Genomic DNA, 142,132 nt, shown 5'->3' on the forward strand with positions numbered 1-142,132 from the left:
CAGTCCAGGTTCCGTAACATTTGGTTCCCTGACTGGGAAACCCAACAGCGCTGGCCCATTGTTGCCACCGGTTTGGGGCAATGGCGGGGCAGTGATGGAACAAGGGATCATAACAGAGATGGCGCACCCTGCCTAATTTTCGGCAGTCTCCCCCCGCCCCGGTCGCCTCAGGCCGGCCCCGCTCTGCTGTTCCTGCCAGACTCGAGGAGACTTAGCAGGTGAGGACCTGGTCCCGACGTCAGATTCCGGTAAGGCCTGGGGTCCCAGGACCCAGACAGGCCCACCTGTTGGGGTGGAAGGGGAGTCTGATCACCTCCCAGAGACCTCTTAGAGGTCTCACAGGTAGGGATTCCCAGGGAGGGAATGTAATAACTTCTGGAGTGTGAATGTGTGAGTGAATGTGCAGTCCAACCTGGCTTGCTCAAATGGACTGATTCTGTGACTCCACGGGCAGGCACCCTTAAGGTCCCCAGAAGCCTAGAGAGTCTGAGTGGGCCCGTCTGCGATTCTGCGGTGAACAGCATACAGTCTAGGGTGGCATCGGAATAGATTCCGATTGTAAGTCACAATACTGAGACCGCTACAGCTAAGCTTCCCCTAAGTTCCTTCGGGACGGACAGACAGGTATCTGATTGGTCGCCTCACTACAGGGGGCATCCCCCCCTTGTCTGTCTCTGTATCACCACACACAGGAACATCACCCTGGGATCAGGGCAGAGTAAACCTACGGTTCTAGAGACCATGATCAAAAATTTCAAGAAAGGGTTTTCGGGAGACTATGGAGTCAGGATGAACCCCGGAAAGTTGAGAACCCTATGTGAATTGGAATGGCCCACCTTTAATGTCGGGTGGCCTTTAGAAGGGACATTGGATGTCCCAAAGATTCGTCAAGTATGATGAATCGTAACAGGAGAACCAGGACACCCTGACCAGTTTCCATACATTGACTCCTGGCTAGGAATTGCCCAGACCCGTCCCAGCTGGGTGCTATTCACTTGCAATAGGCAGGGACAAGCCAGGGTCTTAATCGCCTCATCCAAGTGACCTAAAGAAGATCGGAAAAAGCCCCAGTCTCCACAAATCCTAGCATGAGATCCCAAGGATGAACCGATCCTGCCCCCACCGAACGCACCCCCAAGACCGTCTACACCTAGCCCTTCAGCTCCAGACACTCCACCAACATTGGTCTCACTGGTGCCCCCAGGCCCAGAGGATCCACTTTCTCCAGGACCAGCAGCCAGGCTGCGCCCCAGGCCAGGCATAAGTGCCCTCCAAATGCCGGTACGAGAGACGTGGGAACCCAAGAGGTGCAATGAAGATGGGACAGTCCAACCCTGCCGTTCCATGATGTATTATCAGCCCTTCTCCACCACCGACCTCAACTGGAAACATAACACCTTATCCTACTCTGAGAAACCACAGGCTATGGTAGACCTCATGGAATCCCTCTTCCAGTCTCATCAGCCAACCTGGGAAGACTGCCAACAGTTACTCTGCACCCTGTTTAACATAGAGGAAAGGAGGAGAATAATGAAAGGAGCATGGCAGTACCTAGAAGAGCACGCACCAGCGGGAGTCATCAACCCTGCCGCCTGGGCTAATACAGCTGCACCCAAAGAGCATCCAGCATGGGACTTCACCACAACCAAGGGACAGGCCCACATCCACCAGTACCAGGAGGCCCTCCTCTGGGGAATCCGGGCAGGAGCTAAGAAACCCATGAACATGACTAAGGTATCCTCAGTCACTCAACAACCAGGGGAATCCCCTGGGGACTACTAGGAAAGATTATGTGAAGCCTACAGGATATACACTCCATTTGACCCCGAGGCACAGGAAAGTCAACAGATGGTAAACACCTCCTTCGTGGCTCAGGCTGCCCCAGACATCAGAAAAACACTTCAGAAACTAGAGGGTTTTACTGGGATGAACATCACTCAGCTAATAGAAATTGCCAATAAGGTCTACATGAACAGGGAGGTCACAGCCGAAAGGGAAGCTGACAAAAAGATGAAAAAGAAAGTCAGTTTCCTTGCCACTGCCCTCAAAGAAAAGGACGACACAAAGGTGGGAAAACCCCGACCATCGAAAGGGGGGAGACCCAGAACCCCCTTGGAAAGGGATCAATGTGCCTACTGTAAGGAGAATGGGCACAAGGTCCAACATAAATTCCTTTATCTACCTGATTGCCCCATCCCCCTCCTGGGCCAAGACATACTCTCCAAGCTTGGGGCTCAAATAACCTTTGAACCCACCAGACACACCAGCCTCCAACTGAACCCAAGGCAAGAGGAGACGGGGTCTCTAATACTAGCAATTACCATGCCAAGGGAAGAAGAATGGAGGCTATTCTGCACCCAGGCTCAACCGAGCAGCCCGCCGGAGTTCAGGCTTGCCTTCCCTTCAGTATGGGCTGAAGACAACCCACCTGGACTAGCCAGGAATCGGGCCCCTATCATTGTTGAATTGATCCCAGAAGCCCAACCTCAGAGGCAAAGGCAATACCCCCCTCCACAAGAAGCTAAGGTTGGCATCCAAGAACATCTGGCCAAACTCAAAGAAGCAGGTATTCTAGTCGAGTGCCAGTGAGCCTGGAATACCTCACTCCTGCCAGTCAAGAAGCCAGGAGGGGGATACAGACCAGTTCAAGACCTGCAGGCCATCAACAAGGTGACCATCTCGCTGCACCCAGTGGTCCCGAATCTATACACCCTCCTTGGCCAAATCCCCGGGTCGGCCAGATGGTTCACATCCCTAGATTTGAAGGATGCCTTCTTCTGCCTCTGCTTAGCTCTCCAGAGCCACCACTATTTGCCTTTGAATGGTTTAAACCTGATACAGGGCTCCATATGCAACTGACTTGGACATGCCTCCCACAGGGGTTTAAACACTCACCAACCCTCTTTGGGGAAGCGCTGGCCGCGAATCTCGCCAGCTTCCCGAGAGAGGCTGCACGATGCACCCTCCTCCAGTATGTGGATGACCTCCTCCTTACCAGTGACACACAAGACTGCACAAAAGGCACAAAGGCCCTCCTACAGCTCCTGTCAGACTCGGGATACCGAGCCTCATGGTAAAAGGCACAAATCTGCCAACAACAGGTCCAATACCTCGGTTTCCTCCTCACCAAAGGAAAGAGAGAACTAAAGCCAGAGAGAAAAAAGGTCACCATCTCCTTGCCATAGCCCCAGACAAAAAGGGGCCTACAAGAATTCCTGGGAGCTGCAGGATTCTGTCACATCTGGATCCCTGGGTTCTTGGCAATAGCAAGACCCCTCTATGATCTCTTAGGGGGACCAGATCAAGAACCCCCCGCCTGGACTGAGGAAGCAGAAGCCTCCTTCACAGAGATAGAGACTGCCCTGGGGCAAGCTCCAGCCCTGGGCCTACCAGATGTAGAAAAACCCTTCAATCCCTTTGTACATGAAAAAGAAAAGATAGTGCTTGGGGTACTCACCTGGACTGTTGGGCCCTGGCAATGGCCAGTTGCTTATATGTCAAAAAAGCTGGACTCTGTGGCAGTGGGATGGCCACCGTGCCTCAGGGCGCTGGCAGCCACAGGCCTACTCATTAAGGAGGTGGACAAACTTACCCTGGGGCAAGAACTTAACGTCAAGGTCCCTCATGCAGTTGTGTCCCTCATGAACGCACAGGGACACCGCTTCCTTTCCAACTCTCAGCTGGCACCATACCAAGGTCTCCTCTGCGAAAACCCGTGGGTCACCCTTGAAACAGTAAGGACATTAAATCCAGCAACTTTCTCCCCACAGAAGAGGGGGAACCAGACCATACTGCTCCGAGGTGATTGATGAAGTCTACTTGAGTCGTCCAGATCTGCGGGATCAAGCCATAAAGAATCCAGAGCTCATGCTGTTAGCGATGGCAGCAGTTATCTACAAGAGGGTGCCTGGAAAGCGGGTTATGCGTAACCACAACCACTGAAGTCCTAGAAGCTAAGGCATTACCAGCTGGCTGGTCAGCACAACGGGCTGAACTATATGCCTTAGTCCTAGCCCTCACCCTCATTGAGGGCAAGCGAGTCAACATCTACACTGACTCTCGGCATGCCTTTGCTACTGTACATATACACAGAGCCATCTACAAGGAAAAGGGCCTCCTAACCGCAGCAGGAAAAGCTATCAAGAACAAGGAGGAGATCCTGAGACTCCTCGAAGCCATCTGGCTTCCAAAGGAAGTAGTGATCCTGCACTGTAACGGACACCAGAAAGGAGACAACCCCATAGCGTGGGGAAATCGTCTGGGAGATGAGGCAGCCAAGACCACAGCCAGGGAGGACATGGACAGAGCCCCTTCCCTCACCATGGCCCTGACACCCCCGGAAGAAGTCCCTCCACCCAGTTACACTAAAAAGAAAAAGAATGGGCCATGGCTGAGGGAGCCACCCTGACTGAAAAGGGATGGTGGATGATGCTAGATGGGTGCATCTTTGTTCCAACAGCAACTGGAGGGCATCTGGTCAAGGAATACCAGCGACTCACTCATCTGGGAAAACTGCATTAGAGGACCTTCTCAAGAAGCACTACTACATCCGTCAGCTGCCAGCACTATGCCGAGCAACGAGTGAACAATGTACAACATGCGCTAAAAACAATGCTCGGTCTGCACCGTGGCCCCCGCCAGGTGTCCAGAGGATGGGAGCAACCCCCTTTGAAAATCTAGAGGTAGACTTCACAGATGTGCAGCCGAGCAGGGTGTTCAGATATCTCCTAGTAATAGTATGCACATACTCTGGGTGGGTCGAAGCCTTCCCCACCGGGATAGAACAAAGCCAGGAAGTAGCTAAAGTCCTCTTGCGGGAGATTGTGCCCTGGTTCAGCCTGCCATTAACAATCCATAGTGACAACGGACCCACATCTGTAGCAGACATTATACAGGTCTTGACCAAATCTCTCAACATCACCTGGAGACTCCACACCGCTTACTGGCCCCAAAGCTCAGGGAAAGTAGAGTGGATGAATGGCAACCTCAAGGGAACCTTAGCAAAGTTTTGTCAGGAAACTAACCTCCCATGGCCAGATCTGCTACCCCTAGCTCTCCTGCGTGCTCGCTGCATGCCTGGGACACTAGGTTTCTCCCCTTTCGAATTAGTATATGGACGGCCTCCCCCATGCTGGGGAGCCTTCCAGGAAACCTACATCAGGTTGGAGATAAAAAAATAAAGGAGCAGCTTCAGGCCCTGGGGGTCACCCTAAATAAATTACAAAATTACACCACTGAGAGGGCCCCAATCTCCTTACAGTCTCAGGTACACTCCTTCCAGACAGGGGACTCAGTTTGGGTCAAAGATTGGAAGAAAGACCCCCCTCAAACCGCAGTGGACAGGGCCCCACACTGTTGTTCTAACCACCTCTACTGCCCTCAAGGTTTCAGGTGTCACCCCATGGGTCCACCACTCCAGAGTGAAGAAAGCTCATCATTCAGACAAGGAGCTGCGCCAGTGAGCCAGACCTCATGAACCTGCTCTGGCTTCGCCTTCAATGAGACCCCACCGACAAATGGAAACCTGCTCACCGTGGTCCCTGGCTCTCATCAGCATGATTTCCCTCATCTTAGGAGTCAGACTCTACACTGTTGCCCCTCCTGACTGGACTTCCCCCAGAGGCTTACTATTGCTTATTGGGTGACCCTAAGGTGTAGCACTGCACTTACTTGTCCACAGGTTTCATCTGCTGTCGGGTTAGCCACAATGGCTCCCTCTAACTAAGGTCATAGAGCCCACTTTTATTGGCCCTCTGCTGTCTACTCCTGAGCACACTTCACCATGGTTTTCCTGGCCCCAGTCAGTCCTGGTCTTCTGCTGCCTGGTGTGCTGTTCCTCCGCACTGCCTCTAGCTTGTCTGGCCAGGCAAGGGGGGCAAACTCTCATATCATCGCTACTGGCAAATGGACTTTCCAGCTTATCCCCCTCAGTCCCGTACCGGCACCCCCACTGACTTCTTCCACCTGGGATGGACACCCACCGAAGGTTGACCTCCACTTTGATGGATGCCAACTTCTTGATACCTCCTGGGAACCTCATAGACAGTGTTGCTACCATGGTCCTCACTCAGTTTACCAGCTAGTAGATATCTATATCTGTGGGGGCCCTACGCCTCAACAGCCAAACACCTGTCCTCAGTTCTGCTTGCAAGCCTAGGGATGGGAGTCATGGGTGGCGACTTGTCCGGGAATGGAACGATGGTTCCAATGGGTGGTGGAGCCTCAAACAGCGCAGTGACATCCGGATTTCCTTGTCATGAAACGCCACCCCATTCTCTTGCCCTAACAATCTCTATACCACTCACTCTCTCAATCCTAGAACCCAATGCCACATCATGGGCTACAGGAATCCCTCTCCTGTTGGGCCAATATCACTCTATAGGGACCAACCCCATGGCCAAGTTCATGATTAAGTCTGTGTTCGCCCCAAGCCTTGCAGAGTCAGACAGAAATTAACTTGCCCCGGCTTATCCCTGGGTCCCCCATCCTCACACAGCAAGCATCTATAGCACAACTGTTAGGTGTGATTAATGCCTCCCACCAAGCACTTAACCACTCAAATTCAACCCTAGTGTCTGACTGTTGGATCTGTATGAAGCCCAGTCCTGTCCAATACCTGGGTGTCATCCTCAACCAATCCACTGTGTCACCTCCCACCTCGGCACCGGGGACCTCAGATTATCCCTTTCTGGCTCTGGTACTGCTGTATGGAAACTCTTCCTCTCCCATCATGGGCCACAGTCAGGTCTGTGCGCCTAACAACACTTTTCTGGCTTGTGATCAAGGTGTATACATCTGCATCACCCCGCACAATCAATCATGCATGCTTGTCAGTCTCTTACCCGATCTTTCAATCCTCCCCAGGAGTGATGCCCCACTCATATGGAGACTTCCTAGCCGCCCTCGACGCTCCCCCGCAGCCATCCCCCTTATCGTGGGTCTGCCGGCTGCATCAGGTGTTGTCCTCAGTGCCACTGGCATTGGGATGTCTCAGGTTCAGTACCAGGGGCTAACTCAACAACTCACGGCGGACTTTTCTGCCCTCACTCAGCCCTGGCCCTGCAATGCCAACTCAATTCACTGGCCTCAGTGGTCCTCCAAAACAGGTGCAGGCTCGAATTACAGCCCTGCAGGGGGGGCTCTGCCTCTTCTTACAGGAGGAATGTTGTTTTTATGCTAATGAGTCGGGGATGGTCCAAGAAACTCTGACCCAATTACAGGAATGAGTAAATCACCTGTGGGAAGCACTCCAGCAGACCACTTGGTGGGATTCCCTCTCACAATGGTTCCCTTGGTTCGCCCACCTCATCGGCCCCCTCCTATTGCTTCTCCTTATAGTAGCATTTGTTCCTTGTATTCTTAATGCCCCTACTAGGTTTATCACTACTCAAATTGCTAAGATCAGACTCCAGTTGCTCCTTACTCACTATCGCCCCTTAGAAGACGAAGATGATGCCCTCTAAACTAGGTGTTTAAAGGGGCATCAAAGGGCGGAATGATAAGGAAAAATCTGTGTCCTAAGATGGCTGACCGAGCCAGCAAGCGAGTCCCAGCCCCTGCCCCGGGGCTCTTCCGGGTTCTTCTCTCTGCCCTGCTTCCCACATGCACCAAAGTGCCAAGTATGCAGAAGTAGAAGTGTATAAATTACCCCGTTTGTTTGTGCTCAGGGCTCAGACCTTTGGAGATCATTCTCCTTGGAGCCCGCCGGCGTTAAATAAACCTCCCATCCTCCAAGATCTCCGGGTGCCACTTGGTTCTTCCATCGGGCGATCCAGTCCAGGTTCCGTAACAGTAGTAGCCAGCCCCTGACAAGGCTCCCAATGTCTTCCACCTCCTGGTATTCGTGTCTTTGTGTAGTCCCTCCTATTGTATCAGGGTTGGTCTGTGTGACCAATCAATTAACAGCAGAAGTGATGATTTGTCCCTTTCAAGGCTCAGTTAAAGCTGGAAAGAGAACTTTCCAGGGGCTGCTATTTCTTCTCCTTCTAGGGGACAGAAAGCCCAATGAATCCCCACTCTAATCACCAGGCCGGGGTGGAATGGCCAGCCCCAGTGCACATAGGCATCTCAGGTAAAATGTGATGGATTCATTCTTTGGAAAGATATCTAGGGGTTCAGGAAGTGTGAGCTTTTTTTCTGAATTTGCCTTTGGTGTCTGACTATGTTCTTCACCATCAACATTTGTGGAATTATTGTTCCTTTCAATTACCATGCAAACTTCCAAAGGGGGGAAGACGCATGCATGCAGGCAGTCATTTGGGTACAGGTGGAAAATATTAAATCTCTAATTTTATTTATGTAAGCAGTCTGCTTCACAGAGATGACTTGTGAGATGTAATCAGAAACGACTATACTTCGTTCTTCTACTCTCCCTTTAACTCTTCTCAGGGGGCTGGCATTTCCTGTGCCCCGGGCCAAAGCCCTCTGCAGGCTCATGACTTTTCTGGGCACCCAGGTAATTCAAAGTTCTATGGTCCTGTTTCACAAACTGCAGCCTCAATGTCTAAGGTACAACGTAAGTACAAGTGAGCAAAGGAAAAGGGCAGAACTGATGCTTCTGTTCCAAGATAAGGTGGCCACACTGATTTAACAAACAAAATGAAACAATGATGATCCAATCAAATCTGACAGGAAGGTAGCCCCTTGCCATGCAAAGCAAAATTATGAAGATGGCTATTTAAAATTCAGGATTTATATTCACAATCATTGACAATGACCCTCTCAATGTATCTTGCACCATGAGATATTAATTACATTAGCACACAGTAGAGAATTTATAAACAAGCAAAAAAAAAAAAAAAAACCCACCACATTTATTGAGGATGTGCCCCCCCAATTTTTATTGATATTGGTTGGCAATTAAAAAACGAGACTCCTGCTTTATGTTTCCATGCGAGCCTCACTGCTTCCAGAAAGATGCCCACAGACTTCTCGATTGAACTCCTACAGCATTTGTGGACAGGTCCACCTCAATATAATTTCATTATTCAGTCTCCCACTCTGATCTCTCGTGGTTTCATTTTATGAACCACGGAGTTCATAAAATGAACTTCCCAAGGACAAGCCAACATCCATGCTGCTTGCCACCCACGAAAGTGGCCTGATAATACCACAGAGGTGTATTAATGCCTGCCAGGAGTTCCACTTCCTTTTGGCCTAGAGTTGGGGAATTATAAAGTTATCCTAGCCCAAGAAAGACAAGGGGTGGAGAGTGGGCAGGGGGAGGAGAAGGAAAAAATTTTTTAAAGCTCAAAAGAATCTGGAAGATTTGCTCTATTCAACTCCTTAAAGAGCAGAAATAAAAGCCAAAGCTATCACAAAATATCACTTAATTTCTAATTTTATATTATTCTAGTTCAATGATTCTTCTTGGACATAAAGAGGAAGCATGTGAGGACTGAGAAATTGTGAAATTCTGGGAATCCAAGCTCTCTTGGACAAAGCAATAACCTCAGGTTTTTTCCTTCCCACCATCCCTCCTTCCTTTGTTCCATCCTCCCTCCCCTCCCTTCTTGGATTCCCCTTCCCATCCACTGAGGCCCTATGGTCGTTTGTCCGGAGCTGGGTGCTGTGAGAGAGTTCAAGGAAGAGTAGGTATGCCCAAGAAAAGCTTGCCACTTTAACCCCTTTGGGAACAGAGAGATTGAAGGAAACAAATGCGAACCAACTGGACGGGCAAGAAGTATATGCAGTTGATTCTCCTTATTTGCAGCAATGACGCTCTATAAAGTCGTTGTGAATACTGAGTTAGTTATTGAAGCCTGAACCATCGCTCCCAGGGGAAACACAGTAGGGTTCTGCGAACTTTTGGTTGCATTTTCCAATCAATACATGACCTTGTTTTATGTGTGTTTCTGTCAAAGTACCTTATTTAATATACAGTTGATTCATTACCATCACACTCATCGCCCACTGCACTCTGAGTCACGCCTGAACGAAGCTTATCTAACACGTGTTTGCTCTCCATGCGGCAAATCATAGCCTTCCTGTGCTTAGGAACATGAGACAGCAATTGAGCGTTTGCTTGGAGGACATTTTAAACAGTGAAATGACCGACAGAAAGCACAAAAATGTGAAAAACATGACATTAAACAGACCACAAAAAGGACACTCATTTATAGTATAAGAGGTGGAAAAAAGAAGGCTCAGCTTTGCCTAGTTCAAGCCCAGCTGAGAACGTTGAGCCTCAGGCAACTCAAATTCTTCACTGCTCTGTGTGTGTCCACAAGTAACCACGAAAGGGCTACAAGTATTGATTTGGGGGTAACAAATACATTTTAGTGAATGGACAAACTCACGAATATGAAATCTGCAAACAATGAGGGTTGACTGTGTGTGTGTTTGTGTGTGTGTGTATGAGTGTAAAGTTCCCATTCAGAAAAATGAAGGACCAGCAGGGGAAGGACAATACATGGGGGGAAATCTTTCCGGAGAACGGGGCAGCGAACAGAGTGGGGGAGTGAGCAGGGAGCGCCTTCCAGCCCTGTGACCTAGGGGAGCCCGGTAAGGTGCATCTGTGGGAAAGGAGTAGAGTCTGGCTGGAGAAGAAGCTGTGTTGGAGGCCAGGAAGGGAGGCAGGGTGCGAGGTAAGGGGAAGTGCATGGCTCAGCTTGAGAAACACTAAAACACACATCTGTGGGAGAAGGTGAAGAGCAAGTCAAGTATGTGAGTCTCTTACATGGGTTTGCTCAACTGCAGATACCAAGTATAAGAGGCCTATTATAAGAAATGACAAAATACTAGTTAATTCCTCAAACACAAATTTGTAGATGAGAAGACTGTTCAGAGGAAAGCCTTTGAGGTTGGTCTTCGCTGCAAACCTACTTCATAAGCTAATAGCAATAACCTGCTCTGTTGGCAAACAAGAGAAATTGGGCTCCAAGCCAGCCAACCCGAGACAGAAATACGGCTTTTGAAAACAGTAATGACACTTGCCAAGCCCCACTCATGCTTTAAGCCATCAGAACAAAAGGTGTAAGTACCTGCTCTGATGAAACACCACTGGCTACTTAGCAGGAAAAATGTAAGTCGAGCTGGAATCTCTGATTCAGAAAAAAGCCCAGTACAGCTGAACCTTATAATCAGGTACAACTAGAAAAGAAACAGTAGTGACTGAGAGGGAAAAAAAAAAAAAAAAGGATGATCTAGATCAGCATTTGTGAAGATTGTTTTTTCTTGTAACTTGAAAACAGCTTCCCAGACGTGTTCTGGAAGGTGCACAGCAGCAGCATTCGTGATAACTCAGAACCAAAAACTCCCCTAGTGTCCATCCACAGTAGAATGGATGCATATATCTGGTCTATCCACACATGTAATGCTACACAGCAATGAAAATGCATAAGCTAGAACAATACACAACAATATAAAGGAATCTCACAAACATATAAGCTACAATATCCAGGCATGAGAGCACCCACTATACATTTCTGTTTAAATAAAGGAAATATACCTAGCAAAACACATAGGAGTACTGTGTTGTTGGAAGTCAGGCAGCGACTGCCGCTGGGGGCAAGGTTCACAGAGAATAGAAGGGAATTGGAGGGGGCCATCTAGTGGGGTGGTGGTAATAATGCTCTGTATCTTATCTGGGTACTGATTGCACTGGCGTGTGTTCAGTTTATAAAGCTCAGTGAGCTATACACTTATGATGAATGCCCTTTTATGAGTGGATAGTATGCTTCCATAAAGAGGTCTGTAAAGTGTTTCCCATTAGCAAGAGGACGGTAAAGGGTATTTTCTGTTGCAAGCAAACACACTGCCTGGTGACATGAGAGGACAGGGAAGAGTTCACAAGGCAGCTTTCTCTTAGCCCCAAAGGCAACAAAGAGTAAAGCACTGAATAAAAGGATCCCTGGGGTCTCCTGGGAAATCTCATTTACTCATTTATACCTCTGTTTATCCATCCAATGAACATGCTCAGAGAGGGAAAAATACGCCATCTGGAAATTCAGGACACCCCATCTCATCGGGGAGAAGGACAAATAAACCGACATTTATGTGGCGTGGTAGGTGCTGTGTTGGAGTTGATGAAGCATGACAGGAGCACTGATTTGAGGATCCAGGGCCAGAACTCCAAGAGGAGTACTGACATGTTTGATAAATTCTTGAACTGAATTTCTTCCAATCCCAAAAGTATCCTTTCAGCCTCTAAGGCAGTGGTTTCATTTAATATGCACACTGATCACTGGGAGTATCTTATTAAGATGCAGATTCTGATCCAGCAGGCCACACATGGGGCCTGAGATCTGTGTTTCTGATGAGGCTTTTAGGAGACACTAATGCTGCTGGTCTTGGAACTGTACATGGTGTGAGAGAGAGAGAAGGTCACGTGACCAGTAGTCCCACCCAGCATGGCTTGATAATCCATCCTGCTCAGGCTAGTCCCTCCTGTGGGCACAAGCAGAGACACAAACAGCAAATCTGTGTGGGAGGCTCTCAGACCCAGTCTGCTCTCAGTCAGGATAGGGGTCGGAGAGGGGGGAGACAGCGGTGGGGGGCGGGGGGAGGAGTGAAGGCAGGTGGAGAGAGTCCCTTACGCTATTTTACTAAATTGGAAGAACTCTGCCTTGTGCTTCTTTCATTTCTGGCCTCCCCAGCTGCCCAAACCTTTTCTTGGCATGAACAGACTAGAGATATGCTTAGTAAGTATACAATTCTTGCACAAACAAAAACAAATTTAACAGAAAAATGGAGAAACCGGTCAGGGCTGTTTCAACCATTTTGTGAGCTAAACATGAAAAAAAAAAAGGAACTAAAATAACTTCTTCTACTTTCTCACGCATTGGAAGGAGAACATGAAGGGCATCACATACACCTCTGTTCTGTTAGGACAAGAGACTCGACTAGACTCCTGCCCAGACTGGAGGGTGGGGAGACAGAGTCCTGGGAGGGAAAAGGAGAACTCTCTCCAGGAAAGATGGGGGCTGGATGGGGATTAAGGCTTAAGGAAGAGCACGAGAGAGCTGAGATCTTGCAGAAGGTGCTTTCAGCTTGACTGAAACCTGGCGTGTGTAGGTGATCCTTGCAGAGCTAGATAGAAATGGGAAGTCACGTGTTAATGCACCTATTGCAATTTCTCAATTTTCCTAAATATAAATATATTTCAAAAACAGATGTTGCAAACTCTCTTTAGAAGTCTATTTTGGCATGATCTGCTTATTTCCCATGTCTTGGTTACTTCTCATTTCCCAGGTCTTCCTAAAAAACTCTTGCTAACAAAACAAGAAAGAATAGATATTGAAATTATCAAAATAGACAAAATAAAAACCAATAGAAATAATACCGGCAAACACGTAATAGATGATCATGATACCAAGCACAATGCTAAGCACCTCACATACATTATCTCATCTCATCCTTTTAACAACCCCATGAGACACAGGTATCTCAGTTATTCACCCAAAAGGATTGAGACTTTGGGGGGTTTAGTAACTTTTCCAGGTAAGCAGTCAAGCTGGAATACTTCCTGTTCAAATGGCTCTGTAAGTATATGTACTACTTCTTTTTATAAAACTTTATATGTCACTTTTTTCATCCTTAATAAAGTCTCCTTTTGCATATAAGCTCTGATATTATTCTTATTTTATAGAAACAATGGAAAACTTTATTTGTTAAACTTTCCCAATTCACCATTGGATACGAAGAACACTTCTATTGTTTGTGAATTGCTATTTTTGTATGCTCTATATTTGGGTGTCAGTGGAATCTTAGAAAATAATTGCTACTGTATATCTGTCTTTTGATTAATCTATTAATCAATTTGAGGCATTCATTTGCAGTTGCCTGTGACTATCTTCTTGAACACATTGGCATAAACTCTGTGGGCTCCTGGTAATCGATAATGGAAGACAATGATATTGACATTCTTTTATTCAGACAAACAAATTATCCTTCCTCCATAAGGAAAATCATTTGATTATGTGTTCTTTGACTAAATCAATTCTGTTGCATCATGTTTGTCACCCTTGATTTTGTAACGCCTAGAATATTTTTAGGCCTCAAAAAATGTATGCAAATGTCAACCGTGTCATGGATTCTTAGGCCCCATAAAATTCAGACTTTTGCAAGTATAAGATATTGGATTTCATGGTTTGGCATGTTTTTATTTTATTTTGTTTTCCTTTGCCTTGCTGGGGCCAACACCAGGACACCCCCATACATAGCATCTTTTTCTTTTAACTGGAGCCAAATTTAATTGTTAGATCATTTTGATACAGAATGGAGCTATGCAGCTCTGGCCAATGCTCAAGTCATCAACTATCTCCCACACTTCTTAAATCTTTATTTTTCTCTTCTCTAGAAATCCTTTCACCTCTATATCTAAACATGCTAAAGGTTCTCTTTCCCTAAAAAAAAATAAAGAACACTTTCTCAATGCCATATGCCTCTCTATTCCTCTTTTGTCTTCCTTTCTCACACTGGCTCTTGACAGAGCAGCCTATGTTCTATTTCCCTCTTCTCTTTCATTGCTCAAGCTATTGCCTACTGGAAGGCATCCACCTTCCACTAAACTGCAAAACTCAACAAAACCACAATCCTCCCTACATCCACCCATTGCTAAATCCAAAGGAGGCTCCTTATTTTAATGGTCCTCCCTACATTAAACATTGCTGGTTGGCTCTTCCTAATTTATTTCATGAGTTTTTCTTACTCTACTCCCCCCTTTTCAAAAACTTCAGCGTTATTGAGGTATAATCAACAAAACTGTAAGATCTTTAAAGTGTACATTGTGGTGATTTGATATATGCCTACGTTGTGAAAGGACTGCCTCCATTTTTTAAACTTTTTTTGTTAAAACCTCGTGTTCTCCCAGCTTTCAACCTGTTTTCACTGCTCTTCTCTTTACACGTGCTACTTGGGCTGAGCTTATCCACTGTCATAACTTTACATACCACATTACTTGACCTTCTCATATCTACCATAAACTTCCTCAGAGCTATGGACTTAAACATCAGTGATTCACAGACATCTCCACTAGAGTCCCATATGCTCTCAAACTCCTAGGTCCAAAATTAAACTTACATCATCCCCACGTAAATCTGTCCTCTTCATATGGTCTCTATCTCTGGTTAATGATTGCTCACACGCAGAAGCCAAAAATCTGAGGATCATCTTAGGCTTCTTCTTAATCTGTGAATCCACTTGTCACTTAAGTATTCCTTCCATTTCCCCCTTTCTCTCTATCTTTACTTATTCCTTACGTGAGGCCCCCACATCTTCTTCCTGGACTATTTGAATAGTTTCCTAACTCACCTGCCTCTGGTTTTGATAACTCCTATCCATTCTCTGAATAACTACCAGTGTTCTCTGGATGACATGAATCTGACCATGTCCCTCACGTGTTTACAATTCTTCAATGGGCCCCCACCCATTCATGAATTCAGGATTAAAGATCCAGCTGTTTAAAGTCCTCTGAGACCTGTCCCCTTCCAGTTTCTCCAGTTTCAACTCTGAGGTCCCATCCCCAAAGAAATCATCCTTCAACCTTTCCTCACCTTCTGAAAGGGCCCCAGAGCTGAGCTAGATGTCCCAGCTCTGCATTCCAATCTTGCTGCCCACACATACTCCTATCACAGAATTCTCTCATTACAGTATATTGAAATGACCTTCCTAAGTTTCTGAAATGGGAATGTTGGCTTATTCAGTTTTTGCTCTTCAGGGCCTGGAAATGTACATAATAAGCACTAAAGAAAAATTTGTTGAACTGACAACAATTTAGCGTGTGTTGGGTTGCCAACATGGCAAGCCAGAAACGAAACAACTCTTAAAATGTAAAGCTACAGCTAATTTGACATTATTTCTTTCGTATTAACTTTTAAAATGTTTGGAGAAGTATTTTCATCGTGGTGGTTGTATTCCGATTTAAAAAAAAAAAGAAAAGAAAACCAAAAAGTAGACTTTTTTGTGCCTCCCCGTCGGGGAATCGAACCCCGGTCTCCCGCGTGACAGGCGGGGATACTCACCACTATACTAACGAGGAATCGCACGCAAGCAGCTCTTCCGACAAGACTCTTATTGCTTATCACCCTGCTCCGTCCTTATTATTGGCTACTGCCAATAGGTTTGACATTCTGCCATTGCAACTTCCACCGAAGTTGAACGAAACTAAAATGGAAGCACTCGATTGTTCTCCCCGTTGCACTTCTGATCATTTCCGTCCGCTCGCGGTCCTCCAGCTGGCCCCTCTTCCTCCTCCTCCCCTTTCAGGAATGCTCCCGGTCCTCTCAGCACCTCTCCACACACACACTCCCAGGGAGCAAAGCGCAAGCCTTGTCGCGCTGCACCACGGGACTTGTAGTTCCATCCACGCTACACCTCACTCTTCTCTCACTTTAAGAAACTTCCCTTCCCGGCGGGCGCCACGAGCCTCTCTTGCTCTTCTTTACCTCCCTCTCTCTCTCCTCTACCTCTCAGTCGAGTAGTCTGGCTGTTGGGTTTTCGGTTGCGGATCGTCGTGCGGAGAGACTCTCCAGAGCCATGCCCGAGGTAGTGGATACGTGCTCCTTGGCCTCTCCGGCTTCGATCTGCCGAACCAAGCACCTGCACCTGCGCTGCAGCGTCGACTTTACCCGCCGGGTGCTGACCGGCACCGCCGCCCTCACGGTGCAGTCTCAGGAGGACAATCTGCGAAGCCTGGTACGGTGGGACGCGCGCCCAGTGCCTGCCTTCCCCGGCCGCCCGCTTCTCGTCCCTCACCCCGCTGCTGCCCCTTCCCAGCCCCACGTTCGGGTCTGCCCCGTGCATGCCTCGGTGCCCCTCCACAGCCCGCAACTCATTATTCCTCACCTCCCTTTCAGCCCTCACTCATTTCTCAGCCTTCCGTTCCTCGCCCCCCACTCACCCTGTATCACCTCCTCCCAATCCCACTTCTGTCTCTGCATCCCTCCGTCACCCGCTACATATATATACCTCAGTGTCTCCTCCTGCACCCCACTCCCCAGACGCCCCTCCCCAGTCCCTAGCACATCCTAGCACCGCATCCACGTCCTGCTCTCATCCTGCGTTCAGGCTTCGTTTTAGCCCGAATCCTCCCTCCCCGCTATCCTACTTCCCAGCGCTAAGCCCCCTGTGGCCTCCCCATTTCCTCGGCCTGCAGCCCAGAACTCCCTCCTCAGGCCCCAAATTTCTTCCAATCCCCAGCGCACCTTCCTCAGGCCATAGTCTCATCTAAGTCTCAGACCCTCTGCCCTGCCGATGTTGATCCGACCCTTTCCTCCCAGGCACCTTATTTCAGCCCGCACTTCTGCAGGATAGGACCCGTCGACCCACGGGAGTCTTCCCTCAGTCCCTCTACCAGTCATTCTCAAACCCCGTAGGTTTGAGACCCCTCCCTACCCCCTGCTTGGATACTTCCAGTCTCAGCTAACTCTAGATACAGCTCTTTTTCTCCAGGGTCATGATTCTTACCACCCTTCTCTTCAAATAATGTAATGACGGGTGGATCATTCAGGCTTTCTAAGCATATCTCAGTACAATGTATTATAGTTGGTTCCAAGGAGCGAGGAATTAATTGCGCTTCGTAGAAAGTAATATACTTCTACAACATCGCTAAGCCACTTCAGTAATGAAGAACTTGTTTAGATTTATGGAATGTTATTAAATTATTTTATCTGTACAACATAACCTGTTTTCAGTGTTCTTACTCAAAGTGATAGTATTTGGATTGTACCTCTCACCTGAAAAATTTCATAGGTGAGCATTTTGGAAATAAGAGGGACAAGAAAAGACCAGCGACAGTGTATTGTGCATAGAGTATTGTGATATCTACTTAAGAACGACATTAAGCAACCTGATCACTGAATGTTGTAGGCTTGATGGTGGGAAATCAGTGGGGTCAATTAATTGGGCATAATAATAAATTTAGATAAGAATTGATGGTTCTCATGACTCCTGTTTGTGTCATAGGAGTATATTTTGAGTTCATTAATGTGAACTAATAGAGCAGGTAACCTACTCTTTGTCCTTTAACATCTTGCTAGACTAATTCTGATTTGAAAAGTAGGTCGACTCCCCTATGTATTGATATTTAGTCACCAAAAGTACTACAGGAAGAAAATAAGGTATTACAAGCAAGAAGATAACTACGTCCCTGTAGGTTGTACTTTGGTCTGCTTGAAGTACCATGCTATCTTTTATTGCAGGCAGCTTAGCCCTGGCAGGATTGGCTAAAGTCCCGTCTCAATGAGATTTCCCTTTTTATTAAAAGAAAGTAGATTTTGATAGTTTATCACTACTTACTATGACCTTGCACTCTCACCTATTTTGTACAAATAAAGGTTGACCTCTGATCCTTGAGGAAGCAAGAGACAGAATGCCTAAATTTTGAAAAGAATGTACCTTCAATGTTCCAACCTCAAAGCTGCCCGTTGTTTTTGCACTCCCCAAATCTGACAGGAGACTTTTAAATCATGATGTCTGGTTGGCATGTCTGTTTAGTAAATTGGAGCCTAGCATGATAATAATGTTAGATTTTATACAAGGAAGGCTACTTGTGGTGAAATCTGTTTATAATTGTTTGCTTATATATAGTGGCAACTTGAGGCCAAGAGTTCGGTTTTGCTTCTTCAAACTCAGCTTCTTTCCTCCACTAGATTACAGTCTCTTGAAGGTAGGGCTATGTTTCATGGCTCTTTGTATCATGTTCTTAGTATAGCACCTGCCATGTAGACACTCAAAAGTTTGATGAACTGATGGGTGAATTCAGTTTGAGTGCAGTGCCTAAGCCTTATATGGGCTGCACTAGTCATAGTGCTAACTGTATCTTGGAGGTGAGAGGACCCGGTGGCTGTGCTTGCTGAGGACATCAAGTGTCCTTGCTCTCTCCATTCTTGGAGTCCTTGATGCTGGGGAATGTTGAAGGAGCTCTACTAGGACTAAATCCCAGCTTTTCTAAAAATCCTTTTGAAGTTTTGGGTTATTTGTGCTCAAGTTCAGTGTTCATTTGTGATAACTTCCAAGCATTTGTTTCTTTTATTGAAATTTTCACCTTTTTTAGGTGTTCTGTCAGCTGGTGACTCAAAGAGGTTTTAATGTCTTGGCCAAGATCATATACTAGTAAGTGGCAGAAGCCAGGAAGTGAACACAGATCTTAACGACTGCAAACCCTTGGGTCTTCACTAAGTAAATGGCTGAGCTGGGAACCAAATCAAGGTGTTGTTTTGGTTTGGGTTTTAACAATAACCCCATTTTTTTTTTCATTATGGCACCCTGCACATAACAAGTAGAAAATGTAGATAGAGACATAATACTGAGGCCTAAAGCTTTTTAATTTAAGCGATGTGTTGTCACAGAAAGAATTTGAGTCCACTTAAAACAACATATACGGTATAATAAAATTAAAAACAATTTAAGAATTTGGAGGAAGAGAGAATAAGGATAGAGAAAATCAAACACATGGCGTAAGGCCCTAGGAAAAAAGAAGTGGGTTGTGAGGTTTACGGGGAGCTTCCCAGCAGCCTGTGCAAAAAGGGAATTAGTTATAACATGGCAATTAGCCAGCTGCTTAGAAGTAGAACTGTTTTTTGGGGTGTTATTCAATGAGGATACTGTGAGATATAGTAAATTATATCCCTAATAACTTCCTACTGTTGGTAGGTCTGTTTCTTATAACTACATATGGTATCTCAGCCTTATATATATAGTGGGTGTTCGGTAAAACTTTGTTAAAAAGTACTAGTTCCAACTTTCAACCACCCAGTTTCCTTTTTTTTTTCTATTACTCTTTTTGATCAATTGTTTAACAACATTTATTAGTGAAATTTGAAGGGGAATTTCTTAAGTAATTTGAGAATGATATTTGAGGTTAAGACTTGGCAATATATGGCTTAAACACTGCATTTTCTCTTTTCTCTTGGCTCAGGACTTGCTTCATGCATTAATTGATACCTACGATTTTTTCAGGCACTGTGCTAAACTCTGGGAATGCAAGCCTAAGTAACATTCTGTGTCTTCTTAGGAACCCTCAATCTAGTAGAAAACATACCATTCTAATGTGGTACAGTAAATGCTATAGGAGAGATGTGGACTGACTATTATAATAAGTACAGAGGATATGAAAAAGATTTCAAAAAATAGTCATGACAATAATCTGGCTCTTCTGATTCTGATTAGATTTGAGAAGTTTAGGCAATACAGATAATCAAATATGTCCCTCTGGGAAATGAGCCAGTTGATTCATCCTTACGGTTGTAAAAGCAGTATAAACACGAGTAGTTATAGACATAGATATTCTAATCAAGTTTTTAAAATAAGTCAGATAGCCAGAAATAGGTACTGGAATATGAAGGGACAAAGGAGTAACCCTATTCTTAATAAGATATAAACCTAATAAAACCAAATATTCTGAATATGCAAGTGCAAGAAGATAAGTCAGTTCTACTAATACAGAGTAGCAATTGTTGAGGTACCCCTGAAAGAAAGTAACCCAAAAGGAATAATTACCTATTCGGAGGAAAACAGATGACACCCCTAACAAATTCAGCCGCTTTAAAAAAAAAAAACAAAAAAAAAACAAACCAGAATGGAGATTTCTTTCCACCTAAATATTGTTGACTCCAGAGAGGTAGAAATCAAATTAATGATTGCCCTTGTGACTTTTCCTGAGCTTATCATGCAATGAACTAGCCTGAAAGAGAGGTAACTGGCCTTCTAACTCTGCATGCTATTGCCGGCCAGATTTCAGTAGAAAGATGCCAGAGGTAGGGAGATCAGATCGCAGGCAGTTCTAAGGCAGGGTCTGACCCAGAGTGGTGGTAGAAGGAAAGAGAAAAAAGTATGAGGACAGTGTGAAAGAAAAACGTGTTAATTGGCTATGGGGGCTTGGGCAGTGGGATCAATTGTGGATTATTTGAATGTCCCAAATCTTAGGTACCTTGTGGATTCTGTTAACGGAAGAGAGAAATCAAGGGAGAGAATGGATTAGGGGACATAAGGGTGGCTTCATTTTTAGAATTTTTAGAAGCCCATTGAATATGAGGCCATATTTCCCTTGGAAATGTCAAGCAGGCAACTAAGAGATCCAGCGGCAGTCCTGGGGGAAGGGATACCGACCGACTGTAGAAATAGTAGTCATCAGCACAGAGGAATTGGTTGGTGACGTGGGATGAGCGAGAATTAGGGAGTGTGTCCGATATGGCAAGAAAATCAAGGGATCCAGGGATGCTTGGATGGCTCAGTTGGTTAAACAGCTGCCTTTAGCTCAAGTCAAGATCCCAGGGTCCTGGGATCCAGCCCCATGTAGGGCGCTCCCTGCTTCTCCCTGCCCCTCCCACTGCTCATGCTATCTCTCAAATAAATAAATAAAATCTTTTTCAAAAAAATCAAGGGATCGAGGCTAGAACATTGGGACAAATTCATTTTTAGGAGCTAGAAAGGAGGGGAAGAAACAGCATTAGACGAGTAAGAAAACCATTTATGTGTAAAGTCAAAGAAGCCAAGGAAAGGACTTCAAACAGATGATGTGGCCTATAAGGGTTATGAGCGGACAGAGGTCCAGATTACTGAACAGAAAGACCTCTTGATCAGGAGGCATCCCCTTTCAGTAGCAGAGGAGTTGCAAGCCAGACTGAAGAGAGGGAAGGAGGAGAGATTGATGAAGAAGTGGAAATAGCAGCCACAGGTTGCCCATGGAGCCTAAGAAAGGGAGGAGACAAATGAATAGTTATCAGGGCAGAAGGATCAGGAGAAGTTTTAAACATAACATGGGAGACTTGTTTAGGTTGTTCAGAAACAGTCTTGTGGCATAGGAAGGTGGACGATTCTAGAACAAGAGATTAGTTGAGAGATAGTGAAAGGTATGGTCTCTAGGGCCCAGAGGATTAGGGGGATGGAGAACACTCAGAGGCTTGTTGCCTCTCCTTTCCTGCCCAAAGCAGTTGTCCAAAATGGGCCACGGCAAGTAGATACGCTCTCTCGGTCTTGTGTAGATCATTCGGTCAGACTTGCCACACCAGGTTGGGCTCTTTCGATATACATAACGGCGATGTGCAGCCCGCTTATTTGCCTAACAAGTGCCAAGGTTTGTTTTAAATTCCGGATATATGAAAGTACATAGGAGCTGGACTATATGAATTCCAGGAAGAAATATATGGTAAGGAGTCATGGTGAAGCTTAAGCTATAGATGATTTTTTTTTTTTTTTTGTGGCAGAGAAGTTAAGTTTTAGGAGACAGGGGCAAAGGCATTTTAACTTAGATTTGACTTACACTTAAAACCGTAAATTTGTGTGACTATCCCAGAATTACCTAGCAATATGTATATGCAAACTTTAGAATGAAAAATCTTTCAGGGAGCTTAGAGTCCCAAGAGACAGGACCTACACTAACTTTTGACTCCTTTAATTCCTGTAATTTCACTCTATTTTACTCTCTATGAGCATCTAGTTCTATACTGTAATCATTATAGTTAACCTATGTCTAATATTCATGTTCTCTGGTGTATATTAAACAATTTTCTTATCATTTAAAAATACTTACTTAATTCTAGACTTTGGATACAAAGGACCTCACGATAGAAAAAGTGGTCATCAATGGACAAGAAGTCAAATATACTCTTGGAGAAAAACAAAGTTACAAAGGATCACCAATGGAAATCTCTCTTCCTATTGCTCTGAGCAAGTATGAATGTTATCCTTATCTTTTATATAGCTAAATAATGGAGAAAAATGTTTTTAATTTAGACAATTTTCCTTTCCTATTTCTAGTTTGTGTGTATGTAGTAATTGGTGTTCTTACTGGTCTGCTGTTCAGATTAAAGCTTATAGTGAAAATTATATGTTCTTAAGACTCTAAAGAAATTCATTGTATAAAATACTCAAGAATAGAACTTTTGATAACTGTTACTTCTTTACTGATCATGGGAGTGGTCTAGAGTGATGATGGGTGCATGCCATCTTAAGGAGGCATTTCAGGATGACCTGGGAGTATATCCCACTCCTTGATAAATTGGGAAGGGGAAAAAGGGTGGAAAACCATTGGCCTAAAACAAGGGTGATTGACCCCACCTTTCAATGGCCAATGTTTTCATGCCTTCTCTTGGCTGTTTAAGAAAGAGAAGGGCAGGGCACCTGGGTGGCTCAGTCTGTTAGGCGACTGCCTTCAGCTCAGATCATGATCCCAGTGTCCTGGGATTGAGCCCCACGTGGGGCTCCCTGCTCAGTGGGGAGCCTGCTTCTCCCTCTCCGTCTGCCCTTACCCCTGCTCATGCTCACTCTCTCTTGTGCTCTCTATCTCCAATAAAATAAATAAAATCTTAAAAAAAGAAAAAGAAGGGAAACACCCGCACGTAACTTGTGAGGTAGATATCATTGACCCTATTCTACAGATCGAGAACGATGGCCCAGAGCAGTCAAGTAATCTGCCCCAGTTCACAGCACCACCAGTAGGTGGCAGAGGCAGGACTCACACACCGGCGCGAGGCTGGTCTCCAGAGTTCTTGCTATTTCCTCATTATCAGTACTGCTCAAACTATCTGGGGCAAAGGACCAGTTCTGGTTATTTCCAGTCTGTCACAGACTGATTCTTTTATAAAATGCAATAAAAATGAATTACTAGGAAGAAGAGATTAAAAGCAAGCACACGTTTTTGATCCCTAGATTCAATGGACGTAAAAGTGACTCTACAAGTTTCTAAAGGCTTACTCTCCATTTCTTGACTTGTCCAGTAACTGTTTGCAGACCAGCACGGCTCGGTGTCATCCTCTGGCACCCACCGCTGTGTGGTAGTCAAACTTCCAAAATTATTTCTTCCGCTTTCCCACTGTCATGAAAGATTGCATGATACCACAGGTGCAAAGTGCGTGACACACAGTGGTGTATTGAATGAATATTAGTCCCTATTATGTCTTCCTAAGCACTTGTCGTGGTAGGGTGGAAGGGATCCAGAGGCAGGCATTCAGGTAAGAACTGGGGATGCAGCATTCCTAGATCTTACTCTCCATCAGTAACAAGACCTTATAAAATATCATTTGTATTATTTAGTCTGTGCATTATGAATTCAAACTTTAGTTAGATTAAATTATACTCTACTAATATATTTGTTTGTTGCATACAGAAATCAAGAAGTCGTTATAGAAATTTCTTTTGAGACATCTCCAAAATCTTCGGCTCTTCAGTGGCTCACTCCTGAACAGACTTCTGGGAAGGAACACCCATATCTCTTTAGTCAGTGCCAGGTACAAAAAGTTCTGGAATGATTTATTATACAAAAAATTCCCAGCACATTCAGTTTACTGAAGCAAAGTGGACAGTGGTCTTATGGATACTCAGGTCTTACCTAAGATAGTATTTTAATTTATGTTATAAAAATGATATATATTTTCATTGCTATCTCATTATTAACATATTCATATATCACTTTTAAAAAGAAACTCCCTTCAATTTGAAATCATGTCCACTTAAAGTGGACTGTCTAGGTCATATTTATATTTATAATCCTAGCATAGAACTTGGCATTCTTGAGTGGACACTCAAGAAATGGTTATGAAACAGAAAGGAAAAATTAATAAGACAAAAGTAATAGGTACTGGTTATGAAAAGTGTTAACAGTAAAGAAGTGGAGGGCGCCTGGGTGGCTCAGTTGGTTAAGTGACTGCCTTCCTGCTTCTCCCTCTGACCCTCCCCGCCCCACTCTCTCTCTCTCAAATAGATAAGCAAAATCTTAAAAAAAAAACAGTAAAGAAGTGGAAAGTGAAAAATCAGATTTTTCAGTCTTCTCCAGGTACCATTGCCCAGAAGTAACCACCACTGAGTTAGGTGTGCAACCATTCCAAATTTTCCTTATGCTTTTACAAATGTATATGTTATGTAAACATATTAAATGACCTTTAAAATGATACAATTTAAACTATTTCTGTTTTCTGTTTAAAAACTAAGAATAAAGAATCCTATCAGTAGAGACAGTCTGTCACAAGGGTAATACATATCAAACTATCTTCTGAAAGGGAAAAAAACTAATTCCGTTAGTAATTAAATAATTTACAACTAAAGGAACTCATTTCATTAAACACTAACTGTATTTTCCAACATTATATTAGATACTTTGCATATTTAATCCTCTCAATATTCCTAAGTAATGGATACTACCTTAGACTCAAATTTAAATACAAGTCTAGATGGTATTGAGAAAAACCGTTCTTTCTCCTTCCTTTTCTTCTTACTTTTTACTTTGAAAGTTTGCTGCAAGATTGGAATGTCAAGCGTCTAGCAACACTCCCCAAACTGTTTTCCTCAGAACATCTAATGGGCTTCCCATTAGATGTTAATAATTAACCAGAGCAAGATAGTTTCCTGTTAAAACAAGTGTAAGAATTCAAACAGGTTTCTTTATTGTAGGCCTTTTCAGAGTCTCCAGGAGGCTAATGTTCCAAATGGCTCTTTAAGACAGGGATGTAGTATGCATGGTTCTCAATTTTATTTCACTAAAGAGCCTTTTTGCTCAGGATCCCTACCAGCATCACTGAGTACTGCTGTTACTCTGAGCAGAGAGTAGGAGACGATGCTTAATATTGCTTCATGCTTCAACTGAAACGTGAGGATTGACCATACATTAAAATGGGAAATCAGACTTTTCTATCCGCGATCTGAAAAAAATGGGAGACGTATTTTTAAAAAGAATGTGTCAAAGGGCAGTGCTGCAATTTTAATAATTTCTGAATGACTTGATTTATAAGAAAGGGGAATAGCTTTTTCTTTTTCCCTCCCCCCTCCCAGGCCATCCACTGCAGAGCAGTTCTTCCTTGCCAGGACACTCCTTCTGTGAAATTAACGTACAGCGCAGAGGTAAGTATCACAAATTATTAACTGAATTAAATGACTCATTTAAGTAAATGTGGTATAAATGATAAGCAGAGTTAATAACTGGATTTTTATAGTTAGTAATATTTTACTTAATTAACTTCTATATGAGATATGTAACAAAGAAGATGTGGACCTCATTTTGTGTCTCTTTTCTAAAAATTTTATTTTTAAGTAATCTCTACACCCACCGTGGGGCTTGAACTTACAGCCCTGAGATCAAGAGTCACATGCTCCAGGGGCGCCTGGGTGGCTCAGTCAATAAGCGTCTGCCTTCGGCTCAGGTCATGATCCCGGGGTCCTGGGATCGAGCCCCGCATTGGGCTCCCTGCTCCATGGGAAACTGCTTCTCCCTCTCCCACTCCCCCTGCTTGTGTTCCCTCTTTGGCTGTCTTTCTCTCTGTCAAATAAATAAAATCTTAAAAAAAAAAAAAAAAAAAAGAGTCACATGCTCCAGCGATTGAGCCAGCCAGGCGCCCCTGCATCTCTTTTATTTATTTATTTATTTATTTATTTATTTATTTATTTATTTATTATTTAAGATTTTATTTATTCTTTTGACAGAGAGCACAAGCGGGGGAACGACAGGCCGAGGGAGAGGGAGAAGCAGGCTCCCCGTTGAGCAGGGAGCCCAATGCACAGCTGGATCCCAGGATCCTGGCAGTGCATCTCTCTTTTAAAGGCAGTTTTGAACATAAGTGTAATAAAAGGAAATGGGTACTATTCTGATTTTAAAAGGAATTCAGAATAGCGGACCTCAAAACAAGAATTTGGGGAAAACATCTTTTAACTTAAAAAAATTACCATTTGCAGGATTAAAGGTTCTAGAAATGCCCTCTATAGCCACGTGAACCTCTTTCTAGGTCCCCTAAGAGGCATAGATTGCAGACTTATCTGACTACATGTCCACCCGATTCCTGTTGTAGGTACTGCTAATCCTTTTACAAAAAATAATAAATAAGTACTAACTAACTAAGTAATACTGAAGACGTACATACCTACATATGTACATACTAGGTCCCAGGCCAGACCTACTCAGACCAAGCAAATAGAATTGAGGACTAACCTGTCTTTATGGGGGCTTCTTGGTTCTGAGATCATCCCACAACTGAACCACACCTAGGATGTATAGTGCTGTGGAAAACCATATACTTGGAGACGAAGAATCCCAGGTTTTGGACTCTTCTCTACCACTTACTAACTGCATGACCTGGGGCAAGTCTTATGGCCTCAAAACCCTGAGTTGTCTCATCTGTATAACACATCGCCACCTAAATAAAGGGAAGAAGCAGAACTCAATTATTTCCCAAGTGCTTTTTAGCTCTAGACTTACGGTTGTTGTAGCATTGGTTTTGGAGGTTCTGATTCTGTGTCTGCCTCAGAAATAGCTTTAAATACTGGGCCAGGCAAGAAGAATATGAAAATCTAGAACTTCACGGGATGTATGTTTGCTAGATCATTAATATTGAAGGGATAGTCCTTGATTCTAGCATTCATTAGAAATAAAACTCAGAATCATGGAGCTTGGGTGCACATTCAAGTGACCATAAGGGGGCTCCCTGCTCAGCGGGGAGCCTGCTTCTCCCTCTCCCTCTGCCCTTCCTTCCACTGTGCTCTCTCTCTCTCTCTTGCTTTCTCTCTCAAATAAATAAATGAAATCTTAAAAAAAATTTTTTTTTAAATGACCATAAGGTTTGCTCCATCAGCATCTTTTCCATACAAATTCCCAGAGAAAATATTTTACAGTTTTGGGCAATAACTCTTAGTTTCTCACAATCATGACCCTTAAAAAGCTCTTTGATTTGTAACTCCAAGTGTATGGTTTAAATATAAAACTGTTCAAAACTGTATTCTCTGTCCTAAAGTGAGTATACCTTGTGAATCTGTTCTGAGGGTGTGGAGGAGGACAGGGGTGACTAGCCCTGCCAGGAAGGTTGCTGGGCTTTTCTTCCCTACTTATTCTTTGCAGCAGTCCTATGAGGAATTACTCTTGTTTGATGGGGAAACTGAGGCTTAGGGAGATTATTTTCCCAAGTCCATGCCGTTAGTAAGTAGCAGAGCTGGAATTCTAATCTAGTTTCTACCAAATGCTCTTAACATGGATGGATGAAGGATAGATAGATACCTCACATTCATTTTTAAAGAAGCCAGTTTTATATATCACTAATTTTATTTATAAACCTGATATGTCCAAACTTACTGGGCTCATTGTCTATTACACATGCAGTTTAAGATACATAGACTGTTTTCTTTAGAACTGGAAATGACTTCTCTTCTTGATTAGGTATCTGTTCCTAAAGAATTGGTGGCACTTATGAGTGCCATTCGTGATGGAGAAGCACCTGACCCAGAAGACCCGAGCAGGAAAATATATAAATTCAGCCAAAAAGTAAGATCTGAGGGCCTCCTTTTTTGTTCTAATTGCTAGTGAACTGTAAATAGCTTTTATCCATCCAGAGAGTAAAATTGCTTTTGAAATACTTCAGAATTTCAAAAGCAGCTTCTGTCTTTTGTGTTCTTCATTTCTTTTGTGCTTGTAAAATGTTGGGCTCTATTTACAGAGCTGGACTAAAGAAAGGGGTTGCTGGATAAGCAAAGTAGGGAGTGTGGCCTGATCCCATTCTCCCTCATCTCAGTTAGCAGCAGGTTTTCTGTTGTTTTAAGTTACACTTTTGTCCACCCTCCTACCACAGTGCAGGCCTGTGGTTATTTAGTGTTTACAAATGGAAGAGCTATATTAGACCCCCCCCCCCAAAAAAACTCCAACTCTGTTACAGTCCTTACGGTTAAAATTCCTATGTAGCTGGTAATTTGACTTGTATCTTTGACCTTTAATGAATTAAATGTGTTTATGCATTTTTTTTTTTTAATTGACCTTCTAAAGAGAACATGTAATTGAACCACAGTGGACAATTTTGCTCCCACCCCAGCATCTGGGATTCCAAGCTCCCGAACCTTCAGCATCCTCTTATTGCTGGATTATTTTATACGTCTTTCAAATATACCAGGAGTGTTTTTAAAAAAAGGAAGTAAAAAATTGTTTTACGTCAAGGAAAAAACCAAAAAGCTTAAGAAAAAAGCACAGTTCCTTCTTATGGGTTAATTTTTGAGAAATGCTTGAAATGGACCCGGTAATATTATGTGCAGTCATGTCTTTCACATTTCAGACGCTGTCTTTCCTAGTAAAATAAAAGAGAAATACATGTTTTGAAATGTTTTACATCACAATTTTGAACTATTTGACCCCCTAAAAATGAGAACAGTGAGATTTGAAAAGGAATTTACTTACTTTTAAATATGAATTATCTTACTCTGTAACATTTCTAAGTACTAATTTGAGCATGTGTGTGTTTTGTTGTTTTTTTTGCCCCTTTAGGTGCCCATCCCCTGCTACTTGATTGCTTTAGTTGTTGGAGCTTTAGAAAGCAGGTGAGCTTTTGAACAAATCTTGAGGTTTACAAAAATATTAAACTTCAAGTATCTTGAACCTCTGGCAAGATTAACTAGTAGCTCATTTGTGCACGTCTCAAGATACCAAATTGACAGCTCTGGAAAAATTCAAATCTAATTATAAAATGCAAATAACAATGAATTTTAAATGAAAAAGTCTTTACCAGTCACCCTTCAGATTTTCTAGGTATTACAGAATGAGCATACTCTCGCCTTTAGTTAGAGATCTGGATTCCAATATAAGTTTGAACCCGTCACTTCTCATAACTTCCATTTCCTCATCCTTGAAATTGTAATATCTCCCTTTTCCCTAGTTAAACAAGTGAGGTAAAATATGTTAAAGCACTTGGATACCTATAAATATTACAGAAATAAAAGATTTTATTGAAATTTTACCAATAGCTAGGGTGCCCTTCTTAATTTTTTATTAAGTCTTACTTCTTTTTTTTTTTTTTAAAGATTTTATTTATTCATTTATTTGAGAGAGTGAGAGAGAGAGAGCACATGAGAGGGGGGAAGGTCAGAGGGAGAAGCAGACTCCCTGCGGAGCAGGGAGCCCAATGCGGGACTCGATCCTGGGACTCCAGGATCATGACCTGAACCGAAGGCAGTCGCTTAACCAACTGAGCCACCCAGGTGCCCAATTAAGTCTTATTTCTAAACAGCTGAAAATTAAGAATATCTGTAGTCGTCACATTCTTTAAATTGCCAGAAATGTGGACAAGATCGAGAAGTCAGGTAAACTCAGATTCCAGGTCCAGCTCCAAGCAGTTACTATCCACATTCTTGGGCAGCTCACCTCTTGAGTTTCCTTTTCTTCACCTAAAGACTAGAAAGAACAGTATGTACTTCAAAGGATTTTTGTGAGGATTAACCGACCCAATATAGGTAAAGCTCCTGGCCTACAGGAAACACTCACTAAATGATAATTCTAGTAATTGTCACAGTGCTGACCATTATAAGGGCTTATTGTGTGCCGACCCCAGTGCGTTATGGCATGGAACCCCCGCAACTCTGTGGAGTAGATGTGATTGTTTTTCCCATCTTACCAATAAAGAAACTGATGCTTGGTGAGTATTAATAACTGCCTCTGGGTCACGCAGCTAGGAAGTGTCAGGGCCAGGACCCAGATCTAGGCTGTCTGACTTTGTAGCCCGTGGGGCCAAGACATGCTGGGTGGGATGCAACAGCCGTTAACCACACGGGGCCTTCGATGTGCCGGGAGTGTGAAATACACACTAGATTTCTAGACACCTAGTATGAAAAAAAGTGTCAAATATTTCATCAATAATTTTTATGTTGATTACATCTTGAAATGATACTACTTTGGATATATTGGGTTAAACAAACTGTATTGTTAAAATTGATTTCATCTGCTTCCATTTTGCTTTTTTCAGTTGTGACCACTAGGCAATTTAAAATTACATATGCAGCTCATACTTGTGGCTCTCATTAAATTTGTTGGATTAATGCGGGTTACCATTGCTACCCAGTGTGGTCTAGAGACCAATAGCTTTGGCATCACTTGGGAGTTGGTTAGAAATGCAAATTCTTGGGCCCTATCCCAGAGCTACTAAATCAAAATTTGCATATGAACAAGCTCCCCAGATCATCTGTATGCACATTAAAGTTTGAGAAGCAACTGCTCTCTCTGGGGCAGGACACCCTGGTGAAATCTTGTCTGGGGTTTGGTGCACGTAAAATTTTTAGGATGAAATTTAGATGAAAAAAATATTTTTGTGTTCTAGTCCTATGTAAGTGATACATAGTTCTATTTGTTTCTTCTTTTTTTAAAATTGTGGCTAAAAACCCCACAAAATTTACCACCTTAACCATTTTTACAGGTACAGCTCAGTAGTCAGTAGTGTTCAGTATATCCACATTGTTGTGAAACAGATTTTCAGAACTGTTCCATTTTGCAAAACTGAACCTCTGTACCCTTTAAACAACAACTCCCAGGGGCGCCTGGGTGGCTCAGTCGTTAAGCGTCTGCCTTCGGCTCAGGTCATGATCCCAGGGTCCTGGGATCGAGCCCTGCGTCGGGCTCCCTGCTCAGCGGGAAGCCTGCTTCTCCCTCTCCCACTCCCCCTGCTTGTGTTCCCTCTCTCACTGTGTCTCTCTCTGTCAAATAAATAAATAAAAATCTTTAATAAAAAAAATAATAATAAAAATAAACAACAACTCCCATTTCCACCTCCCTCCAGCCCCTGGTAACCACCATTCTCCTCTCTGTTTCTATGAGTTTGAACACTTTAGAGACCTCCTAAGCGGAATCAGAGAGTATTTGTTCTTTTGTAACTGGCTTGGGTTACTCAGCATAATGTGCTCAAGGTTCAGCCATGTTCTAGCACGTGACAGGATTTCCTTCTTTTTCTATTTGTTTCTTCTTCTATGAGTGTTCAACCTTTAAGTGCATAACAAATAATCTCTTACTGAGCCATGACTGGGTTTCTATAGTTGTGAGATTGTGAGAGGAAACTAGATCCCCAAAGTTCTTACCAGAGCCAGTAAGCTAATCTTTGGGGGCACCTTATGTCTCTGTTTTCATTTGGCCCAGACAGGGCCTCCTTATAGAGCTGCCTATTTATTGGTGTGCATACAACAGGATTGTATCTCAGAGAAGCCATTAATTAAACCTCCCGCCCTCCCCAAAAGCACATGGTAAATCATACCTACTACTGTCAGGACGTGTAGCTAGTACTTGAGCTCTTTCCTAGAAAGTAAGTAATGTGTCTTGAACTTCATTTTTATTAAGCCTTTTAATTTTGCAGGCAAATTGGCCCAAGAACATTGGTTTGGTCTGAGAAAGAGCAGGTGGAAAAGTCTGCTTACGAATTTTCTGAGGTTGGTCATATAGTTGCCCTTTTTAATAATCCTGGTAGACAATAGATTTAAGACTTTAAGTATGAAATGCGATGATGTTAAGTGATATGGTAAGAGAATCAAATATCTCTTATTCTGTGTGGATTTGCAGTTGCTACTTTTTTTGCATCAATATAATTTAAAATGAGCATCCTTAACTCATAACCTTCGTAGAAAGCAACAGGTACTTTGAAGAAATTCATCATTGTAATGACTAAGACACGTAAATATATATGCACTCATTTTCCAGACTGAATCTATGCTTAAAATTGCGGAAGATCTGGGAGGACCGTATGTATGGGGGCAGTATGACCTATTGGTCCTGCCGCCGTCCTTCCCTTACGGCGGCATGGAGAATCCTTGCCTCACGTTCGTAACCCCCACTCTGCTGGTAAGTGTGAGCATGTCTGCACGCACAGCTGAGTTCTCACACACACAGCCGGGTGTGAAGAGCCTTAGGCTCCTGATCATCTATTTGTTTTAAACAGTATTTTCTCTTACTTATATACCTCTTCTTCCTGATGTTATTGCTTATTACGGTCATTTTCATCATCTCGTTTTTTTCAAAAGAAAATAAGTTGGCCATTAGGGAGACAAGAATATTATATTCAAGGTGTGTGGGGGTGTTGGGGGAGGGGAGGCGGCGTCATAGCAATATATGGATGAATTCTGTATGCAGACACAGAAACTAGACCATTTATACTTGGCATGTAGGGACGGGTCAAACAAAACAAACAAAAACTCACTTTAGCATGTATAGGGAAGGATTAGACCTACAGTATATAACTATAATTTATATGCCTTTGTATGCTACCTTAAATCACTACGGACTTTTCTTAAATATGCTGTGGGTAATTAGGAGAGAATAAGGTACATAAGGGAAATAAGAACAGATATAAAAAAATGGAAGGAGAAATGTTTCCTGGAAGTTGGAGATAGGTATACTGGCCTTCCTGGTCATGGAAAAATTCCCCAGATGAGGGAGAGAAAGAATCATGCTATTTTTTTAGTCCTGCCTTTTTTTGTTTTATTTTCTCAATACATACTCTGCTTTTGAACCCCTTTGAGTGCGACAGTAGAAATACAGCGTACTATTAAAGCTGGAATATGTCCTGATGTAGGCAGTCTTTTAAACATAGTCTGTAATTTGAATACTAAGGTAATTTTCATCTTTTTTAGGCAGGAGACAAGTCACTCTCCAATGTAAGTTAAAATTTGTTATTGTGGTCTTACCCTCAAAGAACTATTAAGTCAGCTGATTTTTTAAATATCCATTGTATTGTTATGTTGAAGATACGCTTATAAAAGATAACTTAGGGGTTGTTCTATTAACAGTTAGATTTAATAGATTTCATAACATTTTATGATCTGATCTCTTCAGATGTTTATGAAATATATTTTAATGGAGAGTTGTATCCATTTAATATTTTCTAAATAATTTTTTGTTTCTAATTTTTTAAACCATACTTTTGTCTTTGGCTAAATGATGATTTGTTTGCTCAGCTAACTTCCTGAATATCTCAGCTGATGTTAAAAAAAAAATTGAACAATGTGGAACTGAAAGAACTAGAATGCTTACTTACAGAGTTATTTTAGAGTAAGGCGATCAATTCTACCACTAATCCCTTCCCCTATTTACTACACATCATTTCCACTTTAGGTTATTGCGCATGAAATATCTCATAGTTGGACAGGAAATCTAGTGACCAACAAAACTTGGGACCACTTTTGGTAAGATTTTTTAATTATTAATGTTTCTTTATTGGTTCTTCTTATTAATTTCTTTCCCTGCCTCCCGCCACTCTAAATTGTTTTGTGGCAGTATCTTGTTTTTCTTTGTCATCATCTCTTTGGTAGACAGTTTTAAAAAAAAATTCCACAACACTTGTCACACTGTCAGGTAGAGGAGGGGCATTCGGCTCGTGCTTGTTACTTAGTTCCTGGTAGGGTCACATTTTAATACATGGGCACGTAAAATGAGAACCATGGCTGGATTTTCCCCGCTGCCATCTGCTGGGCTGCGCTTCCCATTGTTCTGAATGGAATGCAGAGTAGCCGAATAGGCAATCTGCTTAGACCATAGTGTCCATGCTTTACAATTCTTTACTAAAGCCAAAAAGAAAATACCTTGATTAAATTGCTTGTTCCTTGCAGCTGTGTCACTGTTTTTTATTTACAAAAAACCTTTCTTCAGGTTAAACGAAGGACATACTGTGTACTTGGAACGCCACATTTGTGGACGACTGTTTGGTGAAAAGTTCAGACATTTTCACGCGCTGGGAGGATGGGGAGAACTACAGAATTCGGTAAGTGAGTCATGCTTTGAAAAGCATTTCTCCAAAGTTGAATAGGCATTCGAAAGTTTAGTTTGTAAACTAGCTTTCCTAAGTAGCAACAAGAAAGCCATACTTACAGGTGTGGAAAATCAAGCAGATACTGGTATAATATTCCTTTTTTTTTTTTTAAAGCTTTATCTGAGAGAGAGAGTGTGTGGGGCGGCGGAGGGGAGGGGCAGAGGGAGAGAGAGAAACCCCAAGCAGACTCTGCACTGGGCACAGAGCCCGACGTGGGGCTCGAATCGAGGACCCTGAGATCGTGAGTTGAGCCGAAGCAAAAGAATTAGACACTTAATCCACTGAGCCACCCAGGGGCCTTGGTATAATACTTTACTGATACAGCGATTAGCCTGTGTAATGTCACGTTCATGATCAGTAGGACCTCATTGGGTCTTTGCAATTAATCTAGTTACTTAGTTTGAATTTTTCAGGCTCCCTCCTGAAGGCTGAATTTGCTGACCAGGCATTGAAACATTTTTCTAGTTTTTTTTTTTTTTTTTAAGATTTTATTTATTTATTTGAGAGAGAGAGAAAGAGAGAGAGCACATGAGAAGGGGGGAGGGTCAGAGGGAGAAGCAGACTCCCTGCCGAGCAGGGAGCCCGATGCGGGACTTGATCCAGGGACTCCAGGATCATGACCTGACCTGAAGGCAGTCGCTTAACCAACTGAGCCACCCAGGCGCCCGCATTTTTCTAGTTTTTTATAAGAATAAAGCCTACTGCTGAGCAGGAAATATCATGGAACATGACACAAGTAGCCATTCCATTAACAGACTTACAGAAATTTGTGCTAACATACCCTACAATTTCTAGTCTCTCAGTTTAAGTTCTAGATTCCCCTAAAGTTATCCCTTTGAGTGAAGTAATACTTCCTTATTGTGTGCTTGCATGCTAATAACCAACATATTTGAACGTTCATCTAATTTTGTGTCTTGCAGATAAAGACTTTTGGAGATACGCATCCTTACACCAAACTTGTGGTCGATCTGACGAATGTGGACCCCGATGTAGCATATTCTTCAGTGCCCTACGAGAAGGGCTTTGCTTTACTCTTTTACCTTGAACAACTTCTTGGGGGCCCCGGCAAGTAGTTGGCATTTTCTGATTTTTTTTTTTTTTTTTTTGAGGGCAATGTGAAGAATAAGGAAGCATTTTTTTTTTTTAAAGATTTTATTTATTTATTTGAGAGAGAGAGAATGAGAGACAAAGAGCATGAGAGGATGGAGGGTCAGAGGGAGAAGCAGACTCCCTGCCGAGCAGGGAGCCCGATGCGGGACTCGATCCAGGGACTCCAGGATCATGACCTGACCGAAGGCAGTCGCTTAACTAACTGAGCCACCCAGGCACCCAAGGAAGCATTTTTAACTGTTGTTTTTGCTCCATTTTATTCTTCTGGTTCATTCTGTGTGTAGCTGCTGAAGAAAATCTGTATCATCTTCTAATGTGACCTCTCTACTTCAAACCTTGAATATGCTGAATTCAAAATCGTGTTCCATAACTTTAAAAAAACTCATCAGTATTTTAAAAATTAGGAAAATAGTATGTACTCAAAAACAATTCTGTAGTACAGAAGTTTCTAAGAGTAACAAGTGAGAGTCCTTCAGCCCCTTTCCATTCCCCAGGTAACCACTGTTAGCAGTTCGGTGTGCATGGTTCCAGATCTAAGTATAAGTGAACAAACAGACAAATATATTTTAATTACAGAAAATAGATCATTGGGGCTCCTGGATGGCTCAGTAGGTTAAGCGTCTGCCTTCAGCTCAGGTCATAATCCCAGGGTTCTGGGACTGAGTCCCGCATTGGGCTCCCTGCTAGGTAGGGAGCCTACTTCTCCCTCTCCCCTGCTCATGCTCGCTCTCTCTCTCTCTCAAATAAGTAAAGTCTTAAAAAAAGAAAAGAAAATGGATCATTTTTACATATATAAAATTTGTTCTACCTTTGTTTTTTTTAAATTCAGCAGTGTTCCACAGACATCCTTCCATGTCAGAACATACAAATCTGCCTTATGCTCTTTAATGCCACCAGAGTTGTCCATGATACAGATGTGCTGAACGTATGCAACCTTCCCCTTCTGATAGGTGTTGGGGTGTTCTCCTTTGTCTATGGACTTTGAAGGCCCTCCCTCACCTGCACACATTCTGACTGTCCCATCTTGTTCTCCTCCTCTTGGTCACACTAAGGCGATTGCTTTTAGAATTTGTGTTGTGGATTCCTTCTCTGTTTCTTCATTGCATTGTCCTCTTACTTGTATTTAGGATTTCTCTTCTCCCTTCCACCAAATTACATATATGCTTCAAGGCCCAGCTTAAGTCCTACCTCCTCTGATTTGAACATTCTTTCACCACTAAAGCCCTTATTGGTTTCCCTGTTCTCTGAAAGTTCTCTGTTCTCCATGGTCAAGAATACCATACCATGCACCGAAAAAAATATTAAGTAGTTACCTTTCCATTAATCAGTTTTTTTTTTTCTTTTACTATTAGAGGTTTTCCTAGGATTCCTAAAGGCTTATGTTGAGAAGTTCTCCTACAAGAGCATAACCACTGATGACTGGAAGGATTTCCTGTATTCCCACTTTAAAGATAAGGTTGGCTTTTTAAAAGCTTTCTTATTTTTTATGCCCAATATACCTGTATTTAATGGCTATTTGTTAGGCTGATTTGAATTCCTTAATAGTAGTATTGGTTTAGAATTTAAGACTCAACCTTTCATGGTACTTTTTCCTATGTAAAATGTGATCTCAACAACATGTGAATGTTTCAGAGAGATCTGCAATAGTAGGTTTCAGAAATGTGGTTTTTTGTATGTATTTAATTTTCCTGCTTTATTTAACAGGATGCTGGTTAATATAAATTTATTTTAGGAAAGAGACTGAGAAATTATCTTGACATGTCAGTGTAGACAAAATTACAGATTTGAGGACCTAAAAGTCTGTTTTTCGATTTATTTTTCGCCCCCACTGGAGAAAGTTATTCCGTAGCAACCTCAGTGTTCTTCGTGTTCACAGGTTGATCTTCTCAATCAAGTTGACTGGACCACCTGGCTCTACTCTCCTGGAATGCCTCCTGTAAAACCCAAGTCAGTACTTCCCGCTAATGCTTCCCTTCTTACTCGCCGAAATCCTTGAGCCCGTCAAAATACCTAACAGGGTTTGAGGACTTCCTTAAGCTGGTCCTAGTTAGAGAGTAGACGTAGTAGGTGTTTGACCCTTAACCCTGAGGTCAAAGAAGATTTTTCCATGATATTACAAATATAAATTCAATTAATTGCAAATCATTATGGAATGCCTCCTTTCAGCTGAAGGATGGTGATACAGAGAAGATATTTTCCTTTCTGTCAAAACCTCTGCAATAAGAAATACAACTTTTATAAGTATTATGGTCATCATTACAGCAGTGTTCTAATTTGTCATCCCCATTTCCAGAGGAGGCACATTAGACTTAGCGAGGTAAAGTTCTCCTGCCGAAGTTTGCACCGTAAGTAGTTAAGAGTTGAGATTCAAACCTTGGCAGGCTTTACCCCTCCGATATACTGCCTTTTAAACTAAATACTCTCTTCGAATCAGAGACCTAAACTCTGGTCCCCACACGTCGTCATGTGAGGATGCTAACTACCGCATGTTCCAGCCAGGATCATGCTGTTCCCCCCACCGGCTATACTCTTTACCCAGGTCATTCCAATCTCAGCTCAAGAACCGCTTCCTCATGGAGATATTCCTTGAGCTCTCTGACCAAATCCCGTCCCCATTTAGAGTTTCCTGGTGCTGTGTATGGCCTCTTCATTGCTGTTACCACAGCAGTAATTTTAATTTGTGTGATTATTAAAGTCTTTCTCCTCCACGACACTGAAGCCCCATGAGAGCAGGGCTCTGATCTGGTTTTGCTCACTTCTTTTCTTAGGACCTTGCCATAAATAAGGGCTGCTTCCCTTCCCTGGGCTAATCCTTACCTAGTTCTTTTCATGACAATGAGAAGGAAGTTTCAGGACACCCAGAAAGAGATCAGAGGTTTTGTATTGTCCTATTGTTCCTTATGAAATCACTGCTAAGGAATGTTCTAGTTGAAGATGATTTACTGCCTGAGCAATGTACCACCTCTGATCCCATTTGGTCTCGGGGACAAACAAAAGGCTTTCTCTTCAGTCCACAGCCTGGCTACTTCACAAAGAGTAACTGGCAGCTACTTCAAAGGAGGGCGCTGCTTTAACCCCTTTATAATCTCCCCTAGGGCACAAACTGTCTTTCAGAGGTTCAGAGGTAACTTCTAATTAAAACTCATTTCATTTAGGCCCACAGGGGCAGGAACCCACTGTTCTCTAATAGAAACATTTCACAGCAAGCAAGCATCATTTATGGACAAAGAGGGATGTTTTGCAAGAATTTTTGCACCTTATACAGTTTCTTCCATTGTTGTTGCAAAACAGAGGACTTATTTTCTAAGTTGAGAACACACAGATTTTAGTGCAGTTTGCTTGGCTTTAATGGTCAGAGTTTGTTATTTCCACTCTCTTCTGAAAAGAGTGGAACAAAATCATCACATGATTTCGGAGTCTCCCAAGGGTCTCCCGTGACACCATCATTTCCCTGGTGTCTAGGACCGTGCCTGCCACATAGGCATTCGCAGATTTGTTGGATGGTTTACAAAGTTGGAAGATTAGATAGTTGGAACAACAGAATGTAAAATCCACAAAAGCAAGGACTTTGTGTTGTCACGAGCACCTAGAACTGTGCCTGCCACACAGCAAGCCCTAAATGTGCCCACCTGAGTCCCAGCGCCTTCAGCGGATGCTACTGAAGCTTTTGACCATCTTTGCTGAGATGGTGAGGCATTCTCTCCGGAGGATAATCAGGTGTTTCATTAATTTGGTATCCACTTGGATTTCCAAGTTCTCAGATGACACCAGTATATTTAAGTCAGGTAGAAGATTTCCTATTTCCAACACTCTGGAGTTATCTTTCTATCTTTCTACCTTTCTTTCTTTCTCTTTCTTTCTTTCTTTCTTTCTTTCTTTCTTTCTTTCTTTCTTTCTTTCTTTTCTTTTCTTTTCTTTCTCTTTCTTTTCTTTCTCTTTTTCTTTCTTTCTTTCTTTCTTTCTTTCTTTCTTTCTTTCTTTCTTTCTTTCTCTTTTCTTTCTTTCCTCTTTCTTTTTCTTTTCTTTCTTGCTTTCCAGATTTTTATTTGAGAGAGAGAGCATGAGTAGAGGTACGGGCAGAGGGAGAGGGAGAAGCAGATTCCCTATGGAGCAGGGAGCCCGATGTGGGACTGGACCCCAGGACTCTGGGATCATGACCTGAGCCTAAGGCATACAAACGACTGAGCTACCCAGGCGCCCCCCTGGGCTTTATTTAAAAAGAACTTTGAGGGGCGCCTGGGTGGCTCGGTCAGTTGACCATCTGCCTTTGGCTCAGGTCATGAACTCAGGGTCCTGGGATCGAGCCCTGCATCGGGCTCCCTGCTCAGGGTAGAGTCTGCTTCTGCCTTCCCTGCTCTCATGCTGTCTCCCTCGGGCTCTCTCTCCCTCTTTCTCTCAAACGAATACATAAAGTCTTTAAAAAAAAAAAAAAAAAAGAACTTTGAAAGTTAAGTATGTTCTGTAACTTCAACATTGCATTTATGGAAAAGCAGGTACATTTTTATGAAATTTAATCTCTAGTATTTTTTCATCTTTGCAGTTATGATATGACGCTGACAAATGCTTGCATTGCCTTAAGTCAACGGTGGATGACTGTGAGTACTAACGTGTGATTTTGACTCCTTTTTGAATTGTACAAATATGTCTCTACTCAGGAAGGAGGTGGCAGGGACGGGAGCGGGAGGGTACTTTACTCACAAACTCACGTATCTGGAAAGGTCATTCATAAGCCAAGTTTGTCCAAAGTGGTGGCATACCAGCCCTCAATGTGTAAAGTTAAGTTTGGCTGGGGGAGCAAATAGATATTGGTGGTGTTAGTTCTCATTTTCTTGCTTCTTTTCAAGTCTTAAAAAAGGTATGCAGAAATACTTGCGTTTTCTCTTGCTTCTTTTCCTCATCAGTCATTTGTAAGACACTGCTTCACATACAGCCCTTACCCGCACCAGGTCAATCTCAAATGATGTTAGGTGAGCGCTGGTGCAACTGTTAGGGAAGAACGGAGGCCCTTCTGCTCTGTCGGTTGGTGTTAGTTGTTGACATCTGTGGAACCTCCTAAAGAAGAGCTTCTTTGTGTATATCCTGAAATATAACCCTTAGAGAAACCAGAATGCAGATGTGCCCTGGGTAATGCTTTCATGAAAAATAACAGAAAATGTAGGAATAATCCTTGTAGGGGAAGAAAAGTAATTTTCCCTCTACCCTCTGAGTTCTCAGCTGAGACCTCTGTAATAAAAGGCAGATTACCAGGAGAAAAACAAATGTATTAATGTGTCTATCTCATGCATACAGGGGAGAGGCCCGCGGAAAAATGAGTAACTCAGAGGTGGCCCAGAATTCAAGATTAAATACCATTTCAGTACGGAAAGAGAAGGCCTTTTAGGGGAAAATAAAGGATTTTTAGGAAAGATAAATGGGCCCTTAGAAGAATAGATAGGAGGTATGATAGTGTGGGACAAAGTTCGTCTGGGTGTGATGTCAGGTTTTTTTTTTTCCTTTCCCGTGATCAGAGTCAATCTTGCCTGACTGATGAAACTCCCAGGGGAGGGGATCTAGGACAATTGGGTTCCGTTTGGAAGATCTGTCTTTAGGCAGATGAGTGCAGTTCAGAGAAAACCTCTCCTTGCCTTTCCTGTTTTTCAAGAGCCTGCAGCTAAAATAATCAGTACACTAATTTGGGGGTAGCCTATTTTGCTATCCTTCATCCTGTTCTCTGCAACAAATTTAGATGTTGCCTTTTGACACTTGTTTCTAAAGTTTAGTGATAAATAACAGTAAGTGATGAGCAGCATGAAAAAGACACAGATGAAGTAACGAGAGGTCACCAGAAAGAACCAATACTTCCACCTGGGGGGGTGGGGGAGTGCATTGAGGTTGAGTCAGCTAACTGAAAAAAATTGGTTAAAATTGGTTAAAGCAGGGTGTCATAAAAATTGATCATAAGGAAGACACTTTATTTTAATTGAAAACATAAATTACTCAAACTTTGACTATGGGGCCAAAGCTGTATGTCAGCTGCATAAACTAAATTCTTAATGAACCTATAACTTCTAATTTTAGTTTCCTTAAAGTGGAAATAGAATTTAAATACACTTGCAAAGCAATGTGTATCCCTTCTAGATTTTTCTGTTGTTATTCCCATCTTTTTACAAGCACCTTGTCTACAGATTCGGTAGCAACATTCTTTTGTACAGCAGTTTTTAAGTTAAAGTTGACTTAGATTTTTCAGAGCAATAAACTTAATATTTATAGAAATTTCTTTTTCTTGGCACTCCGCTTTGATCAGTTTACCTATTATTCAACGAGATTTCCTGATTACAACTACAACTGACATTAACACATTTGGAGACAATTCTAGCTGATGTGGTTAACACATAAATCAACAGAGGGGAGGAGAAGAACACAGGTACTCGGGGTGGCCCACCCACTCTGAGCATAGGGTGTGCCCTGGACATGAGTCCATTCATTTTACATAACGAGAGGGTGGAGAGTATCAGTTAATCTAATGAGTGGTTTTAGTGGAGCTCATTTTAAGGAAGCTTTTACTATATTTGTATTTTTTTACTGCACTGTTTGCATCTGTTTCTTTCACCAGGCCATAAGCTCCTTGAGAGCAGAAATTGTTTTTATTCACCTCTATATGGCCAGGGCCATCCACATTTATCCACTGGTGGATAAATACATGGATTAGTAGAGGGAAAACAAAGTTGGAAAGATAAATTAGTTCCCTATTACGGAGGCTCTTGATTGTCAAGCAAAGGACTGTAACCCATAATCTGTAAACAGCAGCGGATCCCTGAAGGTTTTTGAATTGCAAACGAAATGACTCGAGCTGTTTATTGGGACCGTTAGTCAAGCTGTGTAATATATAGGCTCAGCTGAGATGAGAAAGTTAGAGTCAGTAAGAAGGCCAGCTAGCGGTTCAGATGAGATAGTAGCTCAGATCGGAAGGCTTGAGGGGTTTGAACTAGAACAGTGCAGGAGGAAATAAAAGAGTTTAAAGATTTTTGAGGTTTAATTTTAAATAGCTAGTTGAGACCTTGAAAACCGATCAAATCTTCTTCTCCACAGAAGAAGAAAGAGGCATAGAAAGCTCCAGGTTTTGAGGGAACCCTCTGACAGCCAGGAGAAGGAAGAAAAACAAATCAGGAGTAAGTCAAATCAGGAAAATGGAACCAGAAACCCCAGGGAAAAGACACCATCCTTTAAAATAAAATACAGACAGCTTTCTGAAGATTCTCATAATATCATTACAAAGTTAGACTATTACTAACTCTTTAGGTCTAGGTCAGGATCTTTTTGAGGGGGTAGAAAATATCTAGGCAGCTCCCCACCCCCAGGCTAGCTGTGTATGTCTGCACATCTGCTGTCAGTACTTGGCTTGGACTGGGGGGCTTCCTGTGTTCTGGTCCCATAATGACAGGGACCAGAGGTCTTAAGTTATGGTTAGAAGAGGGGTTTCGTTATGTACACCAAATCATTTAGAAAGGCTTGATCCTGTCTATGCAGAGAGGGAAATCCGGTAATACCTCTTGCCACAGATCATGCTTCAGCTCTTCTACCCGTGTCTTGAATCGATGTTTTGTGTAGTTCACAGACGTGTCATGGAGAAAAGCCTAAGAGAGAACCAAGGGAAACAGGATCTTTTAACAACAGTGTGATGTATTAGGACCTCTGTTTTCATTTGAAAAATGTATTGCAGCCCACCTGGTAAAACTGCTTCTGCTCCTGATTTCTGCTTAGATATTCCTTTAGGCTCAGCAGCCAAGGTGGACGATTATAAATAGCTCAGTATTAACAGGAACAGGCAGTGTTGGGGACAGACTGAGGACTCGTAGTCTATGGAACCACTAGTGATTACAAGGAGTCCTCTCATTGCCTCATTTGATTGCTCAGTTGTTTTTCTTCAATATTAAATAAAAGCAGATGAAAAAAATGCACATCACCTGTTTGAAGGTGTAAAAATCAACTGTAAAACAAATGCCCATGTAGCCACCGCTAACCTAAGAAATAAAACCTCACTGGTACCGTTGGAACACCCCTCCCCGCCTCATGCTCCTCACTACCCACCTTGCCTTCCCATCAGGGTAACCATCACCTTGACCTTTGGCTTATTGTTCCATTGCTTTTCATGTTTGTACCACTTATGATATATCCTTAATAGACAGTTTAAATCTGTGTGTTTCTGAGCAGAGAATGAGATCTGTAAGTTTTGATACTAAGGTATGGTTTCACAGTGAGATAGGAAAGGGAGGAAGGTGTAAAATAATGTTTCTTTACAAGGTTATATATTTATACATTAAATTTTCTGGAAGGATATACAAGGAGCTATTAATACTGGTTACTAAGGAATAGGACTTGGAGACAGGGAGCAAAAACAAAGGAATTTTTCATTTGGCCCCATTTGATTTTTTTTAAACATTGCATATATTTCTTTTCAACTTAAGAGAAACCCTAGTTTATGTAGAAGCCAGGAGGGAGGTTCCTCAAAAAGTTAAAAATAGAAATACCCTATGATCCAGTAATCACACTGCTGGGTATTTACCCCAAAAATACAAAAACACTAATTCAAAGGGATACATGCACCCTATGTTTACACCAGCATTATTTACAGTAGCCAAACTATGGAAGCAGCCCAAGTGTCCATTGATAGATGAATGGATAAGGAATATCTCTAATGGTATATATCTATAATGGAATATTGTCAGCCATAAAAAAGAATGATATCTTGTCATTTGAAAGGACATGGAAGGAGCTAGAGAATAATGCTAAGTGAAATAAGTCAGTCAGAGAAAGACAAATACCATATGATCTCACTCATGTGGAATACAAGAAACAAAACAAATGAGCAAAGGAAAAAAGAGTGAGAGAAAGCAAGACAAATCAAGAAACAGATTCTTAACTATAGAGAACAAACTGATGGTTACGGGGGGGTGGTTAAGGGGATGGGTGAAACAGGTGATGGGGATTAAGAAGTGTACTTGTCACAATGAGCACCGGGTGTTGTATGGAAGTGTTGAGTCATTATATTGTACACCTGAAACTAATATAACTATGTTAACCATACTGGAATTAAAATAAAAAAAATAATTAAAAAAAAAAGAAACCCTAGTTTGAAAGAATTTAAAGCTAGTTTTAAAGATTTAAAAATGCTTACTTTGATAAGCTTTATTTAATATTTCTTAATCATATCCTCAAAGATTTTTGGCAGTGAATCCTAAATAGAAAAGTACAGACAGACTTTTCTTTTTCTTAGATGATTTCCAAAATTAAGTGGGAAAAACAGAACGTGTGGGGTTGGAGGGAAACATCAGTTCGTGGTCTTATCAGTTAATTAGTGATATTTAAGAGAATATGCAATTTGATCCTTTACCCAAATTTTTAAATAGGCCTATTAATTAGTTGATATGCTTTTATAATGTTTACTTTGAAAATCCGTATATCTTGAATGGTACAAAGGATGTCAAAAGTTTCTTCCACTTTTACTATTAATAATCTAACTTTTTTTTTTTTTTTTTAAGATTTTATTTATTTATTTGACAGAGAGAGAGACAGCGAGAGAGGGAACACAAGCAGGGGGAGTGGGAGAGGGAGAAGCAGGCTTCCTACAGACCAGGGAGCCTGATGTGGGGCTCGATCCCAGGACTCTGGGATCATGACCTGAGCCAAAGGCAGCCGCTTAACGACTGAGCCACCCAGGCACCCCAATAGTCTAATTTTTCTTAAGTAATACAGATTTTAGAAGTCATGTCAGCTCTTTAAGTTATAGTAACATCATCTCAAAACTATTAAAGTAGCTAAGGCTTAAATACATTTTTCACCATCATATGCATTCTTGTATATCTGTCTTTTTCTTAATCTTTACTTTTATGTCAGATAGACCAATAAATATTTTTAAATCGTACATGAATGGAAATAACCAGGTAACATTTATTTTAGGCCAAAGAAGATGATTTAAATTCATTTACCTCAGCAGACCTGAAGGATCTCTCTTCTCATCAGTTGAACGAATTTTTAGCACAGATGCTCCAGAGAGTAAGTACTAGCTCAAAACATGAGAAATTACAATGGACATAACAAAAGCGCAGCATTTATGTCAAGCCCAACTTGGAAAAAAAATGTTAATGTGAAAACTAATGGAAAAAAATAACATAAAATTCATTCATTTGTTGAATGCTTATTATGTTTAGTGTTGTTGTGAACATGAAAATATGCAAGAAAGAAATATAGCACGTCCTCAAAAAGCTTATAATCAATCTAGTAGGAAAGGTCACACGTACAAAATTTGGCAATAAGAGGAGGCCTGTTTTAGGTATCATTTGAGAAAAGCTTAATCAGTGAAGAAGAACTCCCTTCCAACAGGCATTGTCAAGGAAAGGTTTTGTGGGAGTGGGCATTGCTTTGCCCAGAGCAGTGTTAGCAGAGGTGGAAATTCAGGTCCCAAGCCTCGGTGTTGCAGAAGTTAATGAAGATAATTCTAGAACGGCTAGTGGCATCAGATGTGATGAATCTTGAATGCTAAGCTAAGAGTCTTAGGTTTTGTTTTAGTAGATAGGAAAGGAGCTAACGTGTTTAACAGGAAAGTCATTTGAGGAAAGGGTGGGTTATCCTACAAGTCCGCCAGTGGATCAACATGAGGAACATGGGTGAAGAAATTCGTTGGGGGACTTTTGGAGGACATGCAGAGGAAGCTAGTAGGAAAGGAGGAAACAGACCAGATGAGCAGGGGTGAAGGATGAAAAGCATGGGGTTTGTGACTGACTGGATTTGGCGGTTAACAGGAAGGAGTCCAAGCAGATTTTAAGGTCTCAAACCCAAGTAATTAAAAAACATGTGAAATGGCAAGTAGAGACTGCATTTTGAGAGGGAGGGAAGGATGGGTCTTTACTGTTACACTGAAAGGCGCTCTTGGGTCTGAGGACCTTGAGAGGGATAGAGAAGACTGGACAGAGTTTCCTATGGAATCAACACAAAAGGACGACTAGGATTTAAGGCAACAGGGGCTTTGCAAGAATCCATTTTTAGGGAATCAAGTCACCGAGGTTTCGTAAATGTCTGCAGCGCCTGACGGGATGTCTCTGGAATAGGCATGGCAAAAATTAGTGAAAGCTGGGGGTCTGGGAGGTGACCTTAACCGGTGGACCTACCAAGGCGGACTTGGAAGCTAGCCGAGACCAAAGGATTTGGAAAGGGTCTGGCGCTCAGAGCAGAGATGCTTCCCCGAGCGTGGGGTGAGTGTTGTAAGAGGAATCGTTCTGGGAGAGGACAGTAGCCACCCGCCTGGCAGCACCTCAGCCTCCCTGCTTGTCCAGACTGAACTGCTCTTCTTTCCTCACCAGATTTGCTCCCCCTTTTAGCATGGCTGAAGATGGGCACGGGAGGTCTGTGAACCCCCTGAAATTGTATACAGACGTTTGTGTTTATACAGTAAATCTCTCTCTTTTTCGTGAGGAAAGGGTCCATATTACTCATCAGGTTTTCAAAGGGATTTGTAATATAAAAGTTTAAAAACTGCTATTTTGTAGGGATAGAGATCATTTAAAAGGGATTTCAGAGGAAATAAGCGAAGATAAAGCTGAGGGTAATCAGTGAGAAAACAATTAAGGGACTGTGGTTTAACATGGAGAATGGAATAAATTTAAGATCTATAAGGTATAAGGAAGAACTTGAAAGACTCTGGAAAGGGTTAGAAAGTTAGTGTTCATATATACCAAAAAGTCTGAGGAGAGTAATTCTCATTTAATTCTCTATGTACCTCACCAATTAAATTATCCCTTTGCTCCCAGTAGAACATCCTTATCCAGAATAAGTTTGCACAAAATTTATTGTAGTGTGCATTTGTTTCTTTTCTTTTTATCTAACATTTCTATATTATAAAATATTTAGGATTTTAATCTGGCTAAGAATTTCTCTCCAGCTCCTTTCTTCCAAGGAATCCTGTTGAAATGATACATCGTACTTCTTTATTTTGCTCTTAGGCACCTCTTCCATTGGGGCACATAAAGCGAATGCAAGAGGTGTACAACTTGAATGCCATTAACAATTCTGAAATACGATTCAGGTACATCATTTTAACTTGTCTCTGTGGAAGAAAGTAGAAACTAGTTTAAAAGGTGGAGAAAGGGAAAGCAGAGTCTGAGACATACAGGAGTTTTAAGAAATCCTTGTGAAATTTACTGCACTTGAGTAAATAATTATAGTGGTCTTTGAGGAATAGTTGCAATACTGTAAGATGATAGTATTAATCTTTTTATTAGAATTTGTTCTAAGCTTCTCTTACCTTACCAAAAAAAAAAAAAGAATTAGGAATCCCGTGGTAAATAGGCATTCTTCTGCAACTAGCCAAGTGGACTCTGATATGGGAATAGTTGGAAATCTCTAATTCTGTTATGTGGTTAATCTTTCTTAATTCTGATTCGTAGTGTGAGACATAATCTAAACCTTTTAAGACATACGGTCTTTTTCAAGAACAAACTCCTCTTCACTTCTCCAGTTACTGAATTGTATATACAAGGACTTGAGATTCTCAGAATAAAGACATACGGTGGTGTACAGCATAACTATAATGGGATTATTCATCATTACAAAAGTAATCTTCAGATATGCCTGTATATCCTGCCCCGTCCTCCTCGTTTCCTACCCCATGCCCCCTAAAAATCCACTTTCCAGATGGTTACGGCTCTGCATTCAATCGAAATGGGAGGAAGCAATTCCTTTGGCTCTAAAAATGGCGACTGAGCAAGGACGAATGAAGTTTACACGGCCCCTATTCAAGTAAGAAGCAGCTCAGACTGTGCTTTGAATTTATATCAGGAGTTGGGGGGACGCCCCCATGGGGTGGCTCAGTGGGCTAAGCTTCTGACTCTTAATTTCGGCTCAGGTCATGATCTCAGGGTCGGTAGCTTGAGCCCCACAGCCGGCTGGGCCCTCAGCATGGAATCAGCTTAGGATTCTCTCCTTCTCCCTCTGCTCCTCCCCCCTCTTAAAAAAAAAAAAAAAAGGAATGGGGAAGAACAATCTTAGATGTTTTTCCTGTTGCTAAAATACTTTGTAAAACACCATCTAAAAATAATATTTTTAAATTTGTTAAAGAGTATAGGTATAATTTGGGAATAAGAATGAACACTTCTAAATATTTAAAATTTGAAGTAATTTCATTAGCTTTTTTAGAAACATCATATATGGATTACCTACTATGGGCCAAATCGGTTTAGACACTGGTGAGAAGGAAATAAATAGAAAACAATCTTATGTACCCAGAAAGATCTTTAAAAGCAAGTAGGAGATAACTGGGGAGTAGGCAGGGACACAAAAGAACCTGAAGTTATTTACAGGTAACAAGAAATGAGCCGGTAAAGGCAAACCTTTTTGATTCAAATGCTGCAATGAGTTGGAAGGCTAAGTTGCTTGATGTATATACTAAAGCAGTGCTTAGTAGAGGGGAAACAAGTTGTATCTTGGCTGCAAGACAGAATTTAAGAGTATCTTGGTGAAGTTATTTCGACTATGGATTTGGCAGGAATTCTGAAAACTATAGAACCATGACACAGATAGTCGTGATTAATCTTTTCACTTACTTCACAAGTATAATAAAATTATACTTGCCAAATAAAATATTACTTACCCAAATCAGTCATTATCCATCTTTGTTCCCTCACCAGGGACCTTGCTGCCTTTGACAAATCCCATCATGAAGCCGTGCGAACCTACCAGGGGCACAAAGCAAGTATGCACCCAGTGACGGCCATGCTGGTGGGGAAAGACTTAAAAGTGGATTAAGGACCTACCAAATGCTGATTTCAGACATTTCGCTTTTTTAAATGGAAGATATATAAAAAAGTTCAGCTAATACTGTAACTAAAAATGTTGTTTTCGTTCTGGCTTTTTATTGTTTTGTCAGTGATTTTCATGAATAAAGCTGAGCTACCTTCCCCCCCACTGGTGACATGTTCTTTGTTAGGTGCATTTTAACAAAGTTTAATCTTTTAATTTATAAGTGTAAAATTTTTCATTAGTTACATATTTATTTTTCCCAGCACAACCACAAGAGTGTCAGCGTAGTATTTGCCTGGTATTTTTAAGTTCTTTAATTTGAATCTGCCGCATGCCAAAAATTCAACATGATGAGCGCTCTGCTTTTTAAATAACATGAGCACTCAGTTGGATTTGCTCACCCAGCCACACAGTGGGCATAGTATAAACGCACTTTTCCAAAATGTATAAACTCTCCGGGAAGCACTCTGCTCCCCACCCCCAGATCCACCTGCTGCTCCACTGGACTTGTCCTGCCCTCCTGTCCATCAGGGTCCGATGACTGCCCCAAACCCCAGTACTTCCCATCAGTCCCTCAGATATTCTCCTGTCTAAGCTGATTCATCTCCTTAATGGTCACCAAACATCCTTCACCCACGTAGAGCATGCAGCACATAGGGGCAATAATATAATGATAATACCCATTATACACACATATAATACATACTGCAAGTAATAGAATGACTTGAAAGAAATGAGAGAGTAACAAAGCATCCCATGAGTACACTGTAGTACCCAAGGGCACCTCTGCACACAGTCTGGGAACCGCAGTCATATTAGTTAGGATTCTTTGATTGTAAGTGACAAAACCCAAATGATTAAAAGTCAGAAAAGGAAAGGGAGGATTATTTGAAGGATACAGGGTAGGGGGAGGTTGTAAGAACCTACGGACAGACGGGAAAGGACTGACACCTGGAACTGTCAAGGGAGCAATACTCTTTCTTGTCTCTCATTTCTGCTTCTCTCCAGCTTTGCTGTTGTTGTAAATAGTTCTTATCACATGGGAAGACTGTCTCAATTCCAGATTCCCAGAGGGGAGACTGACTCAGCTTGAGTCCACCCCTGGCCAAATAAACTTTAGCAAGAGGAATGGTGTCTTAGAGTATAAATGTGGGTGAGGGTGTCATTAAATACACAAAAAGAGTGCTAGCCTTAGCTAGAAGTCTTAAAATAGGCGCAAACACCCCAGAAGCGGGGCAGGTATCAAAGAAACAGAGATTCCTGTCCATCCCCGTAATCCCGAGCTGCTCGCTTGCTTACTGTCCTTAGCAGTTCTCTCCTGGACACATCTACACCGAAATGATTCTGTTTCTCAAGGCTCTGCTGTCACTTGTCTTCCACGGCAGGAAGACCACAGGCGAGAGTTCAGCTCACATCCCTGGTATATAATCAGGTTCTACGTGATTAAACTTCAGCAAATCCACAGACTCAAATGATGCTTTTGAAGGCTTTCCCTGCCCCGTAAGCTCTCCCCACACTCTGGGCTAATGTCACATTCCAGTGATCACTGATGAGTGAGCCTGGAAGTGAACTGGGGCAAGGGCCCCCGGAAGGGTGGCGGTGAAGGATGCTCTGATGCAGGTAGAGGGCAGTAGACACACACATCACAGGTTTGCCTGGGGCCAGCTCAATGGAGGCCACATTTACACACTTCAGCTACTAAGGGTGTGATGGATGTCTTTGTGCCAGGCTGGGATATACATATAATTTCTGGGTGAACAAAGATAAGTAATTTCTATATATGGCTAAAGAAGAAATATGCTAAAGCAACCTGGGGAAGGGCTACTTAACCCAACCAAAGGGTTTAGGGAATGCTTACTGGGGAAGAGAAGGCCCACACTGAGGCTTACGAGATAAGAAATACCTAGCTAAGCAAAGGAAGTTGGAAGAGTGTTCCAGATGGATAAAGAGTAACAGAGGTAAAGGCATAGACTTATGGGATCTTTGGATCATCAATTTGGACAGTGAAAATAGCTGTCTCTGCTCCACAATGCCTAGGGCATGAACTTGAAATCTTCAAACTCACGTCGCTGGGAGGTGGTATCATCTGGAGGCTTTTTCCCTCACATGTCTGATGTCTGTCCTGAGATTATGCAAAAGCTGGGCTCAGCGGAGACTGGCAACTGGAGTGCCCAGGTAATTTGGGTTTTCTCACAGCACAGTGGATACTTGGACTTCTTATTAGTCTTCTTGGTAAGTGCAAACATCGCCAGAGAGTAGCACCATGAAGGCAGAGAATGTATCTCATTTTATTCCCAGCACCTAGCATCGTGCTTGGGATAGAACGCTATCTCCATAGTGCTTGAGAAATATTTGTTGGCTGGGTGAATGGAGGAGAGTAGAAAGTTGTGCTTCACATCTAAGGGCCTCGGTTTTCTCAGAGAGGTAAGAGGTAAGGTCCTCCTCTGAAAATTAGAGGAGGTGGATGTTGAAAAGCAGGGTGAATGTTTTGGAAACTTGCTGAGGGGGAGGGGCAGGTAGAAGGACAGTGCCGTGAAGACACCATCACAGAACCTTCTGTAGCAGAGGCTTCCACCAGGGTGAACACAGATAGCAGTCGGTTGTGATGACCCAGGGGTTGAGTTTTACTCCATGCAGGCATAGGTTTAGGGTTATAAAAGGATTTCAAAGTAGTAAAGAAAGAGTGGCCCAGGTAAGCAACTAGGACACCAGCTTCCTAGGAGAGAAAGTGAGGAAGCTGATGGGAAATGGAGGGAAGGAGGAGCCAACCAGAGGTCAGGTCCAAGGGCAAAGAGGACTGAAGGAAGGGGAGAACTGGAAGGCTGGAAAGTCATAGTCAGAAGGTGGGGTAGTGGAATTTACGATTTCTTAATGTGCATCAAATTCAGGTGGTGACAAATTCCAGAGTGCGGTCAGGATGTGGGTGACTGAAGTGCAAGTTTCAAGGAGGGGTAGTTCTTTCTTTGTATGCTTCTCAAGAAGCTGTCAGGGAAAGAGAGATTCTGAGTGTTCGTGTTTTCTGTGAACAACTGTGTCTCTATTCCCAAAACAAGTCAGTTTTAGTGGAAACACATGTCAAGCTCTTTCTGTTGCAATAATCAAACTCTAGAAGCTGGCTTATTACTAAAGTGCTGCTTATTACAACAGTGCCCACATTTCTTTGATTCCTTTTTCATGCTTTTCAGAGTTCCTTAATCTACTGGTAATGAATTGGGTGCAGGGAGCAGTTAACCGTGTTGAAGATGCTTAACTGGATTAGGGATATCCATGTACCAAGATGAAAGAAATTTAGAAAGCAATATAGGTATACAGAGCATTCGAGTGCAAATAATAGTAATCACAAACACTTCTGGAACATTCCCAATGCACCATGTGCTTTACATATTACGAACTCACTTAATCCTCCCTAAAGCCCTTTGAAATAGGCGCTATCATTATCTCCAGCTTAGAGATGAAGAAACTGAGACCCCAAGAAGTCAAATAACTTGCCCAGAGGTCACATAGCTCGTAAATGGCAGAGCCAGGATTGGATCCCAAGTAGATACTGCAAATACAGCAGTGAGGCAGTTTGCCTCTTCCCTTTTGAAGAAAAAACAGAGGCTAATTAATAACTTACTTGCTCAAAGCTAATGAATGGTGGAGCTGGAGTCCCAACCACGGCTGTCTGAGCTGTTAACCATCAAGCCACAACAGCTCATCCATCCAGATGGTGACCTTTCCTTGTGAGAATGATCTCTGACTTTTGCAGTCTCCCTTGTGGAGGGACAGCTTTAGAAAACCTTAGTGGTGGCAGGGAATAGTTGCTCAACACATGTTTGTGGAATAAACAAAAAAATGAAGATTACCACACTCCCTGGTGTCACAGTGGACCAGAAGGTGCATTTTATAGTTGAGTAATTCCAGATAAAAACAGGAACATGGTGTTTATAAGCTGCCCTCAGTGGAGGAGAACACAGAAGCCAGGGGAGAGAGAAATCAGGGACCCTAAGAGGCCCCAGCAAGTGACAGCAAGCACTGGGACCCCCAGCACAGGAGAAGCCAGGCCTGTGGGGCTTCACCACGCGGCCTGCCTGCATCCCCCTCTCCTGCCCCAAGCTCAGCTGTGAAAACCCAAAGGGACACCGTGTGGCCCTCAATAAATATTTGTCCAACGTGTGGATGAGTAAAGGCAAGAGAGGGGGCGTGTTTTGGAAGTTCATCCCTACCGACCACACCTCAGTAGTAACTCCCAGATAAAACTCTCCCCGCCTGGCGGCCGCCACGAACAAAAAAGCCAGTGTAGGGGCCCCCTCAGGACGCGGAGCCATGCCCAGGTACACGGTGCACGTGCGCGGAGAATGGCTGGCCGTGCCCTGCCGGGACGCACAGCTCACCATCGGCTGGCTGGGCCGCGAGGCCATCAGGAGGTACATCAAGAATAAGCCAGACAACGGGGGCTTCGACTCGGTGGATGACGTGCGCTTCCTCATGCGCCGGTGCAAGGGCCTGGGCCTGCTGGACCACGAAGACCCGCTGGAGGTGGCCCTGGAGGACAACGAGTTCGTGGAAGTGGGTGAGTGGCCGAGTCCACGCATGGCCAGGAAGGAGGCTCGGCGGTCCGGCCATCCCGGGGAAGGTGGGGCTGGCTGTGAGTGAGCACGCACCTGGGAGAGGGGAGGCTTCCCATCCCCCGTTACAGCAAGGCCACGGACCCAGAAACGAGCTGACTTCCTAGAATCGTACACCTAGTAAGCTGCAAAGGCTACATTCGAACCCAAGACTGCCTGTCTGAATCCCTTTGCCGTTCCAGCATCATTTTGAAGATCCTTCTTCCCTTCAAAAGCACCTCAGCGGACTGGAGGCCAGTGGAATAGACCTAAGGGGTTCGGACTGAAAACAAAATAAAGCTGGGGTGGGGGTGGGGGTCAGGGAGGGGGTTAGATCTTGAACTTCCGTTTAAACCCCTGCCCACACCTGACACCTGTGTCTCTGCCTTTTGCCCTCCTCCTTCACAAAGATGCTAAGAGCACTCGAAAGCCCCTGAGGTCGTCTTAAAGCAGCCATTTCTATGGAAGCCAGAGGCAGTGGAAGAGCCCTTTCTCGGCTTACCAGCAACGCCGAATGTGGCTCTCCGTTGCGATCCGTAAAGGAGCCTCTCTGGTATTCTCGTTTCAGTTATAGAGGGCGATGCCATGTCTCCCGACTTCATTCCATCACAACCAGAAGGAGTTTACCTGTATCTTTTCCTGCAGGCCGGATGGTTTGCTCTGGGGGCTACTCCTGCCAGGGACTGGGCTGGGGCTTTCTCACACTACCCAGGGTTTTCCTTTACCTGGCTTCAGATACAGCAAATACCGGGAGCCTGAAAAGGTAAGCTTCAAGCCAACACTCTTTTTGTAAAGAAAATTAAGTTCCCCTCGTTTCAGGAGGGGTAGGGCCAGCAGAATTTATGAGCGAACATGTATCAGTTAGCACAGGGCTTTATCCTGCTCTATGGAGTTAGGAAAAGGCATTATGCTCATTTCTAGCTTTCTTTACTCCGCCTCCTCTTGAGCAAGCTTTTTCACTAGCACATTTATGTTTCAGAGCAGGGATAAAATCTCTTGAGTGTCCAAATTCAGTTCTGCTTGAGGCTTCCCTACGCTCTTGGTGGAGCAGCTAAGCTGCTCAAGCTCACCGGGGTCCCCTTCTTTTGTGCAGTACATTGCCTTAGATGGGGAAACTCTGACCACAGAGGATCTGGTCAACTTGGGGAAAGGACGCTACAAAATAAAGGTACGGGGGAGGGTGGGGAAGGATGTCCTCTGATCTTTTTCACTGCATATGGGAGTCTTCAATGGGCTCAGCTTTGACTGTTTTCCTAGCTCACCCCAGCTGCCGAAAAGAAGGTGCAAAAATCCAGGGAAGTCATAGATAGCATCGTGAAAGAAAAAACTGGTATCCTTTTCTATGTCATACAGTTCTTTTTAGTGACTTTTAAAAAGTGGCCTGCATCTAATGGTACCATGTCTGTTATTGTTTTGTTTTGTTTTGTTTTGTTCTAGTTGTTTATGGTATAACTACAGGTTTTGGGAAATTTGCCAGAACTGTAATTCCTGTCAGTAAGCTAGAGTAAGTCTGATTCCCCCCTCCTCAGCACACATTCACATGCCACCTGCCCCCATCTTTGAGATTTCTTTCAACAAGAGAAATAATTAACATTTGCCCCAGTTTCCAAATGAGGAGGATAAATCTCCTGTTCACTTGCATATGAGTTGGCATTGAAAACACAGGCTTGCTGGTTTCTTCCATTGCGTCACATTGCCTTATTCTGTCCCACCAAAGATTCACCTGTTCTCCCCTTCATTTCCCCAGCTGAGGGGAAACTTTCACTGTGAGGTATCTAAGAGAGATTTTCCCTTTCTCTTCCAGAGAGCTCCAGGTCAACTTAGTACGTTCACATTCTTCAGGTAAATCATTTCAAACATTAAATGACTTCTAGATCTTGTTTGATTTGGTGAATAAAGTACAGCACAGTGTGAGGTATCCTGTAACAGCCATAAATAGCTAGTGCATTCTAAAAACTAGTACCAGTTCTGGCTCAGGTGGGAGAGGAAAACAGAAATCAAACAAGACCACCTTTCAGCTGAATCTCAGAAAAGGAATGGGCCAAGTAGAGGGATGGGATTGGGGCAGGAGCATGTATATTGCCATGCCAACATAATGGTGCATTCAGGGAATGAAGTGAAGTGAATGTGAACTTAGGGAATGTGTTCATCAGGATGAGGTGAGATGGGAAAGTCTGTCAAGAATCCAGGCTGGGTGCTATTCTAAGGGTCTTGGGGAAGGTGGGGCTCACTGAAGCATTCTAGGAAAGAGAACTGAAAAGGCAAAACTTGGGTTTCCCATTTTTCTAGAAGATGGGACTTTAAGAAGCGGGGCAATCAAGAAGGAGAGCAGTCCAAATATCTGAGTCAAGAAGAGAAAGGTGGTAGGATACTGGACGGAACTGGAGAAAGATTTAGGAGATGGAGGTAGAAAAGACTTTGATTTTCTGAGAGAAAAACATCAATTCCGTTTTGCAGGTGTTGGGAAACCACTAATCCCTGAGAGATGTCGGATGCTCTTGGCTTTAAGGATCAATGTCTTAGCCAAAGGATACAGTGGCATTTCCCTGGAGACCCTCAAGCAAGTTATCGAAGTATTTAATGGTAATGCCATGGGTCCCCAGGCTGACCCTCCATTGAGGCTGGGCATGTACCACAGGTAGACTTGGTTCGTTGATGGCATAGTGAGGAACTAGCAGAGACAAGACGACATAAAATAATGGAGATGAATGGAAATGGGCTTGGAGAAGAGGAAGATAGCTAAGGGGGTGAGGGTGGGGACAGAGATGTTTACTCCTGTATACCTTCAACTCATTCTGCATCACCCTTCACTTAGTATTTGGCATCTTTAAGTCTGGAACAAACCCCTTAAGTCTGTCCCTGAGCTCAAAGCTGGAGAGAACCTTTAATTCAGTGATGCCCAGATGTGGTTAGAGAGGTTGCATCAAATCATCTGGGAAACACAATGATTCCTGGATGTCCATCCCAAAGACCATTTCAGTAGTTCTGGTTAGTGCCTAGGAATCTGAAATCTTAATGCTCCCCAGATGGTGGGATAACCAGACTTAAATCACCGAAATTTAACTTCTTGCAAAGATAGAACAGAAGTGTAAAGAGATCAAAGATTTGCTTCTGGACCAGGAAGCCATCTTGTGCCAGGATACAATGCAGTTCAGCTCTTCGGAGCTTACTTCTTAGGACAGAAAAAGTCCAACATGGAGATAAGATTTGAAATGCTTGAGAGGCCACTACCCCTTCTCACAGATAAGGATGAACAGTATAGATCAGTGCAGGCTCAGGAAACTCTTTGGGGTGAAGGTATATAGGTATATAGGGCACCTCTGGGTGCCCAGAGTTCTGAGAATTCCTAGGGTGAACTATGATCTGGAAGCTGGCCTATGGATGGCACTGCTTTATCCTACCGACATTATTTAGCAGTTGGAAAACGCACTGCTATTAGGAGTCTGAGTTTACTTTAAAAAATAGAGGACTTTTTTTTTTTTTTTTTTGGTAACTGAGAATTTCCTCCAAAACAGTACATGTCTGTTTATAAGTGGTGGTGAGGTAGCAGGCTAGGTGCCTAGGAATCTGGGCAAAAAAAGAAAAAGAGACTATGTTGCCTATAATTACCTCCTCAGAGAACCCCTGTGAATACTTTGGTGTGCCTTATCCTTCTAGAACATTTTATATTATTTTTCTGATGTAAATATTTACATGTTTCCAAACATTCTCCAAGCTTTTTTTTCCCCCCCAAATAGCTTTTAATGGCTACACACACTCTTTGGCCAAATGGAAGTCTCTTAATTCCATATTTAGATCATTTCTAACTTGTTTTAAGGAACAAGACTATAATGAACAACAGCTAGTTCCTGATCTTTAAGATACATTATTACAATTTCTAAAAATTTCTAGGTCTGATTAGAACATGCATAGTAAATGCAAAGGGGTAGAGGACCAAGGAGGAGTAAAAAGTTAAAGGAATAGATAATCCTTATGGGGATATGGGTTTCAAATCACCTTTCTTCCATACAGCCTGATCTGGATTTTTTCTATGTATAGCGTTCCCCCAACAACCTTCACACAGCAAATCTGAGTTTGTCCTGGCTAAAATCTGTAATGCTTTCCATTGTCCTTAGGACAGAGTCTAAACTTTAAAGAAAAATATTTCCTATGATGTACCTTTCATCCTCATGACTTATTCATTCCATAAATGGAAGCCTGGACTCCTCCCAATCCCCTTCACCCATTTTGCCCAGTGCCCCCACCTCTGTCAACCATCAACTTATTCTCTATGAGTCTGTTCCTGTCTTTTTGTTTTGTTTTGTTTTAGATTCCTCATATAAATGAAATCACCTGGTATTTATCTCTGACTTATTTTATTTAGTATAATACCCACTAGGTCCATTAATGTTGTCACAAAGGGAAAGATCTCATTGTTTGTTATAGCTGAGTAATATTTCAGTGTGTGTGTGTGTGTGTGTATAGACACCACCTATTCCTTATCCATTCATCTATCAGTGGATGCTTGGGTTGCTTTCCTATCTAGGCTCTTGTAAATAATGCTACAGTAAACATAGGGGTGGCATATATCTTTCCAAATTAGTGTTTTCATTTTCTTTGGATCCAGTAGTGGAATTACTGGATCATATGCTATCTCTATTTTTAATCTTTTGAGATTCCATACTGTTTTCCACAGTGGCTGCACTAATTTGCACTCCCACCGACAGTGCACAAGGGTTCCCTTTTCTCCACTTCCTCACCAACACTTGTTTTTTCTTGAGCTTTTTATTTTAGCCATTCTGCCAGGTGTAAGGTGATATCTCATTGTGGTTTTGATATGCATTTCCCTGATGATGAGAGATGCTGAGCATCTTTTTATGTGTCTGTTGGCCATCTGTACGTCTTCTTTAAAAAAAATGTCTATTCAGGTCCTCCGCCCATTTTTTAATTGGATTATTTGGTTTTTCTGGTGTTGAGTTCTATAAGTTCTTTATATATTTTGGATATTGACCCCTTATCGGACATATCATTTGCAAACATCTTCTCCCATTCAGTAAGTTGTCTTTTCATTTTGTTGATGATTTCCTTCGTTGTGTAAAACATTTTATTTTGGTATAGTGCCAATACTTTATTTTTGCTTTTGTTTCCGTTGCCTGAGGATCCATATCTGGAAAAATGTTGCTAAGGCCAATATCAGTAATTACTGCCTATGTTTTCTTCTAGGAGTTTTATGGTTTCAGGTCTCACATTTAGGTCCTTAGTCCATTTTGAGGTAATTTTTGTGTATGGTGTGAGAAAGTGGTCTACTTTTCCCAGCCCCGTTTATTGCAAGACTGTCTTCCCCGTTGTATATTCTTACCTCCTTTGTCATAGATTTATTGACCATATAGGCATAGATTTATCTCTGGGCTGTCTATTCTGTTCTATTGATCTGTGTGTCTGTTTCTATGTTAGTATCATACTGTTTTGATCACTGCACCTTTGTGGTGTATTTTGAATTCTGAGATTGTGATACCTTCAGCTTGGTTCTTTTTTCTCAAGGTTGCTTTGACCATTTGGGATTTTTTGTGGTTCCATACACATTTTAGGATTCTTTGTTTTAGTTTTGTGAAACATGCCATTGGTATTGCGATAGGGATTGCACTGAACCTGTAGATGGCTTTGAGTAGTATGGACATTTTAACAATATTAGTTCGTCCACTCCATTAGCACAAAATATACCAATTTTTTGTGTTGGCTTCAATTTCTTTCATCAGTGTTTTCTAGTTTTCACAGTACAGGTCTTTACAGTCTAAACTTCAAGGGGCTCACAAGAGATGGCTTTTTGCTACTGGGAGGGTACCCCTTCCTGCCCCCCCCCCACACCTTATTCCCCTCTTTTATAACAGCTCAGCCAGGTCCCTTAAGCATTAGCTGTGCTTGAGAAGTTGTCTTTCCCAGGTATTTGTGCCATAGAATGATATTAGCTCCTGCTGGGGGAGGTTGGTCTCACTGGCAAAAGGAGGGTAGCCAGAAGTAACGGGTGCCTCCTTCTCTCCCAGCCTCCTGCCTGCCCTATGTTCCAGAGAAAGGAACCGTTGGCGCCAGTGGGGACCTTGCCCCGCTCTCTCATCTTGCTCTTGGGTTAATTGGAGAAGGGAAGATGTGGTCTCCAAAGAGTGGCTGGGCTGATGCGAAATACGTAAGACTTTAATAACAACTTGCGTGTGCAGAAGTTTCCCCAGGCTGGATGCCGGCTGCACATGCTTGCTTTATGGCACCGAATCCTTGCGGCAGTCCCGTGAGGGAGCTGCTGCCGTCCCCGTTTTATAGATGAAAACCGAAGCTTACAAGTCAAACTGGGTAAGGCTCTTAGCTCCCATACTTTACCGTCAGGCTTCTGGACTTGGTGGTCACCTTAGTGAAAAGGTACAGTGGCCGGTTGTTAATCCCAGCAATTTATTCTGCAACTAAAACTCTCCTAGTACCTATCCAGAAGGTCACACACTGCTGGGAATTTCAGGAGTTGTACAACACAGAGGCTCTTCCAGTGCCTCTCCAGGTCACACACTGTTGTGAATTTATTGAGTTGCTGGTCTCACGGTGCAGAGCCGTGGATCCTAGCACTTACTATATGGCCTCTGGAGGGCTGGTTCCATTTCCCCCCAAGCTCCTACCCCAATGGCAAAGCAGAAGGGCTTGTTTTTGATAAAGCTTTAATGTTTTCCTCATCCATATCCAGATTCCATCAGAGCAGCCCAAAGAATTATTTGAAGTGTTATCTCAGGTCAATTGCTGAGAGGTCCCTCAGTGAAAGGGCAGAGGACCAAGGGGGAGGAAGAAGTTAAGGGAACAGATCATCCTTAGGGGGATATAGGTTCCAGATCACCTTTGTTCCCTATGGCCTGATCTTTATTTCTCTGTGTACAGTGTTTGCCCAGCCCCCTTCACACAGCAAATTCCAGCCTGTCCTGGCTAAAGCCTGTAATGCTTCCCATTGTCCTTAGAATTAAGTCTAAACTTAGTGTGGTTTATAAGAGTCTTGTTGGTCAAATCCCTCCCCCTTGGGTTCTACAGGAACTGGAGGTTCCTTACAGCTGGAATGTGCTGTGTCAGGGACAGAGGGACCAGCACATGCTCATTCTTCTCTTCCCCACTCACTCCTGCTCCTCCTTCTGAGAAGTCCTCAGAGAAACTTCCCCCTCTGCTCCTCTGGTTCTTTTCCCTACCCTCCAAATGTCTTTAGCCCCTCCTTTGTGCTCTCCTAGCACCTTACGTGCTCATTTTCCAGCAAACCCCATGCACTTCCTACGTCCTGGAGCACTTAACATCCTCTTTCTCTGTAATTGCCCCTGAGCTAGTCTGTCTCAGTTTTCCTAGGCCAGCCCCAGGCCAACACCCAGAAGAGTCTGGTGTGTAGCAAGTACTCCAGTAAACTTGTGATGTGGACAAAGTGAATGGTATTGACTCTGTCTTCCTTCCTCCCTAGAGGGTTTTTAGCATAGTGACTGTTTGACTTCTTTTATTTCTGTCAGTGTTTAGATAAGTAGGATGAGGGTGGAGGACTTTTTAGGTCAAGCTCTGGAGGCAGAGAATTGAGGACAGTCAGGAACTCAGCCTTAGCACAGTATAAGTGCTCATATGTGCTCAGGAAGCAGCAGGAGAAAAGGGAGCCACTAAGGTGGAAGCTGAATACAAAGCACCTAGAAACCAAAATTCAGGGTTACTTCTGTAGACACTAAGCCCCTGATTTAAGTATAAAAATTATGTGAAATAGAAGTCTGCTTTCAGACTAAAGAACAGAACTAGAGCATAGACCAGAGTAGGTGAACAGAATCAATTCACGTAGGTCCAACCTTTTATGAGACAGATCTTTAGGCTTAAGGATATTTTATCGATGCCTTATGAAATCAGAAATAGGTTGGTATTTCACTGGGTACCCATTTTTATCTTTTTAATCATTCTGCAGGTCCTGGAAGCTCATGGATTAAAACCAGTTGTTTTGAAACCGAAAGAGGTAAAGAGATTCGAGGAAAATTTACTCATTCTTACAAGTCTTTATTTATAGACTACTTTCAGTCCTAATATCTGTCTCTCTGGTTTCTTAAAATAAACGTGGTTTTCATGTTTGTTAAAAGTTTGTCACTGAAGAAAGGACTCCTCCACGAGCATTCAAAAGATTCTTCATGCCACAGAGGCTTATGGGTTCTCTTACCCAAGAACTTAAACTTCAAATCGGGATCTCTAAGGATCCCTAACAGATGCTGTAGGTCAAAATCCCTCAGGGTGCTCTCAAACAAGTCTTGGACCAGAAAGGTCTTAAGCTGTGTTGTCCACAATGTTGACCAGTTAAAGAAAAGCAGCATAATTAGGAGCTAAAGATTTTATATGCAGTCTATCCTGGAGGTTCATTGCTGCCTTGAGAATGGGGATACGTAACAGGTGTTTCACTTGCCAGGTTTATACTAACCATTTCACACAGGATGGCACTTAATCTTCCAATGCTTACTGAGCATTCCTGCCCTGCACTTTAGAAAACATAAACATCCGGCGCCTGGGTGGCTCAGTTGGTTAAGCGACTGCCTTCGGCTCAGGTCATGATCCTGGAGTCCCAGGATCGAGTCCCGCATCGGGCTCCCTGCTCGGCAGGGAGTCTGCTTCTCCCTCTGACCCTCCTCCCTCTCCTGCTCTCTGTCTCTCATTCTCTCTCTCTCAAATAAATAAATAAAATCTTAAAAAAAAAAAAAAAAAGGAAACATAAACATCATTCAGCTGCCTGGTTAACTCTTCTCTTATGGAAGCAAAAGATATGAAATCAGCTTGTACATGGATTACAATAAATACAGCAAAGGACTTACCTCTTCCTTCCCAAAGGGCCTGGCGCTCATCAACGGGACACAGATGATCACCTCCCTGGGCTGTGAGGCCGTGGAGCGAGCGAGTGCTATTTCGCGGCAGGCAGACATCGTGGCGGCCTTGACCCTTGAGGTGCTGAAGGGCACCACCAAAGCCTTCGATACTGGTCAGCACGGCTCTTCCACCGGCTTGCTATTGAGTCAGCCAGAGCTGGTTGGGTGGACTGGTCCAGGTCTTTAGACATGAGAGTGGTGGGGTGGACGGTAGGGGAAGAAGGAAATACCCAAATGCCTCTGGAATACACAATATTGCTACAGCTCCCTCTAAGTGATGCCACACTTGATCTTGAAATGACCACATTTTACGGACAGATGCTGACTCTAGAGTTCACCCAGAATTCTGGATCACCCAGGTCTGACTCCCACCCAACTGTGAACTGTCTTAGGAATCTGCTCACAGGGTTTTAGACCTAGAGTGGGATTAAAGTTGGTCCCCATTAGAAAATTGGGAGGGAAAAACTATAGAAGTCGTAGCTTACGTGGAAAGTGGTGAATTTGAAGACTCCCTACCATTATATGTAGTGGGACAGAAAAGCTGTCTAAAAATGATTGAAAACTGTCAAAAATTGGCCACTGTGGAGCTCCCTTCCATTATGTGAGCCTAAATCTTTTCAGGGTAGACCCAGGGTCTTGAGTTGAATTCCCAGTGGGCTCAACACAGAGTTTGCACTTGGATATTTAAAGTAGAAAAAACGCGGCTGATGAGGACAATCTTGCTTTTGGAGTCAGTTTCTAACTGCGAGCGCTGGTAAGAACCTCTGGGACTTCTGAGGGCTTGTGTCAGCACCGTGGATGATCCTGAACCATCAGTGGTAGTTCATTCTGATATGAGAATTGCTCAGACTTCTTCTCCTTCATCAATTCTAGACATTCACGCAGTCCGCCCTCACCGTGGGCAAATTGAAGTTGCTTTTCGGTTTCGGTCACTCTTGGACTCAGATCACCACCCATCTGAAATAGCAGGTCTGGGCATGTTTATGTGAGTGAGCTCATTTGGTGTTGTGTTTTGTGGAAAAATTGATCACGTGTCCCTTGCCATCCCCTTGCACAGAAAGTCACAGGTTCTGTGATCGTGTTCAGGATGCATACACCTTGCGCTGCTGTCCACAGGTAAACGGATGAGAAAAATCTTTTTATTTTCCAATTCAGGGCGGAAATAGAAAAAGAGGAAAGTGTTAAACAGTCACGTAAAAATAATAATAAAAATAAAAAAATTAAAAGTCATGTAATGGTCAATTATAATCCAAATGTCTTTACTGCCTCTTTTAAAAATTATGCATATCATACTTCCATTTGTCCTGTCATTGTAGAGTTTCTATTCTCCATGATAAGCTGTTTGTTTCTTTTTGAATTGCTTTGCTCAATTCTCTTGTACAGAAGCACAAGAGACAACTTGCTGTGTTGGTTTACTGCTGTAGCTTTTAAAAAATTCTTAGTAATCACATCATCCTAATCAGTTAGTGGAATTTTACTGGTTCCCTCTTTTAGATTCCACAAGAACCAGCCTGACAGAGATGGTCACAGGAAAGGCAAATCATAATTCAAGTGCACATCATTGTTGTACCTTATCTGCATTTAATAAGCAGACATAAACCATCACAAATAAATCTGTGAGGCTTAACTCTGGATAAAATAGATGCAGCAGACAGGAGTTGGCATGAGTCATTTAGCATTGCAGAGGTTACAGCTCGTTTGGGTGTGGCAATTAGTTGGATGAGAGATTAATGTACTTCTCAAGAATGAAACAATATTTCATTTTGTGCCAGATTCTAGTCTAGAGTGTAATCATCAAGAATCCTCCCTAGAGTAAACACCCTCATTTCCTTTGACTCAGCAAGTTCCATTCTAGCTAGTTGATCGAAAACATTTATGGGAAAGAATTGCTAAATAAGCCCTATGGCACAACCAAATTCCAGTTTTAAAACTTGCTTCCTTGCTATTCTAATATGAATATCAGACTCAGTGTTTTCAATGTACTCACTCATTTAATCTTGTATTGTAGGTCCATGGTGTGGTGAATGACACGATAGCGTTTGTGAAGAATATCATTACCACAGAACTTAATAGTGCAACAGATAATCCTGTATCTTTTGACTGCTTACTAAACTGTAATTGTAGAATTCCAGCTGGTAATTTTAGATCTGCTGGAGTGATCATCCTGTGTAGCATCTCTGTTCTGTCACTCCATTTCATCGACTAAGTACCTAAGGTTCAGAGGTTAAGTGACTTTCTCTAGATCAGAGCTGGTAAGTGACAGAGGCAGTCTGTGCACCTAATTTCACTTCAGAGTCTAACATGTTGTGCTTTCCAAATGGACCCATTAAAGGCTAAAGGACATATTTCCAGCATTGGCTGACAGGGTTCATGAAGACGTTTGCTGCTGAGATTGCTGATAGAGGATGAAGACATAGGTCACAAGTGTGACCGTGGGGACCCCGGGCAGGTTGGCATTGATGCAAGCCTTCTTGGTTCTAGTGACACATTAAACAGAAGGCAACTTGTTAACACTTACCAAAGTATTGCTCAAAGAGTTATGGCTTTCCTCGTCCCAAGTTTTTATTTTTGACATGGTGTTTCAGTCAGTGTTTCCAAATTTTACAAAGAATAGTAAGAATGCTTCCATTTCTCAAAGATGGAGCCCTTCTTTCCTTCATGGTGTGGGTATCGCAGAGCCATCTTATTTCTGCTTTGGAATGTTCTTTGATGGTATAGTTCCCTACAGATGTCGATGTGATCAGTCACGAGTCACACTGGCAAAGTCTTCACAGAGATACTCAATACTGCCTTTGAAGACCATCCAAGCCCTTAGGAATATATTTTTCCTATCCCACATCTGCCTCAGTTCTTAACACCGGAGAAAGTGCTGAGTTAACAACCCTGGAAGCCATTCCTAGCTGAGGTTAGCAGACAGGTTTCACAGCAGCTGTGTAAGATTTATCCAGTGTGGTTTCTCTGACAAGCTTACTTCAGGATGTATGTTTTATGTCCTCACTGTCAGGTTATTTTACAGTTAAGTCAGACCCACACTAAGTAATTCTCAACTCACTCACCTCAACACCACTCAACCCCTCTCCCCCGCCACCCCACAATGGAGTAGCGCTTTCATGAAGTCTATGTAAGTCTTGTCTCATCTATCAGTTCTTGTAGAGGAGAGATATCCATCCTACACTTACATAATTTAGACTTTTTTTTTTATTTGAGAGAGAGACTGAGGGTGTGAGAGAGTGAGAGAGCATGAGCAGGAGGGAGGGGCCGAGGGAGAGGGAGAAGCAGACTCCCCACTGAGCGGCGAGCGGGATATAGGACTTGATCCCAGCACCCTGAGATCACAACCTGAGCTGAAGGTAGGCGCTTAACCAACTGAGCCACCCAGGTGCCCCCATAATTTAGACTTGAAAGGGTATCTTATATAGTAAAAACAAAGAGTATATATATAAAATAAAAATCCATTAAATTAGTGGATATGGGAGAAGGATAATTCCTCACTAAATTCTTCTCCCACCACTTGCCCCAGCAAAAATTTCAGCCAAAAGTACTTTCCTTTCTCAATTAAAGATTAATTATTGATGAATTTCCAATAAGGTAATATTTGGGAGTTCTCCTGCAATACTGGTGTTAGTTGAAAGAATATTCTTCTCAATTTTTCCATTGTAGATAGAAAGTGCCTATTACGCAGTTGCTAAATGTTACGGAAGCTAAATTCTAATTACCAGAATCTGATAGCCAACAAACAAATTTGGAACAACTGGAGAATTGAACATGCTTAAGTTCTAAGTAGGTACAGAGATTACTTGTTATAAGGATTCAGAGAATGGAGAGAAAACTAGGGCCTGCGATTGGGGGTGGGTTAGTGGAGAAGAGCCAGTGCTGGGCCGAATAGGCTCATGGTTATATGTACCGAAAAGGGTAACTCCCAACTTGGTGACGTTAATGTAATACATGCATCTCCAGCTCTTTGGAAGTCAGAACCTTTCTCACACAGAGTGAGTTCCTAGCTGATAAATAATAAATATTCTTTAGTCCAGTAGGTATAAATCAGCTCTCTGGAATCTCTAAGAAGGGTCTGTTACTGCCTTTGTCTGGGTGCCTGTTGTTCTAAGTGAAGTGCATGAAAGAATGGAATGATCCTTGAGGGCATTAATATGCTCCTACTTAGGTGGGTTTGCAACAGCCTACTGGCTGCCATTTGCTATGGATGCAGCTGCAGGATCACGGAGTCGAGAGCTTGAAAATCTTCCCAGAACTGATTGTTCCAGACAATTTGGTGGTTGCTCATCAGCAGAGTCTTCCATTCAGCAAATTCTTCTACCAAGCACAAGCTCACATTGCCCTCTGAAGAAATAGAACTGGTGTCCTGGTCTCTGTTCTTAGTTTCAGATACAAACTTTTTGAGGGAAAGTACTAACTAACCATTAGACTATGATAGTTACGGTGTTTGAGAAACTCTAATTTCAGGAAAAAAAAATTTCATGTTCCATGTTTCCTTGGCCCCCAATTAGGTGTACATGATTCATCTTTAAGGTTTTGGGTATTTGTTTTGTTGTTTCCGTTTTTGTGTCCCTTTATGTCAACAATTTGTAGACTCTCCTTCCCTCCTCCCGTATTTGTACAAGGGCTACACGTGTTAAAAATTAGCCTTAACCTGTTTTGCAAGATGGTTTTTGCCAGCAGGGGAGAGACTGTTTCTGGAGGAAACTTCCATGGTGAATACCCAGCCAAAGTAAGCTTTTTAGAATTGTTCCTGACCCTGAAAGCATACTCCAATTTAAGCCAACTGAATTGAGATACTCTTTCTAGGCCCTAGACTATTTGGCCATTGGAGTCCATGAACTTGCTTCAATTAGTGAAAGAAGAATTGAAAGGCTCTGTAACCCCTCTCTCAGCGAGCTGCCTCCCTTCCTGGTGGCTGAAGGTGGTCTGAACTCTGGGTTCATGATTGCTCATTGCACTGCCGCGGCGCTTGGTAAGAATACCGCCCAAGAATACTGCCCGTTCCCCAGAACACAAGGCTGTCCATTTCATCTGAAAGTCACGTTTTGTCCTTGAATGCAATCTTTTTGCCTACTTCATTTGCATCCTGCCGGTCTTGATAGAAATGCAGAAGGGAAGTCTCTTTAGAAAAAAACTAAATGAAATCTAAACAAAGCTAGACATGATAACACCCTAATAAGTTTGTAAATGATGAGGTTTCCACAATTTCTCTGTAGGAAGCAATTTGATATCACACAGGAACTTCATCTTTGTAGCTTTTTCCCTAATCTCAATTTGAAGACTATCAGAAGGAAAAAGACAAAGATATCTACAATTACTGGCAAAACTTGAACTGACCTGAATGATTCAGCTTTGGGTACATTCTATTAGATATACCAACCACTAAGAACATGAACATGTGATTACAATGTGCAAAAATGCTTAAAAGAAGATGCCCTCCATGAAAACTGAGCTTCAGTGTAGCTGATTTCTGACTCAAAACTGTGAGTTAACACATCAGAACAGGGTCCGGTGCAAAGGACGTGCTAAGGGCTTCGTTTATATTTGCTCACTTGATGGTCACAACACCACCATGAGGCGTGTACTAAGATTGCTTCCATTGCACCGATGATCTGAGAAGTTAAGTGACTTACCCAACACTGGACAGCCAGTAAGTAGAATTGAATTCAAACCCAGGCATTTTTGTTCTCAAATCTGTGCTCTCACTTCAATTAATGTGGATCTCATTTTAATCCATACTTAATCCTAAAATATGGTTGCCAAATTTAACAAATAGAAATGCAGGATGCCTAATTAAATATGAATTATTTGGGACATACTTGTACTAAAAGATTGTTTTTATCTGAAATTCAAAGCTAACTGAGCATTCTGTATTTTTTTAGGCAAACCTACCCAAGAGGCAGGAGAGCATGTGCTTAATTAAGAACATAGACTCTAGGTCCAAATTCCAACTCTGCCATTGATCAGGAGTGTGATATGGAGCAAGCTTCTTAATCCTCTTACTCTCAGCTTACTCCTCTATTAAATGGGGCTGATAAATTTACCTAATGGGACTGATTTGAGGATTAAATGAATTAATGCATATAAAGCCTTAGAACTGTGCCTGGCCATATTGTAAGCACTAAATAAATATTAGTTGCTATTAATATTACTCCTAACCCCTTCCTCACCGAAGCCTCACATGAAAACTCAACACAACCCAAAGGAGTCCCTGAATTCATTGTGTCCTCTTCCCAGTAACTTCTAATTGCTCACTTTCCTCCTTATTAAAATACTCCTTTAAAGGGTAGCGACTTCTCACACTAACATAGGGAGGTAGTGGTAACTGATCTAGAAAACATTAGGGACTTCGGAAAGCTTCATTTGAATGTGTTTGGCTTTCCCTAAAACTGCCTATTGAAGTTGTTCAACTTGCTTTCATTATAATGAAATGGGTAGTTTTCGTTTTCGGGGACATGTAACTTCTCTTTCTGAACTTCTCTTTCTGAACGAACCACAGACTGCGTATCCATATAAGCAGGTTTAGGGTCCCAGGACCTGGGACTTGCAGTGCTTGAAACCTGGAAAGTTCTGGGAGGACCAGGACGAGCCGACCACCTGGTCTGCATCGCTAGATTATCTCAGGATCCTTTATAGCATAGAGAACAACTGAAGCCTCACCCAGCCACTCTCGGGAGCAAAAATGTAAGGGAGAAAACTCTCTCCGTGGCTTCTGGAGCCAGGGAGGAGCTCTGGAATCTAGGTCCTCCATACTTAATGTGTCGTCCTCGAGCCAAGAATCCAGCCATCCACTGAGAGTTTGTTAGAACAGCAGAATCTCGGGCCCCACTCGAAACTCGACATTTGCATATTGACAAGATGGAGTGAGTCATATGCACAATAAAGTTTGATCTAGGCCATCTCTAGAATTTCCCCCACCTCCCCAAGATATGTCTGGCGGTCATGGAGCCCTCTGTCATCCCTGGACATTCTGAGCTGTGAAATCTCCTTGGTCAAGACCTGTGGGCCCGGTCTCCATCCCCAAATAACCACCCTGAATTCTGATGCCTCCCCTGGTGGCACAGTCAGTCCATTGTTCTCTAGTACTTGGAAAAGCCCATCACGTCTTTTTTTCCCTATTCTCCCCAGCACGCTAAACGCTTCCAGTGTTTTCAACTAGGCTTTGTAATAGGGTTCCTATCTGGTCTTACCTCAGAACTCACTATTCCCTCCTTTTCAATTTGATATAAACCCAACCTGTTTCCTTTTCCCCAAATAATTTTGGACCATCTGGTGCTTCGATAACAACCAAGAGCTCCTGGAGAGGATGCTCCATGCTGCCAAGCACATTCGGAAGCCAACGTGGCAATTTTTCCTAATAGCAGCATACTTACCTTGCACTGGCCTCTTGCAGTTTCTGAGAACAAGGCTCTGTGCCACCCCTCGTCTGTGGACTCTCTCTCCACCAGCGCTGCCACGGAGGACCATGTCTCCATGGGAGGATGGGCAGCAAGGAAGGCCCTTCGGGTCATCGAGCACGTGGAACAAGGTAAACCCAGCCAGTCTGGGACGGCGAGCCTCACTGATAAACGACTACATCTGCGATCCTCAACATAGGATCCCTGCCGGAGGATCCCTACCAGCAGCATCGGGCATCACCTGGGAACTTGTTAGAAGGGCAGATTCTTAGGCCCGGCCCCAGACCTGCTAAATCAGAAACTCTAGAGAAGCGAGCAGAACCATCTGAGTTTAACAAGTCTTCCCGGTGATTCTGAAGCTCGCTGAAAATTAAGAACCACACCTGCTGTCTAAGCAGGTTCACTGGTTTACTTAATTTTTTAAACAATTGAAAACATATTCAAAAGTGGAGCGATTAGTACCATGAACCCTCCTGTACTCTGACTCAACAGCACATTTGCTTCATTTTTTTTTTTTAAAGATTTTACTTATTTCAGAGAGAGAGATAGCGAGAGCAGGAACACAAGCAGGAGGAGTGGGAGAGGGAGAAGCAGGCTTCCCGCTGAGCAGGGAGCCCGATGCGGGGCTCGATCCCAGGACCCCGGGATCATGACCTGAGCCGAAGGCAGACACTTCGACTGAGCCACCCAGGCGCCCCTACTTCATTTTTTTCCTTGACTTTTCTTATTTTCATGCAAATCCCATGACATTATTTTTTTCCCTTAAATATGAATGCTTTTTTTTATCCACCATGATGCCATTATCATATCAAACAAAAATCAACAGTAAGTCTTGGCATCACCATTGAATACATAATCAAAATTTCGCAATTATCTCAATGCCTGTAGAGTGGGTTTGCTCAAATCTGGATTCAAGGCCCACATTTTAAATTTGGTGGTCAAAGTTTCAAGCTTCTTTTCATCTAGAACAGTTCCCTCTCCCTCTTTTTTCTTCATGCCATTGACTAGTTAAAAAGACAGGTCAGTCTTCTGTTAGAGACTGGCATTCTGGATTTACCTTTTAGCCTCCTCGTGGTGTTATTCTTAACTTGCTCTCTGCATGTTATCTCTGTCCCCTGCATTTCCCGGTTGTTGTAGAAGACTTAACAAGATTCAGATCCATATCTTTCAGTAGATGGTTTCTAGGGTGGAGCTGTATTAGGCCAGCCTCTCCCTGCCTTCTTGATTACTGCTTGTTTGTTTTTTTAAAGACGAACTGCCTTCCTTTAAGCATTGTTATCTAAGCTACTAAGTTTTTGCAGCTGTATCCGAAGCCGTTGGATGACAAAAGAATATCACTACAGTAATGCCACCCCCCCTTATGGGGGCTGGGAGGATGTTCCAAGACCCCCAGTGGATGCCTGATACCACGGGTAGTACCAAGCCCTTTATATACCATGTTTTTTCCTATACATACATACCATGATAAAGTTTGATTTATAAATCAGGCGCAGTAAGAGAGTAACAAGAATAACTAATCAAATAGAACAATTATAACAATATATTGAAATATGTTAGGTGAACGTGAACTCTCTCAAAATACCTTACTGTACTTTACTCACCCTTCTTGTGACGATGTGGGACGACAGAATGCTTACGGGGTAAGATGAAGTGAGGAGAATGATGCAGGTGTTGTGAGGTAACGTTAGGCTACTCTTGACTTTCTGATGATTTGTCAGAAAGAGGAAAATGATGAATCATCAGAAGGCTCACCTGCTTCCAGACCATGGTTGATTGTGAGCAACCAAAATAGCAGAAGGCGAAACAGCAGATAAGCAAGGACTAAGGTATTTTAAGGTACATGTGGGAGAGTTAAGTGCTCTTATTGAGATATAATTTACATACCACACAATCACCCATTTAAATTGTACACTTCAGTTGTTATTAGTATATTCACAGAGTTGTGCAATCACTACCACAAATCAATCTTAGAACATTTTTATCCCCAAAAGAAACCTTGCACCCTTGACCTATCATTCTCCCATTCTCCCTACCCCACCCTGCCCCCAGGCTTAGGCACCCATGGATGTACTTTCGCTTTCTGTGGATTTGCCTATTCTGGACATTTCGTATAAATGTCATACAATATATGGTCTTTTGTAACTGGCTTCTTCCAGTCAGCATAATGTGTTCAAGGTTCATCCATGTTGTAGCATGTGTCAGAATTTCATTCCTTTTTTATGGCCAAATAATACTCCGTTGTATGGCTATACCACATTTTGTTTATCCGTTCATCAGGCGAGGAATGTTTGGGTTTTGTCCACTTTTTGGCTAATATGAACACTGCTGCTGTGGACATCTGTGTACAAGTTTTTGTGCAGATGTATATTTTCATTTCTCTAAAGTGGAATTGCTGGGTCATATGGTAATTTATGTTCATCTTTTTGAGGAACTGCCAGACTGTTTTCCAAAGTGGCTCTACCATGTTACATGCTTATCAGCAGTGTTTGAGAGTTCTGATTTTTCCACATCCTCACCGACACTTGTTATTATTATCTGCCTACCAAGGTGTGTTCCTAATGTCCCCATTGAACATGTTGCTCTGGCCAAAAGCTTAAGGAGTCACACTTGTCAGTTCTCAGATCTTCTATCCAATTCATCAGCAAATCAACCTTACCATCAAAAGACTCCAAATCAAGGCTCCGTCATCGCCTTTTGACTGGTCTCCTTGTTTTCACTACTGTTCTTCTACAGTCACCATATATGATAACTAGGGTGAGGTTCTTAAAATGTAATTTTGATCACATCATGTTCCTGCTGAAAATATGCCAATTACTTACTTCTGCTCAAAACAAAATCCAGCCCCCTTCCTGTAGCCTACAAGGATCATGCGTGATCTGGCTTCTGGCTCTTACTGACACCTCTCTCCATTCCATTCCCTACACTAGAACCGTGGTGTTATTCTTGTACCCGCCAAGGACACATCCCTACCTCAGCCCCTGTGTCCTTGCTGGCCCCTCTGCCTGTAACACTGTTCCCCTAGGCCTTCACGCAGTTCACTTTTTCACTCCACCTTGGTAGCTGTGCAGATTTCATCTCAGATGTCTTCCCAGTACACCCCAGCTCAACTTCTTGAAGTTTCCAATTCCTTATGCATAAAGTGAGGGGACTGCACTAGAAGATGTGAAGTTTCTTCCAGGTCCAAAATGGATTCCATTACTTCATCCCCTCCCATGGTGACCTGTCTGTACTCACCAGAGTTTGGAGTGTGCTTCATAAGTTTTAAGAAGTCAAATGTTTTTAATACTCCATTTCAGTTGACCACGTAAATGGTTTGATCAACTTGAAGCTTCTAAATTATTTTCTTGGCAAATAATGGAATCCAAATGTACAGAAATTTAGATTTCAGTATTCAAGGTTGATAGCAAGGTATGGTACATTTAATAAGAGTTCTTAACTAGGGAGGAAAAAACATGTAAAGACTGTTTTATCAAGAAACCTAAAGCTGGCAAGATACCCATTTCTACAATTTCAGTTTTAGTGGGCTTGGGAGCCTCTGAGTTTGAAGGCTTGAAAGGAACATTATAGAATTATCCAGCTCAACAGAAGAGTTGCTCATTCACTGACTCCTCAGTCCTTTGATGAAAGTCTATGTGCCAGGTATTTCAGGCCAAAGGGAAACAGCAAGACTAAAAACAAATGGACATTTACACAAAGGTAGAAATAGGACACAGATGCCATCCATCTTGATCAAACGAAGGAAGAAGGAGAGAACTAAGACATTTACCTGGATAGCACTGCCCTTCTCAACATTAAAGGGGGTAGAAAAGCAAATTTTAAATGGTAACCAAATACCAAGGCAGCTTCATTTTACCAATAGACAGAGAACCGGCCACCTCTGAGTTGGCTAGAGTTGGCTGTCAACTTCCATGTGAGTGACATCCCCGCAGCATGAAATCAGCTTCAAACAGCTGTACCCTCCACCTTTCTCGTAGTGCTGGCCATCGAGCTTCTTGCAGCCTGCCAGGGCATAGAGTTTCTACGCCCCCTGAGAACAACCACTCCTCTGGAGAAGGTCTATGACCTGGTGCGCTCTGTTGTAAGGTAAAGTCCAACAGGTCCCTGGATGTGACATCATTTCAGAACTGTGAACCCTGGCAGCAGTTCATGTTTGGCTGATAGTTTGATGTGCTTCCTCGGTAGGCCCTGGATAAAAGATCGCTTCATGGCTCCAGACATTGAGGCTGCTCACAGGCTGCTTGTAGAGCAGAAGGTAAGTTGGCCACTTGGCTTACTTCTTAGTTTTGGGTCATTATGGGAAAGCCAAGTGGGAGTGGGGACTGAAGAAATATTGTCTTACTCTCTTGTTTCCTGTCTGTTCCTTGGACGTGAACAAAAAGGAACTTAAGCAACTTCCAAGGCAACTAAAACGCTATTTGATAAACTCTTAAGTGTCCCATGTTGCATCCGAAGATTGACTATCTAGCGATTAGAAACTGAAATGACTTTAAATGGAGTGTGGGACAGGTATTCATGAGGAGAAAATGCGATGACAGGCTAATGGATCCCCTTCACCAACAATATTCTCTTTCGTTCAAAAGCATGTTCTCTTTCCGTGATGCTATCGCCACCCCCTCCAACCGGCCCAATGACTAAACAGACCTGAAGACAAAACAAAGCCCCAGGGTTTTACTTCAAAGGTCTGTGGGTCTGTCTAGCGCTGTGCTTTGTCCTACCCCATCACCCTGGGTGAGATACGGGTTCTCTTTACTGCTTATTTCCTCTGGCTTCATTGACTATAGATTTATCCAACAGAGTCAGATGCCTCATAGGCGGACTCATTTTTTAAATATATTTTTTAAAGTTCTTTGTCCTTTTGTTGTAATTTGTGGGTATCATGTTCTCTAGAATTTCTTGATTTTCCTTGGAACCATTGCTCTGCTCTTGGGGAACAATTTTTCCCTTTGATCTTCACACCTGTCATTCCTAAGTTGTGCCCTACACCCATTGAGGGGAAGCCCCTCATGTGCCAACTTTGGTGCTGGTAGAGAGGTGTGTGGGGGGTTAGCCTTTTTTATTAATTAAAATATACCTGACATATAACATTATATTTGTTTCAGGAGTACAACAGAATGATTTGATATCTGTGTATTTTGCAAAACGATCACCACACTAAGTCTAGTTAACATCTGTACATAGTTATAATTTCTTTCTCCTTGTGATGAGAACTTTTAAGATCTACTCTCTTAGTAACTTCCAAATATGCAATACAGTCTTATTAACTCTAGTCCCCCTGTTGCATATTCTATCCCCAGGACTTGTTTATTTTAAAACTGGAGGTTTGTGCCTTTGGACCCCGTGTACCCGTATCGCTCACCCTCTGCCCCCCACCTCCGGCAGCCGTCAGTCTGTTCTCTGTGTCTCTGGGTTCGTTTGTTGTTGTTGCTGCTGCTATTTAGATTCCACATACCATACAGATCGCACAGTCTCTGTCTTTCTGACTCATTTCACTTAGCATACTGCCCTCACAGCATTCAGGTTGTCACAAATGCCAAGAGTTCCTTCTTCTTTATGATTGAATAATACACACATTGTCTTTATCCGTTCATCTGTTACTGAAACCCAAATTCGGCTGCCAATCCCTTGAAAGACCAATATTCAAGAGATGAGTTTTGGTGGGAAAGGAGTATGAGCTCTATTCAGGAGGTCGGCCACCTGGGGAGAAGGTGGGCTCTTGTCCCAGAGCCCACTCCCGGTTTCTGCCAGGCACAGAGATATTTAAAGGGCTTAATCAGCTAAGGGAGTACAGCTGTCTGTGACATTTCTTGCCGACGTGCAGACTTGATGATGTCAGCTACAGAGTTATCTTGGTCCTTGGCGGTTGTCCAAGAAGTTCTAGTTTTTTGGTGCCCAGGGTGGGGGTCAGTTGAGCAAGGAGGTCTGGTTCCTTGGTACCCAGAGGTGGCACAAGAGTGTTCTGTTCTTTCTGCAAAGGAGGGCAAGAGCTACACATGTGCAAAGGGAAAGGAAAATCATTTATGTGTGTGGCCTTAAAAAAGAAAAACATTTGGATAAAGATTGCTGGGCTAATCAGAAAGCCAAGGCGGCTTCCAACAGACTTGCCGGCCTCTGGGGCCTGGGAAAGTTCTGGTCCTTCATTCCCCAAGGCCAGAGGTCTGCAAATCTCAAAGAAAGTCAGTTAATGCTGTTACAATCAAGGGCCTTAGGTCAGCAAGCAAGCCAAGTGTGTTACCTCGACTCAGGTTAACGCTTAAGACGGGCTGGAGCACTACTCTACATCCGTCAGTGGACACTCAGGGGCTTTCGCGTCTGGCTGTTCGTAAATAAAGCGGCAACGACCATGGAGGCGCAGGGGTCCTTTCGAGGAAGTTAGCCTTTGCAAGGATACACTTTCTAAGGTAATACAAAAGGATAGGAAATGCTCCTTGGTTGTTAGCAGCAAGCTGATAAAAAGCAGCTGTCAATCAAAACCAGGACCTGAACCTGAGAAGACTCGATGCCTGAAAGAGAATAGGCTGTGGGTGGAGCTACAGAGCAAACAAGGGTCTGAAGCGCTGCTTCTCAAACCGTCTCGTGCATATGAATCTCCTGGGGGTCTGGTTCCAGGGGAGGCTGATGCCGCTGGCCCACAGGTCACACCGGGAGCAGTAAGAGTGCGAGGAAATAGAGCACCTGGGTGGCTCAGCCGGTCACACGTCTGCCTTCGGCTCAGGTCATGATCCCGGGGTCCCGGGATCGAGTCCCGCATCAGGCTTCCTGCTCAGCAGAGTCTGCTTCTTCCTCTGCCCCTCCCCCAGCTCGTGCATGTGCGCGCTCTCTCTTTCTCGCTCGCTCTCTCTCAAGAATAAGTAAATAAAAAAATTTTTAAAAAGAGTGTAAGGAGTAGAGCACATGCGCCATGGAGACCCAGCAAACGAGGAAATCCACTGCCCTATTCAAAGCTTGTTCTAGAAAACGCACATTCATACCTTTGAGCAACTTTCCTTAATTCCGTCCACACTGAATTGTCCAGGTTTTATTTGTGTGTTGGCTTGTTTTGCTTCCGAAGAGTAAGCAGCTGAAAACCTCCCGGGTAACTTTAGAAAGGCTTTGGACTTTGTATTTTAAAAGCTGCTAATGCAACCAAAGACTAATGGACACAGATCGTGTGTCAAATGGCTCATAATGAAAGCAAGCAAACAGCTGCTACGTGCCTACTCCGCCCTAGACGTTTTGATCGGATAACACTGATGCTTACTGGCATGTGAGAACAATGTCATCAACATTCTGACTCTGTTTTATCCTTCTCAGGTTTGGGAGGTCGCTGCACCATATATTGAAAAATACAGAATGGAACATATTCCAGAATCCAGACCTGTTTCTCCAACAGCCTTTTCACTGGAATTTCTACATAAGAAATCCATCAAAATTCCAGAGTCCGAGGATCTTTAATGGGCTTTGTCATAGATTAGCAGCTCAGGTCCTTGGTTGAACAGCAAGCAATATCATGCTGAAGAAGAGGCCTGAGGACTTTCTTAAGTAGATCAATCCATTATATTGTTCAGTTCTGCTAAAACCTCCTTTGCTTAGGCTGGTGACAGCATTGAATTTGCTCACTCTAGCACTGTGTTCTTGTTGACCTGGTTTGAGACACAGAAGCTGTTTTCAGATTATAGGAGTTTTCTTTCTTCCTTAACAGTATCAACAGGCCACAGGCCATTTAACATTATCTGAATTTGAAACAGATTGATGATATTCTTTTCCAAAAACATTAGACTTTTGTGAATCTCTTTTTTTTTTATGGTTTGAAAAGCTCTCCACTAGATAACTGTGGCTGTTTGAATTATACCACGATATGATGAATGTTCCTTACAAGGCTTTGATCAACAACTTCTGAAGTCATAATTTGTCCTGAAGCTTCTCTTTCTTCTATTAATTGCATCATAGTATAGTCAATAGGTCCAACGAGGTTTTGTGTAAAGGAGTTTTGCTACTGGAGTGGCCCTTACTGATATTTATCAAATATCACTATACATCTCAAAAAAAAAAAAAATCTCAGATGCTTAAGCTGGAGTTAGAGGTTAGTATTATTACCTTCTTACTATGTGTTAGTACTTTATTCACAGTCCTTTAACAACCCTGCATTAAGAAGCCTCCTGTCCCACAGATAAGGAATCTTATGTTCAAAGGTAACCACCCCCTTCTCTGTAATGGTAATCCTTAAAAGGAGGAATTATTGACAAAGGTCGATGGGGCCCTGGGATGTGTTACCCAATCTGTTTTTTCCTCAAAAAAGAAGGCAAAGGGCCGTCTGGGATCATCTGGATGAAAGACGGGTTGGAGGAGCTCTTGGCTTCCCAAGGCTAACTGTGACTTCGCACCTACGTGTGCAAGGGCGTGCAAGGCACTCCAAGGGCGGGAGCCTGGGCCACGGCTCTAATACATCTACGGTAGCCCGAGGAAAGAACAGACACACTTGCCAGCTTGCTGACCCGCTTCCAGCCTGAAATGGGTCCAACGGTGTATTTCACAGTAGGGTTTCACTCCTTAGCTGGCACCCCGTCCCCAGGAAAAGGTGGAGACCGAAGTGAAAACCGCTGCCTACAGAGACTCGGTGACCGAAAGTGGGCCGAGGAGCCTGTCTACCGAAAGCCCTTCTGGGGACGCTGTCCTTTGCTAAAATGTCAACAGGCACGAATGAGGTTTCTTCGTGCTTAGCCACGAAGCCCAGTCGAGCCAGTAAACCCAGCGGTCTGGTGGCGGCTCTTCCCAGCAGTCTGGGGAGGACTGGATCCCCACGGGCCTCTGCGGTCTTCCGGGGCACTTTCTGATTGAGTCTTCGAGACAGCTCTCTGACAAACGGATTATCACATGCCTCCAAGAGAATGTCAAGGTAAACGTGGAATAAACCACGTCTCAGTTGTCTTACGTCGTCACACTGGTCTTAGATTTTTATAACAGAGTTGAGCGCCTCTTCAGGGAAAGCCTATTCTGGCTGCAGTTAATCAGGTTTCTGAAAGGTTTGGTCAGTGAATATTAGCACATCGCCGCGTGTCGTTAGAAAGTGTGGTTGAGGGCGCCTGGGTGGCTCAGATGGTTGAGCGTCTGCCTTCGGCTCAGGTCATGATCTCAGGGTCCTGGGATCGAGACCCGCATCGGGCTCCCTGCTCCTTGGGAGCCTGCTCCTCCCTCTGCCTCTCTCTCTCATGAATAAATAAATAAAATCTTTAAAAAAATTAAAAAAAAAACTTAAAAAAAAAAAAAAAAGAAAGTGTGGTTGATTCCGTTCTCCTTCCCGTGGAGTAGCAGCAAGGATTGGAGGCATCTCAATGTCCTCCCAGCAGGCTCACCCGGGCTTCTTCCCCTGCCGTCTCAGGGCAGCCAGAGGGCGAGCCCCACAGCATGAGGGCTGATAGACTTCTACAACGCCACGCTTGCTAATGTCCTGTTGGCCAAAGCAAGTCACCCTTTCCAGCCCAAGCTAGCCTGGGAGAGGAATACTCAATGGCATTGGCATGTGGTTTGCGGTCCGTTACTGTAACAATCTACCACGTATGTAAAATCAAACATAGAACCTGAAAAATTCGAGACACTTTTCATTACTACTTTAAACTTTAGTCTTATCTTTGTGTCTGGTCACTGGATTATTATCGTTTTATTAAACCTTCTCATTATCTCATGACTAGCATGGTCATTTTGCCTTTTGGGGGTTATTTGGTTAAAGGTATTAATTTATTAAATGTAAACATTAGAAATACACCAAAAATCAAAGCCAAGAAATGTGTTTCAGCCCGCAGCGTAGGCCTGGTGAGTTACAAGGTGTCGCGTTCCCTTTGCTTAGTGATCAGTGCCAATGAGACAGAGGCGACTTTTCCTGGAGGCTCTGAGAAAATGTTTTCTCTCCCGAGAGCCACAGTAGCCGGGCTTTCTCATGCACCTGTTTGAGGTGAGTGAGGAGGAGGCATAGAGCACCCAGGGCTGTTGACAGCCCGCCCAACCCACTGGGGAAGCTGGCCTTGGGGTGATGCCAAAGCAGAGGGAAGGAAGGAATCTGAGTCTTCAGCATTATTGAGCTGCTGGAAAAACCCGCCCTGAAGCCTGTCCTTCTGGTGAATTTCCAAGGGTGAGCTAATATACTTCCTCATTTCTATAAGCCGATTTTAGTCAGATTTTGAAATCCGTAACTGTTGGCATCTTCCCTCCCTCAGCTCTTTCTGAGGTGCCATACTGGTACATCAATATCCCATGCAGTCCTGTATTCAAAGACTTCATCTAGTTGGGAACGTGAAATGGCCATTACTGTGCCAAGCGTGTGTCCTAGAGGAAAGCACCATATAACCACAGCACCTTTGGATCATCAGGGAGGCTGCCTGGGAGAGGTGACTGAGCTGGGTTTTGAGTGTTGGCAGTCAGAGAGAGAAGGGAGGAAAAAGGAGAAATGTAAGCTAAACGTCAATGTCAGAAGACATCTGTGCCAGGAAACCAATTCTCCATTTGTCCATTTCTATCATTAAATAAATGGTGGCCAAGATGGCCCTGGTCTTCGCCCTCATAGCTTATAGCTTAGGTAGGCAGTAGGGCCAGAGGATTAAACAAACAATGGCAATGTGCAAGGAGGAAGATGGGAAGATTGAGACGTAAGTAGAGGCCAGATCATCAGCAAGAGCATGAGAATTCATGTTAATGGCACAGGAGGGGAAACAAAACTACGCACAGGACACCTCAGATCTCGAGGGTGGGTGAGCCAGGACGGGTTGCCGTGGCTTATTGGTGGTTTCTACACTCTGGGTGCCAGGTTCCTGATGCCTGCAGCAGCTGTAACAGAACCACTTGGAAAAGATGTGCCTTCGTATTTTGGAATAACTTTCCACCGGATAAAAATCTGAGGGGCTGGCATCGACTTTATCCTTTAACTGTTTACTGTAATAAAGACCAAGATGCTCATGCTTGGGGGGAGATCTGGCAAAAACAATTTAAATTTTAAAAGTACTGTGTTTCACCAGAGTTCCTTTTAGGAGAACGCGCTTTTAATACGCCCTGGCTTTGGCTCTACTCTTGAAAGTCCGTTTTACCGCCCTAATTGGATTGTAAATTCCCCGAAGGCAGGACCCTGTCTAGCACTAGAATTTCAGAGATGGAGGGAATCCAACCTCTACAGATAAAGAGTTCAAGAAGAAATCAAAGGCCAGATGTCAAGCCGCAGATGTGTGTTTCTTCCAGCATGCCACGTGGCCTCACCTTTCTCCCATGGCATCTGGTGCGTGCACCCTCAATTCAGTGGGGGTGATACTGCGCACAATGAGGCAAAAATTGGTTCTTGGGATGCGGAAGAACTTGCATATTATGATGGTTTGTGGTCTTTTTCCAGAGCTCAACCCTATCTGATAAAATCTTATTCTGTAGGGAGAAATTTAAGTTTTCTCCTGGTAGGGGGGGTGGCTTGATAACTTTAAAAGGTTGAGAAAAGGGGCGCCTGGGTGGCTCAGTTGGTTAAGCCACTGCCTTCAGCTCAGGTCATGATCCTGGAGTCCCGGGATTGAGTCCCACATCGGGCTCCCTGCTCGGCGGGGAGTCTGCTTCTCCCTCTGACCCTCCCCCTACTCATGCTCTGTCTATTTCATTCTCTCTCTCAAATAAATAAATAAAATCTTTAAAAAAATAAAATAAAAGGTTGAGAAAAGAAACACTGATCTAGCCCAATGGGGAGCACACAGTAAGGGTCTTCACATCTCACTTAACTGCCTGTTGTCAAAGCTTTCCACCTGGACTTCTAGCACCCGATACCTCCTACTCTCTCCACCAAAGGACTGGTTCAAGGTATTTTGCCAGAGTCCACTCATACAACACATGTTTGAGTGCCTACTGTGTATGCTAAAACCAGATTAATTTTTTTCTACAATACTCTTGTCCTGGTCCTAACTTGTTCAGACATTTTCAGTGGCTTTTCCTGAAGAATGAGGTTCCTACTAGTGAGGCTGACATTCAAAGCCTTGTGAAATCTGACCCAGCCCTAGCTCCCCAAGGAGCTAGGAGGGTTCATAGATGATCTTCTGAACACTTCATAATGTTTCATCCTGGAGCCTCTCTCTCTCATCAAAATCCTTCCAACCCCCAAAGTGAAGAAGGGCAGCCCACCTCTCCACTCAACCATGGAACTGTTTCTTTGGTTTTACTTTTCCAGTGTATTCCCCCATGAGCATCATCCTTTGGCATTATATTAAGGAATTCATATGCTCTTTTCAATCCCCAAAACAAGTATTTTCCTTAACACTGCCTTCCTGGGTTGGCCTACTTAGTGTGTTTTAATTAAGTGATTTTCACTGTGACTACCAGTATGTTTGTACATTCATGAATTCATTTACTAATCACCTGCTATGAACCAGTCACCACATTTAGATCCTGGCGCATGAGGAGGGCCCTGCCCTCTACTAACTTACGTTCTAAAGGGAGAGTTAAGCCACAGTGCCATGAAGGACGGGCACACGGCAGGGGAGGGACTAGCTCTGATTTCCCACACAGAGAAGAGCGGGAAAGCAGTCCAGGTAGAGGGAACAGTGTTGCAAAGCCTGGAACAGCAAAAGCAAACGGTGTTTTGAGGCACAGTGTGAAAGCCGGTGTGGCTAGGGTCTAGACCGCAGGCTGCGGCACTTCTCAGACTTTAACAGGTGTACAAATAACCTGGCCGCTGGTTAAGACACAGATTCTGATTCAGCAGGTCTGGGGTGGGGCCGAGGTTCTCATGTCTAGCAAGCTCCCAAGTTGCAAGGGCTTACAGGACACTGGCCTGGGAGGACTAAGGCTGTTCTGGGTGGGTATCTTCTTCTCCTTTCATCCGAAAAAGACATTAATGCTATTTGTTTAAAGTGAATGTCTCCTAGAGGGAGAATAAGATGCACTTCACCTTCTTATTCCATAGGTATAGAGATAGACTTCTGTGTTTGAACGGACCTCGTATTTAGTTTTAGCCTTTATATCTATCGCCTGCATCCCAAACTCCTACAATTGAGTAGGTGCTTGGTCACAGGGGAGGGCGACCATGCACCTCCCACACCCCCTCAAGACTCCTTACCCAAGCATATGAGGGACAAAGCTCCGATGACCCCATGTTACTGGACAGTGACAGCAATGTGCACTGTCACCCATAACCTCTCAACAAGGAGTATTTGATTTAAACGGAATACAGTTAAGCCTCATTGATTCAGCCATTTTTAACATGAAATGGGTGATAATTTGGTTAATCTTTACTTCTCAAATCATTTATTCATAAATAGGACAAAGTTTAATAATACCATTGTGATTATAAGGATGATTAAACATTGAAAAACATTTCAAGTAAATTCATATGGCTTTCGAAACACCTATTTATATCATCATCCACAATTTCTTTATGTGTAATTATGTAATTTGTTCATTTCCTAAGAAGCTGTAATAGGTAATACCACCAATCTACTTCCGGGGCTGGAAACAACAATAATAGTGACAATACATATTTATTGAGAGCTTTAAAAATTTTGTTATACATTTGTAATGTGAATAATCAAACTCTTAAAAATGATTTTTAAAAATTACATTATCAGATTTGGTCCAAATGCATCCATTCTAGGAAGGCCCCCGTCTCCATGTATAAAATGACTTTTTTTTTTTTTAAGATTTTACTTATTTATTTGACAGAGAGAGGCAGCGAGAGAGGGAACACAAGCAAGGGGAGGGTCAGAGGGAGAAGCAGGCTCCCTGCCGAGCAGGGAGCCCGATGCGGGGCTCGATCCCAGGACCCTGGGACCATGACCTGAGCCGAAGGCAGACGCTTAATGACTGAGCCACCCAGGCGCCCCTAAAATGACGAGTCTTGAACTCTTCTCTGAAGCACTACTCCTGGAGTCAAGAAGAAATTAGAAATAGAAGGACACCCTACCTCAGGGGACACCCATGCATTTGAAGAGCTTATAGAAAGGCAACCTGTGTGGGAAAGGACAAACCAGCTGCTTATAATGGAAGGCTGCATTTGCTTAACTGGGGGCATATCACTTGGATTTCTCACCATCCCATAGTTTAAAAACTGAAACTTGAAAAGCACAAACAAAATGGGAGTTTCAAGCCGTGTCTACCTAACTGCCAATTGCTTTTCCCCACGAGGGCATTCTGATGATACTCTACCGTATTAATCTTCAAATTATTTGTAATAAATCTCTGTGAAATGATTTAATGTTCTGAGATTATGATCCAATTGATTTACCTGCTTATATGTCCAGGTGCACATGTTAAATTAAAAGAAATTAATGACTTGGTTTTTTTCAAGTGGATTAACAAAGCACTGAAATATATTTAAGTGACATCACTCTGGTAAATTACTATGGTATTTTAACTTTTACTGCAACTGCATTGACTTATATAGCCGAAAGGTCTTCTCTTTCCTTTCAGATCTTTCATTTTTTATAGACGACTTTTCCTTTAGCTACAACATATTCAATTAATTCATGATGGCCTCCAAACTGGTAAATCAAATGTTCCCATCTAGAAAGAAATCAAACGTACTTTAATGCATACAAGCCAAAATGATCACTTTGTCAATAAATGCTAATTTAGAAATACATTCTCTAAAAATTTCTTTATACCCTGTCATTGATATTCGGGCTTTTTAAAAAAATAGTAGATTACTATGATAACTAGCCTGTGACTTAAATATTCTTTAATGGTATTGTTGAAGTATTTGACCTTAAAATATTTGATCCGATTAAGCGATATACAAAAGGCGCCCCAGCATTATTTTCTTTTTTTTTTAAGATTTTATTTATTCATTCAAGACACACACAGAGAGAGAGAGAGAGAGAGAGAGCACGAGCAGGGGGAGAGGGAGAGGGAGAAGCAGGCTCCCCGCTGAGCCAAGAGCTGGACATGGGGCTCGATCCCAGGACCCCGGGATCATGACCCGAGCCGAAGGCAGATGCTTAACCATCTGAGCCACCCAAGCGCCCCAGCATTATTTTCAATAGAGTGAAGAGTAGAATTACAGAGTCGCTTTCTTCAGTTGAATTTGAGGACCAAAGAATGCAGTAGACCTGCTAGGGTCAAGGATTTATGACTTCCAGATTTAGAAAAATAAGACTCAAATTGTTATATCGGAGACCCAGCTGGCAGCCGACTGTGTGTGAGTAACACGAACCCAGGAGCAGGAAAACGGAAACGAGGCTTTTGGGATCTGGTAGGAGTGAGAAGCCAGAGAGGTAATGAATCAGACGCGGGTGACCAGCCGGAGTTGGAACATGCACGGCCCAGCACCAGCCGTAGGTCAGAACTCCAGCAGAAAAACAAGAACACAAGCCAGGGGGCACGAGTCCAAAGTCCGGGTAAACAGAACAGAAACCTGGCAATCTAGGACAGATGGGAGACAGATGAAGAGACAGGAGAAGCTGGTCTGTCTACCCTGTGTGGTTTAGGACTCGTGGGGAGACTTGCTGGTTAGAAAGGGGTGAGGATAAAGGAGATTGGGGAGCTTGTGGGCCGACACAGAGCCAGATGCTAATATTGAGCAGAAAAGCCATTCAAACCCAGCCTACATATTACGAGGGGCACAACATAAAATAGCTCCGTTGGGAGAACACTCGCCTGGACGAGTTGATGATAATGAGATCTCCCTGTTTGCCGACTTCCAGAGATCCACGTGTGTGCGATTTTCCCAGGGCATAAGCTGCGTTGATGGTGGCAGCAGCCAAGGCTTCAGCCATGGACATTCCCATGTTCACGCAGGCCAGGTGCATGACCACTGGCTAAGGCAGGGAAGAACCGTATTCGAGGAACGGAACAGAATGGTAACTGCTACTCAACACAGCACAACCAATAATGGAGATTAAATGTCTGGGAGGAACTGGCTAAACTGGTACGAGAACATTTTAATTTACGTGTACAGATTCTTATGCTTTGTTAAAGATTTCTCTATTAGAGAGATTACCACCCCCACCCCCGGGTATTGAGGATTTATTGACAACTTTTCAAGACCACTGGCTATGTAAGATGAAAGCGCACCTCCATGCTTATTTACTAAAACTTCTTTGAGCTTGTGTTATCCTCCAAGACCGGAGGGAGTTATCATCAAACCACAACGCCCAAGGCTGCCTTAAAAAAATTCCGCAGATAGAACTTTCTCTCCTCTCTCTAGGCCTAGAGGCATTCGTGTGGCACAGAACTATCCGATGACCCTGCTGTCTGCACTTTTTTTCCTGCTTCACAAGAAAACCGTTTCTTAGATCTTTGGTACATTTGAACAGTTAGTGAACTATTTTTAAATTATTCATACATGTGGCGGAAGACGGTTTCTCTCCTTAGAAAGTCACATTAAAAATAATTACCATTGAAAAGCAATATGCATTCGGGTTGAAATCGCTGCCCAAAGCAACGATTACCCCTTCATCCAACATCTTCCTAGCGCGAGGCTGCTTCAGTCTAAGAGGAGGGGAAAAGAAAGAAAGATGTCAGTCTCCGGAAGCAGAGCTTCGGCAGATTAGGTATTCGGAATGGAAGCCAACTTAAGATATCCAACCCCTCTGTGTTCTGGAAGAAGAAAGAGACACTCAAGGTTAAGTGATGAGTGGTGAAGTCAGGTGGAACCCAGGACGCCTGATTTTTATCTGCTTTTGAAATGACTTGCCCATGACTAATTTCTTTAATTTGGGAGTGTTTATCTTAGCATTTTTTTTTTAATTTTAGCAATCTTTATATACTTTCAGAGATTCTTGCTAAGGAAGAAAAATATAACTTAGTTTTTTTTCAAATGTAACACACTTTTTTTTTGACTCCCAAATATAAACAATGAGGTTAAAATAATGCTATTTTTATTAACTTCCATTTTGCAATTTTTTTTTTTTTTATTCATCTCTCTCCCCCTCCTTGGGGGTGGGGAAGGGTCTCAAACATTTTTGGTAGGCCCTTTAAAGTCTTGAAGGCCTAAGAATCTAATACATAAAATGTCTGTGCTTCTTCCTGGGTTGCGTGTCTCCTTAATCTCCTTGGCAAAATATTGTTCTTTAGGACATGACTCAAAAGTTATGTCAGGGATAAACAGAGCCAAACACTAGCTAAAAGGGTGAAGACAGACTGTATTCAGTAATAACTACTGCAAAAGGGAAAGGGTCCAGTGTGGTCTGGACTCAATTTTGATTTGTGCAGTGGTAACCGGGCATTTTAAAGAAAGAAAGAGGAAGTCGGGAGGAAAAAGGGGCGGGTCCTTGAGAAGACAATCCTGGGTGGTAGAAGATTTATATCTTAAAGGAGCAGAGAAAGGATTTATAATTGCAATTACAACTGCAATTTGTAAAGTAACTGCTCTAAGAGGAAGTCCAGGGGCCTATCTGCCAATCAGTGGGTTTTGCTGGAAAAAACAGTAAATTCCCCTGGCAGGCTGGGCTTTCTCAGGCAGGCATTGTAAGGGGGCCTGGGTCATCCTAGGCAGACAGCCCTGAGCTTTCAGAAACTATGCTAGTGTTTATTCAAGGCTCACAGTGTTGGGGGGAGGGGAATAGATGAAAGCCGTTGTCTGAGAGTCTACAGGTTTATAGGCCAAAATGGAGGCCCTCGAAACATTCACGGTCGATGACTGACAATTGGCAGGCCTACCTAAGATAATGTTCCTCAACCAGGACAATGTATGAGAGGAGGCAGGTGAAGCAGGGATAAGAGTGAGGAAAGGTAGAACTTAAAATCTCCCCACAGTTCATTCTTTTTTTTTTTTTTTTTTTAAAGATTTTCTTTATTTATTTGAGAGAGAACACAAGAGGGGAAGAGAGGGAGAAGCAGGCTCCCAGCTGAGCAAGAAGCCCATCTCGGGGCTCAATCCCAGGACCCTGAGATCATGACCTGAGCTGAAGGCAGACACTTAACCCACTGAGCCACCCAGGCGCCCCTCCCTCCCACAGTTCATTCTGACGGCCTCGCCTCCCCTCCCCTTCCAGAGATATTTAAGGAGGAAAAAAAAAAAAAGTGAGGCTGTAGACGTATCAAGGGAGTTCCAGAAAAACTGAGGTAAATGTATCCTGAATAAATTTAAACAGTATACACAAAGATGCGTACAATAATGATTAAAGGAAGTGGCATAAGGCCACTGTTACTCCAGAAATGAGAGTCAAGAGAATTCAGGGCCCGGCAGGGAGCCCTGCAAGTTGCTCCTGTTGGAGAGCTCAGAAAAATAGCGGAACAGAGAAGCCAGAGAGAAAAGTGGGGCCTTCTCTGCAGTGTTTCCTGTTGTCCAAATTGTATGGTCAACCCATCCTGCGGTGAGCACAGATGGCCGCCGCCTCTGGCGTAGGGACAAAGTTCGGGCTTTTATTGCTGAGCCGCCCTTCACAGTACAAGTCTCAGATTTTTGCTCCATCTTTAAGAGATTCAAGGGGAGGTAAAGGAACCCTTTTTTGTCAAACATTATTCCTTGGGTGATGGAAAATTAACCAGAGTAAGTATTGATTGATGACTTTGATTGATGACTACTGAGACTTGCTGGAAATGCCAAGATTCCAAGAATGGTTATTGATTGGTATTTCCTGGTTGCAATCTACATTATGTCTACTCTTTAAATTAAGAGAACAGTAATAATAAGAGAAATGTATAATATTACCCCTATGTGTATAACATCATAATATATTTGAGAAAAGTACTGCAATATTCCTCTCTTCTCTCTTATAAAAGTTACTTGAAGGCGCCTGGGTGGCTCAGTCAGTGAGCGTCTGCTCTTGATATCGGCTCAGGTCATGATCTCAGGGTGGTGAGATCGAGCCCCCTGTCAGGCTCCGCACTGGACGTGAACAATCTTTAGATATTCTCTCTCTCCGTCTCCCTCTGCCCCCAGCTCACGCGAACTTGGGAGCGCCCTCACTCCCTCTCTCTCTATAAATAAACAAATAAATAAATATAAAAGTTACTTGTAGCCTGGCTTTTCCATCCCTGAGGCAGAGTGTCTCAACCTTGTCACAGTTCGTAATTGTGGCCGGATAATTCTTAGGCAGGATAATTCTTTGTGGTGGGAGGTGGTTCTGTGCGCTGTGGGACCTTTAGCGGCTCGAGCCTCTACCTACTAGATGCCAGTAGCGCCCCCTGGTGGCGACAACCAAACCGCAGTCATAAAGATGGGCCCGGGACTGGGTGTATTCATTCCATAGAGGGCAAACAGCAAAACTCCTGGGAAGATTTCACAAAACATACTTAGACGTCTCCTCCTTCCTCCCACCCCCGGGGATTTATGAGGACTGTGGGGCCCACTTGCGTCCTCTTAGTAAAAAACAGCTCCTTCAGATTCTGAACACTGCTTGATATCCCTAACATCTGATGCATGTTTTTTAAAGTAGAAAGCCTATTTCTTTATTTCTAGTCATAAAAGTAATGCATATTGATTTTTTAATTGGAAAATTCCAAAAATGAGGGGGAAAAAAAAAGAAAGAGAAAGGTCCACTCTTCCCAATAATCTCCCTACTCAACGGCCATTTGGGTCTAAGCGCTTTCCTGGACCTCACTCCAGAACTGGCATCTTCCATGAGCTCAGTTTTCCTGATCTGCATTTTTAAGGAATGTGGAAGGGCAATGAAATAAGACTTAGGCCTCTGGGTCTGTGTCCTCGTGGCTGTCACCCCCCAGGGCAGCTCACCTCAGCATGTAGGCCGTGGTGGGCAGAAGGATGGCTGAGCACCTGGCCATTGCCATGGCAACGATGCCCTCATCGCTCGCTTCTTCCAGGTGACTGATCGCCTGGGCTCCCAGCTCAGCCCCGAGCTAAACGGAACGGGCAGAGAGAAAGGTTTCACCAACAGCAACAACAATCAACAAAGGGCCAGAACATTGGTTTCCCTGCAAAACTAAGCAGCACTCTTTGTCATTAAAATGGGTTGGCAACTGCCTCTCCCCAGCGCAAGCCCCCAGAGGGGTAAAAGGTTTGTGATGGACATTCATTTGAAAATTGGCTCGTGTGCTACTTCAAAAACTATCCTTAAACCCAAGTGCTTACTGGGGCGCCTGGGTGGCTCAGTCATTAAGCATCTGCCTTCGGCTCAGGTCATGATCCCAGGGCCCTGGGATCGAGCCCCGCATTGGGCTCCCTGCCCGGCAGGAAGCCTGCTTCTCCCATTCCCGCTCCCCCTGCTTGTGTTCCTGCTGTCACTATCTCTCTCTCTGTCAAATAAATAAATTTTAAAAAATCTTAAGAAAATAAGTCTGGGCTCAGCTGTTAGAATAAAACCAGGAGGAGGTAATGCTATGATGATAATGAGAACATGGCATTAAAGTGGGTTTCTTCTCAGCGTGACACATTTACACACACACACACACATACACAGTGCCCCAGGCTGAAAGGTGATTCTGTTAAGCATTCCAAGGAAAGGGAAAGGAGACTCATTGTTGACCTTAGCCCGTGGCCCAGGGAGGCAGCGATGCCCACACCAGGGCAGGAGGGAGCCGGCCCCTCGTCAGCAGCTAGCTCGGGTCTAAGAGCATTCTGGTTTGGTGCTCTTGGGAGTTGGATGCTCCACAGACTCTGCTCCCCAGGCAAGCTTCCTTCTAACCTTGGAATCACCTTCACTTTCCCAAACTCGATTTGGTCATCCCAGGTATTGACCTCTGTTTAATTCACCGGTTCACTCTCTACAACCAGAAGTATCTTGTTGACCACCTAGTTCACATTCATTCAACAAACATTCCACAAATATTTACTCACTAAAGGCCCCCTGTCTACCAGGCCACTGTGCTAACCTCCAGGGATAAGGCTGTGGAGGCACAGGGACAGTCCAGGAGGGATCTCAGAGACAATTTGAACATGGTGGGACAGGCACAGGGAGGGACTGTAACTCATTCTTGAGAGGTTTGGAAAGGATGCCAGAGAAGTGGTCGCTAAGAGGAAACACGGAGCGGAGTTAGAGTTAGCCAGGCAAGGGGTGTTCGGATGAGAGGAGGCACATCCAGAGGCGTGGGGTATCGGGTGTCCTAACGCTATTTATGGTGGCTGGCCATGGTCAAGAGGGCAGGGGAAGGGACGGGGGAGGAGAGAAAGAGGAAGATGGGAGGCAAGCAAGAGCTAGATCGGGGTAAGCCTATGGCTGCAGAGTTTGAAATTTGTCCTGCCAGCCCGGGTGAGCCTTTCAGTGCTTTCCAGCACCAGAGAGGAAGAGAAGATGCGCGGAGGGCAGGGATTCAAGTGCGGACAAGCTTGGACACAGGGAGAAGAGCTGTTGCAGGAGTCCAGCTGAGAGCCGCTGCTGGTGGTCTGAACTAGGCGGTGGGGGGAAGAGAAGTGGACCTAGACAGACTCAGCAGGCAAACCTGGAAGCCTTGCTTGTTAACTGAAATGTGACAGGGGAGGGGGTGAGGAGACAAAGTGACATCCAAGTTTTTCTCTTAGGCAATCCGTACATAATGGGGTCATTCACTGGGCAGGAAACACAGGACCAGATCTGGAAGCGATATTAAGAGATCACATTGGACGTGTTGTGGTGGAGAAACGTGTGGAGTGTCCACATCTGGTTTATGCCCCAAGGGCAGTTGTTTATTTCACTCTAGGGCTTAGAGAGACATCTCGACTCACAACTGCGGGGGCTGTGTCTGTCTTGTTCACTGCTGAATTCTCAGTGCCTGGCACATAGCACACACTCAAATATTTGTTGAAAGCATGAATAAATGAATCTGAGCAAGACTCAGAGATCAGAAGAGCATCCTGGACTATTAACGGTACGCTCTAGCTGCCACAGACCCCAGCAGCTACGTGTGCAACTCGCCGACTCTGCCAGTGTGGCTTTGTGTGCCAACCAAAATAGGGCACGGATTTGCTAAACAAGATCACAAAAGTGCTTCTTTTTCTACTAATCCCACCAGCCGGTGATCATACAAGTCAATGAGCAGCAAAAAAGTAAATTTCTAACAGAGGTCCGGGATTCCAAGGCTCTACCGGACCAATCCACACATTGTTCAAACAAATTTCCCCATTCTCTGTCTTTTCAGAAGGCTACTCCCACCTCTGAACAAACTAAGTTTTCCATAGCATGAGTGTTGACAAAGGAAAAGCAAAAGGTCAACCACACCTCGGCAGCCTTCATCGGATGCAGCTCATCCCCATGGAAGTTAAGCTGTAATCCCATCTCTTTTCCACTTTGAAGAATCCTTCTGGTGGAGCTGAGATCAAAGACGCCCTTCTCACAGAACACATCTATATTGTCCACATGGATTTCCCCACTTCTGCCAAGCTCTTTCAGGTGCGGGAGGTGGCTATTGATGATTTCATCAGCAGCCTCTGGAGCAGTCTTTCCTCTGGGGGAAGAACATGAGATTACATGGGGGGAAATTTCTTTTTTTTTTAATTAAAGAAAGGGTTTTCTGGCACTCGAAGAATCTCACAAACTATGGGCAAATGACCTCAAGCCTCAAGAAGGTAGAGAAATAATCAAAGCAATAACTCAAGAGTCTTAACAATGAGGACACAGCAGAGATGTTGGCAAGACTTCTGTAGGCACTGACTGTACAGAGACTCAAAGGGCTCATCCATTTCTGGCCCAGCCGTGTTGCCTTCGAGAATGTCAGCAAGGCCAGCCGGCTGAAAAACGGAATCTGCTTGCCAAGGACACTTAGAGGGCATCCTGGATGGTTCCCTAACAACACAACTGTGTGCTCCTTAGCTGGGCCCTCGTGATAACTCTGCCTTTTTCTTCTTCCACACTGTTTCTAGAAGCATCTGCCTAAGGCTTCTTGTCTCACCATTTGGAACTATGGGGAAAGAGGATTGTGGGAGGCCCTGAAATTCTAAGATTCTGCGGTAGTTATAGATCAGAAAGGGCTGGGCTTTTGAAGTCAAATAGACACAGAGCTCTCCTACTTGCTGGCTATGTAACTTTGGACACGTCATGTAGCCATCATTTGGCATCCTCTGAGCTGCAGACTGTATCGCTGGAGATCAAGACACAGACCTCAGAGACTCACTGGCAGATGGAGAAAATTTCTGTAAAACTTTAGTCCTGTATTTGGCACACAGAAGTCTCTCGCTCAGCAAAAACCATTTTGGTGGGAAGACAGACGTGAACCGTGAGGAGACAGGCGCTCACATATGCTGTTCCCAATTCTCAAGACAATCATATAGAATTATGTGTTATTTAGCTATTTTACAGATGTTCAGAAAAGTTGAGTGATGCCCTCAAAATCATGCAGTGGGAAAGTAGCAAAGCTGGATTCAAACCCAGGTCTGGTACAGCTCCAAAGCCTAAGACTTCTCTACCATGTTACACTGCTATCATCCACCTTATGTTCCGTTTGAAAAAGAAAAATGTTTTCTATAGATGGATGTCCCAAAAGTCTCAGTGCAGTTTTAAGTTTTAATAATTTCAGAAGGACAAATGCTAAAAATGTACAAAAACATCATTGGAAATATTAAGTATTTATGTTTCTTTTCTACTTAATTAATTTTGTGAATTTTTAATAATAACTTTGTTAATTTTTTATTTTCTCTGATTGAAAATGGTAAACAAAAAATTAACATTAAACTTATTTTTCAAATTGTGTGAAACTAAATAAATGTAAAAATATATGTTATGAAACTTTCAAGTAATTTCTGTAAGCCTGTAGCACTTATGTATCTAAGTTATCAAAACTCAAAACGGCACTAAGACTTTGCCCTGTTAATTTTCAAGTCCTGGATTTTTTTTTTAAGGTTTTATTTATTTATTTGAGAGAGAGAGAGAATAAGAGCAGGGGAAGGGAGAAGCAGATTCCCTGCTGAGCAGGGAGCCGGATCAGGGGTTAGATCCCAGGATGCTGGGATCATGACCTGAGCCAAAGGCAGCCACTTAACCGACTGAGCCACCCAGGTGCCCCCAAGTCCTAGATTTCTTTTGAAACTTTTAGTTCTGGAACTGTGGGCCTTTGGCTCTAGAAATTCCAGGACAGATAAGATGCAGATGCAGATGCAGAAAGGACAGAATTCTCTACAAGAAAGCTATATAGGAGAAACTTTAAATAAAAGGAAATCTAAAAAACATTTACAAGAAAACAAACATGTTTGTTGCTAAACAAACAGATGAACGAAAATAAAAACTATTCTGAATCATCTTGACTTAAAGATTTGATCTATCTCCTACAGAGTGTTACTTTTAATCTCTAAAGTGCGATTATGTGGTCATGGGCAACTATTTAAAGTAATATCTGTTATTTTAAAGTATCTAGTAGGGGGCATTGCTTTCTGTTAACCGAAAGAATTTTGAACATCTCTTCCTCCTTCATCATTAAGGGACTAGCAAACAGATGGGTCTGGTGGGGATCACCTTCCTAAAACCACCCTTGTAAGGGGCGCCTGAGTGGGTCAGTTAAGCGTCTGCCTTCAGCTCAGGTCATGATCCCAGGGTCCTGGGATCGAGTCATATATCGAGCTCCCTGCTCAGTGGGGAATCTGCTTCTCCCTCTCCCTCTGCCCCTCCCCCCTGCTCCTGCGCTCTCTCTCTCAAATAAATAAATAAAATCTTCAAAAAAAAAAAAAAACCACCCTTACGAGATGACTATTACAATCAGAACACCTTTCTAACGGCTTCTACTGAGCTCTCTCTGCAAGAACTAAAGTTCGGATGCACCTCCACTCCCCCCTCCCAACCCCCCCCCCCCGCCAACACATCCCCACTTAGGTACCAGCTGACACCTTCCTTCTTTGTTTTCAATGCCCCCTCAACGCCCCAAGTCAAGCGCGCAAGCTGAGGTTACTTTGGCACCGAGTGAGCCCCGCAGTAGGTGGCTGAGATGCCTATGGGCAGCTGCCGCCGGGCACGCTCAATCACGCGCAGCATCTTGAGCTCTGCCTCCAGGTTGAGGCCGTATCCGCTCTTGCACTCCACCAGCGTGGTCCCCGCCCTCATCATGCGCTGCAGCCGCTCCTGGAAGGAGCAGAACAGCTCCTCCTCCGAGGCTTGGCGAGTGTGCTCCACGGTGAAGTTGATGCCTCCTCCAGCTCGGTGAATATCCATGTACGTGGCTCCTGCCAACTGAACACAGGGCTCCCCCTAGGCTGGGCAAGGGCGGGAGGTCGCAGGCAGCTCCACAGAACCTCCACCCGGAGTGATGTTCAAAATGCTATGTCAGGGACACCAGCAGATCAGAAAGGATGCTGGGGTACATGGCCATGAAGCCCCGACCCTGCCAGGGCATCTTAGGAAGGACAGGGGAGGGCAGAAATGAGAGAAGTCAGGTGGGGAGCACTTAGGGTCTCACGCAGCAGTGGCAATTTACCAACCAGCCCAGAAGTATTTCAGTATTCTGACGACCCAGCTGGCCCCAGTGTGCACCAGCTAAGTCTCTGTCTACCCCTAGCTCCTATGAGAAAACAAAGCTTAGGCAATTCGGGAACCCCACTGCAGTTATTCCAAATATCCACGAAAGAGCCCCGGGGGGGTTCCACCTCTCCGTGTCTGGCTACTAGAGTTTGGGGTCTGACCTCTGTCACTCAAGCAAAGAAGCTCTTCCTGGGATCCCACTGGGCTCCAGTTACTCTGGGCAGCAAGGAGTGCGGCACAAATGAAGTATACCAGCCCGGGTTTTGCCAAGGTGAGCTGGAGAACTCACCCCGCACCCTTCCCTTCTCTGGACCTCATGCTTCCCATCTATGTAGTGAGATGCTTGGACTGCAAATCTCTAGGGTTGCTTTTTGGCTCTGCAATTGTGTGCTTTAATAAAGAAGTCTTAAAAACAGCTCTAGTTTGTTGAAGAAGGTACCCAGTGTCTGAAGAAAATTCTTAGCTGTTAGGGTATACACTTGAAAAAAAAAAAACAATGTGAAGAAAAGACATGGAGAAACCTTAAATGCATATTGCTAAGTCAAAGAAGCCGATCCAAAAGGCTATGTACTGTATGAATCTAACTAGATGATGTTCTGGAAAAGGCAGTATGATAGAAACAGCTGGGGCGCCTGGGTGTCACAGTCAATTGAACATCTGACTCTTGATTTCGGCTCAGATCATGATCTCAGGTCGTGAGATCAAACTCTGCATCAGGCTCTGGGCTCAGTGCGGAGTCTGCTTGGGATTCTCTCTCTCCCTCTCCCTCTGCCCCTACCCCCCCATCTCTAAAATAAATAAATCTAAAAAAAAAAAAAGAAAGAAACAGTGAAAAGGTCGGTGGTTATCAGGGTTCAGGGAGGGACAGATGAATAGGCAGAGCACACAGGAATTTTAGGGCAGTTCAACCACACTATATGATACTATAATGGTGGATATGTGTCATTATACATTTGTCCAAACCCACAAAATGTGCAGCACCAAGAGAAAACATCAATAAGAACTATGGACTCTGGGTAACAGTGATGTGTCAATGTAGGCTCATCAGCTCTAACAAAGGTACCGCTCTGGTGGGGCATGTTGATCATGGGGGGAGGCTGTGCATGTGTGGGGGCAGGTATGTGGGAAATCTTTGTACCTCTCACTCAAGTTGGCTCTAAAAAATAAAATCTGCTCTAAAAATTAAAATCTATTAGAAAGAAACAATGTGAAAACGGCTCCAACCATGGATTTGAGGGTTGGCCCTGGCTAATTAATGACTTGTGACGTAGGCTACACTTTATGTTTCTCAATAAGTCTCATTTTGGGGGGGGGGGAAATACAAGACTTAATTTATTTTTATGATTAGCAATATATTTTTCCAAGTTTGAACCAATGAATGGTGAATTTCAAACGGTATCCTGGAGCCCCTTCAAAGACCCCCCAGAGGTGGAGAAGTGAAATGGGAGAAGGGAAAGAAAGGAGGAACTAGTGAGCAAGGCAGCTCAGCTCTGTTTTTGGGTCTTAGGGGTTTTTTGGTAAGATTTTATTTATTTATTTGAGAGAGAAAGAGAGAGTGAGGCGGGGAGGGGCAGAGGAGGAGGGAAAGGGACAAGCAGACTCCCTGCCAAGTGCTGAGGCCAACCTGGGGCTCGATCCCAGGAGCCTGATATCATGACCTGAATCAAAGTCAGACGCTTAACCGACTGAGCCACCCAGGCGCCCCAAGGCAGCTCAGCATTTTTTTAAAGGGAGGATTCTAAAACATACATACATACACACATACATAAGGATTCTACAGCTAAAAATTTTTGAAAACTATTATAATGATTGCTGGGCCTGTGCAAAGTATTTGGACAGTTATAAGTTAGTTTTTTTGCAATTTATTTTCCATAGTCCAGGCCAGTAAAAATATCCATGAAAAAGAAATGTAGGCATATGTTGCAAAGCCTGATAGCCTACCAACTCTTTAGAAAGACTTGTCTGTATTTGTGCCTTATTTTGATTTGTCATCATTTACTGTAGTTACCTTCATTGCAAACTCGTGAACTCTTTCACCAGCCCATACTGGATGTGTGTGTGCATCCACCAAACCTGTAATCAATAAATCAAATCATCTTTAAAGCTGAGAAATAGAAAGCACTTAGATATCAGGCAGACTATCCCGTACCACTCTTGGGAAAGGTAGATGATGGTCAGCCATCTTGGAGGAGGGTGGGGGGAGGAGGAATTTGTCTGTAGGTTCCCTCCACAGACAGGGAACAAGAAGACTCTCAGCATGGCTGGTCTAGAAGGCTTTAATGGAAGAGGGTGACTTTGCATGATGAGAATATCCATTAAAGAAATACAGCTCCTTTTGCCCACTAAGTCCATGCTCACCAAGCAAGCTTTTGAAACAGGATGTCATATCTATCAGTTGAGCAAAACCACAGACTATATCACCAAGGAATAATCTGGGTGTGAAAACAGAGTACAATCTCTCCCCACTTTGAGAAGGAAAAATATGAAATCAGAAATATGAATCTTCCTTCAAAAAGAAATGTAGTTTAACTGAAGAGAAACTATAAAGCAATCGTGTGAACCGTTTGTTTATCCAAACGGTTCACAACTCAAGTGAAGCGTGGCTTTCCATAATATTTAAAATACCTGGATTAAGTGGATTAAATGTCTCGTTAGTGGTTCTGACTGGACGAAAAATCAAGAATCTCTACTCAGATTGCTTTCTAGTATTTTCTGCTCTTTTTCATAAGCTTGCACTCTGACTTTATTTCCTGACTCCCAAGAGATGGAAGATAGAAGCTCTATCAGATACGCACAGTAGACATTTTAAAAATATAAATCTTAGCTTCTGTGTTTTGTGTAGGACTCAAAATTTGTGAAACTCGTTTCAGAGGATTTCATGAAGCCAGAAAACATAATGTGGGAGATGATGGTTAACAAACTGATTTTGTTGTCCATCAGTAAGATATAAATAAACTTCAGTGAAATCTCTAGGGATTCCCTCCTCCCCCACTTTTCGGCCTAGAGATGTGTTGTTTCACACTCCATGTAAATTTAGAATCTATTCTGGTATTAGAAGCAGCAGCTTGCCCTCTCTGCCTCCCATATGAAGTAGATTAGTAAAGTTCTTCCAACAGCTTTTGAACCTAAACACAACACAACCTGTTTCTCTTCAGCATGTGAGTGGGACAAAGTGACATAATGAGTGGGTTTGATTCCCAGCTTGCCCTTTCCCTGTCCAGCAATCTTGGGTAAGATATTTCATCCCTAAACTGGGGTGCTCTAATCTGTAACATGTAGATAAGGATACTTACCTTACAGGGCAGTTAGAAGGATTCAAGATGAAAACATGTTTGCAAAGCACCTAGACATTCAGTAGTAGAAATTCAATGCATGGTAGCTATTATTATATTTTAATATTATTTCGAGACCCTATTTAAAAGAAGCTGCCACTCTTCCTCTTTACATTGCTAAAACTGGTTGCAGGGCTTTACTGAAAAAAGAGGTTAATACCCGGCAAGATGCATTTCCCAGAACAGTCAATTCTTTCTTCGAACGTTTCTTCAGAAAACATTTTTTGGATCGCATCAGCAGGACCGATGGCTTTTATAAGCCCATCCCTGAAGAAAAATCAAGAAATAATTACCAAAGTTTGGGGAAATACTGTGGAAGAGCTGACTAAGGATTTAAAATATGTTGCCCATGTCTTTTGGTATCAGTCAACATTTATCATATTTCCTTCTTGCATCTGTGTCTTTGAAGAAAAAAAAAAAATGACTGCAGCCGCATGGAAGCCAAAGAGTCAAATCGTATGTATAGAGATGGCTAACTGTTCCCCAAGATCAATGTTCCCTTTTCCCCACAGTGCTAGATTCCTAAATTTTAGCTGAACACATGAACACCCAGAATGAAGCCTACATTTCTGGGTTTCCCATCATCCAGGTGCCGCCATGTGACTAAATTCTAACCAATAGGTCTGTTTTCTCTTCCTATTTTCCACTGTCTGGAAGGTAGACTCCGTAAGGAGAGGTGGAGCAGCCATCTTGGATGAGGGAGTGAGAAAGGGTTGTGCACACCAGAGGAAGATAGTAGGGCCTCAGAACTCCATAGAGTATGGCCATCAATTAGACCTGGATTCCTACCTCTGTGCACTTCTGTTAACTGGTTTTTAACAAATTTTTAACAGTAACACTGGGAATGTTTTTATCCCTTTGTTAATTAAAAACACACAGTCCCTAAAAGCTGGACTCTTGCACAACCCTAAGCAGCCTCAGATAAGGGCTGAGCCCATCTGGCGCAATCGCGGGGCGGTGGGGCTCTCCAATTCAAATCGGCAACGGAACCCCACTCCCACTGTAGGTTCCCCCGCCCAAACTTTGCCTGTTCTTTTAGTCACGTCTAGCAGGAAGCACAGAGGGTTAAATGAAAAAAACTGAAAAATGTCCTCTTTTTCTGAATTTCCTATCAGCCCCAAACCATCTGAACGTCTTTCGTGGTTCTCAAATTTAGTATACAAAGGGGGTTGGGCTGGAGGGTGTTTTGTAAAAATTCAAAGTCCCAGAACTCCACCACAGAGATGCTGATTCCAAAGACCTGGGGGTAGGGAGGAAGAGGGACGGGGGTTCGGCCTGAGAGCGTTTTTTTTTTTTTTTCACCGAATGACTACCCGAAGCTGTCACACGAGGTAGGTAGCAGCAGGTGCCTGAAAGGCCCTCGGTGGCTCCCTGGATGCGGGAAAGCTTTTACCCGCTTCCCTCCACAGCGCCCAAGTTAGGGAAAGGGGGCCAGGCCCGGCCTCGGCTGCCCGGTGCCCCCAGCGCGCGGCCACTTACGTGCCCACCACGAGACTGGCGCCCTCCAGCACGGCCAGGCTGCGCAGCGCGTCCCGCACCAGGAAGCGCTCGCCGCGGCCGCACACCATCACCACCTGCCGCGCGTTCTCCAGCAGGAGGCGGTGGCCGCCAGCCATGTCGCCGCGCGCCGCGGGTCTCCGGGAGGCCGCCCGGCCGGAGCGCGGGGCAGGCGGGCGGGCGGGCGGAGGAGGGCGCGGGGCGGCGGGCGGTGCCGCGGGGCAGGGAGGGTGGAGCCGGGGCGGGCGCTCGCCGCCGCCGCCCTGCCCAGCCGCCGCGGAGGGCGCGCCTCCCCCTCGGCCGGCGCCGCGGCAGCGCGGGTGCCAACAACCCGAGTGAGGATTAGTAATAAACGCGATCATGGAATCTCCTCTATTTTTTGGTCGCCCAGTCAATGTTCAGGGTAAATGTGGTGGAGACCACTGTCCCTACTTTCTAGATTAGGAAACTGGAGCTGGGTTACCGGGCTCCGTTGAACACAGGGCCAGGCGGAAGGGGGGTCCCCGAAGGGCCAGGTTACGCAGATGGGGCCGGGGGGGGGCAAACCTCTCCCCAGCGGCCCGGGCGGGAACCGAGCATAGAGACCCGGGAGGGGCAGCGTGGGGGAGCCCCTGCCCAGCGGGCTGGGACGCGACGGGCGGCCGGCAGGGGGAACCCGCGGGTGGGGAGGAGGGCGGCGCGGTGGGGGAGTTGCTCCTGGGTCCGCGCGGCCGTGGAGCAGGGTGGCGGGTGCCGCGCACAATTTTCGGTTGGCCAGCTCTGCTCCGGGATCCCCTACTAGAAGGTCCCCGAGATGAAGGGGGATCCTGGCGGGGGAGGATAGAGCCGAGACTAGAGAATCCATTGGCTCCTCTGCCCAGCGTCCGCGAACGCCTTCCTGAAGGATAGGTTTGGACCCGCTCCTGGATCCAAACTCTTGCAGGTAAACGTGGTTACAGCTCCGTGTCCGCCCCCACTCCTCACCCCAACTGTATCTGGGGGGGGCCTACTCTCAATTTGCCGCCAAGGTTGGAGACGGAATCAAGTTTGTTTAAGGAAGATGGTCTGTAATTCTCACCCACATCTCTTCTCACCTCTTAACTGCTGTGAAAACATTGGCAGGCACTGGGTTTTACCTCTTAATTATTTTATTTTGTTTATACACTTTTATTAGAAGCTCTGTGTTAGGCTGTGGAACGTACAGACAGGAAAGGCACTTTCCCTGCCTCGTAAAAACTACACTGTAAAGGAAGACAGTTTAGAAACAGGAATAACAGACCATCAAAGGCTGAAGCCTGTAAAACCATAAAATATAAAAGTAAGTAAATTTAGGGTTATTTTAAAAGCCACTAAAAAACAAGAGAAAGCAAAAAAATCCTTTAGATGAACACAATAAATAAGAATATACTTTAGCTTTGTATTTTGGTCTTACAAGAGAGAAATCAATTGGTAGTAAAGAGAGAGGAAAGGAAAAAAATGGAAAAGAGTTCATTAGAGAATGTGAGTAAAAGAGACCCCGACGGAGAGCGGGGTGGGAATCCATATATTACTCACCGGGCAGACACAAAATCACAAACAGATGTGTGTGTGTCTATACACAGTTTAAAGAGAAAGGTGTGTAGAGAGGAATAATACAAGGGAAATAGAAATAGTGGAGAGCAAATACATAAAGTCACTAATTCATAGAGAAATATTAAAATTTTCTAACATATCTGCTAAGACTTGAATCTGTTCCATTTTGCAATCACAGGCATATGTGCAGATTTATGAAGTTGTAGGGGTAAAGGAGGGGGTGACAATATAGAAATATAGAAGGCTTTGGGTCCCATAAACTGGTCTTAATCCCACTCTGTTACTTATGAGCTATTTGACCTTGGGAAATGTCCTTAATTTTCCCAAACCTCAGTTTTCTCATCCATCTCCTCAAGGGGTAATTGTTTTATGGACTCGTTTGAGCTTTAGAGAAGATGAAATGGAAAACACTTTGCCCAGTGCCTAGCTCTAAATAATAGGTGTAATTCTTCTTCTTATTATTATACTATTACTACTGCCGCCTCTGCTGCTGCTAGTTTATTTTAATCCTGTTATTTCTCCTCTTGGTCAATTAAATTCAAGAGATTTCAGCCAGGAGTTCACAGAATGTACCATGAACTGAAAGCTTCCAAGTTTTGGGGAAGTAAAAAAGAAGAAATGGTCATTCTATTCACGGGGCTGTTGATTTGTGGATGAACAGAGTGTGTTGATTACAGTCCAGATATCCAACATGGCCTGAAAAGCCCCTGCAAACAAGAAGTTTGCAGAAGCAAGAAGGACAAGAGTGGGCTTCTCTCCCCCTTGGTCATTTTTAAATACATAATTATAGATTATTTCCTCAGTGATAACCAACATCCCCATAGCACTTCTTCGTTCACATAGTACTTTTTACATCATCTTACATTGGCCGTCTTCTCCTGTTCTCCTCCTTCCTCTTGACCCCCAGGTGTTTTTTGTTTTGTTTTGTTTTGTTTTGTTTTCAGTTTCAGCAAAAGGGGCAGTCAGAAATGTCAACAGGAAAGTCCACACAAAATACGCCAGCAGGGCCTTAAAGGTCGAGCTGAAGGTAATTTCCTCATCCCTGTGCTCTGCTTCTGACCTAATCAAAAGAAGTAGGTCGTTGAGCAGGCCAAGGACCTAGTGGCTCCTGGCTCTCAGGTAAACAAAAAATTGCTAGCTCTGGTCTCCCCACACCATCCAAGGACACAGTTTACAGCCCTTTCTCCTAGTATTTGTCCAAGTGGGTGGGAAGGAGGTGGGCAAAAACGGAAAGGCTTTAGGTCTGAATCTGTCTAAATCTTTGTTTGCATATGGGAGATAAACAAAGCTTTTTATCTCCTACTGAGAAACTGGAAATCCATTTTCACAGAGTTGCAGAGAGAGTTGTTGAGAAAGTCCAGCAGAAACTGCTTCAAATATTATCTGGTAAATATTGTTATTGTTCATTGTATTTGGAGTTGGTCTTGGACTTTGGGATTGGGCATTATAAAACCCCATTCCTCTTTTTCCACTTCCATGAGGCTTGGAATGTTAAGAATGTGCACGAAGATGGGTCAGGTTCCCCACGTTTGCACTGATATTGCTGGTAGATTCCTCTCCAATGAACTGGTTTCGAGAATTTGAGTTCAGGGTTTCTTACGAAAGCTGGTTGTCAATTATCCCTCCTTTTCAAATGCTAGTGGTTATTCACAAGACATAGCAGACTAGAGAGAAGACAGATCTGGATATCTGCCTTGAAGAAATTATAGGCAATTATTTCCCTATCAGCTTACCGTGAGTAGGCACATTGCATGCATTACCTGTGTTTGAAAATTGCAACAAGCCTGTTAAGGAAGGTATTAGTATTCATACCAGATAGAAGAACCTAAGTTGCACTGAGTTTCATTGGATAGGCCTAAGAGAAAGAGCTGATAAGAGCCAAAGGCAAGATTCAAACCTGCCTGCCGTCAAGGCCAAGGTCTTTCCATAAGGTCATCCATGCTACCTCTGTGATGATACACATCAAAAATCTGACTCAGCGGCCACATAATGTTAGAGGAATGCTAGCATTAATTAAATCAACCGGTATGGTGTTCACTTGGGAGAACAGTATATTTTACACCCATACCCCCTTAGATGTCTAACATATCTCAAATGTAACATGTTCCCAGCTGAACCTTTGATCTTCCCAGTTGCCCCTTCCCCCACAGCCGCTCTGTCTCCATCGATCAAAACTCCATTCTTTCTTTCCTGGGCTCTTTATCTCATTCCCCACACCCAAACCATCAGCCAGTCCTGTAGGCTCTACTTTCCAAAGGTAGCCAGAATCTGACCACCTCTCACCACTTCATCTCTTCCCTCCCAATGACTGTAGCCTCCCAACAGGTGGCCTTACTCCACCCTCACCCTCTTGTACAGTCTCTTCCCAGCTCAGCAGACGGAGTGGTCCATTCCAGATTCTCATTTCACTGAGGAAATGACCCACAGGGCCCTCGAGATCTCTCTGATCTCATCTATCACTCTGCACTTTGTTCACTATGCTTAAGTTCCACGAATCTCCTTGCTGTTCCTCAAACACACAGGGCATCCTTGCTCTTTAGAATGCTTTCCCCATGGGCTTACACTGCTATGGTGCTCACTGAGCACCTGGTGCTGTCCAAAGTGGGGGACACATGTTAACTCACTTAACCATCTCATGAGGTAGGCGCTATTCTTATCCGCCCTTTTGAAAGATGGGGAAATTGAAGCGTGGGGATTAAGGAGCATAATGAGAGTCCATGCTCTTCCCCACTAGCCTCTGCCACCTCTGAAAACGATGGCTTGAAGTCACACATCACCATTTTAAAGCCCTCGTTTTTCTGAGCTCTTCATCTTTTTCATTTGTCAGAAGTTGGATTTGAACATATATGTGTTTTTATTTTTTTAAAGATTTTATTTATTTATTTGAGAGAGAGACTGAGATAGAGCATGAGAAGGGGGAGGGTCAGAGGGAGAAGCAGACTCCCCGCTGAGCAGGGAGCCCGATGCGGGACTCGATTCCGGGACTCCGGGATCATGACCTGAGCCGAAGGCATTCGCTTAACCAACTGAGCCACCCAGGCGCCCTGAACATATATGTGTTTTTAAACATATATTTGAGATGTGAATTTGCAGGCATTTGCCATGCAATCCAATGACATTTTCCCTCTATTTCAGTACAGAGCCTTTGTTTAGTCATGCTATTTTTATTTTGCACAACAAAGACATTCGCTGGTTTTGACTTTCTTTTCCTGGTTGGCACATCATATTGGTTTAGTTCAGAGAACCTTATAATCCCTTCTAGGAATAGCTGGCTCTCTTCTCTCTTCTGTTTTTCACCAACCCTTCATTAATCAATAGGGAGATTAAAAGTACATAAGTATAGAAGTATAACAACTTCTAGAGATTACTGGTTCCATTCAACATGTTCTATGAATTATTGGAGAGCTGGAATCAGAGCTCTAGCAGTTGGTTTAGAAGAATGAGAACTTCTGGTCTTTCTAGGAGGGAAAAAGTGCCAGAATCCATGGATAAGGATTTTTGTTGCAAGTAGACTTAGGATAAAGTGAATGAAAGTGGGGATGGATAGGGGAGTGAATTTAGATAGATAAGAGAATTGAAAGATTAAAAGTATGTCAAGAAAGAGGTGAGCAGAATCTTAGGGATTTGGATGAGTGCAGCGTGTGTAAATAAATATACAAAAATCTCCTAATATTGGCCATCCAAATTCCAAATACATCAACCCAACAGACTGTCATCAATTTTTCACCGACCCTTCTTTTCCACTGTCAGAATGAACTCAATGCCTGTGGAAAAAAATCTTCAGTAATCTGAAAAAGTATAATATCAATGACATAGGTTTTTGTTAGTCTTTTTCTTTTATAAGCTTTAACATAATTTCTTTTCTCTTTTTCATTTTTGTTCTTATAATCACTGGAAGTAAAATCACATTCTCCTTGGTAAATATTAGCACAAAATTTCTCCCACTTACTGAGTTTGCTCGGGGTGCTAGGTGCCCTGCTTGGTTGTTTATACACATTATGTCATCGCATCCTTTAAAAAGCTTTCAGAGGTGAGATTATATTCCCATTTTATGGAATAGGAACCTGAGGCTCAGAGCTGCTAAGTAATTAAAATGTAGGCCCCACGAAGAAAGTGTGGTGTTTTGGGTTTTTTTTTTTTTGTCGTTTGTTATTGTTGTCATCGTTTTTAAATTGTCCTGTTTCTGGCATCCAGAACAGTACCTGGCACACAGTAGATACTCAATAAATATTTTTTGAATGTTAAATGATCTTGCTCACACATCTGTAAATATCAAACGAACAGGCTTCTCTGTTCCAAAGTCTGGATCTTTAATCATCTGCTACAAATGCCTCTGGGAGTCTCTTCAACGTGGCTCTTTAAGAGAACTGAGGCAAAAATTTAAACAGGCAAACTGAAATAGGCTGTTTGTCCCATTGTTACTGGTGTGGGCACACCTTTTTATATAAATTCCTGAATATCCTTTTTCTTTCCCCAAAGAAAATAGCATTGTTACTTTTTTTATTGTAAAAATAATGCAAATTCATTGAGAAACAATAATATAAAAAAAGTGTAAAAATTCAAGACAAGGATTAGGGTGAAACAAGGGAAACATTTACCTTTGGTGCAAAACTTAAAGGGGAGGGCAAACACAAACAACATTTTAATTCACTACTTTTAAAAATAAAAGTTAATGCAAAAAATTCCATGATGAACAAAATGTCAAAAATGTACATAAAGGCGAGATCTGTGGGCCGGACAAAGGTGTGGCAAGGGAGGGGCTTGCTCTCCGGGTCATGGGGCGCACAGTCAGATCCTGTCTGTATATAAGGTCTTGGTATTTTGTTCACCATGGATTTTTTTCCTGCATTGACTTGGAATTTTTAAAAAAACTGCATTAACATGTTATTTATTTTGATAACTGAGTTTTGGGGGCTACTTCCTTATATTTTGCACCTAACCCTAATCCCAAACCTGATAGAAATGCAAGGAGAGGTTGCTCCAAATCAAAGACCAGCCCTATTAATGTTTGGTGAACAACTTTTCAAAACATCTGATTTGGCAGGTGTTTTTTTTATCCACGCTACTCCCACCCTTTTGAAATATTTTGTTTTTCACTTTTAAGATATAGTTAAGGGAGGGAATAGTGACTACAGAATTGTTTTGAGGGGCCACGCGGCAATCCGTGTTATGGGTATACCGGACTTATTTAATCAACGGAGTCAACAAATATTATTGTACATACTATTTTTTGCCCACTTACCTGATTATTTTCTTGGGATAAGTTCCCAGATTTGGAATTGCTGGGCCAAAGAGGTTGTGCTTTTAAAAGCAATGAAGGCTATTTGGAATCACTGGCTGTTGAATTTGCCCCTTTATGCAAGGTTTACAGAATTTTTTTTTTTTTAAATTTTTATTTCAATTCCAGTTAGTTAACATGCAATGTTCGTTAGTTTCAGGTGTACCATTTAGTGATACATCACCTGATGCTCAGGCTTACAGCATTTATTTTTAATGTCTTTCCTTTTCTTTGGACAGGGCCAGGAGACAAAATGTCATCACATTTTTTGCCGGTATCACTGGCTCCTGAAGGTAAAGAGGAAATCTGTCGATGAGCTCTTGCTTTGTGCCTGGTATGGTCAGTCTCCACAGTGAATCGGGGCACGTAGCAAAAGGAAAATACCAAACGACAAGCATCAGACATGGCCTTTCTATGTAAAGAGTTTATGAATGGCCTGCTGAGAAGGTTCTCTTCCACTTTTTAATTCCGCAAAGAAAAATCTTCACATCAGAGAGGCAGTAAATGGTCATATTTACCTAGATTGCTAGGGAATTTCATAACATAAGACAATTAACTCAATTATTTGTCATAATAAAGGACATGAATAACTACATTTTATCAAAATCTGTCCTCTCCTTTCGTTTTCCAGCCTTTCTCTCCTCCTCTTGCTTCTTTACAAGTAAACAAGGAATTCATATTGATCGGTATAGAAGAATAACTTCTTTGTCACTTACAAATTTGACAAAGCTTTGAACATTGGTAACACCAAGAGTGTGTTACAGGTAACAGGCACTCTGTAGGCACTTTCCATGGGCTTGGGGAAAGTCATGCCATGGATTCTCCCACAGAAACTCCGGAAGGAACCAAGCCAACACCTTCATCTTAGACTTCTGGCTTTCAGGACTGTGAGAGAATCAATGTCTGCGGTTTTAAGGCCCTCCGTTTGTGGTGATTTGTTATAGTGGCCCCATTTCTGTGAGACTAGGAAGTGACTCAGGTGGGGAGAAGGGTTGGCTAAGGGCCAGTGCTTAGAGTGAGTTTATAATTCACTCATTCAGTTTATAACAATTTTATAACAAAAACTTGTTAGAATGGGTTGAAAGTGGTCCCTCCAAAATGGTAGCTCTCCGTGTCCTTACCCCTGCAACGTGACCTTATTTGGCAAAAGGGTCTTTCAAATGTAATTGAGGTAAGGACCTCAAGACGAGATCATCCTGGACTTACGGTGGGTCCTAAATCCTAAATGACACGTGTCTTTGGGAGAAAAAGAAGTCCCTGTGAACACAGAAGCAAAGATTGAAGTTACATGGCCAATGAATGCCTGAAGCCACCAGAAGCTCAAAGAGACAAGGAAGGATTCCCCCACAGAGCCTTTGGAGGGAGCATAGTCCTGCTGACACCTTGATTATGGACTCCTGAACTCCGGGACTGTGAGAGAATAAAGTTCCGTTGCCTTAAGCTGCCAAGTTTATAGTTTATTATAGCAGCCATAGGAAACTACTATACTTGGTGTTTAGAGTTTAGTTTTTTCTATTTATAACCAAAAGGAACTTGGCTTTGGACTTGGAGGGGGAAAAATATCTTGTGAATCCAGGACACTGAAACTTGGTCAGACAGGATTTAAACTCGGGCATTCAAGACTTTAAGCCACCAAAGGTGGGGTGGACAGTAAGTTTGTGAGGTTTATCTTGGGAGGAGAGAGGGTTGGTTGAGGGAGAGATGTCCAGCCTACCAATGATCACCCTTTGGATGGCATCAGTGGTCCCATCCTGGGATGTTGGGTCTAGCTCTGGCCTGAGAGTGGTGGTATAGGGTCCAGGTCATGAACTCTGTATGCCTCTCAACCCCAAGTCCCTTTTGGTCTTTGACTTCTGTTGCCTCCTCCTGGGCCTCAGCCTGTTGGCTATGCCCTTCCATACTCTTGCTGTCTCCAAGCCCAGCTGCCTGGACCCACCCTCACCTGTCTTTGCTCATGTATTATAAGGCCTAAGATTTCATGTATTGCCTTGGCATCTTTGAGCCTCACAGAGCCACAAAGACCTAACTGTAAGTCTTCCTGTTCTTGCCAGATTTGACTTCCACCCAGTGAGACACGTTCCCCACCCAGCAATTTCCCCATCAGCTGGACCAGTTATACTCTACTGGTTTTCATCCTGATGGGTTTCACAAGTCAATTACATCCTCTTGGGGGAAGCAGGGGGCACCTCACCCTCTCGTTACTACAAAGCCTGCTTCCTGCCATCCCTCTGTTTCACTCTGCTCCTGATGTGGCCCTGCATGGCAGGTGGTGTCCTCCTCCCCAGGGCTTGAGTATAAGTGACTAATAAACCGCTATCTATCTCATCAGTCCAGAGTGGTGTGTCATATGTTCGGTCATCTCATACTATTTGGGGCAGGGGATCCTTCCTTTACCCACAATGTGAATCGGAGGTGATCAGAACACCGCACACTCCGTGTTGAGCTCAAAGCTTCCACTCTGCAATTTTCTTTCTCCCTAACCTATTACCTACAGATAAACCTGCCTGAGGTTTCTATCCCAGACATTCCCCACTTTCCCAACTGAATCCCTGGGCAAACAGCCAATTCTCAGTCCATTTTAGAACATTTTTGTCATCTCAGAAAGAAACCTTGCACCCCTTAGCCATAACCCCCTATCTCCCCTCCAGCCCTAAGCAACCACTAATCTACCTTTTAGCTCCATGGATATGCCTATTCTAGACATTTCCTGGAATATAATGGAATCTTATAATGTAGGGATTTCATGTGGCTTCCTTCACTTAGTATAATATTTCCAAGTTTCATCAGTCTTAGAGTATGTATCCTTTGTATGTCTGATTAATATTCCATTGTATGGCTATACCACATTTTGTTTATCCATTCATCAGTTGATGGATATTTGGGTTGTTTCTATCTGTTGACTATTATGTATAATACTGCTATAAATATTTATGTACAAGTTTTCATGTGGACATATGTTTTCATTTCTAGGGGTGGAATGGCTGGGTCACATGGCAACTATATGCTCAACTTTTTGAGGCTGTTTTCCAAAGTGGCTGCATTATTTTGCATTCCCATTAGCAGAAGGTTAAGATTCCAATTCCTCCACACCCTTGCCAATACTTGTCATTATCTTTGTTTTTTTTGTTTTTTTTTTTTTTGGATGACTCTCTAGTATGGACCGAGGATGTCCCTAAGGGTAGTGGCTGTGTCTATTGCTACCAAAAGGGCGGTGTAATGGTAATAGTACATATATTTGTAGCGATGGGAAGAAGCAAAATCTTAATGCCTCAAAATATGATCCCACTATCCTGTAATAGGCCCCCTTATCTATTCACATAACAAATACAGACTCATTCCCCCTGAAGTATTAAGCACTGTACTTGGTGCCATGGGAAACAGACAGATGAGCTGTGTCTTTGGCCCTTGAGATCCAGGCCCTGAATCTCTACCTCAATTGGAGAGGCAGAGGCTGCCTGTGTCCTCCTCCCAGAGACCCACCTATCCACCTGCTCCATTCTGGCTGGTGGAAGCATTACCCTTCTGGTCAACAGAGCAGGGATGACAGATGTTTTTCTTTTTCTTTTTTTTTTTTTTTTAACAGATAAAGGAAAAGATGACTCAGTCAAAAAGGACAAGCCATATAAGATCTTTTTCAAAGATCTGTTTCTTTTCAAAGAAAATGAAATGGCAGCAAAGAAAAAGGTAAAGTTTGATTAAAAGCCCAATCCAAATTAATGTTAGAAATTTATCCTCTTATCCATCACTTTTATGAACTTTGCTGGGTTAAGACAAGGGGTCAAGTGTGGGTGAATGCATCGCACACTATGCTGGGGTGTAAGCACGTACAACAGGAACAACATCCAGCCATGGTAAGGACCTAATGATCACTGCCCCCTGGGGGAAGACAGACACACTGTGACCATCACATATGACAAGTATGGTAGATCCCAGTTCATTGATTCTAATGCCCATAATTTTTTCACATTTTCTCATTCCTGAAATTGGGATCCAGCTTATATAGATGGGTTGCCATGCATAATTAGCAGTGCATAAAACAATAGTGCATCTACAATAAATGGTATCTTAGAGTTGATAAAATACAGTAATAGAGCAAAAGACATGTAGAGAAAGGAGTGACCATCTTTGTTGGAGAGAAGGATAACTGTGGTGGTGGTGTGTATGTGTGTGTGTGGTTGTCTCTGTGCACGCACGCACACAAAGACTTAACTGAAGACATAGCCAGAGCTGAATTGTTAAGAGTAAGTTAAAATTTGCCAGCCAGATACAGATAAGAGAATGTATATGTATGTATTAGGGAAGAGGGGCAGAGAAGGAAGTAGGAACAAAAGTGGAGGAGGGAGTCATTTTAGAATTATTTGGTATGAAGCTAAACCAGAGATGAGGCTAACAAAGCTGTGCTTTGCAGTTAATCTCACTACTTATATTATTATACCATTTATTACATGATTTGAATTTCAAGAGGTTTGCTTTCCTTATTTCTAGAGGTAAAGATTGATTCTATTTAGAATGAAGAAACTAGAAATGCTCAATAACAGATTCATCTGTAAGGTGAAGGTTTTATGCTTGTGTTAGTTTTATTGAAGGTGTCCAAAATTAAATTGAGCAAAGATTCATGAATTTAAAAAAGGCTAATTTATTTATGTCTACTGGGGAGGTCCATTTCCTCTCAAGTTTTCAATTCAATTCCACAGAACCAGTCCTTTCAAATCAGTGGAATTTCCAAGTTACCTGCAGCTGGGCAACACAAGGATTAAAAAATAAAAATGAAAATAAAGCCAGAACACTTTTCAGGCTAGTATTTATGAGGTACATGTTTAGTAAATATTGAATGTCTTTATATTTGTGCTCAGCTTCATAAGAGAAGGAATTGCAAACTATACCCGGTCCCTCAGAGATTAAGAACTCAAAGTCGCTTGTTTAATGTATTAGTAATGAGAAATTTACTAGTAATGAGGAAGAGACTTATTTTGTAAATGATATTTTTATATCTGATTACTATTTTTAAAGACAACATTATTTTGTTATATTAGAAATTCTTTTAAACTTTTGCACTTGGGCAGGAAAAAATTATGAACCGCAGCATGAAAGTCTACCAGAAGTCTACTTTTTCATCTCGAATGAAGAGTCGTTCACACCTGGGCCAAGTAGCATTCTACGCTGACACAGCTGGGGGCTCATTTGAAAAATTTGGGCTAGATCCCACTCTTATTCTAAGATTAACAGAAGGTAAGTCTAGATTACTGTTTAAGAATATTGTTTTGAATATTTACTGTTGATGTCAGGTTTAGGGGCTTTCCTGGAGGTAAAAAAAAAAAAATGGTATGCTGTCTCATACTATGGTTGGGGGGAGGTACTCTGTAAATGGAAACTGAGAGTCGGGACAAAATCTATTTTAAATAAGAAAACATACTTTTCCAAGAAATAGATTGTTACTCATTTTCATGGCTCTAAGGAAGAAAGTCATTGCCAAAATGATACAGTATTAAAGGTTATGGCTAAGGCCATTTAAACTCATTTCTAAATGTAGAAATATATAGAAACTTTCTAAAGACAAGTGTTTATTTTCCACGCCATACAGCTCATATATCCAGAATCAGGAAGCTAACAGAATTAAATAAGTTTTCCTGTTGTTGCAAAAACACAACCTGTTTTAATGGCACTTGAGAGCAACATGATAAAATATTACAGGATATTAATTATTGCTCTATGAAAAGGAACAATATGTTAATCAAAATGTCATGGACTTTTCTTACTTATCAGATCAAGAAATGCTTACAAATGAGACAGAAAGCAGTTTGAAGTGAGGTTGAAGTGATTAATGCTAGGATAATGGGGTCATAAAATCTTCCCCCAAGATGAGTCTTGTCTAAATTTTTAAGTTAAAATTAAAAAGTAAGGAAGAAAGGAAGGGAAGAAGGGAGGAAGAAAGATACATTGCGTGCCCAGGATTTGCTGTGATAACTTAAAAATTGGGTAACTTTGCCAAACTGTGATTTAAAAAAAAAATCTTCAGAGAACAACAAAAAAGAAACACTTGGGAAAGAACTTTGGAGTCAATAATTAGTGTAGAAGAGGGACGCCATGTGAACTTCTTTAGATCTTGGAGCTGCATATTCTGCACTATAGTTGTACGAAGAAGTGCAAAGGTCAGCAGCACGGTAGTATCAGTGACTATACCGCGGATAGGACATAGCGAGGTTCAGTCTTGTGTCTCATAGTTCACCTCTGTAGAATGGTGAACCCTAAGTCATCAAGGGCACTTAAAATACATGACCTGTTTTAGAGTTCTACCCAAAGCAGCTCGCGTCAAAAATCCTTGCCACTACCACTTCTGAGAGAACCAGCAAATACGGCTTTGCAGATGACCTGCCTCGACACCAGGCTGGGTGACAGAGGGGTTACTGGTCTCTTAACAGTAAATGGCATACAGGAGACTCTTAAAAAGGAAATGGTAAAACTGTTTGGTATTATCCAAGACAATCTGGGCTCTGTCAGCAATGGAAATCAGGTTGTCAGTTTCTGCAGATTACACAGATAAGCAATTTAGACATTTTCACTGAAAATAAAGAAATCCCCCTCAGACTCTTTCCAATTGGGAGTTGCTTTGGTTGAAACCCCCATTTCCCAACCTTACATTTCCTGCCTAAATTCTGATTAAAGACAAGCCTACGTGATGTGAAATGGGCAAGTGACCCCTACTTTGGGAGCCCAGTTATTTTATTTTTGTGTATGCAATAGTAGGCAACTACTAGATCACCTCAAAGAAATCACACAGGTAACTGTCACAGACAGATGGATTAGGCTGCAAAGTAGAAGTGCCCCCTCCAGGCAGCCGGCAGCTTGACTGTGGTTTTACTCTCAAAGAGCAACAAACTCCTCTGGATCACATCCCCAGTGAGTGGTGAGGTACTCTGGTGTTGAGGAACACTAGTGCTTGGAAGACAGTTTTGTCATACACGGTCTCTTTGTTAAAAAACCTTCCGGAGAGCTAGAAGAGCCAAAATGGGAAACCCACTATAACCAGTCTATTTAGACTTGAAGAATAAAATCACATCAACTCAGCCAGATAGTATCATGTTAAAGTAGCCTGAAATGGTAAGCATGACTATAATATTTAGCAAATGGACAGTACAGGATTTTTTTATATTGAAATATATTCTAATTCATGTGACCCATCATAAGTGACCAAATGAAAGCTACAGTAAGCACTTTCATGCTTCTTTTCTACTAAAAATATTTTTAAGTAAATTGAACCTGAATCTGATCAAGCAAACATGGGAGACTGAGCACATGCTAAATAATACCATGACGATGCAATCTGCCAGGTCCATTAAGCAGGAAATTCTACAGGGAAATTGGTCTGGTTTTTGTTTTTGGTTTTTAAGAGAGGGAGAGAGGGGGTGGGGTTGGGGCAGAGGGAGAGGGAGAGAGAGAGAGAATGCTAAGCAGACTCCAAACCCAGTGCAGAGCCCAGTGTGGGGCTCGATCTCATGACCTGAGCCAAAATCGACCACCCAGGCACCCCTGATTTGGTTCCTTAAACCAATAAATGGCATGGAAAAATGGTAGAGTTTGGGAGGAGGTAAGGGATGGCAGTTATAGGTAAAAAATTGACTTTAGGAGTTATACCAACCAAACTGATCTTTGTTTAGATTTTAATTTTTTTAATTCTAAAAAGTTATTTTTGAGACCACTGGGGAAGTTTGAACCCAGACTAGGTATAAGATGATACTAAGGAATTGTTCATTTTGTTTGGGATGATAAAACTTTTTTATCTGATAAATAAATACTAAAGTATTTATGGATTAAATGATAACGATGGCTTGGATTTGCTTTAAAATGTTCCAGTGAGGGGGAAACTGAGGGGTGACAATAGATGAAACGAGAGGTAAGATGTTGATTGTGTTGAAGTAGGTGAGAAGTACAGACAGTTCATTTTATGGCTCTAATTTTATGAATGTTGAGGATTTCTATAATAAAAAGCTTTTATGTGTTAAAAAGAAAACCATTATAACTAGGTGCTTATTACTTTCACATATATTATCTAATCCTCAACAAAATGCTATTAGATATTTCTGTCTCTTCTCCTCTGATGAAAATGGCTCAGTGAGATTGAATCACTAATTAAAGGTCACTAGGTGGATGCAGAATTCAAACCAATGCCTGTCTGACTCCAAGGCTTGTTGTTTGTCACCCATAATTACAGAACTATTTTTTAATGATTAAAATAATCATTTTATTGCTGCTATTATTATTGACCTGGAAAAATTAAGTGTTTACTCATTCAAATTGTATTTTTAATAATAGCTAACAATTGTTAAGAAGTTATTATGTGTTGGGGTACCTGGGTGGCTCAGTCAGTTAAGCGTCTACTCTTGATACACTGGGTGTGGAACCTGCTTAAGATTCTCTCTCTCCCTCTCCCTCTGCCCCTCTGTGTTTTATAGCATGTTGCTTCACTTCCTTCTCACAATAGCACTATGAGATAGAGATAATAGCAATGACCCACTTAGACTGATTTGTGCTGTGCTCATAAACCATTCCTAAATTTCAGTGCCTTGCAACAACATAAGTCTGTCATTCACCTTTCAACGTTGGTGCTTTTCAATGTGTCCTGCACTGAAGGATCAACCCCTGACTGCTATGTTGCTGGAGTTATGGCAGAGGGAGGAAGAGGGAACCAGTGGTGGTTCTTACAACTTATGCTTGGCAGCCACACAGGTCACTTCCACTGGCATTCTGTGAGCCAAATCAAGTCAATGGTCAAGCCCAATACCAGTGAAGAGAGGGAGAGATAATCTTCTTCCAGGCAGGGGCAGAAAATAGTTTGGAACAATAATACAATCTACCACTATTAGGATCCTCATTTTTACAGACAAGGAATCTCATGGCTAGTAAGAGGCGGAGGCGGAATATGACCCAAGGAGACTGTGGGCTCCCCAGTGCAGCATGGGCTCACTGGTTATTTGGGAAACACTGTTTTGTTTCTACTTCTATTTAAGTTTTAATCAAGAGACTTTGTTCTATACCACATTCTGTTGGTTTTTCATGAAGCGAACATTGTTGAAATGCAGCCCATGTGTAATTTTTCCAGAACGAAGAAACCTTGAAAGGAAACTTTGGTCTTTTTTTATTGCTAGATGGTAAAGCTAGTTGTCATCTTTTTCTTTCATGCCGTAAATTTGGTTTGTGATCTCCACACGCATTTTGCCAAAAGACTTCGGTTTTATATCCAGATTGGCCAAAACACTAAGATTTAAAACAGCTCGGTCTCCTTCAGCACAGGCTTAGGAATCATATGCCCCTTCTGCCACGTGTAAGCTCTGTTATCTTGGGCAAGCATCTTGACATCTCTGAGCTCACATACAGGATGGGTACAGAAATATGTACCTCACTGGGGTTATTGTTAGGATCAAATAAAATGATTTATTTAAAGTGTCTAATAAAGTTCTTGGAATTTGATGGACACAAAATAAATGGTAATTACTATTATGAAATTAGTTTTTTAGTGATTAGGAAAAAAGTTTACTTGAAGAGATAGTGGTTTTTTAAGTCAGATACATGCCAAATACAGTAATTTAATTACATAGCTTTTATCTTATAGAAGCTCTTGAGGGATAATGAACTAAACCTAAGTCTATTTCAATTTTCTTTGAAGGTACGGACACAAAAAGGACTATTCATGAGTTTATTAATGACCAGAGAGACCGGTTTCTGCTGGAGGTAGTAAAAATAATTTCTTTCTCCCATTAGTCAAACAGAAGACCTCTGGCAGAGCATTGCCAAATTTTCACCTTGACAGTTTATTTTTTCATTACATGCTCCAGATCTATTGCCCCTCTGATCCTTTCCTAAACAACTTCAGTTGGGCTTTTGTCCTCATCATTCCACCAAAACTGCTTTTGTCAAGGTTCTCAGTGACCTTCCCATTGCCAAGTTCAAATCGTCACCTCACGGTCTTCCTTTTCCTTCCCCTTCCGCAGCAGTTAGCTCACTCGGTCACTTCCTCTTTCTTGAAATGTCTTCTTCAGCTGGTTTCCAGGACCCACAGTCTCGGTCCTTCCCCATCACTGGCTGCTCGCTTCCTCACAGTTTTCTTTTCTTCTTCTTCTCCCTGACCTCCAAATGTTGGAACGCCCTCGGACTCACTCCTCGCCCTGTGCTTATCTACCCTCCTCCAGGCCCATGGCTCTAAATTCCACTTTTCCCATTAACAACTTCCAAACTTATTTCTCTACCCTGATCGTCTTCCCTGAACTCCAGACTCACAAAGGCAACTGTAGTTCTTAACATCTCCACTTAGATGCCCAGTAGGCACCTCAGACTTCCCATTTCCAAAGTTTTGCCCCTCTATACTCTTCATTACCCCTGCAAATCTGCATCTCGTGCAGTGCCCCCATCGCAGTGAGTAGTGATTTCATTTTTCCAGTTGCTTAGGCCAAAAACGTTGGAGCTATCCTCAACTCGCCTACCTACAACCCACATCCGAATATACTTTCAAATGTATTTTTTTCCCAATATATCCATACTCACACTGCTTTGCATGACTTCGCCTGCTACCACTGTAATCCACGTCACCAGTATCACCTGCGTGAATTATTGTTATAACTTCTGAACACTGCTCTGCCTCCACTTTTGCTCCCTACACTCAGTCTGTTCTCCACATGTGCCCCTCCTCTACTGACGACCTCTGGTGACTTTATCTGGCCCCTGGTTCCCTGGTTGTTATTTCTTTAAAATGATCTCATTTACATATTTTAAATGCATTTATATTATAATGTATGTGACTTTATTTATAATTCCTTGTTCATGCATGGCATTAAAAACCATAGTGAACTCTTATAGTCTGTAACTAAAAAAAATAAATAAAAGCTAGATATCAAAGTTGTATTTGGGGATTTACCCAGGGTTCTTGAAGGCTGGTTAAACACTCCTACCCTCGGGCAGCTTGGAGGAATGTGTCACAGGTATAGCAGGGTGCAAACCTCATTCTCCGGTGCTCCTTCCTAATGGAGGCGGCTTTGCCACTGCGGCCGACAGCCCAATTTCCCAATGCCCAGAAATACTGGAGGTATATTGTGGGTAATACCAGGTAGACCTCCTCTTTGGAGAGATACGTAGTTTTTTGTTTTTGTTTTTTACTTTTATTTTTTAGGATAGAGCCTGAGGGGTATGTAGCTACTTTTGATTTGTGGGACAAAGCCATGTTGGAACAATATTGAGCCTCTTCATAAAAGTGAAAGAGAGGAATTAGTCTCCCTTCTAATGATCCCCAAATAAATTCCTTCATAAAACAAAGGCTATCGTCTCAAGACTTGGCATGCTATTATTTCTAATACATGTCATCTCTTACTATGCAAGTTATTTTTCCTTTATTATGAGACTGTTGAAATGTACTAGCAATGAGCTGGAAATGTGCCATAATGTGCACTTCTGTTTTCAATATTCCTAGTATGCCCTGTCAACCAAAAGAAATACAATTAAAAAGTTTGAAAAACACATGGTGGCGAAGGAATGGCAACTCACAAGAGCCGAAAAAAAGCTCCAAGAAGATGCAATGGCCTTTGAAGAGTTCCTTCGAGAAAATGACCAGAGATCTGTAGATGCTCTTAAAACGTTCGTTTTTTTTCACTCTGGCCAAATTACCTTTTTCCCTCCCTCTTTCTTTTTAGTTTCTCGGAATACAACACAACATAAAACAAACTAACAAATCCCCGTTACTTTTCAGTGCAGCACAGGAAACTATAAACAAACTCCAAATGACAGCAGAACTGAAGAAAGCCAGTATGGAGGTGCAGGCGGTGAAAAGGTGAGCCCAGGGCACCATCTTTTCCTTCTCGAACGTCCCAGCCCTGGTGAAACCTATATGTGCCTAGCCAGACCTATATTCCTTAACAGTTGATGACTTCCTAAGTATGACCTCATTTTTAAATAAGTAATCTGTCGATCAAGGTCCTTCTGTCTCTGCCTGGTTATCAGAGTACAGTGACCTCTGGCTGAAAAATTTCTGTAACTTGTCAGTGTAGAAGCCTAGAAACTGGTTGAAAAGAAGCAAGCCAATGTTAAAAGTAAACCATAAATTATTTTCTAAGTGTCCTTTTTCATTTGTTCGAAGGCATATTTCTTTCCACATTTTAACATCTCTGAAATTGGGATTCATTTTTACAACTACCTCTCAACTATAATTGGCACTTCCACTTAGTTGAACCTAGAATTGATATTAAAAACCAGGATTTATAATGACAAAAATTACAGGAAGGAGAGTTGGGATAAAATTATTATAACCCCCACCACTCTTTTTTTTTTTCTTTCAAGCCCGGATGTTTTCTTCTGTGGTCAAGTGTATCTCACTTGGTCTAATTTTAAGTATCTAAAGAAGCTTCCTTCTATCATCATTCTTGGACAGGAATTTCATGACAAAAACTTGTTTTGTTTTTTCTTTTTGAGGATTTGATACTTACCTTTCCTCTAAAACCAAGTCCTAGAGTTTTCGGAGAAGAGGACAACAACTTGTCTAAAATACAGCAAATGAATTGGATGGTAGTTTCTTAGAAACCAATTGTTACTAACAGAATGTGTGTTTTCAAACACATTCTGGCTACAGAGCTTCTTCTATTGTAGGAGCCTAAAGTTGAAGGCATTACAAGGTGGAGAATTCCCTTCCTTCCTTCACTCCATCATGTAATTAGAAGATTCTGTTCTATTTGTAGAACGAGAGCAGCAGCCTCTAGGCTTGCAAAGAGTATTATATTTATGCACAATGGCCACCCGGTAAACAGCCTTGCTGAAAAGAACTTGCTTAGTGTATATGTGTCTCATCATCCTAGAAAGGAGCAAAAAGTCATGAAAAACAAGCTGGGAAACAGCACAAAGGATACAGGCGCCTGCTATTTATTTCCTTTTTCTTTCTTTCTTTATGGGCTTGAGATGGCCCAGGAAGGTCGTCCACTGCAGGTAGGGCTGGAAATCTGTTTACAAAGGGGAAGGGAGCTTGTTCTGAAGCTTTTGCTTGGAAGTTGTCCAATGCTAGCCATTTTAACCCTGTTCTTGTAACACCTCTGGGAGGCTTTCAATCTAATAACAAAGTGGTAGTAGAATGAGGGGCTCCCAACATCCTTCAGTGTGATATGTGAGCCCGCTGATTATTGACTCTTGAATCTCACGCTCACATCAGGGCTGAAGGAAGGCACTGCCTGAAAGAAGTACCGGAGCTGAAGATACTGGTGTAGGAGTAATATTGATAAGGGTATTGAAGATGGTATGATTAAGGACGCCTGGAAGGATATGGGTGGACCACCCTTTCACAAGGGACTTCATTGTTATTGTAAACATTCCTTCAAGGTCCACTTTGTAACACGATTATGGGAAAGCACTGTGAGGCTGGGGAGAGGCTTTCAGGCCAAGTCCCTGGATTTTGGTGGCGAAAGCTTGGGCATCTGAGTCAGCCAGACCCGGGTTTGAGTGCCGGCTCTGCCATTTAGTAGACAGATGACTTTGCAAGTCATTCATTTCTTCTTCCAAAAGATGGGAATTATACCGACTGTAAAGTGCTAAACAGAGAATGAAATGGTACTCTGTCGTGCGTCCATAGTAGGTGCTCATGGGTGTTTTCTTTATTCTTCTCACAAAAGTACCATCTTCTGCTACCTTCTAATTTCTTCCTATGTCTAAAATTTAATACGACATTTCCCTCAGGAATAAATGAGTAAAACTATCATCAGTCTATTCCATGTGTGTATATCCTTGGCATGTTTTATTCAAATAGCACTCCTATGGGTTTTTTTCTTCTCATTTTATCTTATTGATGCCCATATTTTTATGACCCTACTTAACATTTTTTGTTATGTAAATTATTATTCAAATACATAATCAAGGGAACAAATTTAGTGAAACCTTTTTTTTATGAACATGCCTTCACATGGATATTTCTAATGATATCTTCATTTCTTTTGAGTAGTGAGATAGCAAAAACAGAATTCCTCCTTAGAGAGTACATGAAATATGGATTTTTTCTGCTGAAATTGTCTCCAAAACACTGGCAAATCCAACAAGCGCTGAAAAGGGCGCAGATGACAAAGAGTAGAGAGAGTATGAATGTCAGTCTTCCAGTACTAACAAGTGAGTCACATATTCTTAATTTCAATTAAGTAAATAGCTCTAATTCTCAAATATTGTTTCAATATTTATTTGTTTGTTATTTATTAAACAGTCAGAATTCCTATTTTAAGCAGAACCTGAACAAGGATTCCCACTATCTCTGATATTATTTTTTTAAGATTTAATTAATTAATTAATTAATTTAGGGAGAGCGCGAGTGTGTGCGGGAGCGGGAGGGGAAGAGGGAGAGAATCCCAAGTAGGCTCCTTGCTGAGCATGGAGTCCAATGTGGGGCTCCGTCTCAGGACCCTGATTGAGATCATAACCTGAGCCAAAATCAAGAGTCAGTTGCTTAACACACTGAGCCACCCAGGCGCCCCAGTATTACTAATCTTTTAAAGTATTATATAATATATTATCAGAGTCTCAGAAATTAACACCGCATGGTACTGGTATTAGGAAGTCAGCTCAATGGACCAAAAATAGATCTATTATATATAAGAATTGAGTAAGTGATTAAATGGGGTTACAAATCAAAGAGGAAAACTACCACTTCTAGCAACTTTTGGGTAACATGGACCAGACTTACCCTCCTGCCTAAAAAAATCTGAAAAATATATGAAGCAATAGGTTTCAGGCATTAGGCACCAAGAAGAGAAGCAGAACGATCCATGAGAGAGGAGAGAAAATGAGATGAGCCAAATGATGGCCTCAGCATAGTGCCTGGGGAGCATTCCCAGGATGCAGCAGAGGGAGGACGAGCCCAGCAGTCCCCATGAATTGCAAGGACAGAGCTAAGGGTGTAGGGAGGCTGGAGTTCCCAGAGAGTTCTCTGCAGAGTCTTCAGCTGAGAGGTGATCCTGAGACTCTGGGGTAAGAGCATTTACCCCATAGAAGCCAGTAAACTGCAAACCAGGGAGAACTCTTCCGGAGAGGCGATGGTTAAACAGTTACCAGCACAGTAGTGATGGCTGTCACAGCTCACTTTGCTGTGATTGAATTAGATCATTTGTACATGACTGTTCTGAGTAGTGAGCACAATGATGGCACCTGGTTAAACTCAATACACTGACAAGAGAGAAAACCTATAGAAAGGAAAATCAGGAAGTAATTGCATTTAGCAGCTTAAAATTCAATGCCCCTAGACTTGTCCTTTAACTAGAGGATGCTCAGAAAGCAATGAGTCCCTCAGTCCAGAGGAGTGAATGGCTGACACGGGGATTATAGAAGTTATCAGGCTGTTGACTGATGCAGGAAATAGAGACCTCCTCATGCCCTGCAGGTCAGTTCCCCTCCATTCTGCCTGGTCCAGAGACCAGCCCTTGCCGTCAGCATCATACATTTGCTTGTTACAATGTCCCCATCCTATATTTCTGTCCTTGTAAGTTCTCACAGTAACTCTACCTTCACCATGAGACAAACCTCTCATTCTTAGAAGTGTTCTCCCCCCATCTCTCTCCCTTTTGTTTTCATTTCTAGAATTAAATACAACGAAAGCAGAGGGCAGTAATGAGGATGCCGGGAAGGTATCATTTTCAGATGACTATTACATGGAAAGAGGTCGCCAAGGTAACACCAGAGATTTGGGACTTCATTCACAAAAGTAAAACCAGAGAAGGTGCCCATCTCAAATTGGAAATCTGGGACCTATGAGCTAACTTGGAAAACAAAAGGTGGTGTCCACATCACCCGTAATCCTTGGGAGCTAGGCATTCCATCTCTTTCTCTCTGACATGATTACAAGGCTTGGAGAGGATGAATGGACAGGACAGGCACAGAAATCAGAGGCAGAGAACCTGGCACAAGTTATCCCCTCCACAAGATGTAACAATTCAAATGTCCACCATTTTTATTTTTTGCCTTGATTTTTAAAAGTCTGTCATTACATATGAAATATATATGGTTAGGTAAAAAAAGAACCATGATTATATTATATTATATTTCACAATTTATGCCCCTGATTTGGGACTATCAATAGTTATATCATGTTTTTGACAATATGTACCCTGCACCGCGCGCCCCCCCCCCTCCCCGGCCGCAACCAGTGCCTTTGATTTTATTCTTAGGCTTGGAACCCAATTTCAGTAGAATAGAGGAGCTCACTCCACTTTCTATGATTATCATTCTAATAATAATAAAAAGAATGGGCATATCCATGCAGAAAAAATGATTATCTTGCACCAAATAACAAGGACTCATTTCTAATTCCACGTTATTTCTTTTCATCTCCACCATCACAAATGATGTGGACTTCACCTGGACATTTTGAACAGGAAAACCACACAAGAAGCCCACTCTAACCATAGGGAATAAGAAATCATCCTTATCAAGGTACGGTACCTACTTGATTAACTCTCTTGGAAACTGTGAGTGTTTTTCAGAAAATAACCCTTTTAGGCTTTCTTCAACACAGATATCACATACGCATACCCGTCCTAACAGATACTGGAGGTAGTGGTTGCCATTTCCGGGTGCTCCTGAGGTGGCTAAACTCCCAGAGGCCTCCGTGCATTCTTTGACGAGTGCCTGCCACTGCTGTTGGCAGTAACTGCCTGCTCTCTCGCAGAGCCACTGCCCAATTGTTTACTAAGCTACTCTGCTGACCCCTGTGTTTGCAGTTTTACCATGTCATTCAAAATTGCTGCAATCCGACCATAAAGCTTTTTTGTTTTGTCCCTTACTTGATTGTTACCTCATTCATACTCATTATTTCATAAATTGCTAGTTCTCAACCCTGGCTATTTAAGAAAATATATAACTTTTTTAAAAAAAAGCACAATGCAATATATACATCTATCAGAAGAGCCAAAATTAAAATAAATAATGAAAACAGTAAATGCTGATGAGAATGTAGAGAAACTGGATCCCTTGTTCTGTAGCTAGTGGGAATGTAAAATGGTGTGGCCACTCTGGGAAACAAATTGGCAGTTTCTTTAAAAACTAAGTATGTACCTACCATCCAACTCAGCAACTGCACTCTAGGCATTTATTCCAGAGAAATGGAAATGATGTGCACACAAAAAATTGCACAAATATATTTATAGCAATTTTATTCTTTATAGCCCCAAACTGGAAACAATCTGGATGTTGTTCAATGATTGAATAGTTAATTTGTAGTGTGTCCATATATAGTTGACTCTGTAACAATATGGGGGTTAGGGGTGCCAACCCCCTATGCCATCAGAAATCTGCATGTAACTTTTGACTCCCCCAAAACTTAACCACTAACAGCCTACTGCTGACCTGAATCCTTACCAATAAGTTAATTACCTAGATCACACCAACAGCCACCTTACTCTCCCTAGTCTCTGCCTCTTTAATTTTCCAATCATTTTCAATTTATCCTTCTTAAAGGATTTTTCCAGAGCTGCTATGCAAACCACATAGTTATTCTTTGAGTGTACCTCGTCCCCCATCCCCCCAACCAACCTGATCAGAAGATATTTTAAAAAGTAAAATCCACTCTTCAGAAGAGAAATATTGTATTACTCCGGGAACAAGCTTTGTTTTGAGCACTAGAGCACATGTTTAGTTTGTCAAGACTGCATTAAAAGGAACAAAACAGATGCAGCAATGTAGCTTGTCATGTGTTTCTTTAAAAAGATTTCTTATAAATGCACCTCAAATAATTGGTACCATATGGTTTGGCCTTTCCTTGTGGTCTCACTTGTTTGCATATGTCACCCTTATCCGGATGGAATCTGATTTTCTTTTGCATATGTGTGGAATCCATTGATTCCTGCAAACAGCAGTTCCCTAAAAGGCTAAAAAGGCTATTGAAAAGGACTATGTTATAGTTAGGTTCCAAAGACAATTTAGAAATGAAGCAAATCTGTTGACTGAAAATGGCTCAGAAATCAGACATTTTCTTTCTTTTACAGCCACGCTGAGAGTATCAGTTCAGAAGACAGTTTGGAATTCTTTTTAGACGATGATACGGACTATGATCTGGTAACCATATTATCTTTTTTTGATTTAAATATTGTGTTTGATGAAAAGTATAAGTGCTCATTTTTTTCTTTTAAAATTAAAATTTTCTATTCCAAATATTACACAACTTTCCAGAAGAAACTATGATTTTGACACTGTTTCCCAGTTGCATCTATAGTTCATCTTTGTCAGCATATTATGAAAAATGTTTATAAGAAGGTAATAATTTAGGAGATACATATATTCTCTACAGTAGTCCTGTAGAGAATAAAACAGTCACTTCCTGATTGCTTGTCATTTTACTGGAGCTTGAGATATGCTGTGTAGCTGTACCGTAAGATAAATCAACCTTCAGCAAAACAGCCCTCTATTTTACAAGACTGACTTTGAGCTAACCCCATCCTGAATATAACCACAGAAACTCACAAGGAACAAAAAACATTTCAAAACACCATCCATTATTACATATAACACATCTTATACAAGTGATCTTCTTTTTTAATTATAGTTAAAAAAAAAAAAAAAAGTAACATAGGGCGCCTGGGTGGCTCAGTTGGTTGGGCGACTGCCTTCGGCTCAGGTCATGGTCCTGGAGTCCCAGGATCGAGTCCTGCTTCAGGTTCCCTGCTCGGCGGGGAGTCTGCTTCTCCCTCTAACCCTACCCCCTCTTGTGCTCTCTCTCTCACTCTCTCAAATAAATAAATTAAATCTTAAAAAAAAAAAAAGTAACATAGAATCTATTGTCCTAACCATTTTTATTTTTTTAAGATTATTTATTTATTTATTTATTTATTTGACAGAGAGAGACACTGCAAGAGAGGGAACACAAGCAGGGGGAGTGGGAGAGGGAGAAGCAGGCTTCCCGCGGAGCAGGGAGCCTGATGGGGGCCTCGATCCCAGGACTCTGGGATCATGACCTGAGCCGAAGGCAGCCGCTTAACGACTGAGCCACCCAGGCGCCCCGTCCTATTTTTAAATTTAAATGTACAGTATAGTTAACTATATGCACATTGTTGTGCAACAGATCTCTAGAACTTTTTCATCTTGCAAAATGGAAACCTGTACCCACTGAACTCCCCCTATTCTCCCTCTCTGTAGCCCAGGCAACCACGGTTCTATTTAAGAGTTTGATTACTTTAGATACCTCATAAAAGTGGAATCATGCAGTTTTTTTCTCTCTGTAACTTGGCTTATTTCACAGAACCTATTGTCCTCCAGGTTCACTCATGTGGTAGTGTGTGCCAGGATTTCCTTCTTTTTTAAGGCTGAGTAATATCCCATTGTATGGATTTACAACATTTTCTTTATCCATTCATCCATCAGTGGACCTTTAGGTTGCTTCCACCTTTTGGCTATAGTAAATATGATGAACATGGTGTACAAATACCCAAGTCATCTTTTTAAAAATTAAATTTAGTTAAAGTAATACATATATTTATGAAGTTTTTGTAAAATATAAAATTAAATGGGGAGAGAAAATGACCTTCACTTAGCCTCCTTTTTCTTTCTTCTATTCCCTTTCCTGCCTTTCCCTATAACCATCTTTCCTCTTTTCCTGCCTTGGCCTCCTCTTCTGCTCCATTCCTTCTTCTTTCTATTTTCCTTACCTTCCTTTTTCCCTTCTATAATACCTTTCATCTCCCCAAGAACCATAAATGTCCTCTTCCTGAAGGCCAGCTCTCATGGAAATAGGCTCCTTTGCCATTCTCTGCCCATGCTCCTCATAACCAGAATGGCATTCCTTTTCCCCACTGTATTTTTCTAGATAAGTCATATGTGCAAAAGTAGCATATTTTTAAGTGATTATATTCATTTCTGATTGATTAGGAGCCAGAGCTTTATTTCAAAGAACCAGAAGAGTTACTTCAAGTCCTCACAGAGCTGGAAGAGCAGAATCTAACTTTGGTACAGTATTCCCAAGATGTAGATGAAAATCTTGAAGATGTAAATAAAAGAGAAAAACTTATACAGGATAAGATGTAAGTTATTAAGAACAAGTAGATTTATTATCTTAAGCAGTCTCTGACCAGGAGACAGAATCCAACTTATTCCTGTGTGAACCTTCCTCAGGGTCTCTCTGATTTTAGGGTGGGATTTTTATTAATAATAATTTACATTGTAGGGTGTAAAATGTAGAAGTTATATTTACACAGAGTACACTGACTTTAGTTTTAGTCTCTACTTCCTTACACTTGTCAAAATATTTTCCTAGCTAGCAATAATGAAAGGCAGTTTGAAAGATTATAAAGAATTAAAAGGTACTGCCTTAATTTTTTTTTTTTTAATTGAAGTATAGTTGATATACGTGTTACATTAGTTTCAGGTATATAGCATAGTGATTCCACAACTCATTAAGTTTTGTTTGGTGCAGTTTTCACTCTACCATCTGGCTAATCAAATCAGGCTTTGGATGATAATGCTAATCAATGCATTTCCCTTGGTCGTGACTCTCAGCAAAGTTATGTGACTTAAATATTAGAGCATTTTATAACATACATATGTAGATACAGCAGGGCTCTCATAAAAGGGATTTCTGTAAGGGGAAGGAGGCTGGATTTGATGACTCACAAAATTCCTTCTGTAAAATTTTATATAACTGGAAGTAATATTGGACGCTATTGGCAAATAGCTTCAAATTGCAGAGGATAAATCTGTTTATCTACCCATTATAAAAATGTGTAAAGCCTTTTTAGGAAGAGTTTTCTGGGCCAAAAGATGGCAATCTTTTCGAACAGTAGGTCAAACTACACTGAACTTTGAACAAATTAACTTACTCAAAAGTTGAGACCCTACAAATCACGATCTCACAGCCACCCAGTACCACTAATGTATTCTTTTCATCCTTGTCTCCTCTCTCACAATCCTTACAGCATATGGTGCCCCAACCCTACAATATGAATTTTGGGGACGAGGTGGGTATGGTTGGGCAGGAAAAGGGGATCTATGCCAGAAGAGAATCTATCTCTAGGCCACACCACAACTTGGCTTCCTGACACATCAACTCTGCTGTTATTTGGGGGCTCTGGGGGAACCACAGGAAGAACATGCTTCCTGGTGCAAGTTAAAAGCAGCATCTATGCATTTACTCTTCTCATTTTACCTGAAAAGTTGAATGTACTGACAATGTCTTAAACTATAAACTCATATTTGGCTTGCTAGATATAGGATGTTGACACATGATATGGAAAGTGTTGAAATTCCTGACTGATGATTTATTTCCAAACCACAAATTACAGACAAGGGTCTCTTTCTTCTTTTGCAACAGAAATAGCAACATAGAGTTTCTTCTGGAGCACAAGGAAATGCTTAAGGCTAGCTGTGTGAGAGAAGAGGAAAAAGCAGCAGAACTGGAATTAAGGTCCAGGCTATTTAGTTTTGGAGAATTTAAATCAGACACTCAGGTAATCCTGCTTTGCCTTTGGTAATTTTGTCTCATGTTAATAATAATGTGCATTCCCTGTCCCCTAAGCATTGGAATGGGGAGTTAAAGCATACCACAAATCCTGGGTTGATGATAGAGGCAGAAAACCAGCTTGGAATTATCATGTCAGTATGCAATAGTCAATTTACATAGTAGAAAGTATTCAAATTAGCATTGGGGTTCTCTTAAAATGTTGCTCCAATTATTACAAGGTGTGATGCTGAGATTTTTTCCCCCTATAGATACATTTCTTTTAGAGTGTATATACATGAAGTAGTTCATTACCTATGATCATTTGGTAGTAACTTGAAGAGCAAGTAATTAACAGGGGAGGCACTGAATCAAAACTGAATGGAATACCTGCCCAGCACTGAGCCTCTAATAGATTTCGGCCTCTCTTGCATATATAGATCCATTATTGGAGCCTCTGGTGACACACACTAATGTACTATCTATTTACCTGTGCATGTCTTCCCAGCTGGGTGCAGACCCCTCCAGGGCAGGGATTGTATGAGCTTTCCTAGTTAGGTATGTTAAGTGTCCCTATAAAGTAGGTGCTCAATAAATGTTTGTTGAATGAATGATTAGTTTCTAGACCCACAACAAACTCCAACTAGCATTGATTTCCTTGTAAAAAATCTCAAATGAAATAAAAATTCAAATCTCATATGTGAGGCTAATAACACATTTATGGTTATTATTTATGGTTGGTTTTCAAACAGAGGTAGATCTGGGGGAACTCATTCAGAAGACTGTCCTCCCTAACCATAGGATGGGCAAGGTTACAAAAGCAAAAGTTATTTATGACTCATTTACACACACACATTTCCTAGGGTGCTATAGTGTCCTTAGTTAGGAGGGAATGGGGTCATACCCTGTTAGAGCAGGAAGTGTGATGACAGCCACCTTTCAGTTCTTCCTCATTGGCTTTTTATAAACCTTGTGTGTGTGTGTGTGGTAAAATATATGTAACAAAACTTACCATTTAACCATTCTAAGTGTACAATTAAGGGACATTAGGTATATTTGCAGTATTGTGTAACCATCACAACCATCTATTTACAGAATTTTTCATCATCCCAAATAGAAACTCTGTACCCATTAAACAGTAATTCTCCATTCCTCCATTTCCTGGCCTCTGGTAACTTTCATCCTACTTTCTGTCACTATAAATTTGCCTATTTTTAGGTACCTCACATAAATGGAGTCATACAATAATCGTCCTTTTGTGTTTGGCTTCTTTCACTTAGCATAATGTTTTCAAGGTTCATCCATGTTGTAGCATGTGTCAAAATTTAATTCCTTTTATGGCTGAATAATATTCTATTGCATTTATATTCCACATTCTGTTTATCCATTTGTCCGTTGATGAACATTTGGGGTGCTTCCACCCTTCATTGTTTTAAATAATTCTGAAGCTGACTGACATAAAAAATGTCAGATAAATATCAGCGATATTTCACCCTCCCCCAACTAAACTCCTTTCATCCAGGTTTAGGACAGCTATATAAAACAGTAACATTTTCAATACTCTTAAATTTTGAGGCAACCAGATCCCTAAACAGAGTAGGCAGAATTGATCTGAAAATTACTTTTTAAAAGATAAATTTTGGTCACAAGTATAATTTTGGCATTCAAGTATATTGCACACTCTGGGAAAATGGGCCTAATAATTCATAGTGACTCCTAGAGATGTGAAATGCTAGTGTGGAAAAGGGGGGACAAAGCAGGAAAATTGACAGGGGAAAAGTATTCTTAGAATCACTCCCATTCTTTCAGATCCCAAAATGGGCAAAACATAATCCTTTATGAGTAAACAGCTTTATCTAATTTTGATATTCATAAATCATCAGTTACTTTGGATTGGTAACTATAAAATCAGTATTTTATTTATTTATTTATTTATTTATTTATTTATTTATTTATTTATTTAAAAGATTTTATTTATTTGACAGAGAGAGACACAGCGAGAGAGGGAACACAAGCAGGGGGAGTGGGAGAGGGAGAAGCAGGCTCCCCACTGAGCAGGGAGCCCGATGCGGGACTCGATCCCAGGACCCTGGGATCATGACCTGAGCTGAAGGCAGCCGCTTAACCGACTGAGCCACCCAGGCGCCCTAAAATCAGTATTTTAGTCTAAACTTCCACACTCCTGTCTAATCCCTAAAAACATTTCTTACTGATTCAATATTTTACTTTTTTTTTTTTTTTAAGATTTTATTTATTTATCTGAGTGAGAGAGAAAGCACGAGACAGGGGAGGGTCAGAGGGAGAAGCGGACTCCCCACTGAGCTGGGATCCGGATGTAGGACTCTGATCTTGGGACTCCGGTATCATGCCCTGAGCCAAAGGCAGACACTTAACCGACTGAGCCACCCCAGATGCCCTCAATATTTTACTTTTAAAATAAAATTTAAAATTCAAGTATAATGTAATATTGAAAAGCGCACAAATTATAAGGTAAATTATAAATTCTCTTAAAAAATTTCCTCAAAGTGAATATACCCATGTAAACCACCCCCCCAGATTAGGGAATAGACCATTATAACCCCCCTCAGAAGCCTCCCTCACACCCCCTTTCCAGTCTCTACAATCCTTCAAAGGTGACCACAATTCTGACTTCTCTTACCATCAATTAGCTTTCATGTTTTGAACTTTATATAAATGGAATCATGTAATGTCTGGCTTATCTGGCTTCTTTTTCTCAAAATTATGTTTGTGAGATTCATCCACGTTATTTTGTGTAGCAGTTATCTGTTTTCCTTGAACATGAAATGGGATGTAAGCTATTGTGCAATCGGCAGGATGTATTCATCTCTTGTTTTACTCTTCCTTTTTTTTTTTTTTTAAGATTTTACTTATTTATTTGACAGAGAGAGAGACAGCGAGAGCAGGAACACAAGCAGGGGAGTGGGAGAAGGAGAAACAGGCTTCCTGCTAAGCAGAAGCCCGATGTGGGACTTGATCCCAGAACCCTGGGATCATGACCTGAGCCGAAGGCAGACGCTTAACGACTGAACCACCCAGGCGCCCCTTGTTTTACTCTTTCAAACAGGGGGCTGATCTAGTTCAATTGAGAGTTGCCTGCAGTCAGCACCCAGCAGAATGTGACATGGGTTAGAATTACAGAATCCTTTAAATGACATCGAGACATCTCCTGCTCCCCTATCCAATGTTGATATAATTACTCCTCAACATTACCCTGGTCAGATCACTTCTCATTCACTGTCGGAAGGCATCCAGTCCTTATCAGTTTGGGTCTTCCACAATTCTGGCCGACTCTACCTCTCAGAGCAACAGCTCCTTCCATCCCTTGCAGCCTCCCGGGCAGCCCCTCCTCCGAGGGACTCTGGGCTGGGTCTGCCATCTGGTGGCAGCTCCAGAGATTGGACGCTTCGCTTCTCCATCATCAGTAGGCCTGGACCGTGAGCTCCCTTTTTCCTTTCCCTTTGGCTCTGTTGGGCCAGGCCCTTAATCTTTTTCTCATACATGAGTATTTATTCCTTAACCTCATTCCCTAATCCTATTTCTTATGCTGTTCTTATCTTGTTATCTTAAGGAAACATCTCTCCTTGTCTTTTCCTTTCCTTTCACAAGGAGAACTTAAAAAAAAAAAAAAAGGCATTCTGGAAGAAAGACATCCTGAAAGGCCACTGCCCATCACCTCTAAGACTCTAAGTGTTCAAGAGCTCTCCTTCAGAACTTTTCATCAACTACTAACCATTCTCATATTAAAAGTTGCTTTTTTTCTCAGAACCAGGGTTCAAAATATTTTTAAAAACAGGATTCCCACTGCAGCAAGTTTTTACATACCCAATATATACTTCTCCTTGATGGGTGGATTGCTTTTATTTTCCCTTTTATAGCTTTCTGTATTTCTGAAGTTTTCTAAAAGGAATACACTGATATATAAGAAATATAATAAATGTTATGTAGAAAGGGAGAGCAAAAAAGAGCTTTATGGCAAATAGGCCTTTTGCTTTTTCTTTTACTTTTTCCTTTAATATTTCTTTGTGCTTTTCCAAGTTTTCTAAAAGGAGGATTTTTTTTTTAAAGTTGTGAATTTTAATTCCAGTAAACAAGGTTTATCAGTTTCAGGTGTAAAAAAGAGCATGTTTTTAATATAACAGGAAATACAGTAAGTGTGAGAGAAAAAAAGGGGTGCTTAGTGGTAAACAGGACATCAGAAAGGTGATTAAACCAGGTGGGAGAGACAAGCTCTTGGAAGTTAACTATTGGTAACAGATCTTGACTTGTAATTAAGTGTTGGTGGCTCTGTAAGGAGTCTGTGATTCCAGGAGGGGTTTCCCATGGTTCCTGGCACCACATCTGTCTTGAGTGTTATTTGTCCTTGGCTTCATGATGATTCTCATCTTCTCGAGCAGAAGCAGGAATTTGGGCAGGATGCTACCTGGAGAACGATTTACTTTGCCCAGCAGTTTATTGAGATCCTCTTAACTGCGAATGCCGGGTTCACGGTGGAGAAAGAGGCTGAGAGTTATTTGGTCCCGAAACACGTTACCTACAAGCTCGAGCGTATCTACCAACAGTTAAAACGGCGCAGTGGCCAGGTACAGGGATCAGCAAGGTTTGGCCTAAGCCTCTGCTTAGACAAGAATACTCCAACGGCTTCCAATGGCAAGAGTGAAAATTAAACTCCTTAAAAGACTTTGTAGGTCAACCTGGCAATCTGTTTGCTTGTAACTTTTTTTTCCTCTGAGAGAATGCATTCAGTCATTTATTCAGCAAACATTTATGAAGTGCATAGTTATGTGCAAGGTGCTGTTTTAGTTAAGTGTAAACATAAGAAATAACTCCTGCCCTCCAGGTGCTTACAGTCTAGAAGGGGAAACAAGGCATGTACACAAATAGCTTTCATACAGGATGATTGTAGTTCCAGCAATGAAGAGTAGTTAAGTGCAAACAAAACAAAACAAACAGAGCTCACATGTTGTGTTGCAAGGAAATGCACTGGAGTGGCAAAAAAAAAAAAAGGATTTAAAATGTATGTATACATTGCCTCTACTTGAATACTCAGGGAATCAGGTACATAAAAACACTCAAGAAAAGATACTGTCGTATAAAATTGCTTTTTATACCTAGAATGCAATATTTTTGAAAGAAAATAGTCCAAGGTGTTACTACAGTAATGATCTAACTATAAATTATGATATATCACTGCTGCATTTTCTCACCATTCTGTTATATTAAAGTTTTTCTTCTATTTTAATGATTATTGATTAGAGAGAGAGAGCATGAGCAGGGGAAGGGGCAAAGGAAGAAGGAGAGGGACAAGTAGACTCCTTGCTGAGCAGAGAGCCCACCCCACAGCATGCGGGCTCAATCCCAGGACTCTGAGATTATGACCTGAGCCAAAGTCAGGCACTTAACCGACTGAGCCACCCAGCCACCCAGCCACCCCTAAAGTTTTTCTTTTAAAAAGAAATACGTAGTATCATATAAGAGCCTTTTCATTATAATATAGTAAAATGGAACTTTACATTTATTGAATGAACAAGAAAATAGTGATGAGATGTTATGTTTTCTGCTCCCCTTTTCTTTTCAATCTCAGGAAAAACTGATAGACTCTCTTAGCAAAAAAATTAATCAAGTATACAAAGTCTGCATTGGAGATGCTGATGTTGGCAGCCTCAACCCAGTTCAAAAGCTGGTAAAAGTAGAGTCTCGCCTCGTAGAACTGAGTGATCTCATTGAATCCATTCCCAAAGAAAATGTGGAGGCAATTGAGAGGATAAAACAGAAAGAACGGCGGCAAAAGTACAGTCAATATCTTATGATAGAAGTGTAGTGTAGTGAATGACTTAATGAGATGAGAAACTGTTCTTGCTGGGATTCCACAAACACTGAGCAAGCCCGTTACATGGCAAGGATTGCAATAAAGATTAGACCCAAACCCAGACATACCCTTCTCAGAGCTATTATTTAATGTGAAGACACATTCATCAAATATTCTTATGAAATAATGTGTCATTACCAAGCAATGAGCACTGTGAAGGAGAGTTCACTGAGGCAACAACTGATCTAGTTTGAGATGGGTAAAGGGTCATTTTAGCCTGAAAAAAATGGATTTTCAGAATGAATATTCACTACTTATTATTTTTGAAGAGCTATCTTGTGGAAGAGGAATTGCACTTGTAGTGGAGGGCCCAAGGCATAGAATTAGGAGCCCTTCACTGCAAGGAGACTATATATGAAGGAATTGTTTGAAAGTCAGAGCCATGCAAGGAGGGTTCTTCTGAGTGCATAACTGGCGACACTTACACACACAGCATCTACACATTAATTCATTCATTCCTCAAGACAACTTCATGAGGATTATCATCCCTGGAACAGCACCCCCTCCCCACCCCGACATACCCACATCCTTGTCTGCCTGCCTTTCCAGGAGAATGCACTGATTTACAAACTTCCATACCGAGTTAAATAAGGGTAACTACTTTTGAGGCAATGATTATAAATATATGACCCCTAGTATCATGTGGCATGTAGAGAATGCCTATAGGTGGAATATTGTTCATGTCATAACAACAGTAACAAAAAACGTTAAGAGGGAGACGAGCACTATGGCTGACCTGCTTGGCTTCAATGCAGGTTCTGCCATTTACAATCTCTGTGACCTTAGGTAGGGCACATAACCTCTCCCAAGCCTCAGTTTATCTGTAAAATGGCAGGAATGATGATACTTATCTCATAGGGTTTGTGCTTGGCACATAGTAAGTATTCAAACATTAGGCATTAGTGTTAGATATTTTATTACGGCTTACTGGTATATGGGGGATATGGTTTTCCCCATATCAAAACAAAGTCCAGAATACATTAAGGTGATCCTGATGGGATTTCATTAAAACAAAATTTTTTTTTAATTATAAAAAAAAAAACCACTCCTTCTGTAAGATGACCTATGGCTGATTACATTAACACCACTTGGATCTTTTCTACAGTCGGAAATATATTCTCATTGAATTGTAATTACAACTTATTTTCAATAGTGATGTATGAACCTAGTTCCAATTGCTTATCCTTATCAAAAAGAAAACTGTTTTTTCCTAGGTACCTGACACCTAATTTTGCATAAAAAATGTTCAGTAAATGTTATAACTGTTTAAGTCCATAAAATAGCTATCACTTATTGAGGTCTATTCTGCACCAGGCATTGGCCTGGACAGTTTACATAGGTCATTTCATTTAATTTTATCCTCACAACAACCCTAAAGAGAACAAGACAAATAGCATTTCTTGGTCTTAATTTCAGGATACCATTCAGAAAGGTTAACTGGAAAAGTACGCTTTTGTGGTAACTCAATGAACTATGTATATGTATATAGTTCATTGTTATATATATATATATATATATAACTGTGGTTTGTGCACTTTTCTGCACATTATACTCTAGTAAAAAGGCTACTGGGGGGTCTGTAAATTCAAGAGGCCTTGTACACATTAACTGTGAAGTGCTCAAATGTAAGTGGAGTGACAAGAAGGCTTTGCTGAGGTGCTTGTTTTAGACCAAGATCTGGGTAGATTTTAATTCTTCCAAAATGGTGACAAGCAATTTTCTCCCATTTTAACACAAATGGGATCTGTTGTTGAGATTTCACCTGAATATTCAAAAGCCATAGTATGGGTGAAGGTGAATTATTATTTTAATTTAACTCTTAGGGAGATCTTATAATATTTAGGCAGTTTATTACCCAAAAATAATGTAGGTCTTTTTTTACTTTCTGTGATTTATAGTTACAAGAATGTTTTCCTTTTTTGACAGGTTACGTGAAGAGAAAATGAAAGAAAAACAAAAACACCAGGAGGAAAGGCTAAGAGCTGCTCTGGAAAGAGCAGTAGCACAACCAAAGAAAAAGGTTTGTGTTTTGTTACCAATTGGTCCAGCTACATCAATATGTGAGTGCTTCTGTGGTATAAAAACAAAATACCTAATTCATATAATTTATCCAGCTTTGATTGGTCTCTCTCTGATTCCCTGTTAACTTTGAGGATAATTCAAATTTCTGGGTCTATAGTTCTCCGTTAGACGCACTTTTTAGTGAAAGAAACCTTTCCCCTCTCCTCTTTTTCTTTAGCTCCAGGTTCATGAAACCAGGTAGTTTTTTCTTTAATTTTTTGAATACATAATAACAAGCATATGGCTCAAAGTGCAAAAGATACAAGAGTATTTAGTGAAAATTAAGTCATCCTTAGTTCCCTTCCCTGGATGCAATCTCTTAAAGTTTCATCTGCATCCTTCTGGAAATAGTCTATGTATTTATGTGTATCTTCTTCTTACAAATAATAGCCATGAGCCTTGCTATTTTCAGTCAACAATGGAGACAGCAAATCCAGAGAACTGCATATAATTGGAAGGGTCTTCTAATCCTCACCTTATAAAAAATAATGAGATTAATAGTTGATGTTAAAATGATTCACCCAGAGTCACTTCAGATTTAACAGCAGGTCCAGGACCAGAAGTCAAGGTTCTTTATATTGCAAGATTACCTATTCAATAATAAATATGGGATTGGGCAGTCACTGAGTACATGGTCCATGAATTCCCACTGTGTATGGAAGGCCTTGTGTTTCTATATGCCACTCTCCTTCCTCTGAGTTAAGGTCTGAAATATACTTGGGGAAGCTAATTTCATGGTTATCTGCAAAGCTACTATGGACACTGATTCTTACCACAGTAATAGCTAACCTACAGTGAATGCTTCTTGTGTGCCTCACAACCAGCCTTCGGACGTTAAGTACTTGAAAAAGTTTCTGAAATACAGTAACTGTTAATATGTATGTCAAAAAATGTTGATTATTTTAATTTCATTTAAATAAGCATTTCACCTTAAAAAGGGTCTGACTTCTCTAGTTCAGCTCTTCCTATGAAGACCGGACTTGTCCTCTTTCTCCCAAAGGCGAATTAACCATTCATCACCCTTCCGCGTATACATACTACTATTCACTAAGCTCACCAAGTTGAAATGATTATTTTTAATAGATCCATCTTTCCTTCTAGACCATGAGTAAGTTTTTATGACTTTGTGTCCCCAGTGCCTGGCACACAGTGGATACTCAATAAATGCTTACTGAATTAGCAGACTAAAAATTAGACTGAAAACTAAAATGGGAAGAAAAATGAAAAAAAAAAAATAATGCCCATTTGATCAGTTGACAATGTACAAAGACCTCTGACAGAAGTTCTTACCTAGTCAAGGCACTTCCTCACTGGCAATTTTTTCAGACAGTATTAGTAACAAAGGTTACCAAAAGATCGTTGAGAGAGAAAAAAAAAATTGACATTAAGAAAGGAATTTGGCGATTCCAGTCCCTAAGAACATTTTTGTTGATAAAATGATGGGGAAGACTGCCATTGTTAATTCCCATGGGCCAGGAATGTCAAATTCTGCAATGCAGGCGACAGTCTCACATAGTGATAGTGCCTCTTTTGAGACACAGTGGAGATATTCCATCAAATCTCATTTTCAACAGAATAACTTTCTCATCCATTTCATTTACACAAATTCAGAGATAGAAGCAAAACCAAATACATACATAAAGGAAGGGGAAAAAAGACTAAAAGAGAAAAATAATGAGTAGTATAATATACTTGAGTATATGCCCCAGAGAATGAATAGGTACAAATCAAGGGCTTTCCCTAAGCCTCTCCTGGTGGGAGCACATCTAAGAGCCAACAAGATTACTAGTGTTTAAGAAGATGTACATGGTTTCCTCAAGTTTTTATCTAATAGAATTTTTAAATGCCAGTCAATTGGTGTTCAGCAGAGGAAACTGATCTCTTCTAACCAATGGAGGAGAACCTTGCTACGGCCCTGAGAAATGAAATGTTGGTCTCAAACATGGTGCTTTTCTAGGCCGACTGTATCTGAAACATAGGCTTTTAGAGGACTACCTAAATCTCCCAGCTTTCCCATAAAACCTAACCGCTCGGTCTCCTGCATTCTATGGTGCTCTCTTTGTTACGTAATTCTGCCTAGCATGTTGGACACCCATTAGGTTATCAATCCCTTTGTAACTGTGATTATTTACTATTTTGAGTCATGTTATTCCTTGGAAAAATCAAGTTAATATTATTTTACTTATGTTTCAACAGAACATAGTTACGCTAAAAAATATTAAGTATTTTTCTTCTGTTTCAGCTGGGAAGACGACTTGTCTATCGCTCAAAACCGCCATCTGGTAACAAACATGAACTACTTTTAGTCAAGGATACAAGAACAAAATCACTAGAGGATGAATATTTTTTCACTTGAATAGAAGCAGTAAGACATTTATTACCAGAATTTTTTAGGCATATTTTGTAGATTCTGGTTTCCATTAATGGCAGTATTCTGCCCCATATGCTGGTCTAAGCAATTTGAGGAAGACAGCACTTATTCTAGTGGTTATAGGATTGGGAATGGGAGTTATTTTCTTTTGTTGAAGCCTTTTATTATCATATACTAAGTAAAATTCCATACAGCTAAACATTTTTATCTTTGAGTTGTCCCAGTTGGGGATACACATCCAAAGTTTACTTTACTGGTGTAACTATGTGGTGAATGACCATTAAAGTGCAATAATGGCATTCTCTGACCACATGGGACTTTAAATGACCTAATTTGTTTTCAACCAGTTCACAGTTCATAGTATATATTTTATCACTGTGGAATATACATTTTAACAATGTATAACTCTAAATGGTTTTGAGGAGTTTAAAACATAAATGAAAACCACTAGTACTATCCTCAGAATTTAACTGTGAGACTGGTTTTTAATTCACATTAAGGAGTTCTGTTCAGAACACTTAATTCTCTTAAGTGAACAAACCAAATGCTTTTAGCCTAAATATCAGTTCACAATTTCTGTTGTGCTCTATATCCACAATCATTTTAATTTTCAGGTGATGTTTCAATTTTAGCTGTAACATGTACATTACTTAGCTTACACTGACATAGAATTAACATGTAATTTGTTAGCTACTAAGTAAAATAAAACAGTATGTATTAATTCTAAGAAAATATTTAACTTAATACATGTCAAAAGTTGTTCAAAAATAACTTTAAAAGAAAGTTGTTTTTAAAAGGTCTCAGTTAATATAGAATTACAAGAAAAGGGCTGAAATTCACTTTCATAAATGTTTATGAAGCATATAATTTTCCCCTGTAGAAAAAAAGATTACTGAGCTTACAAAAGAAAACCAACTTGAATGAAGCTGAATGGCTCTTAAAGTATTAATTCCGAATAATCTTTCAACTGTTTCAACATTTGAGCTCTACATTTAAATATCTGAATAGGAATAGTTCATGAGTCAAGTTGAAAAAAAAAATGTTTATTGTCTAGAAATATATATAAAAAAAATTCCCCACAAAAGATGCTATTCTCTCATTTCCCCATCTTCTTCTTCTTCTTCAACACCCCTGATATAAAGGACATTATTACACCTGTAAATAGAAAAACAATCCATTTTGTTGTTCCAACCGGAAACCACATTAAAATCTGAATTACTATTGCTAGATATTTTTGATTATAAAAATACTGAATGCTAAATTTACAATGTATCATTTCTTTCTTTTTTAAAAAATGTTTTCACCATTGATTTGTTAAAAAGCCCATGGCACTTATTCACCCAGTGGATGTTATAAAATAGTATCTTTATGATCTTCCACAAGGAACGACTCAAATTTGAAAGTGTGACTCTAGTTCAAGAAAATGAATATAACAAAAATCCCTAACAGCGGCCAGATCCAACTGAAATTCAAAACCAAGCTCTTGCAACTAAAACCACTGAAAAAGGTTACAGCTACAAGCTAGAAAGTTTACTATCATCACTAGAAAAATCTTAAGGATGAATAACTCCAAAAAATTTCCATCTTCTTGGACAAGTTTAAGGATTTCAAAATTCTTTAAGTTTAATTGTAGAATATGTTAATAGTGATTTAAAGTGATTCTGAAATTGAGGCATTTGTCTATTTAAACAGGTATTTCTAATGCTCTCCAGTCATTCCTTATATATACTACTGCTGTTTTGTTACCTTATTAAAACTTCACCCAAATGTCCAGACAATGCTCCATCTATGTATTCTTCTGTGTTTGCAAGCTTTAAATCAAAAGAAAATATATTAGTATAGTAACACAGGAAGAAAATAGTGTAACACTACCTAAAATATTAGGTAATATTGGTGAGAGAACTTATTAACTGAGACCTTTCTATACCAACAATTACCTATAATAGATTAGCTTTCTTTTACTACTATAGTACTTCTGGGTTTCATATAAACATTCTGTTAAGTTAACATTGATGGATGTAGAATATGTAATAAAGCTTGTTTCAACATAATTTTTTAAATCTCTTAGTTATGTAACATTTCTTTCTATTAGACATTAAAACATATGTTGAGGAAAACAGTCTCTAATTTATGAATAAGTTGTGATTTTAAAGGTTTCCAAAAATTCAGTTATAAAGAAGTTACAAAATTCAGAGTACAAAATCTATGGCTAAATTATCAAATACTTTTATATTAGAACACCCAAACCAAAGAACTGAATAGTAATTTTTTAAATTATGTGCTAACAAAGAGAGCAAAATAAGTTCTTAAGAGAAAGTTAAACAATTCAGAGTGACCTTTATAGTTATTTCAGGAAACTCTAATTTTACATCAAAATGTTTAGGTTTTCTTCCACATACAGGTAACAAACTTTGTTACTTTTAGAAATCACAATCACTTAAAGGGCTCTCTATGACTACCATTCCAACCTTTTTATCATTCTTCCCCTACATCATTCTGCTTTGGCCCTTTTTTAAAAATTTTTATTTATTTATTTAAGAGAGACAGAGATAGCAACAGAGCGCAAAGTTGGGAGGAGAGGGAGAAGCCGCTCCCCGCTGAACAGGGAGCCCGGGGCGCAGGGCTCAATCCCAGATACCTGGGATTATGACCTGAACCTGATCTGAAAGCAGACACTTAACCAACTGAGCCACCCAGGTGCCTCTGCTTTGGCCTTCTTGCCATGCCTTCAACATACCAAGCAAGTTTCGGCCACAAGGCCTATGTACTTCTGTTCCCTCAAACTGAGATGCTCTTCCTTCTTTGATATGCCCTTCAGTTGCTCACTCAATCCTTTCTCTGCTTAAATTTACTTCCTCAGAGAACCTTTCGCTGGCTATCCTATCTAACACTGCACACGGTTGTCACTACCCCATTTCTGCTTTCTTTTTCTCCATAGTGTCTATCATTATCTGATATCACATTATATTACCATCTCCTACTACAACACAAACTCCTTGAAAGTAGTGACTTAGTTTTATTCATTGGTGTATACACAGAGCCAGGCACATAATGGGCTCTTAATAAACATTTGCTGAAGGGCGCCTGGGTGGCTCAGTTGGTTAAGCGACTGCCTTCGGCTCAGGTCATGATCCTGGAGTCCCGGCATCGAGTCCCGCATCGGGCTCTCTGCTCGGCAGGGAGTCTGCTTCTCCCTCTGACCCTCCCCCTCTCATGCTCTCTCTCTGTCTCTCATTCTCGCTCTCAAATAAATAAATACTTTAAAAAAATAAAAAATAAAAAAATAAACATTTGCTGAATAAATAAATT

The 142,132-nt window shown here is 42.2% G+C and overlaps 5 protein-coding genes, 1 long non-coding RNA gene and 1 other non-coding gene across 18 annotated transcripts in view; 3 read left to right on the forward strand and 4 right to left on the reverse strand.

The window, feature by feature from the left end:
- Positions 1 to 15,907: 15,907 nt before the first annotated feature.
- On the reverse strand, positions 15,908 to 15,979 carry TRNAD-GUC (transfer RNA aspartic acid (anticodon GUC)). The gene has a single exon. It is a non-coding gene; the product is annotated as a tRNA-Asp (tRNA).
- Positions 15,980 to 16,349: 370 nt separating this feature from the next.
- Positions 16,350 to 49,499, forward strand: LTA4H (leukotriene A4 hydrolase). 2 transcript variants are annotated; one of them, XM_045872817.2, is made up of 19 exons: positions 16,350 to 16,635; positions 22,482 to 22,612; positions 24,047 to 24,167; positions 25,705 to 25,773; positions 28,073 to 28,177; positions 29,165 to 29,217; positions 32,010 to 32,082; positions 32,351 to 32,491; positions 33,280 to 33,303; positions 33,761 to 33,831; positions 34,295 to 34,406; positions 35,375 to 35,519; positions 36,917 to 37,020; positions 37,441 to 37,511; positions 40,105 to 40,159; positions 45,501 to 45,596; positions 47,540 to 47,622; positions 48,231 to 48,335; positions 49,223 to 49,499. In XM_045872817.2, exons 1-19 carry the CDS (start codon positions 16,477 to 16,479, stop codon positions 49,338 to 49,340), a joined length of 1,836 nt encoding a protein of 611 aa, XP_045728773.1. In that variant the 5' UTR covers positions 16,350 to 16,476; the 3' UTR covers positions 49,341 to 49,499. The 2 variants fall into 2 exon arrangements, with proteins under 2 accessions (XP_045728773.1, XP_064446835.1); XM_064590765.1 differs by lacking the exon at positions 33,280 to 33,303 and having other exon boundaries at positions 16,381 to 16,635.
- On the reverse strand, positions 25,076 to 49,200 carry LOC123843413 (uncharacterized). Of its 4 annotated transcripts, none has more exons than XR_006790577.3 (4): positions 43,269 to 44,650; positions 40,263 to 43,177; positions 30,288 to 30,492; positions 25,076 to 25,574 (listed from the first exon to the last, which is right to left on the reverse strand). It is a non-coding gene; the product is annotated as an uncharacterized LOC123843413 (long non-coding RNA). The 4 variants fall into 4 exon arrangements; XR_008505926.2 differs by lacking the exon at positions 25,076 to 25,574 and adding an exon at positions 28,173 to 28,967 and having other exon boundaries at positions 43,269 to 43,927; XR_010411385.1 differs by lacking the exon at positions 25,076 to 25,574 and adding an exon at positions 49,186 to 49,200 and having other exon boundaries at positions 29,853 to 30,492; positions 43,269 to 43,465.
- Positions 49,500 to 53,267: 3,768 nt separating the features above from the next.
- HAL (histidine ammonia-lyase) lies at positions 53,268 to 79,839 on the forward strand. 6 transcript variants are annotated; one of them, XM_054506876.2, is made up of 20 exons: positions 53,271 to 53,886; positions 54,489 to 54,549; positions 54,656 to 54,683; positions 55,014 to 55,088; positions 55,178 to 55,250; positions 55,358 to 55,424; positions 55,725 to 55,762; positions 56,378 to 56,503; positions 59,941 to 60,080; positions 61,848 to 61,895; positions 62,753 to 62,900; positions 63,661 to 63,756; positions 63,845 to 63,903; positions 64,796 to 64,876; positions 67,448 to 67,513; positions 67,591 to 67,756; positions 70,178 to 70,312; positions 74,156 to 74,264; positions 74,343 to 74,433; positions 77,472 to 79,839. In XM_054506876.2, the coding sequence occupies exons 1-20, from the start codon at positions 53,640 to 53,642 to the stop codon at positions 77,610 to 77,612; spliced, it is 1,995 nt and encodes a 664-aa protein (XP_054362851.1). In that variant the 5' UTR covers positions 53,271 to 53,639; the 3' UTR covers positions 77,613 to 79,839. The 6 variants fall into 6 exon arrangements, 5 of the variants coding, with proteins under 5 accessions (XP_054362852.1, XP_054362853.1, XP_064446833.1 ...); XM_045872813.3 differs by having other exon boundaries at positions 53,273 to 53,886; positions 74,364 to 74,433; XM_054506877.2 differs by lacking the exon at positions 70,178 to 70,312 and having other exon boundaries at positions 53,268 to 53,886.
- A 3,795-nt stretch (positions 79,840 to 83,634) lies between these two features.
- On the reverse strand, positions 83,635 to 100,466 carry AMDHD1 (amidohydrolase domain containing 1). 3 transcript variants are annotated; one of them, XM_045872820.3, is made up of 9 exons: positions 100,237 to 100,457; positions 98,918 to 99,024; positions 97,434 to 97,498; positions 94,860 to 95,137; positions 92,204 to 92,429; positions 89,785 to 89,909; positions 86,504 to 86,597; positions 85,764 to 85,924; positions 83,635 to 84,671 (listed from the first exon to the last, which is right to left on the reverse strand). In XM_045872820.3, the coding sequence occupies exons 1-9, from the start codon at positions 100,371 to 100,373 to the stop codon at positions 84,584 to 84,586; spliced, it is 1,281 nt and encodes a 426-aa protein (XP_045728776.1). In that variant the 5' UTR covers positions 100,374 to 100,457; the 3' UTR covers positions 83,635 to 84,583. The 3 variants fall into 3 exon arrangements, 2 of the variants coding, with proteins under 2 accessions (XP_045728776.1, XP_064446836.1); XM_064590766.1 differs by lacking the exon at positions 83,635 to 84,671 and adding an exon at positions 84,678 to 85,356 and having other exon boundaries at positions 100,237 to 100,463; XR_006790582.3 differs by lacking the exon at positions 83,635 to 84,671 and adding an exon at positions 89,066 to 89,321 and having other exon boundaries at positions 85,773 to 85,924; positions 100,237 to 100,466.
- Positions 100,467 to 100,736: 270 nt separating this feature from the next.
- CCDC38 (coiled-coil domain containing 38) lies at positions 100,737 to 139,721 on the forward strand. The gene is made up of 17 exons (XM_064590767.1): positions 100,737 to 101,176; positions 107,323 to 107,376; positions 110,667 to 110,767; positions 112,147 to 112,312; positions 116,745 to 116,809; positions 118,539 to 118,702; positions 118,815 to 118,895; positions 121,044 to 121,204; positions 121,686 to 121,691; positions 122,663 to 122,752; positions 123,457 to 123,514; positions 125,065 to 125,134; positions 126,941 to 127,092; positions 128,379 to 128,514; positions 134,107 to 134,312; positions 136,318 to 136,411; positions 138,695 to 139,721. Exons 2-17 carry the CDS (start codon positions 107,337 to 107,339, stop codon positions 138,806 to 138,808), a joined length of 1,704 nt encoding a protein of 567 aa, XP_064446837.1. The 5' UTR covers positions 100,737 to 101,176; positions 107,323 to 107,336; the 3' UTR covers positions 138,809 to 139,721.
- Positions 139,722 to 139,845: 124 nt separating this feature from the next.
- The window catches only part of SNRPF (small nuclear ribonucleoprotein polypeptide F), a 6,877-nt gene continuing 4,590 nt past the window's right edge, over positions 139,846 to 142,132 (reverse strand). Inside the window, exons 3-4 of the mRNA XM_045872821.3 lie at positions 140,570 to 140,634; positions 139,846 to 139,978 (exon numbers count right to left, since the gene is read on the reverse strand). Coding sequence (XP_045728777.2) covers positions 139,912 to 139,978; positions 140,570 to 140,634 — 132 coding nt within the window. The 3' untranslated portion in view covers positions 139,846 to 139,911. The remainder of the gene's footprint in view (positions 139,979 to 140,569; positions 140,635 to 142,132) is intronic.

Source organism: Mirounga angustirostris, unplaced genomic scaffold, assembly GCF_029215605.1.
Source record: "Mirounga angustirostris isolate CCGP_5_RB_7025 unplaced genomic scaffold, mMirAng1.0.hap1 SCAF_5, whole genome shotgun sequence".
NCBI lineage: Eukaryota > Metazoa > Chordata > Mammalia > Carnivora > Phocidae > Mirounga > Mirounga angustirostris.

Bases quoted from the DNA above. Each gene is read 5' to 3' on its own strand.
- LTA4H (XM_045872817.2), top strand. From the start codon at position 16,477: ATGCCCGAGGTAGTGGATACGTGCTCCTTGGCCTCTCCGGCTTCGATC. The intron at 32,492-33,279 runs GTAAGTGTGAGC...CATCTTTTTTAG, and splicing joins TCGTAACCCCCACTCTGCTG to GCAGGAGACAAGTCACTCTC. The intron at 37,021-37,440 runs GTTGGCTTTTTA...TCGTGTTCACAG, and splicing joins ATTCCCACTTTAAAGATAAG to GTTGATCTTCTCAATCAAGT.
- HAL (XM_054506876.2), top strand. From the start codon at position 53,640: ATGCCCAGGTACACGGTGCACGTGCGCGGAGAATGGCTGGCCGTGCCC. The intron at 60,081-61,847 runs GTAAGACTTTAA...ATCATTCTGCAG, and splicing joins GCTGGGCTGATGCGAAATAC to GTCCTGGAAGCTCATGGATT. The intron at 74,265-74,342 runs GTAAAGTCCAAC...TTTGGCTGATAG, and splicing joins CTGGTGCGCTCTGTTGTAAG to TTTGATGTGCTTCCTCGGTA.
- AMDHD1 (XM_045872820.3), bottom strand. From the start codon at position 100,373: ATGGCTGGCGGCCACCGCCTCCTGCTGGAGAACGCGCGGCAGGTGGTG. The intron at 95,138-97,433 runs GTAACTACAGTA...CCCTGTGTTCAG, and splicing joins TTCACGAGTTTGCAATGAAG to TTGGCAGGAGCCACGTACAT. The intron at 86,598-89,784 runs GTGAGCTGCCCT...CCCTCCTCTTAG, and splicing joins ACCACGGCCTACATGCTGAG to ACTGAAGCAGCCTCGCGCTA.
- CCDC38 (XM_064590767.1), top strand. From the start codon at position 107,337: ATGTCATCACATTTTTTGCCGGTATCACTGGCTCCTGAAG. The intron at 122,753-123,456 runs GTAACACCAGAG...CATTTTGAACAG, and splicing joins CATGGAAAGAGGTCGCCAAG to GAAAACCACACAAGAAGCCC. The intron at 125,135-126,940 runs GTAACCATATTA...CTGATTGATTAG, and splicing joins ATGATACGGACTATGATCTG to GAGCCAGAGCTTTATTTCAA.